Genomic DNA, 144,179 nt, shown 5'->3' with positions numbered 1-144,179 from the left:
GCCAAACTGATGAGATGCAGGAGGTCGACATTCAGTCATTGGCTCCCACTGACAAAGAGTCGCGAGGGAACCTTATCCATGGCGGCCAATGAGGCGGTGTCGTGTGGTCTCCATCCAGGAAGAATGCTCCGTAGACAGCCGGTTCGTTAGCGCGCGACTTCCTAGCAATCCACACCCAATACGGTGTCACACGTCTACCGTTTTGGTACAGTTAACATTAACGGTATTGGCACCGCAGTAAAGATCCAAATGCTGCCAGATATTCTGCGGACATCGGACGTCCACATAGTTTTTATGCAGGAGGTACGAAATGATACCCTAATAGAGTTTTACGGTTATGACGTCTATCGTTTGACTGGTTACCACGGCAGCGGTGGCGCAGAAAAACTGTGACGAGAAGGAATAGTAGCGACCCGTGGTGTTATGTCCGATCAGTGAATATGTACGCACCGTCTGACTCGACGAAGAAACACGAACACACAGCCTTTTACACAGAGGAAGTGTCGTAGCTATTTCGAGGACGTCAGGAGAATTAAACTGTCGGCGTAGACTGTAGCTGTGATCTCCGGCCCGAGGGGCAACGTCCTCACTTTGTCCGTTGACCCGGCGTTACAGATGCTGGTCCGGGACCTTGCACTGCATGGGATATGGGAAATGACGCACGGCAACAGCCCCGATGTACTTAATTTACAAGCCACCCAGCCAGTCGGCTAGACACGGTATATGCGTTATGTGGGCAACAGACCACTAGGCTTACATCTACATTATAGCTCTGCCACGACAAAAGACAAGGCGCAGTAGGGGCCCATGGAAGCTCTGCGTTACCCACCTGTGGAAAGCAAACTGTTTATGGGAGGTTGAAGACACATGGCGTCAATGTCAACGACGTCAACGTGCGTACCGTTCAATGCTTAAATGGTTGTTCTGCAGTGTCAAACGGTCTTTAAGCAGATCGTTCACACGATATGGTCAAGATATGACACACTGGCAACGGCCGACTTCCGAATTTTATTTCACAGCCCTACGTGAGGTGGCGACGGAACCACCGTCACCCTATCGTCAGCAGGCTGTCCAACGTATCAAAGCACAACTGCGCTGTCTTACGGCAGAGATGATTGAAGGAGTTAAAGTACGTGGGAGGACACTCAATTGATTACGCAACGAACGGCCGTCATTACACTAGACAGTCAGAGAAAGAAGGCAGCGGCGACGTACACTTATACGGGATGTCGAAATGGCCGATGGATCGCGGGCCACGTTTCAGAAGGATGTCACACGTGCTTTCACTCACCACTATCGCAGTTTCTATGCGGAGGACCAGCTGGACAGAGCAAGACTCGCAGACGAACTTCGCGAAATGCCAGCTGCGGGGCATGTCACTGAAGTGGACAGCCTTATGGCCGAAATCACCGTAGATGATATGGACGCTGCCCTAAAGTGTGGTGCGTTAAACAAATCTCCTGGACTGGGTGGGCTCCCTCTTGAGTTCTACCGCACCTTTTCTACTCTGATGGGACCGACGTGGCTACAGACTACAAAGAACTCTTAACACATACCTTACGTGTCCCTACCGAGGTCACAGAGCGTATCATGATACCCGTTCCAAAACACAGTGTTGGTCGTAGACCACAAGAATACCGGCCTTTGACATTGTTGAATCGAGACTACAAAATCTTTGCACGTATCCTTCGTGCCAGCCATCAGGCGGTGATAAAGGACAAAATGCATTAAGATCAAACGTGTCTAGGTGGGGACAGCAATATACACGTAGCGCTAGGAACACGCAGAGGTCTCATATCACTGATATCGGCATGTAGACGACAAGGAGCCCTAGTGGCAGTAGATTACGATCCGACTTTTGAGTGGACCATGTGTTCCTACGCCTAATCGTGGACCTCGTGGGAATCTCTCCTACGTTTGTGGACACTCGAGAGCCTTGGTGAGCGGTGGTAGCTCAGAACCTATCAAGATTCAGCACTCAGTGTGCCAAGGTTTTCCCCTTTCGGCCATCTTGTTTGCAGTCGCTCATGAACCTGCAAAACACGGCCTCCGACGATGCCTTGAAGGCGTTCAACTACGGACCGCATCTTTCCAACGCCGCGCATACGCCGAATTCGTCGTTCTCTTGGTCAAGTCAGGAGGTGAAATCCAGGCGGTGCTGGAATGGCTTCAGCAGTATGGAACAGTGGCGGGTAGTGTTATTAACCTACAAAAGACCAGATGGATAAAAGTGGGGCCGGCCGCGGTGGTCTCGCGGTTCTAGGCGCTCAGTCCGGAACCGCGCGACTGCTACGGTGGCAGGTTCGAATCCTGCCTCGGGCATGGATGTGTGTGATGTCCTTAGGTTAGTTAGGTTTAAGTAGTTCTAAGTTCTAGGGGACTGATGACCACAGATGTTAAGTCCCATAGTGCTCAGAGCCATTTTTGATAAAAGTGGGCAGAGAGCTGCCACCAGAGACAGCAGTGCCCATCACCGAGGTCCCAACTCTCAAGTGTTTGGGAGAGGTGTTCCACGGAAACATAGACGTTCAGCGGCGGATAATTACCGGTGGCTACTACGACAGATTCGCGCATTAGTACGAAAACACGAACTGCGTGGCACAGATATGTTCCAGCGCGCACAATATGTCAACGTCTACATGGCACCAACAATAAGTTACTTTGCACACATACTGCCGTAGCCTACCACGAGCGCGTCAAGACTACAGTCGGCCTTCGGACATTTTGTGAGTGCTGACCTTCTCTTTCAGATCCGCTAAGATACCTTGGCGCTGCCACCTAGAATAGGAAGCATCGGACTCGTAAATTTGAGGAATAGGGTGCGTGCGGTATATCTTGGTACGGTGGAACACTATTGGAGAACTGAGTACGTCACCTTAATGGGCGCTGTGGTCAACGAAGTAGCCCCCATTCACTCCGTCCACGAGCCAATGTTGGCCACATCACGGCACCGCTCGCACACCTTCGGGACTTCTTCGTCGATTACAGTTACGTTCAGGACAGTTTGCCGGAGACAAGGCTGCCCACAACGAAAGACGTGTATCGAAGCTTCCTTCAGCAACAATCTCGCAATGTGGTCTACCAGAAGTACTCGCCGATACAGTGGCACAGAATATGGACAGCGTTTCATTTTCCCTCTCTCCCTACAGAGGTACGTGCATTGTGGTATGTAGTAGTGAAAGTCAAAGTCCCGAACCGTCAACGACTGCACACTGACCTGGTCGACACGCTGATGTGCCTCCACTGCGCGGTCGTCGACTCTGACAAGCACCGTTCGGTTTGTGGCAAGGCAATCGACTGTTAGTTTCTAACAAGCAAAATTCTGGTCCTTTCACTGCGTACGACGCACACGGCGATCAAAGCTGACGACCTGTTCCTGGAGAAAGGATACTTTCCCACCGCCAGGACAAACGCCGTAGATTGGATAAGGCGGATGGTGACGTATTATCTGTAGTCCACCGATGATAACAACGTCATCTGGTACATACTGCAAGGAAAACGCGTGATCTTGTGGCAACAAGGGAAATATAGAATTTGTTTTCCCAATTACTTGGCTTCGTTATTCACGGACCCTCCAGTTCACTGGGGTGTTCGGTGTGAGAAGTGAAATGAGAAGATAGCTCAACGTTCAGGAACTTACATTCATGCCTGATGGACTCAAGGGTCTACATTGTATCGTTTTTACGCTAGCGAGAAGCCGACATGGATACACGACAACTGGGCCGTCGCATGGCACCGTCTTCCTTAGATGTCGTTCGGTGCCGTTTCTACGTTTGGCAGTGTTGAATGGCACCTGCAGTTTCTGCATGTTGTGTTCTGCACTTATAAAAGGCAAAAACCTCAATAAACACAAAAACTCAAATAAAAATTAAAAATGAAAATAAATAAACAATACAAAAACATTTCATCCCTTGGCCCACATGCCCAGAAATGGAAGGGAGGAGACACTGTGACCAAGCCTCAGGCAGCGACTCCTGCGCGCCCTGCCTCCGCCAACCCATGACCTGATCCCTTGACGGGGGGAAAAACTGTTGTGATCTACAATTTTTGTTCGGTTTAGAAGAAAGACATAACAACAAAAACAGAGCTTCGTAGCACGAACGTGTATGAAGCGACGGTTCGACTTCCGTTCAGCCTTTCTTATTAATCTATTTTTCCATCACTGGTTGTATTATTTAGTTTGTATGACATTTGAGAGGTAATGTAATGAAAAAAAAACACGTCTATTTGTATGACGTTTCAATTTATGTTTTACATGTCTGTATGACGCATACCATCCTGTGATGTGTGATATCAAGAGCATATCCGACGAGCAATTGTACATTACTCTTGTATTCTGATACAGTGGGACTTACTACATTACTTATTGTGAATAACAACGTCATTTGCATCATTATTTATCGAGGTTTGACTTGGGCTTCCCAAGCCTGTCCCACGTCATTGAAAATTTATTTATAAATAGTAAATAGTCAAATAACATATGAAATTCACTACAACTCCTTGAGAATCCACATGTTTACCTCCCAAATGTGATATAATTAAAGAAAGGGAGTAGTGACGAAAAAATATAGATTAAGAAACCTAACCACTTTTTTTCACTTCATATTGTTCTTTACTGTTCATTGCGATTGTTCTTGGCGTCTCCCATGACAACCGATCAAATTCGCCGTTGATTGAGTGACTCAGTTATTTTAAGGCAGCTAAACATTTGACCGAACACGCTGAGCTACATTGCCGCCTCCACTTGACCGCAGTGACTTCTTACACTTTGCACAGACGTTATGTACATGACAGACGCGTAAAACTTCTCTTTGCGATTATCTCTCAACTGCCAGAGTAGTGCACCTTGCTACTTGCACGTCATGTTGTTCCAATGGCCTACTAAAGGTGTACAAAGCTTGAAGTAAACCCGTGATCCCAACGTCGTGGCATCCCCTTGTTAGTTTCAGTAAAGGTTTTAATATACAATCGCTAAGATGCAACGCAATGGTCTGGCCATGGCCAGTGAACGATGATGACTTAGTAATAGCAATATGTTCTAGTATTGGTCGCCTTATTTTTGTTTTACAGTATACATTTCAGTATGGTAGTTCTAATTGTAATATCGCATTCATTTTACATATTATATATTATTTACTATTGTAAACGTCCTCTGTCTGTCCAGCCATGGCTTGTGAATGACACAGAACTGGTATTTTAAAGGTAATATTTTCACTCTCTTGCCTTTAATGTGCAGTTTTATAGTCGATTTCCTCAGAGCGTGTCTCAGGTACAGCATGCAGTACGGAATCTGACTGTGAAATAATCAGGTGGAGGTACTCGTGAAAGCTGGATCAAACATGGTAATCAGAAGCTTTTATAGTCCACCTACATGAGCCGTAGAGTCAGACTGCTTCACCGAAAATTGGAGAAAATCGTAAGTTTCCAGATCATGCTGTTGCAATAGGAGGAGACATCCATTTGCCATGATCTGCAGAGTGGGACCGTTATTCAGTTAGAACTGTTGCCAGAACCAATGAGTCGTGTATGACCCTTTTGAATGTCTTGTCCGGAAATTCCTTCGAGCACGAAAAAAATCGAGTCATGAGTGTAACGCCTTAGATCTCTCAGTAACTAATATGCCCAAACTTTTCGAATCACTTCATGTAGGGGACGGTAGTGTCTGTCGGTCGTATGGGTGTTGCAGCATCGGTGACGAGGCCTTACAAGGAACGTTATGAAAGGTAGGAGAATATTCGTGCTTAGCAAGAGTGACAGGAAACAAACTGCAGAGAGTTTGAGTAGTCAACATGAAACATCCATCTTTTGGGAATGAAGACGTGAATGACAAATGAATATAATTCAAAGGCATTTTGCAGTTCGCCCTACATACGTATGTATCAGGAAAGGCCATGAAGGATGAAGAAGATCTGCCGTGAGTGAATAGCCATACTAGAAAGTGGCCACAAAAGTAAACAAAGTTCCAACACAGATTTAATCGAAGTCAAGGTCTAGTTGACAAACAAAATATGAAGCCGAAATGAACATAAGGAGAGCAATATGAGCCGCGTTCTATGAATTCGAAAGTAGAATTTGGTCAACCGTTGTAGCAAAGAATACTGAGAAGTTTTCATGTTATGTAAACTCAATAAACTGATCTAAATCATCCATTCAGTCGCACAGTGACCATGATGGCACCGAAACAAAAAATGATAGTAAAAAGGCCCAAAAACTGAGTTCAGTATTGTGCAATTGTTTCACGGCGGAAGATGGTAATATGGTTCCACCTTTTCATAATTGCACGAATGCCACATTGGCAGGTACTGAGATAAGTGATCACGGAATAGAAAAGCAACTACAATCACTTAGTAATGGAAAGGCAACTAGACTGGATGAGGTCCCTGTGAAGTTCTGCAGAGCCTGTTCGAAATAATTTGTTCCCTTTCTAGCAGAAGTTTATCGTGCTGGAACAACTAAAGATATTTAGCGGGTGGAAAAAAAAAAGCGCAGATCATTCCCGTTCTCTCAAAGGGCCGTTGGACATACGCACATAATTACACCCCTATTTCGCTGAAGTCAGTCTGTTGCAGAAATATGGGAAACGCTTTATGCCGCCGGCCGCGGTGGCCGAGCGGTTCTAGGCTCTTCACTCCGGAACCGCGCGACTGTTACGCTCGCAGGTTCGAATCCTGCCTCGGGCATGGATGTGTGTGATGTCCTTAGGTTAGTTAGGTTTAAGTAGTTCTAAGTTCTAGTGGATGATGACCGCAGATGTTAAGTCCCACAGTGCTCAGGGCCATTTGAACCATTTTTTGCTTTATGCTGACGTGTTACAAAGTTTTTTGAGAACGAAAGTCTCCTGTATGAAAATCAACATAGATTTCGTAAACAGGGTTATTGCAAAACTCAACTCGCCCAGTTCATCCATGAAATCAAAATCGCCGTAGACAAAAGGGCCCAGGTTGATGCCACGCTTCCTCGAGTTCTGGAAGCAAAGTATTTTTGAAAATGTGTGGTAAGTTCCTACGGGACCAAACTACTCAGGGCATCGGTCCCTAGGCTTAGACACTACTGAATCTAACTTGAGCTAACTTAAGTGAAGTACAACACACACACCCATGCCCGACGGAGGACTCGAACCTCCGACGGAGGCAGCCGCGCGAACAGTCAAGGCGCCCGAGACCGCTTGGCTACCTCGCGGAGCTCTGGACGCCATTCGATATATACGCTTATGGTCGACGTCAGTGTGCATGACCACTCACAGAAGGCAAGTGGCAGCACTAGCAGTGCAGGGCATATAAAGCTTGTCGGAGGGATGCGGAAAACAGTACAAGGTTGTCGTAATGCGTAATTGAAGCGATGTATCTAACATTCAAAGAGACATCATCATTGGTTTTCGGCCCATGGGTGGAAACATATCAGAAACCGCTAAGTTCGTAACCTGTTCGCATGCCGCCGTGGTTAAAGTATACCGTGCATGGCAAAATGTCGCATTCACCGCTGAGGCATCTGAGGTGCACCACAGCAATGAGATTTCGTGGATATGCTGGAAATCACGAGAACTTGTATCTAGTGTTGTTCTTTTCATATCCGGTAATGTCTGCACCTCAGATGCAACTGAGAAAAGGTGAGCACCGGAAGAAAGAAAGTCAGGAAATGGTTGGCCTTAATTTCTGAAAGAAATAAACGCCAAGTATGTTTACGGAGAAAACCCTCCCAGTTTGACAGAGGAGAATGTTAAAGGGGGTGCACTAAACCGATATTGTCTTCTGTTTAGAAGCTGACACGGCACTACATAGCAACACAGCAGATCACAACACAACTTCCGCTGATCACGAAAGGTAACCTCTTCGATGAAATCCGCGGCAAAATGGCACACTCTGTTGCGAGGCAACCTTCAACCAAGAAAAGGCTGGCAGAATCTCCGGTGACGCGTCTTTACAACATCGAATTCAGCGCAAGTAAACGTTCACGCATTCAGTAAGTGATGCATATCTACAACAGCAATCAACAGTTTCTTTTACGGCCAAGTGCATTAAAACTGTGTGTGTCATACGAGAGGAGAGCCAGAAATAACAATAACTGTTTTACAAGAAAAATGTGTTTTTGACGGAATATTTTCAAAGCTTAATCACCTCAGAATACGGTTCATTAGACATGATACACTTATCCCAAGGTTTTTTTTTTCTTTTTTTTTGTATCGGCGGGACTCACCTGAAGATCACGGGTGCCAGATCAGATGAGAAGAGTGCGTGAGAAACCGTTGTCACTTGGTTTTTGGCAAAAAACTGGCGGGCTCACAATGTTGTTTTCGCAGGGGCGTTTTCGTGGTGCAAGACCCACTGCTTCAAGTAATCATTTTAGCACTTCAACATAGGAACGATGTTTACCTGTAGTGCCATGGGTGTGAACTCACGGTGGACGATCCCCTTGATGTTGACAAAACAAACCAACATTGTCTCCACTTAGCATCGCACCTGCGTTGCTTATGCGTTCTTATTGATGGAGTCCTCCACTGGTTGGCTTGTTGCTTGGTTTCTGGATCGTATCCGTAACGCGACGATTCGTCATTCGTGATGACTTAAGAGGTCAAAACACGGAACAGTTTGTGAGTGTTCACGTGCAAAAAAAATTAACTCCGTGGCTGTCAGAAAGCGTACGAAGAACGGCTTTTACTGAAATACGTTTCATCTTATGATTTTCAGTCACAATGCACTGAAATGAGCATTTCCTGCCGAATTTTGTCGTCCTTTCTGGAAGTCGAGGCCGGCGCTTCAATCTGGGACCGCGCGACTGCTACGGTCGCAGGTTCGAATCCTGCCTCGGGCAGGGATGTGTGTGATGTCTTTAGGTTAGTTAGGTTTAAGTAGTTCTAAGTTCTAGGGGATTGATGACCTCAGATGTTAAGTTCCATAGTGCTCAGAGCCATTTGCATAATTTTTTGGAAGTCGAGAGACGTCCCCATCGGATTCGTCTTCAACTGACATCTAGCCACTTTTAAAACATGAAAATCACTCGTAAACCATCGCCTAGCTTTACGTTTCCTCCCCAAAAGCCGTCCGCAGTATTCTGACAGTTTCTGCTGCTGATTTCCCTAACCTAACAAGAAACAGAATCGGATGGTAGCACGTTGGTATTTGACGTCCGCTGTTGAAAATTCGCCGAAGAGGTGAAACAGCTCTTCCAAAAACAGTCGCACTGATCACGATAGTGTTTCTACACCAACGCCGGTAGTGCAACTAATACAAAATGGTGTCTAGCGAAGTCAAGGAGAGGCTGAATTAGTAACTACTTTTCTGGTAACTGATGGAAAAAGATTCACATTACTTTTTGGTCACCCCTTGTATTCGAACAAAGGTCTTTACCTTTGACGACGACAGAGAAAGTATTTATCTTCATGGGGGAAAAGTAAAGAAGTGAAAATAAAATATTCTTTCTGTGAAGAAATGCTGAAGTAAGGAAAGATGAAAGTGAAGTATGAAGTTAAGTCGGGAGACACATCGGACAACTCAGCTGGGAGAAGACATAGCTCTGGATTCGGGTCAATGCTTTGCATACGATTTCAGCTTGTCGAACGTATCGCTGCACAGCGATGGATTCCGTGTTGAAATAGCATCAGAAGTTTACACACTGCTCACTATCTGTTGCATAAGATATACAAATTCCTGCCTTTTGTAATTACTTAGCACGTGCACCAATGTGTTAAATTGCAGTTACCAGTTATGTAAAATAAGCACGTATCACTACTATTGACATATCACGTATCACTAAATAAAAAAACTTAGATTTCTATAAAACGAGTGATAATCGGCATAATACGTGGAACATATCCTGATACAGGATTTTAACAACACGACGCCCATCAAATATACAGGGCTATTACAAATGATTGAAGCGATTTCATAAATTCACCGTAGCTCCATTCATTGACATATGGTCACGACACACTACAGATACGTAGAAAAACTCATAAAGTTTTGTTCGGCTGAAGCCGCACTTCAGGTTTCTGCCGCCAGAGCGCTTGAGAGCGCAGTCAGACAAAATGGCAACAGGAGCCGAAAAAGCGTATGTCGTGCTTGAAATGCACTCACATCAGTCAGTCATAACAGTGCAACGACACTTCAGGACGAAGTTCAACAAAGATCCACAAACTGCTAACTCCATTCGGCGATGGTATGCGCAGTTTAAAGCTTCTGGATGCCTCTGTAAGGGGAAATCAACGGGTCGGTCTGCAGTGAGCGAAGAAACGGTTGAACGCGTGCGGGCAAGTTTCACGCGTAGCCCGCGGAAGTCGACGAATAAAGCCACCAGGGAGCTACGCGTACCACAGCCGACGATTTGGAAAATCTTACGGAAAAGGCTAAAGCAGAAGCCTTACCGTTTACAATTGCTACAAGCCCTGACACCCGATGACAAAGTCAAACACATTGAATTTTCGGCGCGGTTGCAACAGCTCATGGAAGAGGATGCGTTCAGTGCGAAACTTGTTTTCAGTGATGAAGCAACATTTTTTCTTAATGGTCGAGTGAACATACACAATGTGCGAATCTTGGCGGTAGAAAATCCTCACGCATTCGTGCAGCAAATTCGCAATTCACCAAAAGTTAACGTGTTTCGTGCAATCTCACGGTTTAAAGTTTACGGCCCCTTTTTCTTCTGCGAAAAAAACGTTACAGGACACGTGTATCTGGACATGCTGGAAAATTAGCTCATGCCTCAACTGGAGACCGACAGCGCCGACTTCATCTTTCAACAGGATGGTGCTCCACCGCACTTCCATCATGATGTTCGGCATTTCTTAAACAGGAGATTGGAAAACCGATGGATCGGTCGTGGTGGATATCATGATCAGCAATTCATGTCATGGCTTCCACGCTCTCCCGACTTAACCCCATGCGATTTCTTTCTGTGGGGTTATGTGAAAGATTCAGTGTTTAAACCTCCTGTACCAAGAAACGTGCCAGAACTGCGAGCTCGCATCAACGATGCTTTCGAAGTCATTGATGGGGACATGCTGCGCCGAGTGTGGGAGGAACTTGATTATCGGCTTGATGTCTGCCGAATCACTAAAGGGGCACATATCGAACATTTGTGAATGACTAAAAAAACTTTTTGAGTTTTTGTATGTGTGTGCAAAGTGTTGTGTCTAGGCAAGACAGCCTAGACACAATGAGAGGAAGCCGAAAGGCACGCGCTTAAACTCACGCAGGCTGGCGTGAGGTCTGAAACAGGATACGTAATGAATGCTATAAAGAAAAGTACGTAGCTTCTGGAATACTTAACTTTAATCCACAATTGGTGAACATTGGTCTTGTTGATACAGTATTATCACCTCCATTTCACTACACAATGGTAGTGGCGCCTTGCTAGGTCGTAGCAGTTGACTTAGCTGAAGGCTATGCTAACTATCGTCTCGGCAAATGAGAGCGTATTTGTCAGTGATCCCTTTCTGGCAAAGTCGTCTGTACAACTGGGGCGAGTGCTAGTACGTCTCTCTATACCTGCCGTGCGGTGGCGCTCGGTCTGCGATCACTGACAGTGGCGACACGCGGATCCGACGTATACTACCGGACCGCGGCCGATTTAAAAGCTACCACCTAGCAAGTGTGGTGTCTGGCGGTGACACCACACAAAGCAATGTGAAAATATCTCAAATAATAAAGTTATTGTAGAGCTGTGAAATCGCTTCAATCATTTGTAATAACCCTGTACTTAACATTCAGAAAATTCCATTTAAGTAGACAGAACGCTAAGAAACGTGGTGCATGGTAATGTTCAAATGGTTGGATGGTACACGCAGCAACCACTGATGGTGTGAATTGAATGGTTTGGAAAACTGCTCTCATAGCTGGTACTTTAACTTGGATCACTAGAAGGAATTTGTTAAATCCATTAAGTGCAGCTCAAGGGACTCAACTTCTTAAGAAAGGAAGTATTATACGTTTGACTGAACAGCTGACATCACAGCGTTGAGCAATGGTGGGGTACAGCGCACACCCACAGAAGAACATCACTGCGTGGATATACAAATTCTGTGAAAAGATGGCGATGGCCCACTTACATGTTCCTCAACAGAATCCCGTCTGTACTGGCTTTCTGTCTTCTTGCTAGAGCTCGAGAAAGTTCAGGCACTCTTCGAAAGCAAGTATCACTTTAAGATGTTAGTTAAATAGCAAGCAACACTTAATGAAGCACAAGCAGCCACTCAGAACGAGTTCACACGTCGCGAATAAGTATCGCAATGGTGCCAGGCAACTGCTCGTGACGTATCGCTTGTTATTTAATTGTTAGGAGTGTCTTCCAGGCCTATTACAAAAAGTGACAATCGCTTTGACTGTACCACAGCTTTACATGGATCATACGAAATACGCAACTGATATACCGCTACAGGGATTCTTCAGATTATTAACAACAGCAGATTACTAAACCATCGGAGTTGGAATTTATCTCTTCAAACACTGAACACGCTAATACTGAATATAAACGTTGCAGTAAAAACTATCATTTTCCATTTTTTTATGTAGCTGAAACGTCTCACTTTACAAGTTTCTTGAAATGGAGATAAAAAACTGCAGTGCAACAAAAGTAGAATCGACACCTGTAGCCTTAACGATATTTCTAAATGACTACAGCACTTCACTTTGTCTAGAAAAATGTACGATCATGCTCAAAAGTATCTGAACAAGCCGAACTGCATTCAGCTGATTCCTATGTATTCCACGTAACGTAACGTTCTTGCATGCCTTCTAATCTCTCCTCAGTACAGTCGTTTGACTATGCAAAATGGTTATTATACGAGAGCATTCCTTATGGCAATCAGGTCCTATCCACATTAATACCTCGATAACGCAAATATCAGGAAACAAGTTATTAGAGACGATGCAGTCTTCACAGCTTGTAAAATCAAATGTAATACAATTTATCTCGCATAAAATTGATCCTACCCACAAATACAAGCTCTTGATGGGTTGGAATGAGTTTGGTGCATTAAAGACTCTCATAGCATTTACCAGTCATGACACAGACAACAGGATCTGAAGGACTGGTCTCCTAGAAAGAAATGCGGTCCTACGACAAACGATGCCGTCAACTCGCACCACACAGTCACGGTTGCAGAATGAAGTGGTTCATGAGCATGCGGATTTTATGCTGCCCGTTTTCTGCAATTCTGCATGTAGACATGTCATTGGAGATGGAAAGGGGCTTCGTCTGTCCAAAGCGACGATCCATGGCTATTCATTGACCACTTAAATGCGAGCAATATATTCCAGAGGGAACGTTTGTCTCGCTGGCTCGTCCAGGAAGCAGCTCCTGAGCATGGGCGATTTTGTGTGGATAGCAAAGATGGCTGTTTCGTAGGACTTTGTGCACCATATTCGCAGACACATCCCACGTTAAGGCGATTCCCTATGCGGTGCATGTTTACACACCACTCCTCGACCCCTGCTGCAATGCTGTGTCAGCATCTTCGACCGACATCGAATCAGCTGCTTTCCTCCGTCTGGCACACGGCACTCCAAACAATCTGTCTTTTCGAGTTTTGTAATCATTTCCTCCAGAGCCGTAGCAGACATCAGACCATTGCCTTTTTCATAGCCTCGAGTGTTCGAAGTTTCCGCAGGGCTAATGGAGCAGAGTCGCTGTTCTTGTAAAATAGCTTTTCCACATCCTTAATGCAGAGAGTCATGCAAGGCGTTTCGGATGCAAACTGAGGAACAACCGTGTGCCGCGCGTCTGTTGGTGAGAATATTTGATGCTTACAGAGCCATCTATTGGTCAAATTTTCTTTAGTTTTTTCTGCTCCATGACGCTTCCCCCCTGGATTAATATGCTGTTCAAATTTGACGTTATTCTGAGCAGTCGCTCTCCTCCTACAGAGTTTTGAAACTGGAACCTTAATTATGGACATTTTTATACGAAATGGTTACCAGAACGACCACTGGAAAAGTTTCCTCTCTACGGCAATCAGTGCTAATAAAAATTAATTCTAAGATAATGCAAACATCAAGAAACAAGTTATTCGTGATGATGTAGTCTTCACAGCTTGTAAAATCAAATTTAATATAGTAAATGACATTTCTGAAAGCAAGTCCGCAACTAAATTAAATGACGAAAAATTTTATAAAGTGTTGGGATCCCAGATTCGTACCCAGTAAATATTGTCTCTGTTAACTTACCACGAAAGGTCTTAACTACGGTTTCATTCACAAGTAACAAAATGTGCGCACGTTTTAGCTTGAAATGGTGCCGCGTGAACTTTTGTCTTGGGCAGGGATTCGAACGCGAAACCTAATCGATTATCAACCAAGCACAGAGATGAATATTAAAAAATGTTTAACCTCAAACGGATTTGAGCCTTGCACATATAGTCATTGTTTTCTAGCCACGAATAGATATTAAATATCGGTTTATTTAATCAGTAGCGAGACGTTTGCGTAGGAGTCGAACATGTACATATCGTCGTTGTTGAGTACACAAGAAGAGAAGTTAACTATCGAATTCTTTGCTACCAGTAGCTAGGCGTGTTATGATTAAAACTGAAATGTTGCAATGGAAAGTTTTGTATCTGATTGGGAGTCGAAACCAGCACCATTCGTTATTGTTCACAAAACATGGAAAGATGTTAAAAATCTAATATTTTTCACCAGTAGTTTGGTATGCTCATGCTTCATCTTGAAATGACATGATGAAAATGTTTGTGCCATACTAGTATTCAAACTTTTACTTGCGTCTTTCGTGAGGACCCTGAGGAGTTTGGAATCTTCGGAAAACAGCGGTATGATGAAACTGTATCTTCCCAAAGGGGAGCTTCGTTTAAGAGGAGATCTGAGTCTGAATACCAGAAGCAATATTTTCAGTATCTGGAGTTCACATACAATGAGAAATAAGTAACCTGTGACCTCACATGACGGTTGGTTCACTAATAAAATGAAATCTCTGGTGTAAGAAAGCTCTCTGGTTACAGAGTTTCTACTTGCGACATCCACCTCTGTCATGGTTCGACCTATACTGACTCTCCTTCAGTCGGTAGCAAAGGGACATTATGTGTCACGTTTAACGTGGTTCTGGAACCACTGTGGAATCCTGCGTTGTTCAGGTGGCGATACCAGAGGTGAGGAGCGTATGTTTGTGCCTATTAAAAATGGTTACCTGAGGTGTGGACTAAACCCAGCTTTACCTTAAGTGAAGTTCAGGCTGGAGACTGTGTAGATGTAGAGCCCAACATTTTATCAATATTTTATTTACCCGTTTAAATTAACCAGTTTAACAAGATCGAAATCACTATTGTAAAATCAAAGATTCTTTGTGGGCCAAACCTGAAATGTGCATGAATAACGCAAAACATCATCTTACAATAATATCAATAATTAATACACGTAATTCAGTCTAGGCCCCGCACAGGCAACCCAAATGCGACGTAACAGTTACAATATACGGTCTTAGGCCTTCATTTATTATGGCAATAGTGACTTACTATAGCAGAAAATGTTCGCATATCTATAATAGAAAACAGTAAAATAAATACGCTCCTGAGACCACGCGATAGTCAATCGTATATTGGTGGATTATTTTCCAAACTTCAGCACCTTCAAAATACTGTCCATCAGACATAACACACTTGCTCCAACGTTTTTCCCGTTGGTGCAAAAGTAATTCGCCTGACGTTATGCTGTTTAGAGCGATTTTTTTCACTTTTTCTACATTTTGAAACTGCATCCCTTTGACGTTTATTTTCATTTTCGGAAATAAAAAAATTGCACAGGGAGCTATTTCCGGGAATTATGGTGTGTGAAAAGCGTTGCTATTTGGTTCTTATCAAAACACGGCCTGACACATAACGCTTTATATGCAGGGGCGTTGTATTGCTGAAAAAGCCAATCTTATGATAGTACAATGGGCGTCCTTTTACCCTCCATGCTTTACACAATCGTTTTATCTCTTCAAGGTAGTAATGTTTGTTAACTGAGGTACCATGGGGAACTAATTCATGGTGGACGAGCCCCTTGATGTCGAAAAACAAACCATCAAATCTTCCTCACAAAGCATCTCTCCTGCCTTGCTTTTCTTGGTCTTGGTGATGAAGGAGTCTTCCACTGGCTGGACTGTTGCTTGGTTTCTGGGTCGTATCCGTAATACTATGATTCGTCATCTGTGATGACTTATGAGAAAAAACCTGCATCGATTTCTAACTGTTCTTTCAATTCCCGGCATACACGTGAAACGTTGGCTCTCTGGGTATCAGAAAGCACATACACACATACGGAAAGACTTTTGCAGTAATACTTTTCATCTTCTGATCTTCAGTCACAATTCGTTGGCATGAGCTCCATTTCCTGGAAGTTGAGGGACGTACCGGTCGTCTTCAACTGATATCTAGCCACTTTTAAAATGTGAAAATCACTAGTAAACCATCGCTTGGCTCTGAGATTCCTCCCCAAAAGGAGTCCGAAGTGTTCTGGCAGTCTTTGCTGCTGATTTTTCTGATAGGACACAGAATATTATGGTAGTACGTTGGTATTTAATGTCTGCCGCTGAAAATTCGTCAAATACTCGAAACAGCGCTTCCATAAACTGTGAGATTGTCCACAATAATGTTTCCACGCAGTACCGGCTGAGCAACTGATACAAAATGGTGTCTAGTGAAGGCATAGAGAGGCTGAATTAGTAACCTCTGTCCTGTTAACTGATGGCGAAAGATTCGTGTTACTTTTTGGTCACCCCTCGTATTCGAACAAAGGTCTTTACCATTGGCGGCGACGGAGGAATTAATTATCTTCTTGGGGGGAAAAGTAAAGAAGTGAAAATAAAATATTATTTCTGTGAGAATATGCTGGAGCGAGGAAGGATGAAACTAAAGTATGATGTTTAGCTAGGAGAGACACTCGGACAACCCAACTGGTTGCGTTGCCAGAGAAGACACAGCTCTGGTTTCGAGTCAACGCTTTGCACACGATTTCAGCTTGACTGGGAGTTCTATTACAGCAAACATGTCGCTGCAGAGAGACAATTTCATTCATAAAAGAGAGTGAGAAGTTTACACATTTGACTGAGTCTCGGTTGCATAAGAGATTTAAATTTCTGTTTGTTGTAATCGCTTCTTACACACGACGATGACTTAAATAGCAGATACAGAGCCAGTTATTTGTTATGCAAATTATGCATGTACCGCTACAATTAATGAAACACCTAGCACAAAATGAAAAACATTTCTGTAAAATGAGTGATAATCGGCATAGTAGGTGATACGTAACCTGATACAGATTTGTAACAGCATGATGACCGCCAAGTACTCTGATAAGCCAAAAACATTATGACCGCTGTCCACCTTGAGGTTGGATGTCGCCTGGTGGCGTTGCGGTAAAGTATATAAGAGGAACAACGACGGAAGGGAATCATTGTACCAACGACACAGGCCGCAAATGGAGAAACCTGCTGACATACGCGGCTTCGGCAAAAATGGTATATTTTATCCAGTGCCTGTTGTAATGGTACTTGAATTACGTAACCATTACGGCACATCACCTCAACCTCTCGATACCAGCAATATTCTACTGTGTTTCTGTAAAATAATTAACATATTTCTACGACAACATTCAGATTTGATTTCATTAATGTAGAGGTACTTTGATACATCGATATGTTTATATTGCAATGATATTCTTATGTGTATTTTTTCTTATGTCATTATGATCTTTGACGTACTTGTAGCTCTGATTTTTAGGCGCGTAAGTGGTTATTAGAGAGTCAAGTCTTGGTCGTCATGTTGAAAAGACGCAAATTGTGGTCAGTTTATGAAATGTGAACTTTAACAGTGAGGAAGATATTTTGAAGTATGTTTTATATTGTGAAGTGATGTTGCAACAAAAGTAATAAAAAAGAAGTGTAACTTAAATTCGGAGTGCTGATTACTTTTTTACATCACCATTGTCTTAACTTGTAAAAGTTTAATCTTCAAGAATGGTATATGAAACACATCTATAAAGCTTTTGAATATCGCAGAATAACACCTAGGCCTCTTTGCATCCGAGCTTGGAATTATCACTACCCAGATTATCGACGATTGAGCCATGAGTTCACAACGACACCTGTGTGGAAAACACGAAAAGTTTGTCCATCATTTAAAGAAATGACTTTATCAACTGTGCTCTAATGATACCTGCCACACCATATAACTTTGTTGTTGCTCGAAAATGCAATTTTAGCAGCTTGAGCAACACTATAACCATAATTAATTTTTGACCTTTGTTGTGGCAGGGTTGTTAGACTGTGAAACATTACTTCTAAAATGGCGTATCTGGTCGAATGTTCACGTGCTACTTTACTGAGCATCTATGGAAAGTGGTACAAGGATAGAGAAAATACCACTGGGTGGTGGATGATTGACGTCCACGATTCTTTACAGATCGTGGGATTCGGAGGCTTGGCTGCTCTGTAAAGGAGGATGGGTGGCCATCTGTGACATGTCTGACGTAAGAACACAGTGCTGGTGCGGGCATAGTGTTTCGGAGGACACCGTTCATCGTACATTGTTGAACATGGAGCTCCGCAGCAGAACACTCTTAATTGTTCACATGTTGGCCCAACGACATTGCCAATTACGATTGCAGTGTGCGCAAGATCGTCGTGATTGGACCGTGGATCAATGGAAACAAGTAACAACGTCGGATGAATCACGTTTTTGCTACACCAGCTTGATGGTCGGCCTCCACTAACGCCGTCGTCTACCAGAAGGGCTGTTCGAAACGTGCTGCACCTAGGTAGCTGGCTGCTGGGAGCAGTATTATGCTAAGGGAGACGTCCTGCTGCACTAGCATGGGACCAGTGGTAGTAATCGATGACACGCTGACAGCTGCGGGCTGCTGTGTCGCTTCATGCTTAATATTTTCCCCGACGGTGATGTCATCTTTCAGCAAGGTAACCGTCCGTGTCTAAAGGCCAGAACTGTGCTATAGCATTTTGACGAACACGATAGTAAATTCACATTGATATATTGGCAACCAAATTCGCCTGATGTGGATCCAATACAATTCATCTAGGGCGCTATCAGACGGCAACGAGCTCCCACAAATCAGCAGCCCGTTGATTACTGAAATTACATGACTTACGCATAGAAATCTGGTGACCCATACCTGCTCATCCTACGAACATACAGTCTAGTTGATACGTAGAACCGGTGATGTATTCCGTTCCAGAGGCAGCCCAAAAAGCTATTAGGCCGGACGATACAATTTGTTGGGTCGTCAATGTATACTTAACAGAAAAAAGACCATCTAAGTGTACAGAACACTCAAAAACACCGTACATGCTAATGTTCAAATGATTGCTCAGTACATACGGTAATCATTAATGGAGGACGAAATCGGATAGTTTTTAAAACTGCTCTCGTAGCTTGTACTTTAACCTGAATCACTGCAAGAAATTGGTTAAACCGGTTAAATGGACTTGAAAGGGCTCAGTTTCCTAAAACCAAAGGTATTATACTTTCGATTGAACAATTGATATCACAGTAAAGTATAGCGCACGCCCACAGTAGATCATCATTGCGTAGATATAAATAAAATCTGAGAAAAGGTGGTGACCGCCCACTTACTTGTTTCTCAACAGAGTCCCGTCTGATATTGGCTTTCTGTCTTCTTGCTAGAACTCGAGAAAGTTCAGGCACTCTTCGAAAGCAAGTATCTCTGTAAGATGTTAGTTAAATAGCACGCAACACTTAATAAAGCACAAGCAACCACTCAGAACGAGTTGACGCGTCGCGAATAAGTATCGCAATGATGCCAGGCAACCGCACGTGACGTATCGCGCGCTATTTTATTGTTGGAAGCGTCGTCAGCGGCCTGTTATAAAACGTGGCAACCGTAACTGTAATACCGTTTTTATAGATCATATGTAATACGTAACCGATTTACCACGATCATGATTCTTCAAATCATCAGTAACAGAAGGTTACTAATCCATCATCATGGTAATTTACCACTTCAAGTACAGAACAAGCTAGTAATGAACGTAAACTTTGCCCTAAAATCAATCTCTTTCCATTTCAGTAACGTAACTGAGACGTCTCACTTTAGAAGTTTATTGAAATGCAGATAAAAAAAAAAAAAACTACTGCACATCAACTGTAGAACCGAATATTTTCAACTAACTACAACACGTCACTTTGTCTAGGAATGTATTGTCATGCTGAAACGTATCTGAACAAACCGAACTGCATCCAACTGATTTCAATGCCACCCACATGACGTAACGTTCTTGCATGCCTTCTAATCTCTCTCCGGTACCGTTCTTTGACTGTGCAAGGTAGTTATTACACGAGAACATTCTTTATCCCGATTAATACTTCGATAATGCAGATATTAGGAAACAAATTTTTGGAGATGATGCTGTCTTCACAGTTTGAAAAATCAAATTTAATACAATTAATCACGCTTTAAAAAGCAGGTTTAAATTTTAAATTACATTACAAAAACTTTTACCAAGGACTGGAATCCGGTACTCCTGTCCAGCAACTATTGAATCTGTTAATTAACCACAGAAGATCTTAAATATGGTTCCATTCACAAGGAACAAAACGTACTCTTGTTTAAAGCTGAAATGACGTGGCGTAAATCTTTGTGTTGGACAGGGATTCGAGCCCATAGCCTAATCGATTGTTAATTAAACACAATAAAAATCTAAATATTGAAACTTTTCACCAGTGCCGAGATTACTAAAGCCGAAATGATGAGAACAGAAAGTTTTGCCTTATGGAGTTTGGACCTTGGGCCCACTGCCGTTGTTTTCTAGCAAGGATAGACTTCAAATATCTGTTTATTTAATCATTAGCGAGGGGCGGGTGCGTTTGATCTTAGTGCGTTATGTCCTGACTCGGAGTCGAAACCGTATGTACCATCGTTGTTGAGTACACATGAAGAAGCGTTAACTGTCACATTCATTTTCCCGAGCAGCAAAGTGAGTCATGTCCAAATTTAAATGATGCAAGGAAAAGTTCTGTATCTGTCAAGAAGTCGAAACTAGCCTCAATCTTTATTGTTGACAACACATGGAGAGACATTAAAATTCATAATTATTTTTGATGTGTCGACAGAAGTGCCGACACAGTGTGATTTGAGGGGACCGCAATGCACGCTATAAACACACGAAGGATGGCGTGAGGACTGAAACAGTATACGTAATGAATGCTATAAAGAAAAGTACGTAGCTTTTGGAATACTTAACTTTAATCCATCCTTGTTGTATACATCGTTCTTGATGAGACATGCTTTATACGATAAGTATCAATTGCTGTGTAAGGCTAATGGCGCCTTGCTAGGTCGTAGCCATGGACTTAGCTGAAGGCTATTCTAACTATCTGCTCGGCAAAGGAGCGAGGCTTCGTCAGTGTAGACGCTAGCAAAGTCGTCCGTACAACTGGGGCGAGTGCTAGTCCGTATCTCGAGACCTGCCTTGTGGTGGCGCTCGGTCTGCGATCACTGACAGTGGCGACACGCGGGTCCGACATGTACTAATGGACCGCGGCCGATTTAAAGCTACCACCTAGCAAGTGTCTGGCGGTGACACCACAATTTTCATCAGTAGTTTACTATGCTCATGCTACAACTTGAAACTACATGATGAAAATGGTTGTGCCATACCAGTATTCGAACCGAGAACGCGCCTTCCGTCGTACCCCTGATAAGTTTGGGAATCTTGGGAGAACAGTGAAATGATGAAACTGTACCTTCTCAAAGAGATCAGTTCTAGTTAAAGGGAGATCTGAGTTCGAGCCCCAGTCCAGCATCTATATTTTCAACGTATCTCAAGTGAATGAAAGCTCTGTGGTGGCAAAGTTTCAACATATCGTGACATCTGCCCCTGTCATGGTCCAAACTACACTGAATCTGCTCCTCAGCAGCAAAGGCACGTCACGTTTAATCTGGATTTGCAGCACTACATTGTTCGACTGGTGCTACCAGAGGTGAAGAGCGTCTGTTTCTGCCTATTGTAAATGGTTGCTAAATCGCGAAATGAACCCAGCCGTTAAGGATGTAGCATGAGATTTAGGTTGCATGGGGTTCGGGCTGACGGTTGTGAAGACGTAAAACTCGATATTTTTATCAACACTTTAATTATCATGCAAAAGACTAATTTAACAAGATGAGAAACGTTATCGTAAAACCAAAAATTCTTTGTGGGGCTATAAACTTAAACAAGGCTTAAATGTAATCTTAAAATAACAGTATCAATACAAACAACTCAAATGGTTCAAATGGCTCTGAGCACTATGGGACTTAACATCTGTGGTCATCAGTCCCCTAGAACTTAGAACTACTTAAACCTAACTAACCTAAGGACATCACACACATCCATGCCCGAGGCAGGATTCGAACCTGCGACCGTAGCAGTCGCGCGGTTCCGGACTGAGCGCCTAGAACCGCTAGACCACCGCGGCCGGCACAAACAACGCAGTCTAGCCCCACACATGCAACTCAAATGCGATGTAACGCTTTAGAATATTGGTCTTCGGCCTGCAATAATTGTGAGAATAGACACTTATTTTCCCAGAAAATATTCACATATCTATAATCGAAAACTGAGTAAAATAGCTACTAGTTATTACTAGCCTGGCTAGTAGTCTATTAAGTACTCCCAATCACCGGAGCAGGGATGTCCACATGGGGCGCGGAGTAATTATTACTGCAACCCAAGAAGTGAGCATCTATCACACGATCAGGAAAAAAAATCCGTTTATATAAAGTTATGATAAATTGATTATTTTCAATGTAAAACAACTCCTACAATATGCTGTTCTGACATTGGTCCATCCCGTTCTTTGTTTATTCGTGTGTGTGTGTATGTGTGTGTATGTATGTGTGTGTGAAGTATATTAAGTACGGCTTAAAAATGTCGACTTCTTCCAGTGTGCCCTGGTAAGGTAAAAGATTCGACACCCCTCACCTAGACATTTTCTACCAATACAGTAACCAACTACCCACGCTTACGTCTAAGTGATTAGTACACCAGCTGCATATAAAACGCGCATGTGAAAAGTTCGATGAATGGTCTCATAAAATAAAGGAACCCAGATTCACGAACAAAATACCTTTACTGGCCTTCAATTCAATCACCATTAGCCACAACACACTTCTGACATCGGTTGTACAGGTGTTGGAAACTGTCAGCAAACGCTTCTCGAAGAATCGCTCGAAGCACCGTTGTCACACGTTATTGGATATCCCCACCATCACGGGATATGACACGTGGGCGAACACTACGATCCTGTGACCAAGTGATAACCAATGGCATCGTTTTCATCGTCTTCCTCGTCTCCTTAGAGTAGGAGATGATGGTGTATCAACGCTTTTCCGTCGAAAAAAGCGATCACACCGTCTTAATCTTGGACTGAGACAGCCGATCTTTCGCGAGGCGGAAAGACGACGAACATGGAAAGATGACGAACACCATGCCACTGCCTGTCGCTTGGTCTCAGGATCGTATTGGTAGCACCAGCCATCGTCTCGGGTATGAAATGGGACTACCTTCACATTTGTATATGAAATTCCTTCTTCATGTCAACATTCTCTGAAGAGGTCAATTTAACTCGAATTTTTAAATGGCTCAAATGGCTCTGAGCACTATAGGACTTAACTTCTGAGGTCATCCGTCCCCTAGAACTTAGAACTACTTAAACCTAACTAACCTAAGGACATCACACACATCCATGCCCGAGGCAGGATTCGAACCTGCGACCGTAGCGGTCGCGCGGTTCCAGACTGTAGCGCCAATAACCGCTCAGCCACCCCGGCCGGCTTCGAATTTTTAACTTTCTGGAGTTCACACCGTTATGACTATACTTAGTATCAGTAGTAAACCGCCCTTTCAAAAATTAGTACAAATGAGTTTACTATTTGAGATTAAATTTCACATTAATATGTTACCCGCTTTATATTAGCGGCAAAGTGGAGTAAGCTGTTCATTAATAATTCAAATTTGAAATTTCGTTATACGAACTGTGCAATCATGTTGCACCACAAATTCTTGAAAATTTTCTTCTCCCACGTTTCCGAGTAGCTACGACATTTATTCGTCATAATTATTTAAAATGATAGCTTTACTTCAAAGCTACCGTAGACACCAATAAAAATATCTTATTCAAAGTAATTTGTTCGTAATTAACGAAAATGTAATTTAAATGTTTGTACTGTAAAACTAGTTGAAATTGTGTATGAAATCTAGTAAACTCTTCCAAACTGGATATGAACATTTGTAGGGCAATATGTGGCCCATTTTTTGGTGTAAGTAACTGAAATCATGTGATCACTTTTAATTGTTATTTTGTAGATATTAATTTAACGATGTATTCAACTGTTTAGTTTTATTTAAAAGGGAAGTGGCGCATGAACCACGGGAGCAGAGGCAGAGTCAGTAAGGACCTAGTAGTCGAAGTAAGGGGCAGCTAGTGAGAGAGACAGTGAGTCTGCATTATTGCCTTTCGGACGTTGTTTGTGTGAGACTCTTCCGGATACTCTCAGACGATAACATGTATCTACCATCAATGTATATACTGTCCTGTTATAATATAAAACAAGAAAAATGTTATCCACTGTGTTTCAATTAAAAATTAGCACATCGGCGACGACGGACTCTGGACTTCCTGAAGCAACAACCCCCGAAGATATCAAAGTTGAGTACCTCATCATATGGAGCAGCTAAGTTATTACGTGAACTTTTATTAACTGTACTTGAAATTTTCTAGTTTTCACTCGTCTTCGTACTTGTGGATGATGAAGGCCCAAACTATTGAGTTGCTCCGAGGGTAGGATTGAGAATTCACTATTTACACTGTCCTAGTTATAGATATAACTAAAAAATGTATGTTTTATTCACACTCAGCGTCTGTGGTAATTAAAATGCTTCCCTTATATCACACATTAATGATGACATTGGGAGCTGTTGGAAACCGTCAGCAAACGGTTCTCGTGGAATCTCTCGAAGCATGGTGGTTACGCGTTGTTGGATATTCGCACCTTTACGGGATATTACATCTGGTGAGAACATTACAATCCGAAGACCAAGTTACAGTCAAGGGCATGTTCTTCATTGTCTTCCCCGTCTCCCTAGAATAGAAAATGATTATGTATCAAGGCTTTGCCGTCGAAAAAGGTGATCACACCGTCTTCATCTTGAAGTGAGACAGCCGATCTTGTGGGAGGTGGAAAGACGACGAACGCCACGCCACTGATTGTCGCTTGGTCTCAGGGTCGTATTGTTAGCACCAGGTGTCGCCTTCGGTAGTGGCGCAAACTTCCAAGAACGCGTGACCACGGTGCTTCGAGCGATTCCACAAGAAACGTTTGCTGACAGTTTCCAACAGCTTTACAACCGACGTCACAAGTGTGTTGCAATTACTGGTGTTTACTCTAAAGCTCAGCAAAGGTATTTTGTTTGTGACTCTTGTTTCCTTTATTTCCCGAGACAATTCGCTGAATGTTTCAGACGTACCTTGTATAAAGAATTCATTCATATAAGAGAATCTAACAATTCGCAATACACATGAACGAACTACTGGTTCAATGACGAGATCCGAAATGAATAAACATTAAAACCAGAGATTCCGGAACAGATCCAAAGTTGTAACAAGATCGTAATTTTTAAACAGCCACGCGCAGTGCGCCTACAGCTAGTATCCGTCTTGCTTTAATGCAAGATATTCACTTTAGGACGCCCTGAGTGCTATACACAATTTTCGCTAAGTGCAGCCCTACACGAAATGACTTTAACATTATAGTCAGCTACTGAGACGTCTTGCTGACGCAATCCAAGAACAACGGCCAGAAAGACAGCGTGAAGTGACGCTTCTCCTCGATAACGCCAGCCCACATGCTGCTAGAGTAGTGGTTCCCAACCTGGCGGTAGTTATCCCATGAGGAGTAAAACTAATTTTATCGGGAGTAAAAAAAGGGTTCAGTAGCGTTTGGTTCTCAAAATTGAACTATTTTCAAAAGATCGTAATTATTATCATCACTATTTCGTAAAACTGTAATCCTGATTTCAAAAGCTACTAATAATTACATTTTTTATTTCACATACTAGCATTAGTCAGTGAGATAATGTTGTGGAGGTTACAGCTTGTGAAACGAATGTGTGAACATCTTCCTCCTTCCTCACATAGGCATCTCCTACAACTATACTTGGTACCATCCATTTGTGAAAGTAAACTTGATACACATATGCTTAAACATCTCATGAAAATGCCTCCTTCGAAATGGACCAGAAACTGCTTCATTATTCACTTCGCTACAATAAACGATCTATCTGAGATGACAGTACATCTGTAATTACGTAATGGCTACTTCACTGGAGCGCCAAAGAAACTGCTATAGGCATGCGTATTCAAACACCCGAGATATGCAAACACGCAGAATACGGTCCCGCGTTCGGCAGCGCCTATATAAGGCAACAAACAAGTGTCTGGTGCAGTTGTTAGATCGGTTACTGCTGCTACAATGGCAAGGTATTATAGTTTAAGTGAATTTGAACTGGAATGATAGTCGGCGCATGAACGATGGGAGACAGCATCTCCGATGTAGCAATAAAGTGGGGATTTTCCCGTACGATAATTTCACGAGTGTATCGTGGATATCTGGAATCCGGTAAAACATCATCTCCGACATCGCTGCGCCCGCAAAAAGATCCTGCAAGAACGGGGCCAACGACGACTGCAGAGAATCGTTCAAAGTGACAGAAGTGCAACCCTTCTGCAAATTGCTGCAGATTTCAGTGCTGGACCATCAACAAGTGTCAGGGTGCGAACCATTCAACGAAACATCATCGATATGGGCTTTCGGAGCCGATGGCCCGCTAGTGTACTCTTGATGACTGCACGACACAAAGCTTTACGCTTCGCCTGGTCCCGTCAAACCCGACACTGGACTGTTGGTAACTGGAAACATGTTGCCTGGTCGAGCGAGTCTTGTTTCAAATTGTATCGAGTGGACGGACGTGTACCGGTATAGAGACAACCTCATGAATCCGTGGATCCTGCATGCCAGCAGGGGACTGTTCAAGCTGGTGGAGGCTCTGTAGAGTGTGAGGAGCGTGCAGTTTGAATAACACGGGCCCCTGATACTTCTAGATACGACTCTGACAGGTGACATGTACGTAAGCATCCTGTACGATCACCTGGATCCATTCATGTCCACTGTGCATTCCGACGGACTTCGGCAACTCGAGCAGTACGTCGACACCCCACATGCCCAGAATTGCTACAGAGTGGCTCCAGGAACACTCTTCCGAGTTTAAAGACTTCCGCTGGTCATCAAAGTCCCGACACATAATATTTTTGAGCGTATCAGGGATGTCTTACAACGTGCTGTTCGGAAGAGATCTCAACCCCCGCGTACTCTTACGGATTTATGGAAACCCTGCAGGATTCATGGTGTCAGTTCCCTCTAGCACTACTTCAGACAGTTATCAAGTCCATGCGACGTCATGTTGGTACCCTTCTGTGTGCTCACGGTGGTCCTACACGATATTAGGCAGGTGTACCAGTTACTTGAGCTCTTCAGTGTACATTGTGGTACGGCAGTGGTCAGACGCAAAACATTGGCAGCCTAAAGTCTTCCAGTTTCTATCATTTCTGGGGTAAGGAGTCTACGAACCTAGTGGTACGTAAGCAGTAGGTATAGTATACACCCTCTGATTTGGTTGATTTTAAAATGCGTTGCAGGATATGAGTGAAAAAAAAATGTCAGTAGGGAGAGGAATGGTGCAGGGGAAGCACATTTTCTAACCATTATCTACCATCAATGTGGATAATTAGCTTTCATTTCTGAGGAAATGTTGTAGGTAGCACTCGCGATGCGCTGAGAATGACTTCATCTTTCTAGAAATATACACTAATGGCCATTAAAACTGCTACACCACGAAGATGACGTGCTACAGACGCGAAATTTAACCGACAGGAAGAAGATGCTGTGATATGCTGTGATTAGCTTTTCAGAGCATCCACACAAGGTTGGCACCGGTGGCGACACCTACAACGTGCTGACATGAGAGTTTCGTACTGATTTCTCATACACAAACAGCACTTGACCGGCGTTGCCAGTTGAAACGTTGTTGTGATGCCTCTTGTAAGGAGGAGAAATGCGTACCATCACGTTTCCGACTTTGATAAATATCAGACTGTAGCCTATCGTGATCGCGGTTTATCGTATCGTGACATTGCTGATCACGTTGGTCGACATCCAATGACTGTTAGCAGAATATGGAATCGGTGGGTGCAGCGGGGTTATACGGAACACTAACAGTCGAGATGACAGGCATCTTATCCGCATGTCTGTAACGAATCGTGCAGCGACGTCTCGATCCCTGACTCAACAGTTGAGAACGTTTGCAAGACAACAACCATCTGCACGAACAGTTCGACGACGTTTCCAGCAGCATGGACTATCAGCTCGGAGACCCTGACTGCGGTTACCCTTGACACTGCATCGCGGAAAGGAGCCGCCTGTGATGGTGTACTGAACGACAAACCTGGGTTCACGAATTGATAAACTTCATTTTTTTCGGATGAATCAAAGTCCTGTTTACAGCCTCATGATAGTCGCATCCGTGTTTGGCGACATCGCGGTGAACGCACATTGGAAGCGTGTATTCGTCATCGCCATACTGGCGTATCATCCGGCGTGGTGGTATGGGGTGCCATTGGTTACACGTCTCGGTCACCTCTTGTTCGCATTGACGGCACTTTGAACAGCGGACGTTACATTTCAGATGTGTTACGACCCGTGGCTCCACCCTTCATTCGATCCCTGTGAAACCCTACATTTCAGCACGATAATGCACGACCGCATGTAGCTGGTCCTGTACGGGCCTTTCTTGATAAAGAAAATGTTCGACTGCTGCCTTGGCCAGCACATTCTCCAGATCTCTCACCAACTGAAACCGTCTGATCAATGGTGGTCGAGCAACTGGCTCGTCACAATACACCAGTCACTACTCTTGATGAACTGTGGTATCGTGTTGAAGCTGCATGGGCAGCTGTACCTGTACACGCCATCCAAGCTCTGTTTGACTCAATGCCCAGGCGTATCAAGGCCGTTATTACGGCGAGAGTTGGTTGTTCTGGGTGCTGATTTTGTCAGGATCTATGCACCCAAATTGCGTGTAAATGTAATCACATGTCAGCTGTAGTACTCGTGTAATATACAGGGTGATGCAAAAAGAATACCACAACTTTAAAAATGTGTATTTATTGAAAGAAACATAATATAACCTTCTGTTATACATCATTACAAAGAGTATTTAAAAAGGTTTTTTTTTCACTCAAAAACAAGTTCAGAGATGTTCATTATGGCCCCCTCCAGACACTCGAGCAATATCAACGCGATACTCCAACTCGTTCCACACTCTCTGTAGCATATCAGGCGTAACAGTTTGGATAGATGCTGTTATTTCTCGTTTCAAATCATCAATGGTGGGTGGGAGAGGTGGCCGAAACACCATATCCTTAACATACCCCCATAAGAAAAAATCGCAGGGGGTAAGATCAGGGCTTCTTGGAGGCCATCGATGAAGGGCTCTGTCACGGGCTGCCTGGCGGCCGATCCATCGCCTCGGGTAGTTGACGTTCAGGTAGTTACGGACAGATAAGTGCCAATGTGGTGGCGCTCCATTCTGTTGAAATATGAGTTGTTGTGCTTCTTGTTCGAGCTGAGGGAACAGCCAATTCTCTAACATCTCCAGATACTGTAGTCCAGTTACAGTAGCACCTTCGAAGAAAAAGGGACCAAAAACTTTATTGGCTGAAATGGCACAGAAAACTGTTTATAACAACGTTTAATACACCACCTATCAGGAGGTTTAACACCATACTTCGTTCGAAATGCACGCTGAACAACTGTCGTCGATTCACTTCTGCCGTACTCAATAACACAAAAAGCTTTCTGTTGAGCGGTCGCCATCTTAGCATCAACTGACGCTGACGCCTAGTCAACAGCGCCTCAAGCGAACAAATGTACAACTAAATGAAACTTTATAGCTCCCGTAATTCGCCGACAGATAGTGCTTAGCTCTGCCTTTTGTCGTTGCAGAGTTTTAAATTCCTAAAGTTGTGGTATTCTTTTTGAATCACCCTGTATTTGTCCAATGAATACCCGTTTACCACCTGCATTTCTTCTTGGTGTAGCAATTTTAATGGCCAGTAGTGTAAATAAAACGTTGTTAGAATTAAGTGGTACCAATTGCCTCATTCGTTCACAATTTCGGCGTTTAATAAGTCACCTGCTATAACTAGCGACGGGCGGCGGGGCCCCTCCCGCGGCAGGCCGGCCCCTCCCCACTGCCGCTGACGTCAAACGCGCCAACTAACGCGCCGCGCTCAAGCGACGCTCCAGCGGAGCATGAAAGTAATTTTTTTTTTTTTTAGTGGTTGGATTAAGGAGTAGGAAAATGAACTTTATGTCTGTAATAGAACATACAGTCTCCATTGATCTTTATTTTACAATTACCACAGCCAACTATGGCCCACATAAATAGATACTCGTCGGAATTGAGATTCATCTTTCTTCTTTCAGAAAGAGTAAATGGCCTATCTGGAACAAGAGTCCCGTAGGGAACTTTAGCAAGTAATACTGTAGACTCTGCTATATTCCACGTCTTCCAAGCCAATATGTTAGCATCAGAGAAAGCTTCAAGGCCACCATAACCAGCATGATTGCCCCAAACAACTACCAAGGTCAGCCATGCACTGCCTCCAAAAACAGCTTGTATATCACAGGTAAACATTAGGACCACCCTTAAGTTGCTGCTTATTAAATCGGCCACTCAAACCAATATCAATGGCTCTAAGTGTCTTATACACAGGTGCATTGCGCTGCCAGCGATGACGATACGTTCGTCGCAAAGGCATTGCTGAGGCACGTTAACACAAAGTTATCTTCCATCATTTAAAAAATAAAAGCATTCAAAGAAACTTTTTTTTCATTATTATGTTTAGTTAGGCACTAATGTTGTTGTTGTTGGGGGGGGGGGGGGGGGGGGGGAAGGGGTTGGGTACTAGCCAATATCTGACTGCATTCATGGGTAATAAAAGAAAGATTGGGAGCCATTGTAGTAGGCTGACAAGAAACACTATACAGGTGATGGGTTTGAAAGTCATTCCGCAGCCACCTTATTCACCTTATGTTGCGCCCTCAGATTTTCACCTTTCCCGCTCTCTGGCGAACAACGATCAAGGAAATTCCTTTCCGGATTAAAATGCGCTCCGAATATGGCTCGACGAGTACGCCCAAACCCATGTGATTTCTACAGTCGGTGGAACCGAAAAGTTACCCCAGCGCTGACAGAGTGTTGAAAATAGTGAAGAATATATTATCGATGAGTGAAGTCTCTGTTACGTGAACGCCGGGCTGTCGCTAGAGCGTGCGAGACCAGTAGCCATGCCAGGCGCGCGGGTGTGAGGGGATGTGAGTGTGTGGATGAGGGGAGAGGGGGGGGGATAGGATGGCGGGGCGAAAACAAAACCCAAAAAACTTGCTTTAAAACAACTTGCTTTCTTCATTGGCAAAATTGAACACAACTTTAAGTAAAATCATTGATTATCACATTTTAAACACGTAAAACACGGAACGTAGCAACGTGTACGTAAAGTACTTGGCTAACAGCAAGCTAAACAAAACAGACGGAAACTGTGCTATTATTTTTGGCTACTCTCTCGTTGCAAAACACTTTACTTGCACGCATGTGGAACTCTTATCAATATCAACAGACGGATCTTAAATCGCGCTAAGATCGCGGCGAGCACAACAACGGGTACAGTACATAAAATGTTTGGAAATTAGCAAATTAAAACTTAACAGCTGGAAACTATATCATCCTTGCTTTTGCTTACCGACACGGAAATTCACTTGCATTTCACAGAGCAAACTCTCGAATCATGTCTTATTTCTTCAGCTGAACCGTCTTGTCGCTTTCTATTGAAAGAATAGAGCGCCCGTTAAGGTGCAAATGGCTCGGAGCTCTATGGGACTTAACATCTGAGGTCATCAGTCGCCTAGAACTTAGAACTAATTAAACCTAACTAACCTAAGGACATCACACACATCCATGCCCGAGGCAGGATTCGAACCTGCGACCGTAGCGGTCGCGTGATTCCAGATTGAAGCGCCTAGAACCGGCCGGAGTGGCCGTGCGGTTCTGGGCGCTACAGTCTGGAGCCGAGCGACCGCTACGGTCGCAGGTTCGAATCCTGCCTCGGGCATGGATGTGTGTGATGTCCTTAGGTTAGTTAGGTTTAATTTGTTCTAAGTTCTAGGCGACTGATGACCTCAGAAGTTAAGTCGCATAGTGCTCAGAGCCATTTGAACCACTGCGGCCGGCGAGCACGTTAAGGGAGTCCAGCGATCTTAGATAGCTGTTAGTAAGTTTTAATTTTGAGAAACATCTCTCTCCAGACGCTACGTTAACAGCTAACGCCAGAAAAATACGACAGGCTGTGGTGGTACTGGCATACGATCCTTTGAGCGGGCCTAAGGTCTTTAGAGTGTCCGACTCTGTCTTCATTGTAGGAGGAATCGTAAACCGCAGCAGTTTTAATTCTGAGACGAGGTAAAATATGTCTACATGAGCTAGTTCTATCAACTTCAGGAAATTTCCATTGTCAGGTTGGTAAATTGTTGACGAAGATACCCGAAACATTGAATTCGTTTGTGCTAATATTTCCACCACTGTAATAATTCTTGTTAAAACATCTCGCCGATTTTTCTTTTCTAGACTTATTCGCGCTTCGCTCATGTCGTCAATGGCGCAGTTCCTTTTTAGCCTTTGTTCAATTCCAATCATTTTCTGAAGGACAAAATATGACCCTCTGAATCTTCATGTTTTCGAAGGGCATTACTACTGTTTCACCACGAATAAAAATCCTTCAGGTTTTCAGAGTTTACTTGTCATATGCGGTGGGGATATAACGTTGAACATTCGACAGCAAAAGCTGTAGGCGACTTCTTTAGATTTAGAGTAAATGAGCGAAGTTCTTGAACTAATTTCACCGTTTGGTAATTTATAGAAGCATAAACCTTTGGAAAAGCGCCTCCCATTTTCGTTTCTTTGGAATGTGACAGATAAAGGAAATTCTGCAGGATCCTTTTATACCATAATTTCCGTCACTGAAGCTTTAATAATGTTTGGCCATTTTCCCGGATCATTCAAATCAGTTGCTAGTCCACAAGGTTGGGCTAGATTTAATTCGGATGGAGCAAGTGAAATTTTTTTCGAATCAAATGTTGCAGTTTCAGATGATGAAAACGCTACCAGTGGCTCAAACTCGTCATCAGAAGAAATTAGACTGATCGTCGTCCTTACTCAGAACTTCTCGTTCTGTAGTTTCTTCCTCTCTGCTTTCACCCATCGTTGGGCTAATCGACTCCGCCTTCGATGTTTGGTCAAACGACTGCGATGAAAAGGTGCACAAAAATTTTTCTAGGTCAGCTTTTCGTGGTTGTTGGAATTCTTCCCTGAATTTTCTTTCACGCTTTTTTTTCTAGCTCCACATTCGAATTTACTTCCTATGTCTTTATCACAGCTTGCGATGATGCATAATCGGTTAACTTAATAAAACAGAAATAAATGACACTAAAACTTCTAGAGTGACTCTCAGACGTTTTAGCCTTATATGTTCTCATATAAGCAGACAATAACCAAAGAAAAACCCACCTTTTTATGCTGATGTTCACAAAACCAAAAACTCTGCACACCATCAACCTGCACACAACGAGGCTTGCAAACATTTCGAATGCGACTGGTGTCTCTTCGCAATCGCCAGCAGTCCGTTCGGTTTGGATGAGGAACAAAGCCAAAGAGAGAAGCAGTCTTACAGAAACGCACAAAGCGATAGTGTATGCTTCTCAGTTTTATCTGACTGTAGCGCTGATTCCAGCGTTGCCAGATTTCGCCCAACAAAAGACTGGCATACTATGTTTGCGCTTGTCCCTCTGCCCACCAATGGATGTAGTAATACATCCGTGATTAGACCAGAGAAAAACTCGGTTAGCACCATAGTGCAAGCAAAAATTCGTTTCCACAATTCCCTTGCATTCATGAAATTTTACTTGCTCTGTCTAACAACTCCCTTCACAAGTTAGATGCGTGACCACTCCAAGTGCGAGGCCACTTCAAGTGCAATGCCTTTAGCGACCGCTACAGGCGATACATCCACGCGGTGGCCCTTTGTGTACGTGTTTGTTTATTAAATTTATGGAAAAAAGCTACGTACTTATGCAACGACCTAATACAATTAGCTTCATTTAATGTGTCTTTGCATATAACACTGTGACTCAACTTGAACACCAGACTACCAGGATACCAACCGTAACTCCAGATGTACTGTGAGTGCGCTCCTTGCGATCTGCTGAAACCATTCCTGGCCCAGCAACAATGCTGTGTGGGCGACCGTAGAATACAGTATCCGCTCCAACAGATTGTGGTCCACACACCAGGGCGGCCAATGTTGACCATGTCCACCTGGTGTCGATGCACACGCCACTTTGGTGAGGATCTTGGACACCCTGCAGAACTGCCTTCCTTCTCGTCTCTCCAGCAACACCTGTCACTGCAAAGGCGAGCCTGCAGTTTAGTGTTCTGCGGTTGGTAGGAAAGAACTAACAGTCAAGTTTGAACACACTTTATTGTGACAAACTGCCTACTGGCTTCTGTCTCGGGTTCTTCGGCCGACGTTCATCTAATGATTTTTCTGACGTTTCGCCAGCACGAGTGGCTGGCATTGTCAAAGCTTCACCCTCCATTGCCGGTGGTGAAGCTTTGACAATGCCAGCCACTCGTGCTGGCGAAACATCAGAAAAATCATTAGATGAACGTCGGCCGAAGAACCCGAGACAGAAGCCAGTAGGCAATTTGTCAACAAGTGGCCACGAAAGCCTCAACAATTTTGTACACTTTATTGTATTTATAAAAACGCCTTCTTGACATGCACTAACTTTTAACAGCAAGAACAACAGGAAAATTCCACAATTCTTGTGGTAGCAAAACCAGATAAGAATACAAGACAATGAAAGAAAATAATGACCAAACTCTACTCCACCACTTACTAGATGCACTGTGCTACTGAATGCTACAGCGAGTGTTTACTACGCTAGAGCCGGCGTAAGTACTGGTGGGAGCTGTTCTAGCGGCAGATAAACACTGCCAGTCTGATTGTCTGGGAGTGCTTATAATGCCGAGTTGGCGGAGCGCTACACGAGTCACATGAGTTCCAATTGGTGGAATCACTGTCACATTTCTTCTGGCGATGTAGTTCCATGTTTATTCGGAAAGCCTGTTATGGTTTACATCCATTGGCGATTTTACGATATGAGCTCTTGAAAGAGAGGTTGGCAGCCTACCTCGCTTGCCTGTTGTGCAGGCCCTCTAACTGACAAGGGGCCGCTACGACATGCAGCCTCGACCACCACAGCCTTCCGCACCCCGGACGGAATGTCCACAGAGCACCGCTGGCCTCCACTACAGACTCGGCGCTCGCTTCCAGGAGGTGTGTCCGTTCTACTCGGATCCAGCTGACTGACGACCGCTGTCCGCGCCTCTCACCAGTGCGGCCACGGCGGCACCCCCGTCGATCACACGTGTCGCAATGGCTGCGCTATGGTGGCACCAGTACCAAATAGCGAAGAACAGCATCGATGGCGCCAGGAAACGTGGCCGTGCTGTTCGACGTGGTACAGGAAACAGAGCTAGAATCATTTCATCGAACCACTGAACCACACGTACGACTGGTTCACGATTTTGTCGCAATGGAGCATGCTCCACAGTGGATAAGAATTCTGACTCCCCTACAGGTGGACTACAACTTATTCAATTTGTTAATTTCCTTCCTCGACCACGTCACCATTCACCAGCTGCCTCACCTAACCGTCATCTACTTTCACGATGATTCTGCATCTACATATACGTATGTATTCCGTAAACCACCATAAGGTGTGTGGCGGAGTGTACTTTGTGGATGTCTCACGTCTCTCATTCCTGCTCCGGTCGCGAATAGCTCCCGAGAAGAACGAACTGCAGTAAACCTCCATGAGAGCTCAGATCTCTACACATTTATTTTCATACTCTTTACGCGAGGTGTATGTAGCAGGAAGCAACATACACTGACGGAAAAAAAGGCGAAACACCAACAAGGAGTAGTGTGACATAAAAAATGGTTCAAATGGCTCTGAGCACTATGCGACTTAACTTCTGAGGTCATCAGTCGCCTAGAACTTAGAACTAATTAAACCTAACTAACCTAAGGACATTACGCACATCCATTTCCGAGGCAGGATTCGAACCTGCGACCGGAGCTGTCGCTCAGCGCCAGACTGTAGCGCCTAGAACCGCACGGCCACTCCGGCCGGCCTAGTGTGACGTAAACGAAAGTTGGTAAACGTATTTCTGGAAGATGATGTATGTTGAGATTTCACGCAAGCAACATAAGTGTGACGCTAGCAGAGCCACTATGAGGATGCAAATCAGGTATGCTTTAAATATACGCCGTAACAGTCGCGAGTGATATGTCGGGTGGCTGTCGCCAGTAGCCTACCCCTTTCTTGCAGTGCCATCTTGCCATCGATTTCGCTTTGGCCGGCCGCGAGTCGGTTGTTGACCGCGGGTTCGGCTATTTACGTCTGCAGCGTCGAGGCAGCAGTGCTCACTGTGTGGTCTGTCGCTTGCGGTTACAGCACGGTCGGGAGGTTGGCCCTTTACTTGGTGCGCATGCTCATTGCGCGTGCTATTACTGGAGTGCTGCGACCGGAGACGGCGGTAAGGTTTGGGTTCCGGCACGAGGCGTGGTGTTTTCTCCTTTCTCGCCACTCAGTGCATTAGACTGCTTGCCGATGATTCTGTAGTCTACAAGAAAGTAGTATCACACGAAAGTTGTGAACAAATCAATGAGGATTTGCAGGAAATAAATGCGTTGTATAATGACTGGGCGGTTGTCTCTCAATATTAGTAAGTGTAACCTACTGCGCATAACAAAGCGAAAATCCCCATTAATGGCCAGCCGGATTGGCCGAGCGTTTCTAGGCGCTTCAGTCTGGAACCGCACGACCGCTACGGTCGCAGGTTCGAATCCTGCCTCGGGCATGGATGTGTGTGATATCCTTAGGTTAGTTAGGTATAAGTAGTTCTAACTTCTAGGGGACTGATGACCTCAGAAGTTAAGTCCCATAGTGCTCAGAGCCATTTGAACGATTTTCTCCATTGATGTACGAGTAAAAAATAAATGACCAGTCTTTGGAAGCAGTAACATCCGTCAAGTATCTGGGTGTGACTATTCGAAATGATCTCAAATGGAAAGATCAGAGTACAGAAGTAACGGGTAAGGCTTACTCTAGACTGCGGTTTATTGGTAGAATCCTGAAGCGATGAAGTCATTCAGCAAAGGAAATTCTTACAATACTTTAGTTCGACCAGCCTTAGAGTATTGTTGGTCTATATGGGACCCTTACCAGTTGGATCTGATTCAAGAGATTGAGAAGGTCCAAAGAAGAGCGGCAAGATTCGCGACTGGTACATTTAACCATCGCGAGAGCGTTACAAATCTCATAGAAAGTTTGAAGTGGGACACACTTGCAGATAGACGACGCGCCAAACGGAAGGGGCTGCTCAATAAATTCCAAAATCCGATCCACCAAGGATGTAGAGCATATATTATTACCACCAACTTTCAAATCGCACAATGATCACCATTCAAAGATAACGGAAATTAGAGCTCGTACTGAGGCGCTGAGACAGCCGTTTTTCCCTCCGAGATGGAACAGAGAGGGGTGGGGGTGGAGGGGTGGGGGGGGCGGCTATATGACTTTGGCGCGAATACTGCCCTCCGCCACACACCGATTGGTGGCTAGCGGAGTGTATATGCAGACGTACATAACGGGGCTAGGGCTTTCCACTTTCCGACCAGTTGATGATGGGTCTGCAGATAGACGCAAGGAAAACCGATGAGCTCCTCATTATTGAGTGATGGTATGTTTAAACTTGTGGTAACCTTGGTGATTAAGTACCAAAATTTGCAGCTTAATTAGCAAGTAACGAAATACTATTCCATGAAAGTGTAGTTCTGGTGGGCTATTGCCCGTTTAATATAATACTCAGCTGTTGCTATTACGTTTCAAGGAGCATTCTTATTTACGCGTGTATTGCAGTGCTTAAATGAATTCTTCAGAGTCGAGTTAAAAAAAAAAAAAAAAAACAAAATTGACGACCCTTCCTGTTTCAATGTTATGTTTTATGCTTTTAGGTAATTTGAATGTCAGTCGCAAGTGTGCTGTTGTAGTTGATTTATGTATCAATTGGGTGGGCCGCCCGGGGTGACCGAGCGGTTCTAGGCGCTACTGTCTGGAACCGCGCGACCGCTACGGTCGCAGGTTCGAATCCTGCCTCGGGCATGGGTGTGTGTGATATCCTTAGGTTAGTTAGGTTTAAGTAGTTCTAAGTTATAGGGGACGACCTCAGAAGTTAGTCCCGTAGTGATCAGAGCCATTTGAACAATTTTTTTTTTTTTTCAATTAGGTGGAGCGCTGTGTATTTTCCCCTGTACGGTGGGACGTGGCACCGGGGCTTGACGACTTGGCCGTTGCCAGTGGAAATGTGCTGCATTAGACTGGGCTCCATGTTCCTAGCCTTCTGTCTCGGTCTCGTTCTTGAGCATTGCTGTTCTCTTTGTTCCTGGCTCTGTCAGGTCGTTCAGCTTTGTACCTCGTTCCTCTGCCGCCTTGGCGGATGCATCTTTCGCTCGAAACATGAAATTAAACTTGTAAAACTTGGTCACTCTGTAATTAGTGCCCAATCAGATTGCTAGAGGCTCTGCTTTGTTAATTCTGTATTCCCTCATCAGCTCTTTTTGTCATACTTGTACCTTGTACTCTGATTGTGAAGTTTAATTCTTATAAAGAATGGTTGGTTCAAATGGCTCTGAGCACTATGGGACTCAACTTCTGAGGTCATCAGTCCCCTAGAACTTAGAACTACTTAAACCTAACTAACCTAAGGACATCACACTCATACATGCCCGAGGCAGGATTCGAACCTGCGACCGTAGCGGTCTCGCGGTTCCAGACGTTAGCGCTTAGAGCCGCACGGCCACTCCGGCCGGCTATAAAGGAGGGTCTCACGTGCGTATGTTCTCAGGGAATGTTTAGATGCCGAGGCGCTTTTTATTAATTTTTTGTTATTTAATTAACGCCTACCTGTACTGGCATCAACTGTTCCATAGTCAGTAATTCGTGTGCCCAGTGTCTTCATTGCCGAGCGTTCAAGTCTTAGAAGTTGTCTTATTGTCACTTGTGTGCATTATGTTATGCCTTAATGTTATACTTCGGAATGAATTTATATTGCAAAAGGCAAGTCATTGTACAGGATAGTCTTGCGGGTTCAGAGTTTTCCAGTTCTGGTTGTATTAAGTACTTACATCAACAGAAGTTTTCTTAATAGTTTATGCATTTGTTATGCAGATTTCAACAGGGTTTTAGGAAAAAAAATTTATTGTGCTTGGTAAATTGATCGATTTTTACTGTACTTAAATTGTGAAAGCTAGTAAACATTGTTTAACATAAGCTGTGTATGTCTGGTAAGTATGGCCCTGCTGCTTCCTGTCTTGTGATTGGACGCAAATAGCATGTTCCAGTGGCGGTTCGTTACCTTTGAGATTGGACGTGGTGAGTTGATGTTAATCAAGAATACTTTTAAGGCGTCAGTTATCAAGACCTCATTGATTTTGGACGAGGTTATGTAACGTGGTTGCGAGAAGCTCGATGTTCCTTCCGTGCTATTACAGAAAGACATGGCACTAGCCACTGTGTGTGACTGCTGACAGCGGTGGCCACGAGAATGTAGGGTCGCAAGAAGATCGGTTATCTGGATGTTCACTTGGCACTACCGAGAAGGAAGACCATCGTGTTCTACACATGGCTCTGGCCCTTGATACTGCATCTGTAGCAGTAGTTTGAGCAGCAGCTGGCACCACTGTGACACAACGAACTGTTAAATAAATGTCGTGTGACTAGGGCCTTCCGTCGGGTAGACCGTTCGCCGGGTGCAAGTCTTTCGATATGACGCCACTTCGGTGACTTCCGCGTCGATGGGGATGAACTGATGATGATTAGGATAACACAACACCCAGTCCGTGAGCGGAGAAAATCTCCGACCCAGCCGGAAATTGAACCCGGGCCCTTAGGATTGACATTCTGTCGCGCTAACCACTTGAAACGTCCCCTTTTTAATAATTTATATACGACTGTGCTTAAACTGACACAATATTTTTAGCGCAACGCAATCTGACTTTCAAAAATCCCTAAAGTAGGCTGTTTATGTTTTCTTATTGGCAACGTTACATAGCGCTCTGTATGAAAATCACTGGGTGTGCTGTGTGCAGTCTGTGGCTAGTTTGCATTATTGTCTGCCATTGTAGTGTTGGGCAGCGGCAGCTGGATGTGAACAGCGCGTAGCGTTGCGCAGTTGGAGGTGAGCCGCCAGCAGTGGTGGATGTGGGGAGAGAAATGGCGGAGTTTTGATATTTGTAAGAATGGATGTTATGAACTCCTATATATATTATGACTTTTGATGACTATTAAGGTAAATACATTGTTTGTTCTCTATCAAAATCTTTCATTTGCTAACTATCCCTATCAGTAGTTAGTACCTTCCATAGTTTGAATCTTTTATTTAGCTGGCATTAGTGGCACTTGCTGTACTGCAGTAGTTCGAGTAACCAAGATTTTTGTGAGGTTAGCGATTTGTGAAACGCATAGGTTAATGTTAGTCAGGGCCATTTTTTTATGAAACGTCCCCTTTTTAATAATATATATACGACTGTGCTTAAACTGACACAATATTTTTAGCGCAACGCAATCTGACTTTCAAAAATCCCTACAAAAAAAATGGCCCTGACTAACATTAACCTATGCGTTTCACAAATCGCCTACCTCACAAAAATCTTGGTTACTCGAACTACTGCAGTACAGAAAGTGCCACTACTGCCAGCTAAATAAAAGATTCAAACTATGGAAGGCACTAACTACTGATAGGCATAGTTAGCAAATGAAAGATTTTAATAGAGAACAAACAATGTATTTACCTTAATAGTCATCAAAAGTCATAATATATATAGGAGTTCATAACATCCATTCTTACAAATATCAAAACTCCGCCATTTCTCTCCCCACATCCACCACTGCTGGCGGCTCACCTCCAACTGCGCAACGCTACGCGCTGTTCACATCCAGCTGCCGCTGCCCAACACTACAATGGCAGACAACAATGCAAACTAGCCACAGGCTGCACACAGCACACCCAGTGATTTTCATACAGAGCGCTATGTAACGTTGCCAATAAGAAAACATAAACAGCCTACTTACACACTCAGCTACCGGGGGCGGACAACGACGTGTTATCAACTGCGTACTTCGTGGAGAGCTCCAAGCCAGACGCCCTGTAACGTCCATTCCACTGACTCGAAACTGCCACCACATTTGACTTCACTGGTGTCAAGAAAGAGGTCATTGGATGACAGGGTGGACGTCTGAAGTCTCTTCTGATGAAAGCTGGTTCCGCCTCGGTAACAATAATGGCTGTGTGTTGGCTCGAAGGAGGACAGGTGAGAGACTACAACAAACCTGTCTGCGATCTAGACACTCTGGACCTACACCTGGAGTTATAGTCTGGGGTATAATTTTGTATGACGGCAGGATCACTGTTGTGGTTGCAAACTGAATGAAAACTTGTACGTCAGTCCAGTGATTCGACTTGTTGTGCTGCCATTCACGACCACCATTACAGACGGTGTTTTCCAACAGGATAAAGCACGCCCCATACCGCTGTTGTCACCCAATATGCTCTACAAAGTATCGAAATGTTGCCTAGGCTTGCTCGATCACCAAATCTGTGTCAAATGGAGCGCATATGAAAGATTATTACGACTCCAGCATCATCCACAAACAGCATTAACCGTCCCCGTATTGACCGACCAAGTGCAACACTCATGGAACTGCGTCTCACAAACCGATATCCGATATCTGTACAACACGATGCATGCACGTTTTCATGCTTCGATTCAACATTCTGGTGGTTATACCGGTTATTAATCTACCAGCATATCAGATTTACAATGGGCGATCTCGCGCTTATGTTAGCCTGTGATCCTGCTGTTAACCACTGAAATACGGTACCTACATTACGCTCTATTGCCATTTTTTCCGTCGGTGTATAACACACAGATTATTGAATACAGTACTGAGAAGATTTTCGCCATTGCAACACTTTTAAAATTGAACAGAATAATTGTTTCTTGGTTCAAGATCATGTTGCAGCATGGAACAGTATTTCAGATTTGGAAAATCTTACGTTTCTGGAGACATTTTTGTAATTTCTAAAAAAGTAATGCAGCACGCAAAAAGTAAATATGATCATTGCAAAACTGAATAATAATGTATATGAAACTTTGTGGTGAATCTGCCAGAATGTGGGCCTATATTACTGTAGGTGACTGGTCTCAAGTCCAGTGAGGGCCTAAGCGAACATGGATCCATTATGTTCACGTCATCTACCCATGTCAGATCCACAAAGTAGGAGCCTTCTGATAATAAATGCTCTAGCAATCACAATATAGTTAGTAATAAGTGTTGAAATAGTAGAACTATCTGCTTGGTATTATTAGGGTTGCGACGTTGCCTAACGGATATTCTGAAATAGCTTCCCCAAACAGCATATCGGACGAGCAAACGATTTGCGACATCACCTGATGTTGCTCACACCGTAAGTATTTCGCCTGCGCATGGTTCTAAATGAATAGCCCGATAAAGACTAGGGTTATGCCGCACATGTCTGCTTTCATGCTCGATAGCTAATCTTACGTTGTGATTCTGCAGTCAAATCGCCTCTGCATTGGCTACAATTGCAAATGAACAAAATAAATATAAACTTTAAATGAAACACACATGAAGAATTACAAAAAGGGTTCTACCCTAAAGTCAGTAGCTGACGTAGATGACATCAGACAAATCTGTTGCATAAAGTTTTTCAAGAAAGTGGATCTCAAATAAGTGGAAAGTGGTTTTACGATAACCAGTTATTAGAGACTGAATGATAACCTTATTAAAACAGTGAAGTTGAGTTGAGAGCGTATCGAGATTGGTAGCAGGCCGGCCGCATTGCTCGAGAGGTTTTAGGCGCTTCAGTCTGTAACCGCGCGACCGCTACGGTCGCAGGTTCGAATCCTGCCTCGGGCATGGACGTCTGTGATGTCCTTAGGTTGGTTAGGTTTAAGTAGTTCTAAGGTCTAGAGGACTGATGACCTCCGATGTTAAGTCCCATGGTGCACAGAGCCATTTGAACATTGGTAGCAAAATCCTCCAGCTAAGCAGTCATCAAAGACATGCGAAGAAGTAAGTGCATTTGGTGATCACAACACACGAAGTAATTGCCAGCTCAAAATTATTCCGAATTCACTTTGATAGTTTACACAATGCCACACGAGGGATAAGAGTATAAACTGACATTATTTGTATTGCCAACATCATAATACAGTCGGTAAGTGATAACGAGTAGAAACTGATATGTCTATTCCCAACTTCATAAGACGGTCGGATAAGTTAGAGTTCTGCACTGGAGCACATTCATATCTCGCGAGAGTTAGTCCCTTGGAAACGTTAAAATATTGTAGTGGCCGTATAACTCCCAGAAACCATCGCCGACACGTTCGTATATCGCACGCTACCAGAGACAGGGCTGCACTCTTCCAGATCTAACAAATAGTGTCTTCTTCTGGACTCTACGTAAGATGTCCCTTCGCTCCCTTGAGCGCACCCAGGTGCGACTCCAGTACCACGGCCAGCCACGCCAGGTTTCTCTGTGAAGGATCCGTGACGCGAACAGCCCGGTCCCACAGATTCTCGACTGGGTTTACGTCCGGGGAGTCTGATGGCCAATGGAGTAAACTCATCCCGGAACTCTTCGAACCAGGCACGTGCACTGCAATCTGTGAAACACATTGCTTGGTAGATGCCATCGTGCCGAGGAATAACAAACTGAATACTGAGCTGGACATGGTCCACAAGGAGGCATGCCTGTACTGATTCAGTCTGTCTTCCAGAAACACAGTTATCCACACCATTAGGCTCCCTCTTCCTTCCTGGACCATTCACACTGTTGTCGCAATGTGTGTGCTTTGAGGTGTTTCAAGGCTTGAACACCAACGGCCATCTGTCCATAAAACGTTATTCGTCTCAGAAGGCCAACTGTTGCCACTCGATGGACGTCCAGTTCCGGTACTCGCGTGAAAATTCCAGCCTCCGTCGATGATGAACAGCAGTCAGTATGGGTGTATGAACCAGGCGCCTGCTGCGCAGGCCCATATGCAGTAACATTCGCTGAGGAGAGTTGAGGAGACACTGTTAGTAAACCCTTGGTTCAGCTGGGCTGTCAGCTGCACCGTCAGGCCGCACTGCCTCAGGCGCCTTGCCACGGACCGTACGGCTGCCCCTCTCGGAGGTTCAAGTCCTCCCTCGGGCGTGGGTGTGTGTTTGTGTCGTCCTTAGCATAAGTTAGTTTGAGTTAGATTAAGTAGCGTGTAAGCTTAGGGACCGATGACCTCAGCAGTATGGTGCCATAAGACCTTACCACAAATTTCCAAGAAAAGTTGCACGTCTCTTCGCTCGTACAAACCTCTGTAGCCATCTTTCACCCTTGTCACCTATGGCCCATGGTGCACCTCAGCCTCGGCACAGGTTTTGAAATGAGTCTTTTTGCCATGCACTGTATACTTTAACGACTGTGGCACGCTAAATGTGTACGAACTTAGGAGTTTCGGAAATACTTCCACCCTTGGCCCAAAGGCCAATGATCATGCCCTGTTGGCGTCAGATGTATCTCTCCCCTTTCGCACAATGACTGAACTGTTCTTCGCGTCCTCCAGATTCGCCTTATACACTACTGGCCATTAAAATTGCCACACCAAGAAGATGACGTGCTACAGATGCGAAATTTAACCGACAAGAAGAAGATGCTGTGATAAGGAAATGATTAGCTTCTCAGAGCATTCACTCACGGTTGGCGCCGGTGGCGACACCTACAACGTGCTGACATGAGGAAAGTTTCCAACCGATTTCTCATACACGAACAGCAGTTGACCGGCGTTGAATGGTGAAACGTTGTTGTGATGCCTCGTGTAAGGAGGAGAAATGCGTACCATCACGTTTCCGACTTTGATAAAGGTCGGATTGTAGCCTACCGCGTTTGCGGTTTATCGTATCGCGACATTGCTGCTTGCGATGGTCGAGATCCCATGAGTGTTAGCAGAATATGGAATAGGTGTGTTCAGGAGGGTAATACGTAACGCCGTGCTGGATCCCAACCGCCTCGTATCACTAGCAGTCGAGATGACAGGCATCTTATCCGCATGGCTGTAACGTCTCGATCCCTCAGTCAACAGATGGGGACGTTTGCGAGACAACAACCATCGGCACGAACAGTTCGACAACGTTTGCAGCAGCATGGACTATCATCTCGGAGACCATGGCTGCGGTTACCCTTGACGCTGCATCACAGACAGGAGCGCCTGAGATGGCGTACTAACGACGAACCTGGGTGCACGAATGGCAAAACGTCGTTTTTTCAGATGAATCCAGGTTTTGTTTACAGCATCATGATGGTCGCATCCGTGTTTGGCGACATCGCGGTGAACGCACATTGGAAGCGTGTATTCGTCATCGCCGTACTGGCGTATCACCCGGCGTGATGGTATGGGGTGCCATTGGTTACACGTCTCGGTCACCTCTTGTTCACATTGACGGCGCTTTGAACAGTGGACGTTACATTTGAGATGTGTTACGACCCGTGGCTCTACCCTTCATTCGATCACTGCGAAACCCTGTATTTCAGCAGGATAATGCACGACAGCATGTTGCAGGCCCTGTACGGGCCTTTCTGGATACAGAAAATGTTCGACTGCTGCCCTGGCCAGCACATTGTCCAGATCTCTCACCAATTGAAAGCGTCTGGTCAATGGTGGCCGAGCAACTGGCTCGTTACAAATCGCCAGTCACTACTCTTGATGAACTGTGGTATCGTGTTGAAGCTGCATGGGCAGCTGTACCTGTACATGCCATCCAAGCTCTGTTTAACTCAATGCCCAGGCGCATCAAGGGCGTTATTACGGCCAGAGATGGTTGTTCTGGGTGCTGATTTTGTCAGGAGATATGCACCCAAATTGCGTGAAAATGTAATCACAATCAGTTCTAGTTCTAGTATAATATATTTGTCCAATGAATACCCGTTCACAATCAGCATTTCTTCTTGGTGTAGCAATTTTAATGGCCAGTAGTGTATATCCTCCATTGCTTGTGTTGCCACATACCGTTAGTGGGTGGTTAACAAACGTTGACGTCGAACATATGTGGTGTTCACATTATTGTGGCTGCACCGTGAATAAGTACAAGGAAGTTAACTGCGTCGAATTATGGGCCGATGAAAGATATACAACCGATTGACGGAAGAAGGAATTATAAAAACGTTCAGTAAAAGACAGTAATACGGCAATACGTGCCACTTGGGAATGAGGAAAGGAGGAAATGCGCGGAAGCGAATTGATACTAGCTATCTGAAGTCGAAAAGGAATGGTCGTCGAAAGAAATGGTTCAGCGTATAGAACAACAACCTTCGGTGAAATTAAAAGCAGATGCATCAGTATCTTGAATAGGAACTTACTTATGCAATTAAGATTGAGCAACCATTGATGACTTTTTGGTTATCTCGTCAATAAAGCGTAATTTCTATATGGAACTGAGATTGCCTGTCGATAACGAAACTAATGTGAATTGTGATTAGGGGGACTTTGACTTCTCAGTAACGTCTCATCTCGAGTTGCCGAGGCCATTGTATAAGAGAATTGTCAGACGACGTTTGTCAGCCTTCTCAACATGCTACGAGACTTTCTGCTGCTGTCCGCCGTCGCCGTTTGCGTGCCAGGTAAGTCTGGGTAGACGCGATCAGCTGCATAGTGGGGGCTCGCGGAGTTTCTGCGGTACACTTATCACTGAATAGTTACGATATTGTTGGTGTTTATTTACATTTTCAAAGAGAGGAAAAGTTCCGTTTTGATTGTATTTGTAATGGAGAGATGTAGCTCTTGACTTTGTACCACAAGTTCAAATGGTTCAAATGCCTCTGAGCACCATGGGACTTAACATCTGAGGTCATCAGTCCCCTAGAACTTAGAACGACTTAAACCTAACTAACCTAAGGACATCACACACATCCATGCCCAACGCAGGATTCTAACCTGCGACCGTAGTGGTCGCGCGGTTCCAGACTGAAGCGCCTAGAACCACTCGGCCACATTGGTCGGCGTGCCACAAGCGTATTTTATTTGTTTCTTAGTTTCTAAGCTGTTGAACGGTGTAATTTTCACCAGCGGTTTATACTTTTAAAGGTAAAGAGTAACGTTATCATACTATAGTTCGATTAAAATTACGTGGCAGATGACTTCTGTCATTTGCCGTTACAGTGTTGCCACATCGGGTGCCAGCTACCTCTCGGTTATAGCCGACACACAAACACGGCGGGTCACTTCACAAATGCTGTGAATGTGTAACGCGGAGCAATGTTAGAAGTGACCGCTGCGAGGTATGCCGGAAATGAAAGATATTGTGTCAACAACTGATTTTTAGAGACCAGTGACTGAACTGTAGCAGATGATGCGTTTTGTAGCCCTGAATTTTAAACTCATGTCCTAAGCTAACCAGAAACTCGTGAGGTGTAATGTATCCCAGATAACGGCAGTCAGCAATCTGGGGCACAACTAAAATCACTATCGCTTCGTTCACGGCGATTAAGGACATCCTCTACGGCCAAGCTCAAGGCAGAAAATATTGTTTCAGCGCTAAAAGCAAACCGTAATACCTCTTATCATTGGTTACCTGAAACTATCCTCTGGCTACTCGAGCTTTCATGTTACCCACCGATGAGCAGTCCTCAGTCGTATTTGATTGCAGATTACAGGCGACATAGACAGATTCCAAACGAGAAACAAATGATAGGAAGTAAAATATGCGCAAATAAAAATGTCAATACTATGATGATAATGACGAGCCAGATAATTATAAATAAGAAATTACATTTAAACGCCGGCCGGTGTGGCCGTGCGGTTCTAGGCGCTTCAGTCTGGAACCGCGTGACCGCTAGGGTCGCAGGTTCGAATCCTGCCTCGGGCATGGATGTGTGTGATGTCCTTAGGTTAGTTAGGTTTAATTAATTCTAAGTTCTAGACGACTGATGACCTCAGAAGTTAAGTCGCATAGTGCTCAGAGCCATTTGAACCATTACATTTAAACCATTTAGAGGAATGAAAATAATAACAAAACTCTGATGATTAGATTTAGCAATATAAAAATTTCATTACGTTTAACGAGATTCTAACCTACGATTTTCCTTGCATCAGGCTTACAAGCGTTGCGCTACGCCACGCTGCTGAGCTAACTAGTCGCAATATTCAGTACAAAGGGAAACCAGTCCAAAGTTGCAAATGTTACTTTTTTTATACGCTCGATGACTACACAGGTATCTACTGTAACAGTTGTGCCAATAACAGAAGTTGCTGACCCACAGCTACTCCAGCATGCTGGAAGTTTGCAGCTTTATTTATGATTTTGGTGTCCCAGTGGCAACGATGAATTGCACCCTTCAAAAATTCGATTTCGTGCAATGTCGTGCGAAGCTTACCTAACGTAAACAGAAATATCCGTGGTTATGATAACTGTATATGTGATGCTGAATATCATCTTGTGCGGGAGTATCCGGTAGTATTTGGTTAGTGCTGTGTATAAAACGTGGGTGTTTCATTCGCATCGTTGTTTGTGTGTGTTGTTTTTAGTGTGGTTGTCATGTGTGATGAAATAAAAGTGCCGGAACCGTGATTTGGGATCCAAAAAAATCATGAAAGAATGCCGGACAAGGAACTGGACATACCTGACCAATAGTTGTGACAGTTTGGAAGAGCCACGGTGCGGCCGTAATGTTGAGCGCTCTGATTGAAGGAAACCTGCTTCAACGCTTTAAGTACCAACTACCAAGTAATTTTAATTGGGCTATAGTATTAATACAGGGTGATTCAAAAAGAATACCACAACTTTAAAAATGTGTATTTAATGAAAGAAACATAATATAACCTTCTGTTATACATCATTACAAAGAGTATTTAAAAAGGTTTTTTTTCACTCAAAAACAAGTTCAGAGATGTTCAATATGGCCCCCTCCAGACACACGTGCAATATCAACCCGATACTCCAACTCGTTCCACACTCTCTGTAGCATATCAGGCGTAACAGTTTGGATAGCTGCTGTTATTTCTCGTTTCAAATCATCAATGGTGGCTGGGAGAGGTGGCCGAAACACCATATCCTTAACATACCCCCATAAGAAAAAATCGCAGGGGGTACGATCAGGGCTTCTTGGAGGCCAGTGATGAAGTGCTCTGTCACGGGCTGCCTAGCGGCCGATCCATCGCCTCGGGTAGTTGACGTTCAGGTTTCATAACTAACCTTTTCTGTAGGACTCTCCATACCGTTGATTGTGGAATTTGCAGCTCTCTGCTAGCTCTGCGAGTCGATTTTCCTGGACTGCGAACAAATGCTTGCTGGATGCGTGCTACATTTTCATCACTCGTTCTCGGCCGTCCAGAACTTTTCCCTTTGCACAAACACCCATTCTCTGTAAACCGTTGATACCAACGTTTAATACACCACCTATCGGGAGGTTTAACACCATACTTCGTTCGAAATGCACGCTGAACAACTGTCATCGATTCACTTCTGCCGTACTCAATAACACAAAAAGCTTTCTGTTGAGCGGTCGCCATCGTAGCATCAACTGACGCTGACGCCTAGTCAACAGCGCCTCAAGCGAACAAATGTACAACTAAATGAAACTTTATAACTCCCTTAATTCGCCGACAGATAGTGCTTAGCTCTGCCTTTTGTCGTTGCAGAGTTTTAAATTCCTAAAGTTGTGGTATTCTTTTTGAATCACCCTGTATTTAGGTAATCTAATGTAGATTGTGCCGTAGTAACGAATTTCGCTCACTCAAGGTGGTCTCTGTTCCGTCATGTTTTATCGTGCAGTGTCAGTCGGGTAGTATGGGCCGTACTAAAGCTGGTTAATAAAGGACTTACAAGTAAATTTTTTTTGCTTGTTTTTAAGGCAGGATACTAAGGTCGACGAAGAAGCTCACTGGGGAGTGACGAAGGGAATGGTCAAAGACTGCATACAGCAAGTCATTTCAAGTGTTTTTGAAGGAGATGTGGTCGGTAGGGCTGCGGCCTATCGGTTTAATGTTTCTATAACTGCACTGCAAAGGAGATTAAAATATGTTGAAGGGAATCAGCAGACAGCTATGAATTCTTAGAAGGGGTTTCTCAAAACAACATCTGAAGGAAATTACGAAGAGATGCTTGTAGCAAACACGAGAGATTTTGAGTGCAAGTGAATGCCGTGAGCAAAGATTTGGTTTCAAAAGTTGGCTTACGAGACGGCATAAAGTTTGAAAGTGCCTCACAGAATGACGAGAGAAAAGAAATTAGCAGGTAAAGATGATTTCTACGAAAACTTTGGGTGAAGCATGAGATATTCGCTATTTTTGACTTCATTAAAACAGCAAATACGAGTAGTTAATACTTTCAGCCAGAAGGCAAATACTTGTTTGTAAATAATGATTAATGTATAATGAGGCGTCGCATAGCGACGGTGGAATTTTCTAGTGATGTAATTTGTCGTCTTTGGGCGGCAATAAAAACAGAAAAATACGGATAGATATACGATCCTTCACTATTTTGTTCGCGGGAGAACAAATGAAGCCTGGAGCGCTAAGAAGACTTGTACTGTTTTTCTGAAGTAAGACGGACGCAGATTTGTGGCAGTCTGATCTAATTTTTACTAAATGTATAAAAACGTGTATGTCTGAGTTGAGTGAAGTGTAAAGAACTGTTATAACTTACCGTGACGACGCACGAGCGACTCAAAGAAGACAATGGCTATATAAAAGAGCGCTAAATGGACATGATACGGACATAAAAATCTACCGTCATTGTTGTATTAAGCTTAAGGTACGATATATGTTTTAGTTATAATAAATATTTGTTCTGGGAATACTGAATCATTTAGCTGTGCTCATTCCTATTATCTCCTCAGTATTATTTTCATTTTAATTATGCATTTTGCTAATATTACAGACACCAAGATCAGCAGTCTAATGTGCGTGTTACATTGATAAAAAGAAAACTGTTTTATCGTCTTCTTGCATCAGCTTTAATATCGAATTTCCCTTTTGTGTGATGTTACAGTTGTTTTTGCGCCCTTAAGAACTTTCTGGTCCCTTAGGAAATTGTTTTGTCATAACAATAACTTCACAACCGGGTATGATCGTATCTACGATCATGAAGTAATTAGAAAGACGATAACGCAATTTCTTAATCAATAGCACGCTAGTTGAGACTGCCTCAAGCCACGCGAAACTGCAAGTAAAAACTAATCACATCTCAATATGCAATATTTTATGACAATGGTCAATCCATGATTCTTACGCCAATTGTGATTGATAAAACAGTAAGCTAAATCTTAATTTCCAACTTTCCATTGAATAACAACATCACTTTTATTTTGTAACATCACACTTGGCGCCCGGACAGGGACTTGACCAAAAATTAGTTCAGATTCTTGGAAAATTTTCTATGTGCTTGTGTTAATATATGTTCTGTCGTTTCATGTACACATCATCTCTCTGTGAGAATGACAGAAAATACGCTGGTCGATAACGCAGTTTAATTATCGAGAGAAAGGAAAAGAAAAGAGACGCGAATTTGCTGAGACAACCTAGTGCAAACCAAGCCATCAAAAAGTAAGTCAGAATTTTGCATACGCAGTGTAGTGCTTCAGTAGCAACGTTGCTTTTCCAAGTCGATCCACATCCTTTCTATCTCCTTCCTGCTATAGAAAATCTGCTTTATTTTATCTTTCAAAGTAAAATTCTTCGTAGTCTGATAATAGAAATTATTTTTCTCCATTGTTAGTATAGCTGTATTACATTTTCAACATGGTGGATAGTGTGTGCAATTTGCAGTGAAGAGCATCTTCATTCATTTGTCTGAAACGTTTAGGTTCCATCTTGTCTTCTCGCCAGATAGAATTTCATTTGTTGCTCACGCGAGAGCGGTGCTCTTAGCGGACTCACCACGTCAGTGACAAACGACGAAAGCCTTGCGTAGCACGTGGTTTACTGACGAAAATGGCAGATAGTAAACAGAGACAGGTGACAACAGGAGACGGGAGTGAAGACGTTAATAGTATTCCATACCCTTTACGATCGCGAACGGTAGGTTCCCGTGTGGAAACTGAACTAACCATGTCTGTAACAGGGGAAAGTGACCCTAAAGTCCAAATTCTTCCCGCTGCAGCTACAAATGACCTCGGTGCGTTAATGGAAATGCTGAAACAACAGTTTGACGCAGTAAATGAGACTATAACAACACAAAATGAGACTGTTAACGCCCGATTAGATGCTGTAAGCGAATCAGTAAAAACACAAAATGAGACTATAAAAACACAAAATGAGACTGTTAACGCCCGATTAGATGCTGTAAGCGAATCATTAAAAACACAGCTAGGCACAATCAAAACAGATCTGCATAAAGAAATTACGGCTGAATTAAATACTCATTTGGGTGAGGTGCAAACTAAGATCAGTGATCAAATTCAGAAAATGCAGAAACAGGTGAAAAGTGAAATAGCTGAAGTATCTGGAACATTAAACACAAAAATTCAGGCAGCTACCAAAGAAATAAACTCAGTTAGAAATGCAGTATCTGACATTGAAGGTGTAGTGGAGGATCTGTCGAGGCAGATAGACTCAATCAATATTGAAGAACAGGTTAAGAGCACCGTGAAAGCACACACGGAGGCATTGTCGGAACACTACGGTGAATGGATAAAGGGTAAAGATATTTTTATCGAAAAGAAGGTCAGGGAGGAGCTTAGGGAGACTGTCAAGGATGTAACTTATGAAATCTTAGCTGCTCCTGGTAAGTCTGGAGAGACAGTGGTTTCTGAATTGGGACAGATTCGGAGGACACTTACACGGGATCTTCCCGAGTGGAAGCAGCAAGTAGTGGACGAAGTCAGAATGCTGAGAAACTGTGTAGAAAATCCGCACACGCATACGCAAACTATAGGGAACAACTCTTTAGACGGTGACGAATGTCAGTCAACTCCTTATTGTTCACCGCCTGATTACATGCAAAACAACAGTCCTGTTGAGTCCCGAGTAGGGAAAATAAATGATCCGCCCACAATCGTGAGTTTAATGCAAGAGGAAAGTGTGATTAAGCATCGCACTTTTCCTGTTTTTCATCCGCAGAAGCGAGAAATACACCCCATCGTGTTCCTAAAGAATTTTTCCGGCATATTTCCCAGGAGCTGGACAGACAGACAGCGTATTCAGTTCGTCACTGGCTTTATTTCTGGTGATGCAGCATTATGGGGAACGGAAATGGTAGACACGTGTAGGAATTATGAAGAGTTTGAGAAAATGTTCTTGGCAAAATTTTGGAGTAATGGGGTACAGCAAAGATTAAGGAAGGAGGTGTATGGTGCGGAAATTTTCAATGAGAAGCATGGAAGTCTCCGGCGATACTTTGAGAAATATCTAGCAAAAATTAAATTCTGGGATTCTCCGATTTCTTCCAAGGACGTAATTATGATTCTCAAAAGCAAACTCCCTGTGTCTATTAGAGAGAAATTAGTAAATGTGTCCGAAGAAGACACGGATGTATTCCTTTCTGTGCTGGATTCCTTAGATTTAATTAGCGAGGATGTGCGCTCCAAGGTTGGCAGCGGCAAATTCTTCCCTGGCAGCCAGCAGAATGCATCGCACGCGGACAACAAAGCGCCCAAGGAGAGAGCGAGCTACTGCGACCGCTGTTACCAACCTGCCAGCGGTTATCAAAACGCAAACGGCAATAACTTTAAACGGAAGCAGAAAACCAATTACAGTAATCAGCAGAGATACCACCCAATTTACAACCACCAGGTACAACATCAGTACGGAAACCCACCCTTTAATTCTGCGCCTGAGCAGTATGGAAATTCTCCACAAACTAGTGGTAATTTTTCAAATGGGCCAGTGTACAATCAAAGTTATAGGTCGAAATATAGCAAGTGGCATGGGCAAGGCGGAGGCCACCCAGCACATCAGAACAACTTTTCACAGAATAGAGGACCGCGGAACAATTTTCAAACGGTACCAAATGCGAACTTTCCTTCACAAGGAAATGATTCTGCCGGCAACCAAAAGATCGGGCGACAGCAGACGTCTCAAGTATTTTATTCACAAGTGAATGCACCCAGTGGATTTTACCCCTCTACACCGGCATTTGTACCACATAACCAGCACCAATATGAAACGGAACAAACACTTAAGGCCATGAATGACAAACAGGTTAAACATCCTGCGGAAAATTAGAGGCAGCACCTTTCAGCCTCCTAGAGGTCGCTGCCGGTTCCAGCGGGGGTACTAACGAATACTCTGATTCTGAGTATGTTAATGCGATACGGTACGACCATGAGACCGACTTACGAGATGACCTTGCACCTGACCTAGAAGCTCAAGACATTAATGACATTTATGATGAACAGGTCCAGGCTTCGATTAAGATTTCTATTGCCAACATTCCTGTCACAGCCATTGTTGATACAGGAGCAAACATCAATGTGATGTCATCATGTCTCTTCAGACAGGTGTCTTCTGTTTCAAAAGTTTTATCATTGCCGATTCAGGGCTGCTCCATATCGGGAGCGATTGGTCCATTGAAACAGAGAGTTAGTTTACAGACGCAGCTTCAACTGCAGATAGAATCTGTTTTGGTTTTTTGCCACTTTCTAATAGTAAAGAACTTGTCAGTTCCATGTCTCTTGGGGATGGAGTTTCTTCGACAAACAAAAGCAGTGATAGATATTGAATCTGGAATGTGTACCTTTATCGTAAATCAACAACAAGTTGTTGTTAACTTGTTAAGGAGTAAAGTGAAGGCAGTGTTGACATTGCATCAGGTTTGGAGACGACAGAGGACCGCCAAACCGTGCTTTGATCAGACAAATGACCTGAGTAAATGGGATGACATAAATGACAATGAGTATGAAGACTTACTTCCTGACACAGACGAGATCGATGCTAAAGCCAAGGAATCGACTGAACTCAGGGGGGAGCAGAAATATGAGTTGTTCCATTTATTAGTAAGTTACAAGAAAATCTTTTCAAAGAAACCAGGAGTAATAAAAGGGTTCGAGTATAAAATGGAAGTGCTTCCCCATTCAACGTTCTGCAAAGCAAGCTATTCAGTACCCTACGCCCGACGAGAAGCTGTAAAGCATGAGATTAGGAAAATGCTGTGTTGGGATGTTATCGAGTTATCGAATTCGCCGTACTCAAGTCCCTTGTTGTCCGTACTTAAACAGGACGGTAGTGTCAGACTAGTACTGGACGCCAGATCAATAAACAAAATAATTGTACCGATAAGGACTCGGCCTGAAGCACTTGAGGAGCACTTGCAAAAATTTCATGGCATTAGATTTTTGAGTACACTCGATTTAAGAAGTAGCTATTGGCAGGTGAAATTGGCCAAGGAATCCAGAAAATATACTGCTTTTATATTTGCCGGCCGCTCATATCAGTTTAAGGTCATGCCTTTTGGTTTAAATGTAAGCTCGGGAATATTTATTTCTGCTCTCGATTTTGTGTTAGGACCTGAACTTCTGGATGAGGTAACTGTTTATGTAGATGACGTGTTGATAGCCACTAAGAACTGGGAAGATCATTTAGCTATTCTACGAAAGGTGTTTCAGAGATTTCAAGAACATGGTGTTACAGCGAATCTGAAAAAGTCAAAATTTGGAAAACGTGAGGTAAAGTTTTTAGGTCATGTGATTACACCTGAAGGGATTAAACCCGACCCGGAAAAGTTGTCTGCGATTAAGAATTTCCCTACGCCGGTAACTAAGAGGCAACTAAGAGGATTTCTCGGTCTTTCGTCTTTCTTTCGACGATTTCTGTCTGGTCAAGTAATGAACAATCCCGCTTTGCACAATCTTCTGAAGAAAAGTACGCATTGGATTTGGACACCAGAGTGTCAGAAAGCTTTTCAGGCAATTAAAGATGGTCTTGTAAACAATAACATTCTCTGTCATCCACAAATGGACAAGGAATTTTGTATCACCTCAGACGCTTCGTTCGTTGGAATTGGATCTTGTTTGTTTCAGATTGAATTAGTAGACGAAACAGAGCAGATCAGAGTGATTAGTTTTGCGAGTAGGGTCTTAACAGAATGTGAAAAGTCCTATTCAGTTACTGAGCTGGAGGCACTTGCAGTTATTTGGTCCTTCAAGAGGTTTAATTATTACATTTTTGGCAGAAAGATAAAAGTGTTTACGGATCATCAAGCACTTTCGTATCTTTTGACCTGTAAATTACAACATCCGCGTCTGACCAGGTGGTGTTTATTTCTGCAAGAATACGATTTTGATATTGTGTATATAAAGGGCAAGGATAACATTATTGCAGACGCACTTTCTCGTTCACCAGAAGGTCTGCCTGAGACAAGTGAGTTGGTAGAACAGATGTCGAATTACAAAGTTCTTCTTATGCAGGATCCCATTCATAGAAAATATTTCTTGGAACTGTGCAAGCAAATCCAGACACTACAGGCCACAGATCCTAAGTGGGGAAAAGTAATCAGACTTCTTCAAGAAAATCCAAACCATAAGTTGTCCAAATTCTTCAAGATTCATAATCAGGTATTATTTCATCGTACCTCTGTGTCATCAGACAACTGGCTTGTTTGTATACCTAGCAGTTTTGTCGAACATCTTTTGTGGTATACCCACATTTCTTGGGGCCACTATGGTCCAGAGAAGTGTAAAAAGAAGATTGCTACTTACTGTTATGTGCCCAACCTACATCGTCGGATACACAAGTTGCTAAAATTCTGTATCATCTGCCAAAAGGCGAAAGCTCTGAATATTCCTACTTTAATTCCATTGAATCCGATCATCGCAGAAAGACCTAATCAGCTCATTAGCATTGACCTGGCTGGCCCTCTACCGATGGGTAGGGGAGGTGTCAAATACCTCGTTGCTGTTCTCGACAACTTCACTAAATACGTTCGAATGTATGTTATGAAGACATCTTGTGCTCCGCCTATTATACGCTGTCTTGAAAATGACTATTTCCCTCGATTCGGAGTCCCCGAATCTATACTTTCAGATAATGCATCCAACTTTACTTGCCGCAAATGGCGTGAGTTTTTGGCCCATCACAATGTCAAGCAGATCTTAATATCACGTTTTAGGCCTCAGTCGAATTTGACTGAGCGGATCTTCAAGGAGTTTAACAGATTTGTTCTGACGTACATTCCAGACAAGCAAACTCGTTGGGTTGATTTTGTGACACCTTTTGAGGAGATAGTTAATAATTTGCCACACACTTCCACAGGTTTTACTCCACACGAGTTGATATCTCGAAAGAAGGAACAGAATGAGTGGGTTGATCCTCTTCCCAAGATACCTAGCCCTGAGGTAGATCTAGATGTCAAAATTCGAGAAGCTTTAAGTTCCATTACCACCAATGCTCAATTAAGGAAGAAAGGCTATGATAAAAAAGTAAACAAAGTTGTAAATTACCATGTAGGTGAAAAGGTATTACTTAAGACTCATTTCAAGCCATCATTAATATGTAAGAAAAATCGTAAGTGGCAACATATGTACCAAGGTCCTTACCTTATTTTAAGGAAACCGCACATAGGGAGTTATTTGTTAACTGACCCGGCTACGGGGAGAGTAAAAGGCTTATTTCACCATCAAGACTTAAAGAAATTTTATAATGGTAGTGGTTAAATACTGTCGTGGAAATGAATTCTTGCTTACTGGAAATTTCCTTGTGTGAACTGTTAATGATAAGTATTGTGTTGAACAGCGCACTGACTACATGGTAACGGCTATTACATGTAAACTTTAAGTATTAAATGCTATGTATAAAAAAATTGTTTATAGTGATGGACATGAACCGATATTTCTTCAACAAGCTGAAGCAGGAAACTGGGGTTGCACCAAGAATTTCAATTTAATTTTAAGTTAGTATTAAAAAAAAAAGTGCTTGCGAGGCGATTGCCCGGAGCTATATAAATATGTAAAGGTGAGAAATGGAGAAGGATGCGTAAATAAGCACTTCTCTCAAGGTACAAGAAGATAGATTTATTTTTAGTAATGTAAGTACTTGAAGTTCTGTTGTAAAAGCCCAAATTACCTGCCTAAAAAAAAAAAAGGGTACATGTTCAAACACTCCAGACAGTGGACAGGAGTAGAAGAAATAGCTTAAAGTTCAGTTAAAGCGTGCTGTTAAATGGAAAATCAAGTGGTAACCCGCATGTGTTCACGCAAGGAGACAATAAGCTGTAGTAAACTAAGTAAGGTGAAATACAGTACAAATGGAGGCAAACCATGAAGCATCAATAATGTAGCGTAAGTACTCCACGAGGCCATTAATTGCTATGAAAGTAAACTATTTCCCTGTGATCTGAGCCCAATGTAAAGAGTATATGAGGAATGTTAGCTGACGAATTGATTTCAGTAGAATCAAGTTACTAAATAACCACACAGCAAGCCCCCTGTATCATAAATAAGTCCAAGTAAAGATCTTCAGAAGATTTGTAGTGTAATCTAGCGACCATTCAATACCCTAATTGAAGGCTAATCTAAAGAACATGCAATGCAGTGATATTTAAACTTAATATTGACTATAACCTGAGTAAGACGTAGAAGTAGCAAAGTATGCTGTAATGAAAGAGGTTGAAATTTATATATGTGCCTATGTTTATTATGATAATTTAATTTACATGCAGATTTTATTGCAAAAATGTCTCCTAAGACACTCCTCTTATGAAATTCATTTTCCTTGTGCCCGTTCCTTTTGATCCTGGTTCATTAACCCAGACCAAGGGTCGACTTGTAAAAGGCACGTGTGCTTCGGGGCAAAGCAGTGCTTATGAGAAATGAGACACGTAGCGTGATGAACTTCGCTAGCTTTGGTAATGTTTGTTATGGACCGGTTGCGTAAACCCAGTGAACTGTCGGTAATTCCATTCATGCGAAAAATAGTAGACACGCGTTACCCTATTTTTTTTTAACAGAGAACGATTGCTGAGTACATGAAGCGAAGAGGGAGACCTATTGTTATCCAGTCTGCCCTCAAATTTATAAAAAAAAAAAAAAATTGGCAAGCACAAAAAAAAAAAAAAAAAAAGATTCAGCGTTAAATGCGTACTCGTTATGTAGTAGATATGCTGCGTGGCAGTAGAAAATGATCTTGGGTGCACTAAAGAATAAATGCAACGAGTGTTGCGAAGCCTGTAGTTCTCATAATGAGGAGATGAGCCCTTAAAAGAAAGTTAGGAAGAATATTTTTAGGTTCACTAGTGAAAGTAAACCTTGAGATATAAAGAGTCCATTCATAAAGCAGTTGTTCACTGGACTTAACAAAAGGAGTGACCATTAATTGTAAATATTAGCTCGTAAGTGATCTTTTGTAAATAGTAGAATATAAGTCTTTCTGTACCAATGGAGGAAACCTGCAAAATTGGTTGTTTTGTAAATGAACTCTATCGGCGAAGGAACTAAGCACGAATGCTGTGTGAAGATGCACACTAAAGTGCGACGTGCATAATAAAAGTAACTGTTCACTGTATATTAGTGGTAGTGTTGTACTGCAAGTGTAAAAAGGGAAGTCAAGGCTACGACAACAGGTGCAACGCAAAGTTCAGTGTTGTTCTAAGTGCAGCGACAGCTAAAACATTCGTCGTCACTTACCTGTGAGCCTCATGGGAGGCAGTTGACAGAGAAGTATGGAGGCAGCTTCAGTGTCTGGCTCCTCCGATGGAAAACGCGCGCGAGGTGTTCGTATCGATGCACTCGTGTGATACGAAGTTCACAAAAAAAAGGAGCACTCGACGACCACCAGCTCTGTTACAGCCTGAGCGCGAACGGATACTGAGTGTTGGAGCTCACGCAACACTGTGCAGCCGCTGTGAGTGGCTGACGTGTGGGTGACGAAACAATCCAAACTTTAAACTGCTAACCGCCATGACTTCCATCGTACATACTGGAGGAAAGACATTTGTACACTTGTGTGGCTACATCTTCATATGTAAATTAAGCGATTTTCTTGTGTTGAAGTTAAGATGAGTGAGAAGTAGATTGTTAGATTACTCAGACCTTAAAGCCATTAATACCGGCACTCCTGAACACTGCTAAAATGAATTATAACCCTGTCTCTTGATGGACAAAGAAAATGAATGTGCACTATAGGAAGACCCTAAACTCCAGACCAGTCCCGATCCTTAACAAATGTATCCAATAGGTTGTAAGTTATACTAATAATTTTCCACTTCTTCTGTTTCATATTGTAAATAAAAACCCGGGAAACCACTTGAATTCCTGGCACCACAATGGAAAGGACAGATGTACTGCATGATGAACGCCGTAGACAGCTAACACAGAAAGTGAAAGCATCACGAAGTGTAGTGCTACGTTATTAAACTGTAATTGAACCACAATGAGTCAACAGATGCTCGAACATTGTCCACTCTAGTTTAGTGAAAATAAGCACTCACTGTACTCATGTATTAGTTGTTAAGCTCAAGAGAAAGTAATTTCTGAATTCTATCCCCTGAAGAGCGAAATGAACGTTCACTTATTGTTATAAGCAAATATGGACCAAACTTAAAAATGCACATAAATGTTAGTCTTGGTATTATGGAATGAAGTGACTGATGAACAAAGAATGAAAAACTTTATTTTGAAAAATGATAAATATCTGATATATGTTTATAAATGTAATTTCAATTTAAGTACATGGTACGCCAGTAACATTATGTAAATGTCACACCAAAAATCACGAATATCTCATGAGGACATGAGGATCGAGGTAATCCTTCGGCATTCCCTCTCTCCTCATGGGAGGCAATGAGATATTCGCTATTTTTGACTTCATTAAAACAGCAAATACGAGTAGTTAATACTTTCAGCCAGAAGGCAAATACTTGTTTGTAAATAATGATTAATGTATAATGAGGCGTCGCATAGCGACGGTGGAATTTTCTAGTGATGTAATTCGTCGTCTTTGGGCGGCAATAAAAACAGAAAAATACGGATAGATATACGATCCTTCACTATTTTGTTCGCGGGAGAACAAATGAAGCCTGGAGCGCTAAGAAGACTTGTACTGTTTTTCTGAAGTAAGACGGACGCAGATTTGTGGCAGTCTGATCTAATTTTTACTAAATGTATAAAAACGTGTATGTCTGAGTTGAGTGAAGTGTAAAGAACTGTTATAACTTACCGTGACGACGCACGAGCGACTCAAAGAAGACAATGGCTATATAAAAGAGCGCTAAATGGACATGATACGGACATAAAAATCTACCGTCATTGTTGTATTAAGCTTAAGGTACGATATATGTTTTAGTTATAATAAATATTTGTTCTGGGAATACTGAATCATTTAGCTGTGCTCATTCCTATTATCTCCTCAGTATTATTTTCATTTTAATTATGCATTTTGCTAATATTACAGACACCAAGATCAGCAGTCTAATGTGCGTGTTACATTGATAAAAAGAAAACTGTTTTATCGTCTTCTTGCATCAGCTTTAATATCGAATTTCCCTTTTGTGTGATGTTACAGTTGTTTTTGCGCCCTTAAGAACTTTCTGGTCCCTTAGGAAATTGTTTTGTCATAACAATAACTTCACAACCGGGTATGATCGTATCTACGATCATGAAGTAATTAGAAAGACGATAACGCAATTTCTTAATCAATAGCACGCTAGTTGAGACTGCCTCAAGCCACGCGAAACTGCAAGTAAAAACTAATCACATCTCAATATGCAATATTTTATGACAATGGTCAATCCATGATTCTTACGCCAATTGTGATTGATAAAACAGTAAGCTAAATCTTAATTTCCAACTTTCCATTGAATAACAACATCACTTTTATTTTGTAACATCACAAGCACCCAGAACTGTATTACAGAAAACCGAAGTCTATAAGTTTAATGCATTGTGTTGGGTTCATTGGACCATAAGCTGAAAACCTTTTTAACCAACTGTTCTTTATTGTCTTTCACTTCCGATATAAAAAGAGGTTATTTTGTTTGTGAACTACGAAACGACGTTTTTTATTTCAAGGAATCTGGATTTTCTTGTATGGCCTGTACTACCCGACAGTTTTCTTATCACATAGAATCGAAAGTCTCAGACAATCTTATCTTGGTGTCTGTCATTTTCGTTAGAATTGTTTCTTTTGCATTTACATCAAAATAACTGTTCAAGTAAAGGTTACGTGCAGTCATACCTTATTTCAGAACAACAGCAAATGTTTTATCTCAATGGTGGTTTAAGTGGGCCATACCAGCCGTCGTTCCCATATTCTAAGGAATATCAGCTGAGGATTTAATGTCGTCTGTGTGCGACTGTCTGCTGCTACCAACCACTACCCGTAGGAGGTATAAGGATGGATTGTTTCTCGACATGATCACTGCAGAGGAATCAGTTCAAGTCCTGCACCGTTGCAACAGACTAAAGCATCAGACAAGAGCGGTTTGCTGACAGAAAATAGGAAGGCACAGACGACCGTCTTTGCATGAGCTACTTCCTTTCAATGGAGCTTTTAATGCTCACACTGTTCTCTCTATGAGAAATTCCATAGTTAATAACGGCTGTTTTACTTTTTTTTTCAAATTGCTTATACACGCGCCTCTGCTCTAAGTTTATACTCACTTTGATTTTAAAACTGGTTTAATTCTAGTATAAAATCATGTACTAAACTGTAACGGTTTCACGACAAAACTCAACATTTTACATGTATCAGTTCACTGAAGTTTTGACATTACCTTGATGTTCCTTAAGCTGACCAAAGCTTCGACTGTTGATATTCTGTTTTTAGGATTTCCACTGGCTATCTATACATTTTTCCCAAACTTTGTTTACCTATTTCTACCGCTTTTCCTTTCATACAATACATGTTTCCTACTGAGTATAGGTTCTTTGACTGTTGCCAAGTGGCTAATATTTTCCGGTGTCCAATAATACTCTTTACAATAATAAAATATATGATGGGCTCACCAAATACTACACTCCTGGAAATTGAAATAAGAACACCGTGAATTCATTGTCCCAGGAAGGGGAAACTTTATTGACACATTCCTGGGGTCAGATACATCACATGATCACACTGACAGAACCACAGGCACATAGACACAGGCAACAGAGCATGCACAATGTCGGCACTAGTACACCTTTCGCAGCAATGCAGGCTGCTATTCTCCCATGGAGACGATCGTAGAGATGCTGGATGTAGTCCTGTGGAACGGCTTGCCATGCCATTTCCACCTGGCGCCTCAGTTGGACCAGCGTTCGTGCTGGACGTGCAGACCGCGTGAGACGACGCTTCATCCAGTTCCAAACATGCTCAATGGGGGACAGATCCGGAGATCTTGCTGGCCAGGGTAGTTGACTTACACCTTCTAGAGCACGTTGGGTGGCACGGGATACATGCGGACGTGCATTGTCCTGTTGGAACAGCAAGTTCCCTTGCCGGTCTAGGAATGGTAGAACGATGGGTTCGATGACGGTTTGGATGTACCGTGCACTATTCAGTGTCCCCTCGACGATCACCAGTGGTGTACGGCCAGTGTAGGAGATCGCTCCCCACACCATGATGCCGGGTGTTGGCCCTGTGTGCCTCGGTCGTATGCAGTCCTGATTGAGGCGCTCACCTGCACGGCGCCAAACACGCATACGACCATCATTGGCACCAAGGCAGAAGCGACTCTCATCGCTGAAGACGACACGTCTCCATTCGTCCCTCCATTCACGCCTGTCGCGACACCGCTGGAGGCGGGCTGCACGATGTTGGGGCGTGAGCGGAAGACGGCCTAACGGTGTGCGGGACCGTAGCCCAGCTTCATGGAGACGGTTGCGAATGGTCCTCGCCGATACCCCAGGAGCAACAGTGTCCCTAATTTGCTGGGAAGTGGCGGTGCGGTCCCCTACGGCACTGTGTAGGATCCTACGGTCTTGGCGTGCATCCGTGCGTCGCTGCGGTCCGGTCCCAGGTCGACGGGCACGTGCATCTTCCGCCGACCACTGGCGACAACATCGATGTACTGTGGAGACCTCACGCCCCACGTGTTGAGCAATTCGGCGGTGCGTCCACCCGGCCTCCCGCATGCCCACTATACGCCCTCGCTCAAAGTCCGTCAACTGCACATACGGTTCACGTCCATGCTGTCGCGGCATGCTACCAGTGTTAAAGACTGCGATGGAGCTCCGTATGCCACGGCAAACTGGCTGACACTGACGGCGGCGGTGCACAAATGCTGCGCAGCTAGCGCCATTCGACGGCCAACACCGCGGTTCCTGGTGTGTCTGCTGTGCCGTGCGTGTGATCATTGCTTGTACAGCCCTCTCGCAGTGTCCGGAGCAAGTATGGTGGGTCTGACACACCGGTGTCAATGTGTTCTTTTTTCCATTTCCAGGAGTGTATTTACCTAAGTTCAGAAGTTTGCTGTATTTCACTAATCCAGGAAGTTACAGTGATCGGGCCGGCCGCTGTGGCCGAGCCATTCTAGGTGCTTCATTCTGGAACAGCGCTGCTGCAACGGTCGCAGGTTCGAATCCTGCCTCGGGGATGGAACTGTGTGATGTACTTAGGTTCGTTAAGTTTAAGTAGTTCTAAGTGTAGGGGACTGATGAACTCAGAAGTTAAGTCTCATAGTGCTTAGAGCCATTTTGACCTTTTTTTTTTACACTGATCGGCAACTGCGAGGTGTGCACTAGTTATCTTTCCTTTGTTACAGGCATGAGGCTGCCCCTGCATCGCGTGGTACACACTGGACCCACGAGGGGTCTGGGTGTGGTTGCCGGTCGTATCTATGGAGGTCAGGAAGCTGCCAGCGGTGAGTACTGGTTGTGAAGGAACCAGATGAACAGTGACTGTAAACTAAAATGTAGACTTTCACGACCGGAAACGTCATGTCCATTATTTATTATCCGGGCTGTTATGCCGTAGTCGGTTGACAAATTTTGTCTCAATTCCCAAAGTTTCGTCCCCGTATGCGGGAGACATCTTCAAGGGGGTCCGTAGGTCGATGGAAGGTCCAACACACCCACTGGCTCGCTACTGACTGCCGCTAAATTCCGTGTCCGCGCGCTCCCGCGCCGCGGCGTGACGTCACGTGTTTTGAAAACGTCAGTGCAATTGGCGTCGTTGCCCTCACCCAGTATTGGACGGGTGGTACACATCTTCGTTAACACCGGCATCCATACACCGTTTAATTTCACGCCCTCCTCCTTTAGATTGAAATTATTAGGGTGTTTAGCGATTTCGATTGCTTCCCTGTAGAGCATTTCGTAATATGCGCTTGTGGCAGCTAGTACTTGCGTCTCCTAGAAACGAATATGGTGGTTCCCTGGCTGGAAAGCATGCTCCGCAACAGCTGATCGTTCCGTTTCAACTCTTCTAAATTGCCCTTGTGCTCTTCCAAACGTTTTGAAACAGTTCTTTTAGTAGTACCCACATAAACACCTTCACAGCTGCATGGGACCCTATACACTCCAGCTTTTTCCAATGGTTTGCGAGCGTCCTTGGCAGGCTTAAGGTATTCCTGTATTTTCCTGGTGGGCTTGTAAATTACGATAATATTCCGCTTCGTTAAGATCCTCCCTATTCGTTCCGTTACATTTTTAACAAATGGCAGGAAAACCTTAGATTTTGCAGTAGCCTGTACGTCACTATGATTTCTGCGTGGCTGACTCAGCGCACGTTTTATTTCGGCGGGCGAATATTCGTTCCTCATTAGTGCATTGTAGAGATGTTCCATCTCCGCGTCGAGCAATTCAGGTTCACAAATATTTCTAGCTCTGTCCGCTAACATCTTGATAACACCCCGCTTCTGTTGTGGGTGGTGGTTCGAATCCCGGTGCAAATAACGGTTCGTGTGCGTGGGTTTACGGTATACTGAGTGGCCCAAACTACCATTTTTGTTTCTAAAAACCAGCACATCGAGGAAATGTTATTTGCCGTCTACCTCCTCCTCCATTGTAAACTGAATTCTCGAGTTAATACTGTTCAGATGTTCGTGGAACCGACTTAGTTCCTCCCTATCATGTCTCCACAGCACAAACCTGTCACCCACGTATCGGAACCATACATTTGGTTTTTTGCTGGCAGTATCTAAGGCCTGTTCTTCGAATTACTCCATAAAGAAGTTTGCAATTACAGGACTTAGGGGGCTTCCCGTAGCCACGCCATCCGTTTGCTCGTAAAACTGTTCATTCCACTTAAAGTATGTGGTCGTCAAACAACACTTAAACAGTTCTGAAATATCGGCAGGAAAAATTCGATCCAGCTGTTCCAATACACCATTATGTGGAACCATGGTAAACAGCGATACCACATCGAAGCTGACCAATATGACCTCCGGCTGGACCACTATGCCTTTCAATCTGCTGATGAAATGTGCCGAATTCTTTATATAAGAGCCCGAACGGCCCACATGTGGTTTTAACAGCGTAGTCAAAAACTTGGCTACGAGTAGGTGGGCGAACCAATGGCACTTAGTATCGGTCTTAACGGTACATTTTCTTTATGAATTTTGGGCAATCCATAAAGCCTCGCTGGTAGCGCAACCGATTTGCACAGACTTTTCTGTACACTCTCCTCAGTGGAGGACTTTTTTATTAACCTCGACACATTTCTAAGAATGTTGCTAGTGGGGTCCTTATTCAGCTTCCTATATGCTTGCGGATCCAGTAGATCAGTAATTTTACTCTGATAGTCGGCCACATCCATAACCACCGTTGCGCTTCCTTTGTCAGCTGGGAGAATCAGAATATTATCGTCGTCATTCAGGATTTTTAAAGCTCTTCTCTGACCCACAGTTATATCACTCTTCGGCGGTTTTGCATTGGCTAATATTCTCACTGTTACTATACGGATTTCTTCAGCTGTTACAGAATCCACACTGCGAGTTCCTGCTTCTACACTGGCTATAATTTCTTCCGTGGGCACAAAACGCGGACTAACAGCAAATTTTCCTCCCTTGGCAAGCACAAATGTCTCATAGTCAGATAACGAAAGTTTGGATAAACTGATGACGGTTCGGGAAACGTCTAAATAGGTCTGAATAGGTAGCAAATTATCAAACTTCTTCTTATTCTCTCTACTAGACGTTGTCAACACACGCTTCCACATGGTATCATGCAGTAGTCTAACAATTTTATCCCAGTCACCGCTGCACAGTTAATTACTGATAGTAATATGGAGAGACATTAACTTACAGTTTGTGCTTGTCAAGTCTCGTCGGGTCTGCTGAATGCGCTCTCGTAGTAAGGCCTCCTCTGAAAATGCGTTGTGCCTTTCCCGAATAGAACAGTCGCTTTATCTTCAGAAACTTCGGTATAACGCCGACGGCTCTGCAACGAGACAGGAATGTGAGGGAACACAAAAGCTGCACTGTCTTCTTCTGGAGTCCTTCCAGGCGTCGCACTTCTCTTGACATCTGCTCCCCGTAGAAGCGTCTGATACTAAAATGTAGACTTTCACGGCCGGAAATGTCATGTCCATTACGATTATCCGAGCTGTTATGCCGTGGTCGGTTGATGAACTTTGTCTCAATTCTCAGCCCCCTTGAAGATGTTCCCGCAGACGGGGACGAAACGTTGGGAATTGAGCCAAAATTCATCAACCGACCACGGCATAACAGCCCGGATTATCATAATGGACAGTGACTGTAAAGTTAGTGGCAGCTGTGTAACATGGCAGCTGCGTTATCAGTGTTAATTGGCTAAAACAGTTAATCGGGTATGTCAACATAAACTGGTATCTCTGAAGTATTAGATGTGGCGAGTGTAGGGCTTAATGTTGCCAGAAGGAGAGGAACAAGGCCTCTCTGTTGAGGTTGGAACACTTCTGCGGAGAGATATTTGTGCGGAATCTCGGGCTCATGTTGGGATAAGCGGCTTTTTCCCTACAGAATCAGATACATTCATAAAACCTGATTGTGGTGTCATACCGATCTGTAGGTTATCCCGAGTTTTAGGCGACGTTGGAACGTGACAGTCTGGCTTTGAGCTAGCGAAGCCAACGAAGGTAAGAACCAAAACCTCCCTAAAGTGCATTGGACTCCACAGTAGGGCTGTTGATAAAATATCGATATTTCAAGAGCCGATAATGATATTTCTTAAATATCAATATATCGATTTCCTGATATTTTTAAAAACATCAACAGTCCTGCTCCACAGAAATGTCAACACAGACCTTCTTCGCACAAGTGCTATTCGGCCCAACTGCCACAACTTCACTCTACTTTCCGCGAAATGTGAACTAGACACTTAATAAACACAGCCACGCCCAAGAGTTGAAGGCTTGGTAGTAGTTTGATGCTATTATTCATTTCGAATCAGTCAAAACTGGTACTACGTAAATATCTGGACAACAAAATCTGGGGTATAACGAGCTACTCGTTGAGTAGAAGATGCTAAGTCAAAGTTTCCATTAACAGGTATTATTAACAAAGCGGAATATGTTGTAACACGAGAACTAGAGTCACTTGCAAATGTAACTCAGTCTTTTGTTACTAGACAAGTGGAATGAATACAGAATGTTAAGCATCTTGGCATATGGCTCCCTGAATACTTGCATTCAGATATAGACAGTGAAAACCCTCCCCCTTTGAGACCAGGAAGGACCGGAGTGGGGTGATACCTTGGGTCTGGTAGCTTTGATGGACTCACGGGTTCGGGAGCGGAAAACCACTGAACAGTTTCTAGTTAAGAGATTTAATTGACAAACAAGGTATACACGTTGTATTTCCACAGACCATTCCATGAATTACAACGACACAAAAATTTTGGCCCACACATCAAACTTTTGGAGCTCGATTATCAATGAATCTGTGGAAATAAGATTGTCTGACAACGAGACTCTCATCAATCGAGATAGCGGATATCAGCTAAACTCTGCTTGGAATCCTGTTCTAGAGAAGCTTCGTAGACGACGTAGTTATCTGTTTAAAGATGGAAATCGACCTGGTACCGATGCGCCAGGCTTTCACAGTGGAGGGCGCGAGGCGCAGCGCACGGAGCCGTTATGAACGCGCACGCTGAGCAGCGCATGCGCAATGTCACCTCACAAGGGAACCTCCCCATCGCACCCCCCTCAGATTTAGTTATAAATTGACACAGTGGATAGGCCTTGAAAAACTGAACACAGATCAATCGAAAAAACAGCAAGAAGTTGTGTGAAACTATGAATAAATAAGCAAAATATACAAACTGAGTAGTCCATGAGTAAGATACGCAACATCAAGGACACTGTGAGCTGAGGAGCGCCGTGGTCCCGTGGTTAGAATGAGCAACTGCTGAACGAGAGATCTTAGGTTCGAGTCTTCCCTCGAGCGAAAATTTTAATTTCTTTATTTTCGCAAAGTTACGATCTGTCCGTTCATTCATTGACGTCTCTGTTCACTGTAATAAGTTTACTGTCTGTGTTTTGCGACCGCACCGCAAAACCGTGCGATTAGTAGACGAAAGGACGTGCCTCTCCAATAGGAACCGAAAATATTTGATCGCAAAGTCATAGGTCAACCGATTCCTCCACAGGAAAACACGTCTGATAAATTCTATACGACACTGGTGACGGCATGTGCGTCACATGACAGGAATATGTTGTCGATCCACCTAACTTGCACACTTGGCGAATGGGTAAAATGATTCTTCCACCTTGCCCGATTTAGGTTTTCTTGTGGATGTGATAATCACTCCCAAAAAAGTGATGAAAACATAAGAGTTTGTGACATAAACTGCAACAAATGAATGCAACAGTTTCACAGTCGCACAGTTTTCCCTGTGCCCTGTCAAAACATATGTTTTTTACGTTTTTCAAATGTTTTCATGTGTAGACCGTCAAATCCTGCATATGTCCAAGCAAATCTGAACATGTGCTGGAATTTTGGATAGCGAAGTCGATTATGTGTGAGTACCTGAACTTTGATAATTGTCTGAAAATAAAAAATTAAACTTTTCACTCGAGACAGGACTTGAACCAAGGACCTCTCGTTTCGCAGCTGCTCACGCTAACCACGGGACCACGGCGCTCGTAAGCTCACAGTTTACTTGATGTTGCCTATGTTACGCATGGACTACTCAGTTTGTATATTTTGCTTATTTTTTCCACAGTTCCACACAACTTCTTCCTGTTTTCTCGATGGATCTGTGTTCAGTTTTTCAAGGCCTATTCCTGTGCAAACTTATAACTAAATCTGAGGGGGGTGTGATGGGGAGGTTCCCTTGTCAGTACGGCTTTAAATAGCGGAGCTCAGTGCGTACTCGCCAGTACTAGTACAGTGGCATTCGCCTGAAGATGGCCAGAAGACTCTGCGCCGCAATATCGTGGCAGGAAGTTACTGATATCCGGCAGTTCTCCCGTGTTTTTATGGAACAAGGTATACACAGCTTGTTACTGAGCAATAGAATATCCCAAGAATTTTGATGGATAGTCAGCTCATGGGCAATAGCTCTCTGAAAATGCGCGATAACTTTTATGACATAAATTATCTAATGGTTGGTAGGCCACTTGAAAATACTGAAAATACTCAGTCGATTTATAGATCAAAATACTTACGAAACAGCAACGACAGAATTGAACATATACGACCACTAGTTTTTTAAGCAACCAATACAGGATAAATGGTAGTGACTCAAGATGTCAGGTAGGGGACCGCGTTTAAAACCTGAACCGGCAAATTTCAAATGGCTTACGGGCACTAACTCACATATAAACAGTTTTAGTTTTATTATTAAAATACCGACTTTCGCTCATTTGCAAATAATTGACTCCTACGAGCAGTGTCTCACTAAAAAAAGGAAATTACTCAAAATGTCGGGTGGCAGGTCGTTATTGAAAACTGATTAACAACAAGCAAATAGATCACAGGCGCTAGCCCATTCAAACATAATTAAATCTGTTATTCAAATACCCGGCTCTTGCCAATTTGCAAATTACTGATTCCTATGAGCAATAGCTCATTTAAACAAATACTGAAGTAAATTATTCAATATGTCGGGAACTAAGGTGCTCTTGAAAATTACACTAGCAACTAGTAAATAGGTCACAGGTACTAGCCCATTCCAACACAGCTTAATTTGTTACTGAAATTCCGCGCCGGAGCTGGTTTGCAAACAATCAGTGCCCAATAGCGCTAACTCATTTAAAAAAAGAAAAAAATGAATGAAGGATCTGCTTTGTACTACCCTAGCACGACTGACATTCATCTGTGTCTACACATCTGTGCCCTGTGACCCAGCGGATGCTACCATGACGCCACACAAGGCAACATCTACGCCCAGGTTGCCACTGGCATCCCAGCCCGGAATAAACAATTCTGAGTCAACTGAACACTGTTTGTATAAAGCTATCTCAATGGGGCCTAGAACTTAAAAATGATGAAATTTTGGATTTTCAGGTTACTGTGAAACAAAATGCTACAGCATTTCCTCTTTAAAATGATATATTAATCTTCCCTGTAGCTCAACCCCAAGTATTAAAGATATTATTTTGAGTAATGTGCTATAGTGGGTTTGTCGCGAGCTGTCATTTCTGAGGATTCGTGGTCATTGAAAACATCCTTAGTCAAAACTCCTCGTCTTTCCAAAGAGTTTATATTATGTACGTGACGCAAAATTCTTGTACTGGCAATTGCTTTGTCTGCATATCACATTCTTTGGATACTGTTGTTTACATTCGGCATTTGCTGGTTAGTTCATGATTTCTATTGCATTTCTACTGGGTAACATGCCTCGATTTAGTAGCAGGAAGAAGCCTGATGGGAACTGTACCAGTGGAACTGTAACAAGGGAAATGATGCTGAAAGTAGAAAAGTTATTCACAAAGAGAAATCTACTTCTGTATCCAATACTATTAGGACGTTGTATGGAACAGCTGCAGTTTATTGAAGGAGTGTAGTGAGGATAATGTGAACAAAACACGAAATTAACACTTATAGCTCTCAAAGGTGATAGAAAGTTCAGTATTGTATTAGGAATGTTGGAAATTGAGTATGTCAATAAATTTCAAGTGACACATGGGAGGCCGGCGTGGGTGGCAGAGCGGTTCTAGGCGCTACAGTCTGGAACCGCGCGACCGCTGTGGTCGCAGGTTCGAATCCTGCCTCGGGCATGGATGTGTGTGATGTCCTTAGGTTAGTTAGGTTTAATTAGTTCTAAGTTCTAGGGGACTGATGACCTTAGAAGTTAAGTCCCATAGTGCATAGTGTTCAGAGCCATTTGACACATAGGAGTTGCAGCAGAAATCTGTCTCCATAATGCTAACTGTCATCACAGTGTTTCATTTTGTTCAGAATATGTTGAAATAGGCCAATTTGAGACTGATAGGCTTATCGCCCGACAAGGAACCACAGTACAGTAAGAAACCAGGGGTCGCTGTAGCAACTTCAGCATCAACCACAAGTACAACAAATATCAGGTATCTGAAATTGTATAGAAGCGTCATCACAGTCTACCAAAAGCTGTCATAGAGACTCTGCCCGAACAGACAATGAAGGCCCAACGGTACCTACGGGCCGCCGTGTCATCCTCAATCCATAGGCGTCACTGGATGAAGATGTGGAGGAGCATGTGGTCAGCACACCGCTCTCCCGGCCCTATGCCAGTTTACGGGATCGGAGCCGCTACTTCTCAGTCAAGTAACTCCACGGTTTGCGTCAAAAGGACTGAGTGCATCCCGCTTGCAAACAGCGCTCGGCGCACCGTCTGGTCACCCACCCCAGTGTTAGCCCAGCCTGACAGCGCTGAACTTCGGTGATCTGACGGAACCGGTTCTACCACTGCCACAAGGCCGTTGCCCATCACAGAAACTATAAAAACCAATTTTCAGAGATATTTATGCAACTGACCTGTTGAAGAAATGGTTCCATGGACGTACACAAAGATAAATGAGACTGTGAGTAATGTAATTTGGACCAGATCCCAAAAAATATGTTTGTGGAAATTCATGTTCTTCATTTTGGAGCATATTAAGGCGTTTCTAAGCATAACAAAGTTATCGTTATAAAATGTAATGTGCTGCAAAGGTTGGAAAATGTGCCCGTAAAGTATAGGGTGAGTGCAACTCGATAGACAATGAGAAGAAACGGGCTGCCGAAAAGAAAGAAAAGGCGTGTGATAGGCAAGCCAAACAAAGAACGGAAGATGTGAAAAGAAGGCTAGTTGGGGAGATGTCTACTGACAGTGAAACCCCCTCTTATGGAGCTGGACTCCACTAAAATGTTAGTTAACTTCGAACTTCGTTTTTCACAAGTTCACTTTTTTGCCATATAAGGAATATTTCCTCCTAAACTATTAGAGATACCTAGTTCAAACTTTCAGGGAATGTAAACAGTCTCCGTAAACACTTTTTATCATAGCCCTTTTGTCATTCTGAATCGATGACAGACTTTGTTTAAAAGATATTATACCTAAAATGAGTCAATTATTTTCAGTAACAAAATAATTAATGTCTTCCCAGAAAATCGCAATAAATTTGAATCCCTATGGTACATGATGATAAATATATGTACTGCGCTACTGTAAAAGTTTCATCATTCTGGTGTAAATAGTTCATAAGAATATGTTCCCTACATTTAACATTGAAGGTACAGGACCTTCCAGGTCCTCTTAATAATCGTAAATTACATGTCACGGATTGCGCGGCCGCTCCCGCCGGAGGTTCGAGTCCCCCCTCGGGCATAGGTGTTTGTGTTGTTCTTAGCATAAGTTAGTTTAAGTAGTGTGTAATTCTATGGTCCGATGACCTCAGCAGCTTGGCGCCTTAGAAATTCACACACACACACACACACACACACACACACACACACACACACACACACACGCTTCTTCCATAATCATACAGAGCAAACATGACACTGAACTGTAAACAGACTTTTTAGAGTGAGATACGTTTGTTTCATCAAACGGAAAAGGGAAATTGTGTGTGGAGGCAGAAAAATCACTATGAATATGTGCCTGAACAATCCTTCAAAACATCACATCTAACAATGTCACACAGCTCTTTCGTTTTCAGTGACAACCACGTGGCCACTTAAGATTCAGGAATCAGTGAGAGCCTTCTAATGTCAAGTGAAGCTGCTCTCTCGATATGGGAGAATTAATAAATCTATGATGCGAACTTTCGCCAGCCTGAACGAACTTTGATTCATAACCCACTGCCATATGGAGGAACTTTGATTCATAATCCACTGGCATAGGGGCCCACAACTGCACGCTTTGACTGTCACGCCACTGCGGAATATGTCCATGGCGTATATGTGCCAGAAATACGTCATTTGTAATCTTCGATTAGCCAAAGATCGGTGCCATTTACCTACGTGTTACACGATTATTTTTTCGGAAACAGTTCTATGGTGTATGTAAAACTATAATTCAAAGACTCATTCGATTAGAATCATTAATCAGTACTTAGAAATATGATATCCATATCGGTACTAGTGACTGTGGGCAACTGACTAGTATATCTTTATCTGAAAACTACCTTGAGCAGTTAAACAGAGAACCGACTCGTGGCGATAACATACTAGACCTTCTGGTGACAAACAGACCCGAACTATTTGAAACAGTTAACGCAGAACAGGGAATCAGCAATCATAAAGCGGTTTCTGCATCGATGATTTCAGTCGTAAATAGAAATATTAAAAAAGGTAGGAAGATTTTTCTGTTTAGCAAAAGTGACAAAAAGCAGATTACAGAGTACCTGACGGCTCAACACAAAAGTTTTGTCTCAAGTGCAGATAGTGTTGAGGATCAGTGGACAAAGCTCAAAACCATCGTGCAATATGCGTTAGATGAGTATGTGCCAAGCAAGATCGTAAGAGATGGAAAAGAGCCACCGTGGTACAACCACCGAGTTAGAAAACTGCTGCGGAAGCAAAGGGAACTTCACAGCAAACATGAACATAGCCAAAGCCTGGAAGACAAACAAAAATTACGCGAAGCGAAATGTAGTGTGAGGAGGGCTATGCGAGAGGCGTTCAATGAATTCGAAAGTAAAGTTCTATGTACTGACTTGGCAAAAAATCCTAAGAAATTTTGGTCTTATGTCAAAGCGGTATGTGGATCAAAAAAAAAAAATGTCCAGACACTCTGTGACCAAAATGGTACTGAAACAGAGGATGACAGACTAAAGGCCGAAATACTAAATGTCTTTTTCCAAAGCTGTTTCGCAGAGGAAGAGTGCACTGTAGTTCCTTCTCTAGATTGTCACACAGATGACAAAATGGTAGATATCGAAATAGACGACATAGGGATAAAGAAACAATTAAAATCGCTCAAAAGAGGAAAGGCCGCTGGACCTGATGGGATACCAGTTCGATTTTACACAGAGTACGCGAAGGAACTTGCCCCCCTTCTTGCAGCGGTGTACCGTAGGTCTCTAGAAGAGCGTAGCGTTCCAAAGAATTGGAAAAGGGCACAGGTCATCCCCGTTTTCAAGAAGGGACGTCGAACAGATGTGCAGAACTATAGACCTATATCTCTAACGTCGATCAGTTGTAGAATTTTGGAACACGTATTATGTTCGAGTATAATGACTTTTCTGGAGATTAGAAATCTACGCTGTAGGAATCAGCATGGGTTTCGAAAAAGGCGGTCGTGTGAAACCCTGCTCGCGCTATTCGTCCACGAGACTCAGGGGGCCCTAGACAAGGGCTCACAGGTAGATGCCGTGCTTCTTGACTTCCGCAAGGCGTTCGATACAGTTCCCTACGGTCGTTTAATGAACAAAGTAAGAGCATATGGACTATCAGACCAATTGTGTGATTGGATTGAGGAGTTCCTAGATAACAGAACGCAGCATGTCATTCTCAAAGGAGAGAAGTCTTCCGAAGTAAGAGTGATTTCAGGTGTGGCGCAGGGGAGTGTCATAGGACCGTTGCTATTCACAATATACATAAATGACCTGGTGGATGACATCGGAAGTTCACTGAGGCTTTTTGCAGATGATGCTGTGGTGTATCGGGAGGTTGTAACAATGTAAAATTGTACTGAAATGCAGGAGGATCTGCAGCGAATTGACGCATGGTGCAGGGAATGGCAATTGAATCTCAATGTAGACAAGTGTAATGTGCCGCGAATACATAGAAAGATAGATTCCTTATTATTTAGCTACAAAATAGCAGGTCAGCAACTGGAAGCAGTTAACTCCATAAATTATCTGGGAGTACGCATTAGGAATGATTTAAAATGGAATGATTATATAAAGTTGATCGTCGGTAAAGCAGATGCCAGACTGAGATTCATTGGAAGAATCCTAAGGAAATGCAATCCTAAAACAAAGGAAGTAGGCTACAGTATGCTTGTTCGCCCACTGCTTGAATACTGCTCAGCAGTGTGGGATCCGTACCAGATAGGGTTGATAGAAGAGAGAGAGAAGATCCAACGGAGAGCAGCGTGCTTCGTTACAGGATCATTTAGTAATCGCGAAAGCGTTACGGAGATGATAGATAAACTCCAGTGGAAGACTCTGCAGGAGAGACGCTCAGTAGCTCGGTACGGGCTTCTGTTAAAGTTTCGAGAACATACCTTCACCGAAGAGTCAAGCAGTATGTTGCTCCCTCCTACGTATATCTCGCGAAGAGACCATGAGGATAAAATCAGAGAGATTAGAGCCCACACAGAAGCATATCGACAATCCTTCTTTCCACGAACGATACGAGACTGGAATAGAAGGAAGAACCGATAGAGGTACTCAGGGTACCCTCCGCCACACACCGTCAGGTGGCTTGCGGAGTATTGATGTAGATGTAGATAGATATAATTTACTCTTCATTTGTTCTCTTATTTCGATTTACGTGTCTTTCACAAAGGAGCAGAATGGATAGAGGTGGCGGAGTCGTCGAGTCACAGAGGCGACAGTGCTTGGAGAGATTCCCAGAAGGCAGCGCCGGCAGGTGGGAAGGTCACCTCAAAACACTGCAGGCAAACCACAAGTAACATCGCCTGTGGCGCAAGGTACCTCCCCCTCCCAGGCATCACCACTTTTACAACCTAGAAGTCGAATGAGAAGGAAAGGCGCTTTTAGTGAAGTCCAGGAAGGCACTCTCCGGATACTACCGGACGCTATATATTCTACTTGGGAAATTGAGTGGGGGTCCGACAGTTTTGAGACACCTCATAGGCGTGAGACGCCGCTGAACGCTGGCTTCAGAACTAATGTTTAACACAGCATTGAAACTGCCATAGCCTGCTAATATGAATAAAGTAGAGGTTTGACAGAGAAACTCGACTGTGCCGACGAGGACCCACCTCATTGGCCACAGAGAGAATTTGAAAGAGAGTGAAATGCCTTTAGCCGGCCGAAGTGGCCGAGCGGTTCTAGGCGCTTCAGTTTGGAACCGCGTGACCGCTACTGTCGCAGATTCGAATCCTGCCGCGGGCATGGATGTGTGTGATGTCCTTAGGTTAGTTAGGTTTAAGTAGTTCTAAGTTCTAGGGGACTGATGACCTCAGATGTAAAGTCCCATAGTGCTCAGAGCCATCTGAACCATTTTTCAAATGCCTTTAAATGGTAGCTCTCGTTGCTGGTTGACCGCCTGACGGATAGGCAAGTGAAAGGGAGGGGCGATTTCTAAGGATAAAGAGTGCAAACGCGGAAATGCGAGGTATCCTTTTAGGGATCACTTGGCACGAAATTACTTCTCTATAGAGAGTCTCCACTGTTTCATCTAGATCTCAGATTGTGCTGCAACGCCGCCATACAAGGTGTATTGAGGTACTTACAAAGATTTCTGGCTGATGTGCACTTATCTATTGCCAGGGGTCGCTGTAGCAACTTCAGCATCAACCTACAGTTTACTGTGGTGAGATAAACGTCGCAAATGAGGGACGATGCCGAAAGATTTTATTATTATTATTATTGTTATGTAGTATTCTGCCTAGTAGCAGGTCCATGTCTTCGTACGGAGAATTTCTGATTCCACTGTTCCCTGTAATCAGTTTCTTCCTTTATTGTATCCCCTTCCATCTTTCATGTCGTCCATATGTTGGATTCTTCTTCTTCTTCCTCGTCCTGCGTTTCCTCTGAGTTTCCCTTCGATGACATCATGTATGAGTCCCTCGTACATGTCCAATCCAGCTGGCCTTTCTCTGAAGAATTGTACGCAGAATACTTCCCTTCTCTCCTACTCTTCGCAGTAAATCGTCATTTTTTATGCGATCTGTCCACTTGATCTTTTCCATTCTCCTCCAGCACCACATTTCAAAGCTTTCTAAGTATTTTTTCTCCTTCGATCTCATGGTCCATGTCTCTGCTCGATACAGTGCAGTGCTCCATATGTAGCACTTTATCACTTTTTTCCTCAATCCCAAACTCAACTTGCTGGTCAGCAGAGTCCTCTTCTTGTTGAAAGCAGCTTTGGCCATGGTGATTCTTGCTCATATTTCGTTTGTGCAGTGGGCATCCTTTGTGATAAAAATTCCCAGGTATTCACATTTTCCAGTTCCCGATTGTCAACAGTTATCTTCAAGTGTTTCTCACGTTTTGATATGCGCATCACTTTTGATTTTTCGACGCTGATTTCCATGCCGTACTTTCTTCCCGTTTCCACCAAATTGTTCATCATCTCTTGCAGCTGTCTCTGAATTTTGGCGAGCACTACCAGGTCGCCTGCATACTTGATGGTGTTGATGAGACGTCCTCCTACTTTGAAGTTTCCGCATCATTTAAGCGCTTCTCTCACCAGCATTTCTCCATACAGGTTGAAGAGACTTGGCGACAGACAACATCCTTGTCTTACTCCCCTTCCTATTCGTTTCTCCATAGTTCAGTCGTACCTTTACCCTTTGTCCTCGATGGTGAGTGTTCATCGGAGGTGCCCCAGGGAAGTGTGGTAAGTCCGCTGTTGTTTTCTATCTACACAAATGATCTTTTGGATAGGGTGGATCGCAATGTGCGGCTGTTTGCTGACGATGCTGTGGTGTACGGGAAGGTGTCGTCGTTGAGTGACTGTAGGAGGATACAAGATGACTTGGACAGGATTTGTGATTGGTGTAAAGATTGGCAGCTAACTCTAAATATAGGTAAATGTAAATTAATGCTGATGAATAGGCAAAATAATCCCGTAATGTTTGAATAATCCATTAGTAGTGTAGCGCTTGACACAGTCACGTCGATTAAATGTTTGGGCGTAACATTGCAGAGCGATATGAAGCGGGACAACCCAAGCATGTAATGGCAGTTGTGGGGAAGGCGGATAGTCGTCTTCGGTTCATTGGTAGAATTTGGGAAGATGTGGTTCATCTGTAAAGGAGACTGCTTATAAAACACTAATACCACCTATTCTTCAGTACTGGTCGAGCGTTTGGGATCCCTGTCAGGTCGGATTGAGGGAGGGCATAGAAGCAACTCAGAGGCGGGCTGCCAGATTTGTTACTGGTAGGTGTTACGGAAATGCTTCAGGAACTCGGGTGGGAGTCTCTGGAGGAAAGGAGGCGTTCTTTTCGTGAATCGCTACTGAGGAAATTTAGAGAACCAGCATTTGAGGCTGACTGCAGTACAATTTTACTGCCGCCAACTTACATTTCGCGGAAAGGCCACAAAAGTAAGATAAGAGAGATTAGGGCTCGTACAGAGGCATCTATGCAGTCATTTTTCCCTCGTTCTGTTTGGGAGTGGAACAGGGAAAGAAGACGCTAGTTGTGGTACGAGGTAGTCTCCGCCACGCACCGTATGGTGGATTGCGAAGTATGTATGTAGATGTAGATGTAGATGTAGGTGCAAGTTCCTTATAAGTCTCCCATCTCTCCAGTTGATTCCTATTTACTTAAGGATGTTCATCAATATATTCCAATATAAAAGCCATTTTATGCACTTTCATAGCTTCAAGTCTCACTTTGAAAACCTGCATACACATTTAGGGACCTGCTTACTGTCAACTCCGACCACCGGTTCAATGCGTCCCGTTCTTTAGCATAACCTATTGTTTCTACTAAACTCACGACAATCACAGAACGGCTTTACGACTGAAAATTGTTTCATTTGCGTGACTGGGAAGCCAACAGCCTTGCCGCAGTGGTAGTACAGGTTCCGTCAGATCACCGAAGTTAAGCGCTGTCGGGCTGGGCTAAGACTGGGATGGGTGACCATCCGATGTGCCGATCGCTGTTTGTTGCAAGCGGGGTGAGGCAAACCGAGGAGCTACTTGATTGAGAAGTAGCGGCTCCGGTCTCGTAAACTGAGAGCGGTGTGCTGACCACACGCCCCTCCATATCCGTATACAGTGATGCACGTGGACTGATCATGACACGGCGGAAGGAAGGTCGGTACCGTTGGGCCTTCAAGGCCTGTTCGGGAGGAGTTTTTGATTAGGAGAGTCTTAACCCAGACCTTTTTATCAGATGTGCCTAGATTTTACAACAGTAATATTATTATTGCTTGTCAAACGTTTTTTTCATCGGACTAAACCGAATCAGTTGTGATTATTGTTTCAGTTAATTCTCACTTAATTCATTATTTCGGTCAGTTATCGTATGTCAGATACAGGCCCCAATTTCCAAACTTCCAATTTTGAATGACGCCGGCCGGAGTGGCCGAGTGGTTCTAGGCGCTACAGTCTGGAACCACGCGACCGCTACCGTCGCAGGTTCGAATCCCGCCACGGGCATGGATGTGTGTGATGTCCTTAGGTTAGTTAGGTTTAAGTAGTTCTAATTTCTAGGGGACTGATGACCTCAGAAGTTAAGTCCCATAGTGCTCAGAGCCATTTGAACCATTTTGAATGACGTGACTGTAAGCCCACGTATGCAATGTTGCAGGGCAGTTTCCGTACCAGGCGTCGCTGCAGGTCTCTGCCTTGGGTACCAGGCACCACAGCTGCGGCGGAGCCCTCATCTCCATCTCTGCCGTCCTCACCGCCGCCCACTGTGCTCAGAACTCCACATACTACGTAAGTATACGACTCTAAAATGTACAGCTCTGCGACACTATTTTTCAACGCGTTTACTGTTGTAGATGATGTTTGACCTCTAGTGATCCTGCAGTTTGTTCGCTCGACCGTGGGAACGAGTAGCAGACATTTATCGACAACGTCGTCGTCTACGCAGTCCTTATTGAGAGAAGGCCATATGCCGTCTGTGTGAGGGAAGAAAATAACCCAAGTTAGTCTGAGTTTACCACAGTTATGAAAACGAAGCCGATATTTTATGTATGTATGTATTAAACCGGGGACCTAGAAACGACGGAGAGACTTCGTCTCGCTGTAGGCCTCAGTGGATTACAGCCCCACAACAGGCCAAGCAGTCCACCCACCCCACCACCGACCTACACCCAAACCAGGGTTATTGTGCGGTTCTGCCCCCAGTGGACCCCCTCCCACCTAACCTCTCCCCAGGAACGTCTCATACCAGCCCAGTGTAACCCGAAATGTTTGCATGGTAGAGTAATTACATTGTACGCATACATGGAAATGGTGTTTGTGCAGCAATTGCTTGACACGGTGTAACTGAGGCGGAATAAAGGGAGCCAGCGCGCATTCGCCGAGGAAGACGAAAACAGCCTTAAAAACCATCCACAGGCTGGCCATCACACCGGACATCGACCCTAATCCGCTGGGCGGATTCGTGCCAGGGACCGACACGCCTTCCCGCTCGGGAAGCAGCGCGTTAAGCCGTCGGCACACGGACCGTGCATCCGAACGTTGAGCGTTGAGCGTGCCGAGTTTCTGATGTCTTAGCGTGGAACAGCACGTTCGGGAGTCTTTCAGAACGTGCAGAGCAATATCTGGCCTGTCAGATATTCTGAGCGTGCGTCTGAGCGTTGACCAATGAGGTGGCACAACGCCACCTACGTCACACGCACGCCGTCTCCCTTCAGTACAGAGTTGTGTGGCGCCATATTGGCTTTCATTTCAAGCCTATATGTACACTCCTGGAAATTGAAATAAGAACACCGTGAATTCATTGTCCCAGGAAGGGGAAACTTTATTGACACATTCCTGGGGTCAGATACATCACATGATCACACTGACAGAACCACAGGCACATAGACACAGGCAACAGAGCATGCACAATGTCGGCACTAGTACAGTGTATATCCACCTTTCGCAGCAATGCAGGCTGCTATTCTCCCATGGAGACGATCGTAGAGATGCTGGATGTAGTCCTGTGGAACGGCTTGCCATGCCATTTCCACCTGGCGCCTCAGTTGGACCAGCGTTCGTGCTGGACGTGCAGACCGCGTGAGACGACGCTTCATCCAGTCCCAAACATGCTCAATGGGGGACAGATCCGGAGATCTTGCTGGCCAGGGTAGTTGACTTACACCTTCTAGAGCACGTTGGGTGGCACGGGATACATGCGGACGTGCATTGTCCTGTTGGAACAGCAAGTTCCCTTGCCGGTCTAGGAATGGTAGAACGATGGGTTCGATGACGGTTTGGATGTACCGTGCACTATTCAGTGTCCCCTCGACGATCACCAGTGGTGTACGGCCAGTGTAGGAGATCGCTCCCCACACCATGAAGCCGGGTGTTGGCCCTGTGTGTCTCGGTCGTATGCAGTCCTGATTGTGGCGCTCACCTGCACGGCGCCAAACACGCATACGACCATCATTGGCACCAAGGCAGAAGCGACTCTCGTCGCTGAAGACGACACGTCTCCATTCGTCCCTCCATTCACGCCTGTCGCGACACCACTGGAGGCGGGCTGCACGATGTTGGGGCGTGAGTGGAAGACGGCCTAACGGTGTGCGGGACCGTAGCCCAGCTTCATGGAGACGGTTGCGAATGGTCCTCGCCGATACCCCAGGAGCAACAGTGTCCCTAATTTGCTGGGAAGTGGCGGTGCGGTCCCCTACGGCACTGCGTAGGATCCTACGGTCTTGGCGTGCATCCGTGCGTCGCTGCGGTCCGGTCCCAGGTCGACGGGCACGTGCACCTTCCGCCGACCACTGGCGACAACATCGATGTACTGTGGAGACCTCACGCCCCACGTGTTGAGCAATTCGGGGTACGTCCACCTGGCCCCCCGCATGCCCACTATACGCCCTCGCTCAAAGTCCGTCAACTGCACATACGGTTCACGTCCACGCTATCGCGGCATGCTACCAGTGTTAAAGACTGCGATGGAGCTCCGAATGCCACGGCAAACTGGCTGACACTGACGGCGGCGGTGCACAAATGCTGCGCAGCTAGCGCCATTCGACGGCCAACACCGTGGTTCCTGGTGTGTCCGCTGTGCCGTGCGTGTGATCATTGCTTGTACAGCCCTCTCGCAGTGTCCGGAGCAAGTATGGTGGGTCTGACACACCGGTATCAATGTGTTCTTTTTTCCATTTCCAGGAGTGTATATATGCCGTTTCTGTGCACCAGCAAATTGAGAATCACTCGAAAACCCGTTGTTAACTCTGTCATTCGTTGCAATAAAATAATGAGAAACATCATATTCGTGGCAAAAGAATTATTGTAACTTGCGTATTACGAGAGTAGGCTATTTGAAGCCAGCGACACAGTGAAGATCCACCCAAAACGCATTGTTCTTGGTACAATTTGTTATAATTAAATTTCAATTAGTAACATATCTACCATTAAGGTTTCCTGTAGGAGCTAACATACTATGATTAGAGCATGGTTGTCTATTACCGGTGTTGTCAGTCTGCTTTCGGCCGGTGAGCGGCGAGGACGTCTTGTTTACGTCCCGTCCGCAGAGTCGCGGTCCCGTCGGCAGAGTCGCGAGCGCGCGTAGTTTGTTTACTTCCTCGCCGCAGCTAATACTCGCGTCCGTTAACACTGAGTCGCCATGGCTCATTCGTACAGAAAAGCTACCATCAAGATCAGCTTCCAGCCCGACTACGCACGACCACGAGCCTTTGAAGTCGAACGATTTATCCGTGACGAAGTTCAAATACCAACACAGCACATCATCGGTATCCACCTATCCATCACAAGCAGCGTCGTTTACGTCAAGATGGTCGATGACGAGTTATGTCACGCAGTTGTGAACAGATGCGCGAACACTCTCAAGTTCAAACACTCCGATGGTCACATCGGAGAGGTTACTGTTGACCATGCTGGACTAGGATTACGCACACTAAGAGTCTTCGAACTCCCTTTCGAAGTACCACCGGACGTCGTTACCTCAGCTTTCCGCCCTTATGGGACGGTAATTAGCCACGTGGCCGAAAAATGGAACACCTTCGAGACGTACCAAGTCCTCAACGGCGTCCGACAAGTGAAAATTGAATTAAAGAAACACGTGCCGTCCTACTTAGTCATAGGTGGCTGTCGAGCAATAATAATGTACGACGGCCAACCTCGTACTTGTTCTGGTTGCGGCCAGGAGGGTCATGTCCGCTCGGCGTGTATTCAACGTCGGATTACACAACTTCCATTGCATGACACGACACCACCTCCTACGCTCACGGCCCTCCCCCTCAATTACGCAGAGGTGACACGATCGACCGTCATGACAGACGACAACCCCCCCGGAAGACAGGAAGCGTTAGAATGCGCACCTGTCGCCGGTCCTGGATTGACCAACACCATTACGGTGTCTGCAGGGGTTGAAGAACGCCGCCCATCGACTCCACAAGAAGATTCGGACGAGAGAATGGAACCCGACGCTAGGGTTGTACCGACCTCTGCCTTTCTCCCTGAGGGGGATGCTATGCGGGAACCACAAACTCTTTCGGACTCAGAAACCCACGTCCGCAAACAAAGGTCACCGAGAAAACATAAAAAGCGACGTCGCACACCCTCAGACGATTGCCTCCAACGGACGTCTTCTCCAGTTGACGACCGGACGGCCGACGAAACGACGAGGAGAATGGATGACACGAGATCGCCCTCACCTGTCACTTTGTCTGATTTTGACAAATCCGTTTCCGCTCCCTCGGACAAACGGATGGCCAGCACAGCGCCCGCCGTTGGCACACAACCGGAAACAACTGCGGATTCACCCTTAGTCACTCAGCCCACAAGTGTTCTACCGCAGCCATCGTTAACTTGCGGACCTTGGGCGGATGACATTGAAGACGATTCTACGCCCGCTGTGGTGGATGAGGAGAGGGGTCTCTCCTCCCACATCTCGGCCCCTCCCGAGTAGCAACAGATGACGGCGCGGACGCGGCCAGCAGATCACAGGCCCCACCTTTTACGGCGACACTGACGGCAGCCCCCACCGCAGGAGACGATCTACAAACCTATCGCTTAACGACCATCAACATTAACACCATTCGGACACGTACGAAGTTGTCGCTGCTCCAAGACATGCTCAATGCAGCAGACGTTGACATTGTCTTTCTCCAAGAAGTCTTCGTCGAAGATTTCCCGGGTATGTATGGTTATACGGCTCATGTGTCCCACGCCTCGCCAACTAACAGTGGAGTCGCCATTCTCCTCAGAGAGGGCCTTGAGGCGGACGAAGTCCGATATCTCCCCGACGCTAGAGGAATGGCCGTAACGGTGCAAGGCGTCCGGTTTATCAATGTGTACGCCCCTTCCGGAACGAATCGCCGTCGTGACCGATCGCTCTTCTTCGCAGAAGGAATAGCACCGCTTTTTCAGGGCAGGCACGATGACTTGATATTAGGGGGCGATTTCAATTGCACCCAAGCACCTAAAGATCAGCGGCCACACCATTCACCGTGCCCCGAACTTGGGACACTCATCGGCGATCTCCAGCTAGTAGATACGTGGGAACATGTCCGAGGAAATAGACCGGGATACACCCATTTCACGAGTCACTCGTCTAGTCGCATCGATAGGATTTACGTCTCCCGTTCTCTCGCGGCAACGGTGAGTGACGCGGAGGTGTGGCCAGTAGCCTTCTCTGATCACGAGGCCTATATATGTGCCGTCACCCTTCGTCGCCAACGGGTGTGGCGCAGCCGACATCCCTGGAAATTAAACCTTGCTCATCTCGCTTCTCCGGATTGTCGACGCGCCATCGAAGACACGTGGAGTTTGTGCGTCCGCCGCCTCCCAACGTATCCTACGTCGATTAGTTGGTGGTTAACCTGCGCCAAGCCGGCCCTACGGCGAACCTTTATTACGTATGGTCGTGAGACTGCTGCTTGGAGGCGGCAAACCCTTGATTTTTATTTCACCGTCCTTCGCGAATGCGCCTCCTTGCCACCCACACCGGAACGACAGCTGACAGTTCAGCGTGCGAAAGCACAGATCGTAGCCCATATGCGCCGACACCTCGAAGGGACGATCGTCCGAGCGCGGACACAAGACAGACTCGCAACGGAACGACCCACCATGTACCACGTCATCCGAGAACGTAAACTGCGAAGACGGGCGCTGATACATGCCATCACCACTGAGGACGGCCTTCATCACACCACACAACGCGATATTGCTGCAGCCTTCTTCGACCATTACACACGACTTTATTCTGCTCAATGTTCCGACCCGATGACGGTGACAGCAGTCTCACAACTGGTTTACGGCATTGTCCCACAGGATTTACAAACTGAATTATTGAATGACATTACGGAAGACGAAGTTATCGACGCCATCGGTAAAGGAGCGGCGAATAAGTCTCCTGGCCCCGACGGGCTCCCTGTGGAGTTTTATAGAACTTTTCAGTATTTACTGGCTCCCAAGTTAACAGACATCTGTCGGGAGCTTATGTCCCCCGCGGTGCCGCTCCCTGCGACCTTCGTAGAAGGAATAATTATACCGGTTCACAAGCCTAAAGGTGGGGCTCGAATACAAGATTACCGCCCGCTAACACTCGTCAACTGCGACATGAAGATATTCACCAGACTATTAGCAAACCGTCTACGACCGACCCTACCTTACGTCATCTCGCCAGATCAGACTTCCCTAGGGGGTATCAACAACATCCACACAGCACTGTGTCGATACCGTGACTTAATAGCCCTAGCCAGGGCACGCCGCGTCCCGGGAGCGCTGGCATCACTAGATTTTAGCCAAGCGTTTGATCGAGTGGATCACGCATACCTAACGTCCGTTCTCCAGCACATGCAGTACCCACAGCAATTCACAGCCGTCGTGATGCGCCTACTCCGAGGAGCGACTTCCAAAGTGCTCGTTAACGGGCGTCTCTCGCAGTCCCTCCCGATTTTCCGCTCCGTCCGTCAAGGCTGCCCCTTGTCGACGTTACTATATGCTCTGGCACTGGAACCGCTCCTCTGTGGTCTCCGTCAACGCCTCACCGGTCTTACCCTACGTGACGTCACATTTCGCTGTACAGCATATGCAGACGACCTGGTTCTCGTGTTCCGCAATCGCGACGATGTCAACAGAGCACTGGAATGGATTACCACGTACGGTGTGGCTTCCGGCAGCTGTCTCAACGTCGCCAAATCGGTCGCCATGTCCATAGGAGACGGGTTGACCCCAGCGTGTGTCGAACCCCTACAGCTTCGTGGCACTATCAAATGTCTCGGAATAGAGTTTCACGACGACATACGGCGCACCGCGGCTCTTAACTACCGCCGCTTATTACAACAAATTCGGGTCCAGATCTTCAACCTTCGTCTGCGGACCCTCGACATTCTCCAAAGGACACACTTCGTTAATGTTTACCTCGCATCGCGCCTTCCACACATAGCGCGTGTTCTCCCAATACCGTTACTGATGGCTCGACGTCTATTAGCGGCATTCGGAGCCTACGTCAGTACAGGCATGCTCTTCAAAGTCAGTTATGAGTCACTGACCCTTCCCCCAGAAAGGGGAGGTCTTGGCCTAGTCCATGTCCACGACAGAGCTGTGTCCCTGTATGTCAGCTCACACATCAAGCTGTGGCGCCACCACCCGGAAAGTTTGACAGGTTTGTTGTTGGAGTCCTTAGCTCCGCCGTCCATTATGCCCCCACTGACGACGCAAGACATACCCCCACCCTTCTACTACTTCGGGAACTTTTACATTGAACACAGCTATTTCCGTATCGCAGTACCACCGACGAAACAGGCGTCGGCGCGGGATATATATCATGTCCTACAGCAGAGGCGCCCACCAAACATCGTGGAGACGAAAAGCCCTCAGGTTAATTGGAAGGTGGTGTGGAAGACGATTCACGCGGTTCCACTGGACACAGCCGTCCGATCCACATGGTACATCACAGTCAATGGTAAACAGATCACCCGATCACGCCTCCACAAGATAAACATGGCGGAATCGCCTCTCTGCGTAGACTGCGGGATACCAGACACGGACGAACACCGTCTCACATGTGGCGCGGCAGAAGACGTATGGCGCTTGGTGCGACAAATCTTGTCGTATTTTCTACGAGTGACTCCGGAACACATTACACCTCGGTTTCTACTATTTCCGGATCAACAGTATTTCCCGCGCGCCAAGACCAACGCTGTCACGTGGATCCGTGCGCATGCGGTACACTACTTATTTCACGATGGACCTAAAGATGTATTAGACTTTTGGAACTACCTACAAGAACGTCATTGCAAGATCGTACGGAACCCAAAATACAGACAGTATTTTTCTAATTACTTAGGGAGTGCCCTAGGCGACCCTCCGCGCAGCTGGATCATCAACAGGTAGGAGAAGATACCCATTGAGTGAGCTGACATGACTAAGTTCGATTCTCGGTGGAATAACATGATATACGTGAAGACGTACCTGGATGATGAAGCGTAAGGAGAGTAGCGACACACCCTTCTGTATCCTGTATGAAGCACTTTTTTTTTCGTTTTCCCCATATACATTACCTCGGTGTAGGAACGTGCCGAGATATTGTTTTCTTTTTCTCAGAGCACGATGCGGTGCTAGATACATTTATTTTTGTTGTGGTATAAAGTAAAACCACATTAAGAATGTATTAAAACAGTAAATAAAAATAAATAAATAAACAATAATTCCCACAGAAGATTTCCCCTTCCCATCCCTGATTCCTTGACGGACGAGGGGGACACTGCGACCAGGCCTCGGGTTACGACCCCTGATCGCTCTGCCTTCCGCGCCCTCCCCCACCTTCATAAAAAAAAAAAAAAAAAATAGTGTAATGACTAGCGTCAGTGCCCAATATAGCACTACTTGATGGGGCGGTGGTTCGCGTCTTGTCACTTCCAGTTTTTTTTACTAACATTCGTGCTTTTATTGGGTTCTGATACTTTATTATTAGTTTAATGTAAGTATATACTATAATATTTGATGTTATGTAAATATAAGTTCACCTTTTTTTGAGGGACGACTTTGTTCGATTGGCTTAATCTACAGGACAGCTTGCGCTACTTGTATAAAGATATTTTGCCCCTTTTTCTTTTACGCTTCGTAATGCACATGTTGCAAAGATTCTGCTACTGGGTAGGAACACTGATCAGGTAAGACTGACCTTGGGGTTTTACTGAAATGTGGGAATGATGAAATAATGTTTATCTTATGCGGAGAAGTATTCCAACTTTGTACTGCACTGTTCGTAATAGAACTTTTATAAGCCTGTGTCCTTATTGGTTGGACATGGTACTTTCCTATTCGTGGACGATGGAGGAAAAGTGCGTTTTAATAGAGCTAATGTGGGAATTTTACGCGCGCCCGTTGAGTAAACAGTGTGACTTACGAACTAGGATCATCACTCAACTGCCGCTGGAGTGCGTTGCGATCGCGTATACCTGCGTTGGGGCCCACGTACCGTGTGCACAAGTCGCATCGTTCCTGAGCGTTCAGCAGGTCCCAAGTTCGAGTCTGTGTCGGACACATAGTTTTTATATGTCAGGTAGTTGCAGGTAAAGTTTCGCATTAAAACGACCATATCGCCTTAATTCGTGGAAAAATTTTCTTAGCCAGAAACGTATGATTCTTAAAGACTCGCCAAATCGCTTTAAATACCTCCTGCCGCGTTTATCGTTAATGCGGAAAAGTCGTTGTCGTTCCTCTATAAATGTCTCACATCTAATATGATTTCAACAGACTTGCTAATGATGAAGGAAGACAAAACGTGAACTTTGCGTAAGCATAAAAATTGACAGTAGAAGCGTGTGGAGTCGTACAAAGAACAGTGTAACGCGTTAGGTTGATCGTAGCTTCAGAAGCTATAGGTGTGAGTGCTGTCTTCGATTCACCACGAGATTGATACAAACGGGAAAGTATATTTACTCAAAACGACAATTTTAATAATGAATAGGTTTGTAGGACTGTGTTAGAATACTGCACTGAAGCAAAGCAACGTTCGTGCCCAACTGATATCCAGAATTCAGAATGAGAAGTCTGAAACGCCCGTTACTCGCTTTCTAAAAAACTTTAGTTTTAAGTTCAATAAATGTAACAAGAGACAAATTTCGTGTGGAGAGAAGGGATATTGCCTCCCAGAGAGGTACACTTTTGCGCATAGTGCATGTGTAGCATAGGTAGGACAAAAGGCCTGTTCAAAACTTGCCTTTCGCAAAGCCATAAGATTTTGGTATGTGCAGGAACATTTGATTTTTTACACTTTCCGCTCCCATACTGTTCGCAAAATGTGTAGTGGACTGCCGGCCTCTGTGGCCGAGCGGTTCTAGGCGCTTCAGTCCGGAACCGCGCTGCTGCTACGGTCGCAGGTTCGAATCCTGCCTCGGGTATGGATGTGTATGATGTCCTTAGGATACTTAGGTTTAAGTAGTTGTAAGTCTAGAGGACTGATGACATCAGATGTTAAGTCCCATAGTGCTTAAGCTTTTTTTTTCTTTTTTGGACTGCCTATGGGTCATTCGCCTTCTATAGCTGAGGCGCTAGCCACTCACAGACCGGCGACGTTTACTGGCTGATTACAGTATACGAGGACTTGAGACTGTAACCAACCTTCTACCGGGGACGATAGACATTTCTGTAATAACGAGCTCTTAATCTGTAGCATATAGCATATTTCAGTCTTAAGTAAGTTACCTACGTCTTGCAATTAACCAGATCTAAGACGCTCTCTTTGATAATAAGCCGATATTATTTCTTCAGGGCAGTTGTTGCTATTCCATAGAAGTTTAGTGCAAAAATGATACTTATGTCATTTGACTGAACTTTGTTTTCTATTATGTGACCAGGCTGTAAATGATGGGCATGCAGTCAAACAATGTTCCACGAAATGACTCGTTCACATCATCACGTTATATAGTGGGAAGTGGGCCATGAAACAAAATTAATTCTTATCCAATAGCCACGCGGCAAGTTGTTGTGTTCTGTCGTTCTCTGTCTACAAGTCTTTCTCCATTCCCCAACATTGAGGCGATGTTGACCGCCAAGCTAAAGGCGCCCAGTTTCGTCTATGCCGTGTGGGGCGGACACACAAACTGCCCCCGTCCCCCTCTACCAACCCGCAGTCGATTATACGGAAAAATGACAGGGCAATGACGAGTTCAGACTCTGCCTCTCGGTCTGGTGCGCCACACCATTGACCACGACCAAACCTGTGTACTACAAACTATTACGTGTCAGAAAATCTGAAATTAATCTGTCATACCCTTCAGTTATAATCAGTTTACTCTCACAAAATCTAAATGGAACAATGTGTGAGAAATAAAGCACTCAAAACTGACAATGAATTTCTTCCTGTATCTGAAACTGGTTTAGCCAAAATGTTCCAGGAAGTGTCATGGTGAAAAAAACATAGTACATAATCATAAAATTGGCCAGTAATTTATTGTAATTTAGGTGAAAATCGGAAATAATACATGGTGATTCTTAAGTCACTATACATTTTGTACTCAAACATATTTTACTAACCAATATGTAATGGTACTGGAACTTATGTTACAATAGGACGTAATTTCGGTACATTTCAATGTGACCACCTTGCATGTCTAGGCACACCCCCCCAACTACTGTAGACCGAAAAACCTGCCCATGCAAATCTGGTGTAATCGCAGCAGCTGCGGCTCGAATCCATTGTGTTAATTGTTCGGTGCTGCGGATCTTCACCTAGTATACCCTAGACTTGATAAACCCCCATGCTAAAAAGTCTAAAGTTGTCAAGTCAAGAGCGGGGTGCCCAAATCCGTGGAGAGGCACGACCAGTCCATCTGCCGGGAAATGCTTGATTCAGATAATCCCGAACAACGAGGGCAAAATGGGGTAGTGCACCATCCTGTTGATAAACAGCAGTATCAAATGGTTCAAATGGCTCTGAGCACTATGGGACTTAACATCTGTGGTCATCAGTCCCATAGAACTTATAACTACTTGAGCCTAACTAACCTAAAGACATCACACACATCCATGCCCGAGGCAGGATTCGAATTTGCGACTGAAGCGGTCACGCGGTTCCAGATCGAAGCGCCTAGAACCGCACGGCCACGCCGTCCGGCTGAAAACAGCAGTATATCTAACCCCATCAGATATCAACTGGGGTGCCAAAAACTGTTCCAACATATCTAGGTATGTGGTTCCAGTAACGGTTTGTTCTTTGAAGAAGAAGGGCCGTACACTGTTGACCTCGTTATCCCTAACCACACATTCACTTTTGCTGTGTCCCGTTGGCACTCCTGGAGCACACTTGGTTGTTCGTCTGCCCAGATCCTACAGTTGTGTCTGTTCACATGCCCACAGGTATGAAATGTAGCTTCATCACTGAACAAGACATTTTGCATCAAATTATCATTTTCCACAGCTTGTAGCAGGGCATGACACATAGCGTGCCTGGCTGCGTAGTCCTCCGCTTCAAGCTTATGTACAAACTGGATATTGTACGCACGTTTGTCAGCTTGTAACGAAGAACTCTCCATACAGTGGTTTGAGGAATACCAAGCTCCCTACTAACAAGGGAACCTCCCCATCGCACCCCCCTCAGATTAAGGTTGGCTCAGTGGATAGGCCTTGAAAAACTGAACACAGATCAATTGAGAAAACAGGAAGAAGTCGTGTGGAACTGTGAAAAATAAGCAAAATATACAAACTGAGTAGTCCATGGGCCACATAGGCAACATCATGGACGCTGTGACTTCTAGAGCGCTGTGGTCCCGTGGTAGCGTGAGAAGCTGCAGAGCGGGAGATCCTTGGTTCAAGTCTTCCCTGGAGTGTAAATTCTACTTTCTTTATTTTTACATAGTTATTATCTGTCCGTTCGTTCATTGACGTCTCTGTTCACTGTAATAAGTTTAGTGTCTGTGTTTTGCGACCGCATCGCAAAACCGTGCGATTAGTAGACGAAAGGACGTGCCTCTCCAATAGGAACCGAAAACATTTGATCGCAAGGTCATAGGTCAACAGATTACTCCACAGGAAAACATCTGATATATTCTATACGACACTGGCGACGGCATGTGCGCCACGTGACAGGAATATGTTGTCGACCCACCTAACTTGTACACATGGCGATTCTTCTACCTTGCCCGATTTAGGTTTTCTTGTGGATGTGATAATCACTCCCAAAAAAGTGATGAAAACATAAGAGTTTGCCACATAAACTGAAAATAAAAAATTAAAATTTTCACTCAGTGAACCAAGGACCTTTCGTTCCGCAGCTGCTCACGTTACCACGAGACCACGGCGGTCCCGCATATCTAGAGTCGTTGATGTTGCATATATTTCCGTGAACTACTCAGTTTGTATATTTTGCTTATTTTTTTACAGTTCTACACAACTTCTTCCTGTTTTCTCAATTGATTTGTGTTCAGTTTTTCAAGGCCTATCCACTGTGCCAACTTATAACTAAATCTGAGGGGGGTGCGATGGGGAGGTTCCCTTGTAAGTCTCCTGGTAGCTGAGGAAGGGCTACGTGTGATCGCATCCTGCAGACTTTTCACGGTGTCTGGAGTTGTGACCGGCCTCCCTGGGCGTTCTTCATCTGCAACACTACCAGTACGCTGGAATTTATTGACTAGGGTCTTGATAGCAGCCTGATGGGGCCTGTTTTCCGGAATCGACGGGCAAAGCCTGTCCGCACCTGTTCATACGTCATTCCACGAAGACGAGCAGAAACAACAGCGATTCGGTCTTCTTCGGTTAGCATTCTGTCGTAGTACCTGCAAGAAACAAATACTCCGTTACTATATCACTGAAATGTACAGTGACTTACTATATCACTGAAATGTATAGTGACTTTAGAATCACCCAGTATAGCCGTTATGGGTAATTGAAGTGAGGTATTAATTTAAACCGCTGTTACATTTAAAAGTATTTAGTATTGCTCTGCCCTGTGCAGATCAATAGACTGCAGTTGGTATCTGGCGGGACAGCCAGGCATACAGGCGCAGGATGCGGGTGACCTTTCAGAAAACCATCCACCGCCATCTCTCTCCCTCCCCCCACCACACCGCCAGCAGCGATGGAAATTTCCGAGTTCCAGTGCGGCGTCCGTAGCTAAGACGAATTTGCGCAGCAGGAATGTGGCCACATGTACAGTGACGTGGTCGATAAAGGAAAGTACGCGCTGCGCTCAAAACACTGCCATGAGTGGCACCATGCGAGATCTGTAGCGCCTACACATCCGTGCACTGATACTTCTGAAATAATGTCGGTCAAATTGTGCCTGCAACTACTGAAATATGTATTTCCACATTTCTGTTATGACACACGTTTCGTTTTATTCACTTAAAACACAGCCAATGCTCGGTTTTTTAGCTTTTAATGTGGATGTGATGTCTGCATCGACGTTACAGGTCAATGTTGCCCATTTTCGGTGGAGATGTGAATAAAAAGTGAAAGTCTGAGACCTTTAGCGGTGAACAACGACACAAAATGCTTACATTCAAGCCTACTAGCAAAGTACAGTATTTTTCGGACGGCCAGTGACACAGTCACGGACAGTGGCGCCACGGAAGGGGTGCGGGGGCTGTTTCCTCCCCTTCCCTCGCCTCACCCATCACAGGCTACCTTCTCACTTACCTTCTATCTCTCTTTCTGTCACTGTCTTTTTAACTAAATAAAACATAGCGCGTACACCGTGCAGTAGCCGCGTACATGTTAGTGTGCAGTAACACCAGCCCGCTACAGAAAAATCACGGGTATACCGTCACGAAGTTTGATACCACAGTAACGAAACAAAATTTATCATTTAGAACTTATCCACAATTTGCGATATTCCTTTTTTAATACGAACAGCTAACAATAGCACATTATCGTAGTATAGGAAACTGGACAAGTCTGTGCAGCTTAGGTGACTGACAATCACCACTGAATGTTCACCATTTCTCTTTTTCGTGCTTGATTGCCCTATAGGTACTACATTTTCCCCAGAAAGTAGCTACCTACTGCTAAGTACGTGGTCTGTTCAGAAAAACAACATTCCCTATATCGTCTACATATAGGGACAATGATTCGTTCATGAAAAAAAAATTCGTCAAGAAGAAAGAGTAAATAATAACAAGTGATTGCTCATTTTGAAAGCAAAACTACTGTGCTACACAAACTGTCACCCTTTCTGTCAATAGCTAATAAATAACTTAGAACCCTTTCCCAAACATGAGAAAGTCGTAACAAACTTTGTAGTATATTTTAAATCGCAGTGATTAGAAGTAGATACGGCCCAACACTGCTAATACATTTTCTGTGGAAGACCCATTGGTACTCAGATATGTCAATTTTGGAATACTTTATTTGCTACTTCTGTCTCATATCGATTTTTGTGCTAATACGTTTCTGGTGAAACAATGGTTCCAATTCCTAAGAACTAATGTCACCGTATGGCAACGGCCTTACCGCTGTGGATACACCAGTTCCCGTCTGATCACCGAAGTTCAGCGCTGTCGGGCGTGGCCGACACTTGGATGGGTGACCATCCGGCCACCAGGCGCCGTTATCATTTTTCGGGGTGCACTCAGCCTCGTGATGCCAATTGAGAAACTACTCGACCGAATAGTAGCGGCTCTTGTCAAACAAAACCACCATAACGACCGGGAGAGCGGTATGCTGACCACACGCCCCTCCTATCCGCATCCTCAGCTGATGATGACACGGCGGCCGGATGGTACCGATCGGCCCCTTGGAGTGAGGGTGAGTGTTATCGTAGAACAGGAAACTGGACAACTTTGTGCAGCTTAGGTGACTGACAACCACCACTGAATGTTCACCATTTCTCTTTTTCCTGCTTGATTGGCCCATAGGCATAGCAGTTGTAAACGTCTGCATCACTTCAATACCAGGCATCTTTATATCAAAAAACGATTTCAAGAGGTTCATATGCAGAATCGTCTCCCATTGCTCTTTATCCTGGTATTATCGCCAGTGATCCTCAGACACGCTACTGTAGGGGTACCGCGGACGAGAAACCACGCAAGCAGCAGCAGCGCCAGCCAGCCCGATTGACTGCAGGGCAGCCGCCCAGTGAACTCTGGGCTGACCAGTGACGTCAGAGTTTCCAGGGAGGCACGCCGTGATCACCGCTCGGCCCGGCGAACCAAGGCGAGCAGCGATGCTGAAGGTTCACTGCGCCCTCAAATACCAAGTGGTCGGTTGTATGCGGCAGATTAGCACAAGAAACGTAGTGGGGAACGTAAGTAGTATAAACGTTAATCGCAAATTTCTGCCGTCAACTGGACTCAAGTTTTCCTAGTAAAATTTCGAAAGCCTAAAAAAAAATTAACGTCTTGCGGTATTGAAGATGATTAAATGACACAGTCTTTCTTCGGTCTGTATAGTTAAAAGGAAACAAGAAATACTGCCTCTTTCCAAGTTCAGACCATGTAGTTTATCATGCCAGAGTACTGATGGAAATCAGAACAGTGGTCGAAAGATCATTGTTATTGGAGTGTACGGGATCAGCTCGTTCGGACATAAAAAGTATGAGACATACTGTAGAGAGCGGTGTGCTGACAAGATGTTCCTCCATATCCTCCGCATCCGCTGACGTGTATAGACTGAGGATGTTCAGTGGTAGGTCAGCACCTTTGGGCGTTCCGAAGGGTGTTCGGACGGAGATTAGTTTTAGAGAACACAATGAATTGTATTCACTTTCATCACCTTTCCGGGCTATCTCTTATCGCTTCGCTAAGGGCATGCAGTTACGTAAGGATTGAAAGATTAGCATTAAAACAAGAAAAGCTGGAGAATAACAACCAACCAAGTGAAAAAAACTCGTGGCTTGAAAGAAGATTTGGGAAACATATGTGCACCCCTATTTGAAGGACCACGGAAGTCATTAAAACAGTTTATTTAGTGTCTTTCAGTAAATTAAAAGAAAAGAATATAGTTGCAGTAGTGTATTCACAAAACCTACTTGCACTTAGTTGAAAGCAGGTAAGCATCATGTGTGTGTGTGTGTGGGGGGGGGGGGGGGGTGGGAGGGTGGGAGGGAGGCTGCTGTCGCAGCGTGTAGCAAGGGTGCATAAACATTTTAGTACCGCACGCCGCAAATCTCTTACAGTGACTGTGTATAACGGGCCACACAAGAGGGGAGAAAACGTTGCTTTTTAGACAAATACTCACTTTAATAAACAAGTATACTTCACAAAACAAAGGATCCGGCCTTCCTTTTCGAGCACGAGAGAAAGGTGAGAAAAAAATACCAGAACGAACGTGAGGTACCGCCCGCCATCAGACCAATAGCGGGCACCCCTGCTATATAACATCGAGAGCTACCGACAACTGCGATTGCCTATCTTGCACAACCTGTGCAACTAGTAAAGAATCTAGCTCATGTATAAAACAGCTTTAAACGTCTGATTGCTCTATAAATGAGTTAATGTGTTAAACATTTGACTTCAAGCATGTATGCGAGAAAAAGTTTAGAGAAGGTTTGAAATTATGCTGAAAGTTTGCTGGAAGTCACTAAGTGCTTAAAATCCTGAAATACGCGCGAATTCATCACGCTAAAGTTTCTGTTCCCTTTGTGACGTATAGGAGAGAGTAAACGTGTACAGTTATAGCGTAATTCTTGTATAGTTTCGTGTAATATGATGTTATTCTGGGAACTCGGTTTTCACTTATTTACTGTAGACATTTGCCTCTGTTTGATTTTGTGCACCTTCTGCTTGACGAATTCGTTGGGCTGCTGGGTCTCAGAATCCGGTGTCGTGACGTCAGACAAAGTGCAGAGACACCCAATCGCCAACCGCAGCTCCAAGTAATACGCATGACAGTAGGTTCTTTGAACCATAATGAACAATCCTGTAGAAGAGAGGACACCAAGCTTGGATGTATATTTTTAAGCAGTCTCTTGTTTGAAGTGTTTAGATAGATGTAAGAGAGAGAGAGAGAGAGGGAGGGAGAGAGCGAAGTTTTCGGTACCTCCGAATTTGTAATCAGACGTCAAAAAAGTTTCGCATCACCTCGGTTCCGAGAGTTCCGGAACATGTCCAGAAAATTGGAATAGAGATCAACAAAATGGCTCTGAGCACTATGGGACTAAACTTCTGAGGTCATCAGTCCCCTAGAACTTAGAACTAATTAAACCTAACTAACCTAAGGACATCACACACATCCATGCCCGAGGCAGGATTCGAACCTGCGACCGTAGCAGTCCCGCGGTGCCGGACTGCAGCGCCTAGAACCGCAAGACCATCGCGGCCGGCAGAGATCAACATAAACATTTCCACCCTTTTTATTCCTCATGAAAACCACACATTGCGTGTTGTACCACCAGACAGGGAGACCTTCTGAGGTAGTGGCCCAGTTTGCTATACACATCGGTACCTCTAATACGCAGTAGCACACCCTCTTGTATTGATGCTTGCCTGTATTCGTCGTGGCATGGTATCCACAAGTTCATCAAGGCACTGTTGGTCCAGATTGTCCCACACCCCAACGGCGATTCGGCGTAGGTCCCTCAGAGTGTTTGGTGGGTCACGTCGTCCATAAAAGCCCTTTTCAATTTGTCCCAGGTATGTTCGATAGGGCTCATGTCTGCACAACATGCTGGCCACGATAGTCGAGCGATTTCTTTATCCTGAAGGAAGTCATTCACACGATGTGTACGATGGGGGCGCGAATTGTCGTCCATGAAGACGAATGCCTCGCCAATATGCTGTCAATATGGTTGCATTATCGGTCGGAGGGTGGCATTCACGTATTGTACAGCCGCTGCGGCACCTTCCATGACCACTAGTGGCGTAAGTCGCCCCCACATAATGCCATCCCAAAACAGCAGGGAACCTTCGCCGTGCTGCACTCGCTGGACAGTGTGTCTAAGACGTTCAGCCTGACCGGGTTGCCTCCAAACACGTCACCGACGGTTGTCTGGTTGAAAGCATATGCGACACTCGTCGGTGAAGAGAAAGTGATGCCAATCCTGAGCGCTGTATGCTGTCGTGGTTGCAAAGATGGACCTCGCCATGTACGTCGGGAGTGAAGTTGCAGCCTACTGCGCACAGCTTGAGTCGCAACACGACGCCCTATGGCTGCACGAAAAGCATTATCCTATATGGTGGCGTTGCTGTCAGGGTTCCTCCAAGCAATAATCCGGAGGTAGCGGTCATCCACTGCATTAGTAGCCGATGGGCGGTCTGAGCGAGGCGTGTCACCGACAGTTCCTGTCTCTCTGTACCTACTCCATGTCCGAACAACATCGCTTTGGTTCACTCCGAGACGCCTGGACACTTCTCTTTTTGAGAGCCCTTCCTGGCAGTAACAATGCGGAAGAGATCGACCGTCTAGGCATGGTTGAACTACAGACAACAGGAGCCGTGTACCTCCTTCCTGGTGGAGTGACTGGAACTGATCGGCTGTCGGACCCCTCCATCTAATAGGCGCTGCTCATGCATGGTTGTTTACGTCTTTGGACGGGTTTAGTGACACCTCTGAACAGTCAAAGGGACTGTGTCTGTGATACAATATCCACAGTCAACGTCTATCTTCAGGAGTTCTGGGAACCGGAGTGTTGCAAAACTTTTTCTGATATGTGTATTTACTGCGCTTCACTTGAGCCAGTACAGAGCTTCCTCCGCAGACTTCGAATAGCAATTTACTGACTGGCCTGACTGACGTCTCCGTTTAGTGGAACGAAAGCTGTTCGTGGTCGATTTGAAGATGGTCTGTCTGTCGCATCGGTTTCACCATTGGTAGTATCGGAAGCGAGGTGCTCGCGGAGTTAATCAAATATTTGCTTACTTCACATGAGCTCCGATGACAGACTGACTTTTTTTGAAATATCGGTTTACGCTACATTAAGCATGAGAAGAAAGTAGCAACAAATTTGAATCTGTAAGCCGTATAGAATGGAGGCTTTTCTTGTTCACTCTTTTTTGTATTTCTTTTTTTTTACTTGATTTCGTATTCACAACGGGCAGGAAAGACGTTTTCTAAGCTTACATGTCTCTCGTTTCTCTTCGATGCCAGATCCCAGCGAGCTTAGAATACAAGCTACATCCCAGCGAATACGTGGGAGGGAGTTCCAGTACCGAATAGGTATTGTTTTTCAATATGCGGGAAACCGTGGAAACGCTTCAATCGGATCCAGTGAAATTTGGATTTCCTTTTATGTCTTTGTTACAGTAAAGGAGTTGATGAGTCGCTAGTTTGGTGGTTTACCAGAAGTGTAGGCGACTGTTAGGCGCATGCATCGCAGATGTTAATATTATCGGTCTTACTGTTAGCTGCAATAAGACGTGACACGGTTGTCTGTTATGTAACAAGCCTGCTTAAAGACGATGATCGAAGGAAATGTGGTATCCATAATAGATCGGAGCACGGGAAGCAAACTTACTTCTTTTCAAGTGCTCTTTTCTTTGGTTCATCGGTCTTCTCACTGCCGTGTGGCAGTCTGGTACTCTCAAGTAGCAGTTACACCAAAACTCCTTGATTATTCGTTCTGCATATTCAACTCTCTGTCTTCTCCGACAACATTTGTCCTCTATGGCTCTCCCTGTTATCATGGAAGTTATTTTCTGATATCCTATAACATTGTCCTTTATGTCTATTAGTGTATTTCACACACGATGTTTTCTTTTCCTTGCCGATTCTTTCAAGATCCCCTTTCTGACATACCACTTTTTTCAACATTTCAGATCCCGGTTTCTCACAGTCCATGAATCTCTTCCATGTATGTTTGTTCTCCAGAGATCTAAAAAATCTTATCTCAGATCAATGTCTACTATTAGTAAGTATCTGATGGAGAGGAATACTGTTTTTGCTGCGTGCTGCTATCCTTCTTATGCACTCATCGCTCCGTTCGTCATATGTTTTTTTTTTTTTTTTTTTTTTTTTTTTTTTTTTTTTTTTTTATCACACGGTAACGGAATTCTTACACTTCATATACTGGCATCAAATATTGATATACTGTAACGAAGAAGTTTCTGGTTGTGCAAGTATGCAGCACAACATTTGATTTTTGTGAATCTTGGCCACAGGAAACATGGAGAAGAAGGACGGGAAAGCATTTGAGATGTTACTGTAGAAGAAATTCTAAATGAGTAGGTACAGAAGGAAATGCAGATGATCCACAAACAACAGGAGAGGAAGAAAGTCAACGGAAAACGCGGATCAGAAGTAGGAGCTGGCTGTTCGGGCTTCGGATGGGGATGGATAAAACCGATCGCTTGAAATCGATACCGGTGTTTCAGTTTAGAATAATTGGTATTTTTCGGTATTGGATATAACACGTATTCTGTTTTTGCTAATAATGGGTAAAAAACCGGTGTCGCACGTCAGTTTCCCATAGCAGTGTTCCTACAGTTTTTGGTTATTAAAACAAAACTTTTTAAACAACGTCTAATGTTTAGTCGAAAATTTCCACTACTTTGAAATATTGGGTTATCATAAAAAGTGAGAAACGCAATCAATGTTATTTCACGAACAAGGCCGACAGTTAGAAGCGACCAACATACATGTGATACAAGAATCGGTGTTGCGATGCTGAGACAATAGTGTACCTATTGCGGTGTATGTGCGCAGGAGTGTGTAACAGCCTACACCGGGTTGAAAGAAAATAATTGTATCTGATTGCAGAAAGGGTTTTTCATTTGAAACAATTACAAAATTATTATATGTCTGCCATTTCTATGAAAAAATAAAAAAGAAAGGAAATTACTGAAACAGAAAAAAATTAAAAACTTTGCAGCTCACTCATACTTTACAAGCAAAAGAGAAAGCAACTGGTCTGCTTTCTGTGTTGATGTAATATTCCTTTATCTCCCTGCAGATCCTTGGAAACGGACAACTTAGCACGAAAAAATAAGAGCTGTCCAAATCAAGCCTTCACCCTTTACCACTGACTATAGTGCTCAGATGGATGTATGAACCTCAATTACAACATAATTTTTGAGCAGAGTTTCAAAAAATTAGGAATGAAACAGGAGAATATCGGAGTTTGTTTTTTAGTATTTAACCCTATGTTAATGTTCAAATGAGTGTGAAATCTTATGAGACTTAACTGCTAAGGTCATCAGTCCCTAAGCTCACACACTACTTAACCTAAATTATCCTAAGGACAAACACACACACCCATGCCCGACGGAGGACTCGAACCTCCGCCGGGACCAGCCGCACAGTCCATGACTGCAGCGGCAAGACCGCTCGGCTAATCCCGCGCGGCCTACATTAATCTTCGCGAAAGCTGCAGAAAGTAGATTGTCTTAGTTTTCTTTTATTTACTTGTTTTATTTGATATTTTGAGTCTGCGTGTCTCGAAACGTGTAATGCAGACCTCTTAAAGTTTTTCAGTCTTTGTTCGATGTCTGCGTTTGTCATTGGAAATAATAAAAATGAGAAATTGAAAAAATTTCAGAATCTGGTTGTTTTGTCCGGTTTAAAGAGTCGTATTAAATTTGAGATGGAAAAACAAAGGTATGTCCGAAAACCCGTTTTGCAGCGATAACCACGATCTACAGCGTGTAAAACGCGTCCACATGCAGTTAAATGTAGTAGTAAACAGGAAGGTTTGTAGCGGCACACAGACTGCGGCGTACAAAGACTGGAATTTGTAAAACGGCCTGCAGGACAGGTTGTATACTAAGATGAGAAGAACAGCACAAGACAGGCACAGATGAGTGTAAAAAGGAAGACAAAAGTTTAACACGTTGAGGAATTTTTTCTTGTTTGCTGTTGACAGGCGGTGGCCGGAGAACTGAAGCTCAGTACTGACGAAGGCACCGAACAGACGTCACTGATGGCAGAGCAGATCGTGCACCCTGACTATCCAGGGTGAGTAAAGACGTGAACTTAACCTCTCCTTCTGGGGTGAATTTTTGACCACTATCCGTGCAAAGTGTGCGTGTTAGAGACTGTTTTAAAATAATTATTTTGGGGGAATCTGTACTGCGCAACACAATAGAATGGCCGCTTTCCGAAATCCTCTGACTCCCACTGCGACGCGGAAGTTCGAAGTTAGGTTCGAAGATGCCGACAACTTACTTCTGTTATGGTGTAGAAGCATGGTGCCCTGCACCGTCACCATCGGTATTGGCAATGGTTCAGACAGCAACGTGTCGGCACGGGCGAAGAAAAGGCGACGCTCAGAAGTTCCTGAGAACTGCAAGATGGGTTAATAATGTCACATCGGCAGCAAACGTCACTAAAATTTAGTCCAAGGCCCCCGTGGACGTGTCATAGGAAACCCGTGACACCCCTCTTACGCACTTTGCACCCCTTCTGTTGACGCTTCTGCGCTATATATACAGGGTGTGCGAAAAGTCTTTTCCTGATTACATAAATTGATAACTCAGGCTAGAAGTAAGATACAAATACGAAACTGGTGTCTAATTATTTACAAATTATCAAAGTTTTTTTCACACATCAGTAAACTTCCTCATGAGCTCCCTTGGTAGCACGTAGCACATCTAGGTGATATTCAATTTCCGTCCACACATTAGCCAACATCACTGGAGGGGTCGATTCAACGACTGTGGTTATCCGTTGCCGCAGTGTTTCAGGATCTGGTACACGTGTTCGGTAGACCTCGTCCTTGACATAGCCCCATAAAAAGAAGTCTAATGGGGTTATGTCAGGAGAGCGTGGAGGCCAAACCGTTGGCCCATCACGACCAATCCATCGCCCAGGAAAGGTCATATCGAGATAGGCACGGACGTCCAAATCCCAATGAGGCGGTGCACCGTCTTACTGAAACAAGACATCGGGGTGATACTGAAGCAGCTGAGGAACAGCATACAGTTGCAACATGTCCAGATACACTGCAGCGAAGAAGAATGGTCCGATAATTCGATCGTGCAGTAGCGCGCACCAAACATTCACCTTTGGACTGCCTCCGGTGCACTGCATGACCTCGCCAGTCGGTTGTGAACCCCAAATGCGCACATTATGGCGGTTCACTACTCCACTGACAAAAAAAAAACCGCTTCGTCGAAAAAGGCAATTCGTCTGAGATAACCATCATCGTCCTCAATACGTGATAGTATTTCGACAGCAAAGTCATATCGCCGTGTACAGTCATTGGGCAACAAGGCCTGAACGATTTGCACTTTGTATGCAGGAAACAATAAACGTTTGTGTAAAATGTCATGTGAGAGCATTTTGGCATCTGTAGTTCACGTGAGGCCCTGCGCACCGATTTCTTTGGACCTAAGACTGCCTTACAGCTTCCACCCTGTCTGCTGAGGTTCTTGGTCGACCAGACTTCTCAAGGTCAGCAACCGATCCTGTGTTCTTGAACCTCTCATACCAGGCTTTAATGCTCTTGACATCAGGTGGATTCCTTCCAAATGTTGTCTGGAAGCGTCTCTGCACTGTGGTTGGTGATCGTGTCTTATGGTACCACAGGACACACTGTGCCTTCTCCTGATTGGTTAACATGGCTTCTTGGGCACTGCACCTCATCCACTACTTACATACTGCGAACCTAAAACAGAAAAAAACTTTGATAGTTGTAAACAATTCGACACAAGTTTCATATTTGTATCTTACTTCTAGCCTGAGTTATCAATTTATGTAATCAGGGAAAGACTTTTCGGACACCCTATATATATCGATTTTATTACGGCTGACCTAGGAAAACGTTTCAGACACACCATCGCTCAAGGCGTCAACGGGTGTCATAAACTGCGTCAACGAAACTACTCCTTCGCTTTTGGCGTTGATTCTCACACATTTGAAAACAACATTTCGCAGCGCGATGAACCATTCTCTAACGGAGCGGTTCTAGGCGCTACAGTCTGGATCCACGCGACCGCTACGGTCGCAAGTTCGAATCCTGCCTCGGGCATGGATGTATGTGATGTCCTTAGGTTAGATTAGGTTTAAGTAGTTCTAAGTTCTAATCGACTGATGACCTCAGAAGTTAAGTCGCATAGTGCTCAGAGCCATCTGAACGTTCTCTAAGGACATTGTGGGGCTACAACCCCATTAAACGTCATCGCACCTTTGTGGAGTGTCACGAGACAGCGTTTTTTTATGATTTAGAGGGTGGAACCACTAAGAACCGTTCTAAGCAATTCCGCGAAATTTGAACGCTATCCGAAGTAGCAAAAGCTGTTCACCTCTCCTGATTCGCACCCTCCTGCGTGCGAACATGGAAATCTCAGAGCGACCCTTTATCATTTTATTCACGCATATGTACATGTCTCACCCGCGGACCTAGTGGTTTCGCCTGTGAAGGCATTGCTAATTAGGCATATAAAACTTTTTGCGTGATTTTCTTTAGATTTCTATTCTTTTTCTTTTGTTCACATGGGCATTTCTAATTGTGATTATGTAACATTCAACTGTGGTTTTTAAATGTAAAGATGTAATTGTGATTATTTCGTTTGCCAATGGATAAATATGTTTCTTGCTTTGTACCTGTGGTATAGTTTGTAAAGTTCTCTTTTGGAATATTATTAATTGTGAAAAATGCAGTCAATACCATCTATAAAGATTTATGTAATTTACTATAACGACATAACATCTATAGACAGGTGACAGCGATAGTGATATCGATAGCCGAACGGTTGCTGTGTAGTAGAGGGGATGGTGGATGGTGTGTCTGTGAAGCGTGCGTGGAAAAAGAGTACTGTGTTTTAAGAAAAGCATACGTAATTGTGTGGACAGTGATACCGAACTATCATATTGTTAATTCTCTTTACCACTGCAGTATGTAATGCCATCACGAGCGAACTTTAAGGGCAAATAAACCAGACTGTGAAAGTGCCGCTAACAATCCTTTGTTGTGGCCGACACGAACAGTGCTTTTATGCGAATGAACTTTGCTGGTATTGGTTTTGGGTGGTGGAACTGTTGTCTATCACATTCTATCGAGCCGTGAAAGTGAAGACTTTAATTAAATGTGAAATATAAATGACTTTCAGTGACGCTGTCGAAGTTGGAAATGCGAGAACAGAGTGGACATTGTTTACGGTGTGCTTCGCACACAAGAACAATTCTATGAACTGTGTGTTTGTGGCTAAGACTATATGAATGCGACGAACTGTGTAATTATGGACGGTAGCGTCACGGACAGTGCATAAAGTGTAAAAACGAGCGATGTCTACGTAATGTACCTTGAAAGAGAGGACATGTCAACAACGGTCGTATACTGGCGCCTTGTGGTTTGTTAACCACCATGGGGTTAATGATACACCTGTGCCGGAACTTTATTTGCGTTTCACCGGAGAAGATTAACCAGCGGAAATGCCTATATGCTGCTCTTATCATCGTAACCCGCCGACATCGTGCTGCCCAAAGCGACGCTTCGTATGCAACAAAAAGTTAAGAGATTTCGCCGATCGCTATCCCCTGACCTAGAAACTTTCTTTTTCTATTAAAAGTATAAGAATTACAGACTCTAGTCAAATAAATTCTTTGTTTAGTTTATGTTTGCTTTCTGCTAACGAAAATAAAATTACAATCAGTGAATTAAAAGTTACCTGGTAGTCATTGTTGAAACACCAGTAAATATAAATTTCTTCCTCTCATTAGAACTAATTCTCCTTGCATGTCAAAATTATTGTAGTTATTTTATGTAGTTTTATGTATTGTTATGAGACTAGATATATGACAGTGACTAATAAGAGTATTTTGTCACGAAATATGGCGTCGCGCGAAAATTACGGCGACCGCCATAATTGCTTGCGTTCTGACCAATAACGTAAAAGCTGCTATTCCCGTATTGGTGCAAGTCCTGACGTGAGCGTCGGCTGTCAAATCACGCAGGGACTGTTTACCCAGTAATAAAAGTTTTTGATATTGTATTGCTACGAGTCGTAGTATTAAGAGACACTGGTTATACTCAAAAAAGGGTAGATGTGTGCTGAACCCCCCCAGTGTTCATGCAATTATTAACAGTATTGTGTGTGATTCACGAAATTTTGTCACTTTTTCTAATTCCTTTCAGATATTGTCTTAGATGTCTTTAAAGTTTCAGAGAATATATACACAATTTTGTCGGTTCAGGTTAATTTCAGAGCAGTTTCTCGTGAATATTCGTGTTTTAAGTTCATAAACAAAGTGGGATCGTGACCAATTGAAAAGTATAACAAAGAGTGTGGTTTTCCAACTACAATTTTGGATGACTTCACAGTATAGATTTTGATAATTATTTTTCGTGTGGGTTGAGGTCATCACACGCCCTGTACACAAAAGCAAAAATTGCGGTCGTACTCCAAAAGGATCCGATACGTCCAGTGGGGTTATAAGTACAGGATGTCCTGAGGGACAGGTTGAATCGTCCAGGAGGGTTCAACAGAGTCAAAAGTTGTCAAGAACGTCGTCCTGTTGCTCCTTACACCGTGAACTGCCGCTTTAGATTGCAAAATGTGTGGGATCAAAGACTCAAAAAAGCGGTGGTTTCATTGATGCCTTGTATGCCACCCCCTGAGGACTTCTCGTACCGATTCTGAGCGGCGGTGTGTTTGAAATGTTTTCCCCGGTCACTCATAAGAATGCTGTGTGATAACGTCGCTGGACGTTAGGATTCTGTCCTATATCGCAGAGGCGTCAAGAGAAGGGGCGAAATGTGTGTAATAGGGAATTTGACGACCCTCCCATTGTCTGACTTGTTTGCAGTGGTGTTGGGAAAAATTGTGGTGAAGTCTGGTGCCAAGGTAACATCATTAACCCACCTAACAGCTCACATCAACATCGGAGTTGTGGCCTTGTTTTCGTAAGTGTGGACGTTTGGTTGTTTGAAGCGTCGCCGACCCTGGGGGTGACGTCACATGACGCCACGCTTTTGCACCGTTACAGAGGAACATTGTCGACACCATTCACCAAATTTGGAACTGTTACTGGTTTTTGCGAATGTGGCCCATTAATTGTGTTGCGCAGTGCAATTGAAACTGACGTGACAATTGATTAATAACCTGGGGTTACCGATGTGAAGAACGCGGTATTTATGAGGCACTTCAAAAATACAAATGTGTGTGAAATCTTATGGAACTTAACTGCTAAGGTCATCAGCCCCTAAGCTTACACACTACTTAAAGGGGGTAGGACGTCAAACGGGCCGACTTGGAGCATGAGAGTCACCACAGGACATTTTAATTTCTACTGTCTATACTTTTACAAATAAATTCATAAAACTTTGTCACCACGTCCAGGAAGGATTGACGATTCACACTTATCGCAGTGGAAGTTCAAAAACGTAGCAAAATACCTTTTTTTACATGTGAAATTTCATCATTTTTTCACTTATTACTGGCTGCATTTGTTGCTATAGGTACACTTTTCTTCCTAAGTAAGAGAGATTCTTCAATGAATTTTTCATAGCATACAAACAGTAGTTACAGGTGTATGAAACTCTAGAATTTTCCAAATCTATTAAAAACTGTGGAAAAATTGGGATAATTAACTATAAAACTTGAATTTTTTTCTAAACATGAAGTTTAAAATATTACTGTTCATTCATTTTTTCATAAATTAAATAACTTCTAGAGTTTCATACACCTGTAACTATGGTTTGTATGCTGTGCAAAAGTGATCGAAGAATCTCTCTTACTTAGGAAGAGAAGTGTACCTATAGCAACAAATGCAGCCAGTAGGAACTGAAAAAATGATGAAATTTCACATGTAAAAATATGTGTTTTGTTACGTTTTAGAGCTTCCACTGCTATGAGTATGAATGCTGAATCGTTCCTGGTCACGCTGTTAAAGTTTTATGAATTTATTTGTAAAAGTATAGACAGTGGAAATTAAAATGTCCCGTGGTGCCTCTCCTGCTCCACGTCGACTCGTTTGACGTCCTACTCCCCTTAACCTAAATTATCCTAAGGGCAAACACACACACCCATGCACGAGGGAGGACTCGAACTTCCGCCGGGACCAGCCGTGCAGGCCATGACTGCAGTGCCCAACACCGCTCGGCTAATCCCGCCTGGCTGAGGCAGTTCATATAATTAATGATGATGGTGGAACAGGAAGACACTGCATGAGTCTTCCGTGGGCAGTATCTTTAGTAGTTGATCGCATCTTAACAGTGATTGTAGATGCAGGAGTTCAGGGCACAGTTCAGGCAAACAGAATGTGGTGCTTCCCTAAGGCCGATAGCTGACGGCCACTGACAGGATCTCTTACCTGTCGGTCTTTCAACAGGTGGATATTCTTTCCTGTTTCTAGTATCGTTTGCCATCATTTAATACTGGCTGTTGCTGGTAAATAAACCGCCATCTACACCTTATTAAGGCTCGAATGAACGGCTGTGATATGATAATTTTTAAAATTTGTTCAATCGGTTATTTCAACAATAATTAGAGTACGTGAAGTGTCCTTATCGACAAGCGGACTCTCACTTAAAAAATACCATTTTCTATTAATCCTACAGAGATAACGTACTTATTGTCAACGACATCGCCATCTTCAAGCTGGGCACCGCATTATCTCTGAACTCCTGCGTGCAGACCATTCAGCTGCCCAGCGCGGGATCCATCCCTCAGTGTAAGTACCCTCTCTGCACCAGTGTAGCAACTGTAGAAATTAAGAATAAGAATCTTATCAGATCTCTTACGAACATTATCAGCACTTCTCTTACTTGTACTTCATAATTTCCTTTAAATTTGTGATAACTTGCGCTTGGACTAATAAACAAGACACTCAGAGTAATTTCAGTGGAATAAGAGCAATTTAGAAAATAAACTTCAGCGAGTTATAGTCACTCTGGCTGGGTGTAACCTGCTGTTTCCACTTCATTTGTACACTGATTGTTAATACCAAAGACTGAAGTCCATTAAATATACAAAAGCGTGTCCATGTTTAAGGACTCCTTAAGAAGGCATTGAATTTTCCTCCAAACTTTCTATACAATAAATTATAACAGAACAACACAAGGTAAATCTGAATTCTTTATATTTTCGTAAACTACAGTGCAAAAATACAAAACTTTCCATCCTTGAAGCATCTAACGTTATGGCTCAGTATTTTCCATCATATTTCAGTTGCTGGTAGTGGTGTTGTCTTCCATGATCACTCGGGCTGTCCTCTTGGTGAATCAGACTTAGATGAACTGCTTCGAAGATTGGTGGAATGAAACACAGTAAGACTAAAAGTTTCCTCTATTTCACTCATTTTATTTCCCTCTAAGGTGGATCCAAGGTTCAAAATGGCTCTGACCACTATGGGACTTAGCATCTGAGGTCATCAGTCCCTTAGAACTTAGAACTACTTAAACCTAACTATCCTAAGGACAGCACATGTAGTGTTGGCAGAAAAGCCAACACTGTTTTTCTAGAGGAGGCCGAAATGCACGCACTTAATTACACGCTGACTGCCGTGAGGTCTGGAACAGTTAATATCTTGAGAATTGCAAATAAAGTACGTAGATGATGTAATACTTAACTTTAATCCACAATTGTAGAACATAGCTCTTGATGATACATGCTTCACATAATAAATATCAATTGAATACGGCGCCTTGCTAGGTCGTAGCAAATGTAGCAGAAGGCTATGCTAACTATCGTCTCGGCAAATGAGAGCGTATTTGTCAGTGTAGCTTCGCTAGCAAAGTCGGCTGTACAACTGGGGCGAGTGCCAGGACGTCTCTCTAGACCTGCCGTGTGGTGGCGCTCGGTCTGCAATCACTGACAGTGGCGACATGCGGGTCCGGCGTATACTAATGGACCGCGGCCGATTTAAAGGCTACCACCTAGCAAGTGTGGTGTCTGGCGGTGACACCACAGCACACACATCCATGCCCGAGGCAGGATTCGAACGTGCGACCGTAGCGGTCTCGCGGTCCCCGACTGAAGTGCCTAGAACAGATCGGCCACATCGGCCGGCGTGGATCCAAGGGTTTGTACAACTTTCTCTTGGCATCGTATGCTGTTGCTAAAATGTACACCAGCACACAATGTAGAGTGATGATCGGCGGCCAGGCAACGTCTTCATGCCGTACTTGCAGGCTTAATTAATCTTGGTCTCTCACTTAATTACTGTGGACATCATCAGTAATAGAATGAAGTGCACGTAGTGAGATTACAAAGCTATGTAAATAACTCGTACGCAGACTCAAAGATGCAGATATATTTAATAAAACGCTCAGTTACATATAGCAGATGCTCACCGTATCAATTAATGTCACAGTACGTACGTGAGTGGCACAGGACTCTTAAATTGCTTAGCGTGTTCAGGTAACCAGAGCAGCGCTTACCTCCAGTTCAGCAGGACTAAATCACTCGTAACGAACGCAGAAATACACGAGAAAACGGGGCGGATGAGACAGTGAGTTTCTGCCAAATGACGCTAAGGCGGCGGTAGAACGTTACCTGAGTGCCAGCTTGGATCACTCTGAGATTCGGCTGCGATCATACATTCGAGCTATCATCGTAATAATTATAAGACAAGTTGTCGCTTCGAGCATCTAACAAATACTTAGTTTTGGTATTGATAACAGGCAGCTTTCATTATACTTCTGATGCTTCAGCACTCAGGAATACTACAACATGGTCCCTAAACTTTTGACCAAAAATGAAGAACCTGTTGTATCTACTCCATTGAAGGTTCCTGAAGTGTGGAAAAAAGCGAGCGATCGGAAGAAATAAGATAATTTTGTTTTAAGGAACTAATAAGGGCTCATCTTGAATTATGATAATAATTCTGAGTCGGAAATAAGTGAAACAGATGAGGAGGATGACAAATAAATATAAGCTTGTTTAATAACAAATAAAAGTACTTGTCCCGCATATATGACTTGTTTCCTTATTCCTATTTTTACAGGCTCAGCTGGTGAGTCTGTCTTTAGGCGAATGCTCGGAATCGAAGATATATTAGTTTTTAACATATTGAATAGTATTCTTGATTCATTATCAGCTGAAGAAATTAGCATTTACTGTTCGTCCCTTATTCAGATCTGTATATTCATGCGATCAGTCATTTTCAAGAATGAATCCTTATCAACATTAAACTGGGAAGTCATTCTATCATCGAGAACCTAAGATCATGCCGCAAATTAAAAATAATATGCTTCCTTGACTTACCCAACTCACCAATAAGAAATAAAATCAATGTTCACATTACTTTTCATCAGCCATTGTCATTATTTAGTTTTATGGATAACTTACAATTTAATTTTATCAATAAATAATATTGTTGTTATGTTTGATAATTAGTTTAATTCAAGATACGTAATGTTTAACCAACTGGAGTGAAAGATTATGCAGCGTCGAGTAGTGAGAAAGGTATGTTGCGATGGTCTCGACATATAGAGACGATGAACTAAACGAGGTACTCGAACCATACAAGACGAGTGCAGATAGGAGAGTTGGATCAGTTCGACCTCAGTCAGACTTGAGGACGATTGTAGCAAAGGCCGACTTAGGAGTGCCATTGTCATTAATACTGTACCTGCTTACAGAGTTTAAGTTTAAAAAGTTGTCTCTCGAAAGAAATTCCAGTGGTTGTACGGTTGATATTTGGCTCTGTTGATTAATGAGCTTGCCTATCACTGAGCTGGTGGAAATGTACGGCAGCAATGACGATAATATGACTCTGTGGCTATAGTGTGTCTGTAAACTGAAGAGCGAGCACCGGGAAGTGGCCTTACCTAGAAGAACGCTACAACAGCCGTACAGGATGACTTACAAGGAGTACACTCGTGGTCTAGGGGTGAACCCGCACTAGGCAGTGGCGCAGTTTGGATCTGTTGCCCGGCTGCTAGCGCATGTGGAAGACGAAGTGTTTGTATTGCTGATACTCGCGCTTGTTGTTCACCGAATAGACCGCAATGGCACATAATTTCAGAAAGACTGTGGAACAATTTATGTTTGACAACGAATATGCCGGTCCCGATGTTTTTGAAATAGAGCATTTTTTGGGCAATGAAATTAGCTTACCTGTTACAGATACAGTTGGGACACACCTACCCAGTGTACGCAGCATAATGTACGTCAACATGACCGATGAAGTTGCATGTGAAAGAACTTTCCAAAGGGGATTTAAATTTCGTCACTCTGATGGCCATGTCAGCGATGCTGCAGTGTCTCTTCAGGTTTCGGAGTGAGGGTTGTACGGATCTTTGAACTGCCTTTGAGGTACCAGAATTGATCGTTATGGAATCATTGCGACCATATGGGACGCTACTCAGTCACACGTCTGAACGCTGGGCGAGTTTTAGCACCTATCCCGTGCTAAAGGGCGTCCGATAGGTGCGGATCACCCTTAACAATTATATCCCTTCATACTTACGTGTTTGAAGATGTGGAGGTATTGTCATTTACGGTGGCCAGCCGCGGACATGTTCTCACTGCGGTGGAGAAGAAAATATCCGCTGGGAGTGCGTACAACGCTAAATCATGCAACCGCCACGTGGAGAAGCGTCATAGTGAGAAGTTTTCACGCTACTGCCGATGACCTATGTGTCGGTGAACCGCCGGAAGAGGTTGCTGAGTTCGGAGCGTGATGCAAGAGTGTACCGAGTCAGGGGCGCAAGGAGGTGAGAAGCAAGATGTCCCTACATCCTCTTCACAGCAGATAAGGGAGCTGAAATCGTTATATTTACAGAAAGCTGGCTGAAGCCAGAGATAAATTCTGCTGAAATTTTTACAAAGGCACAGACGATGTTTAGAAAGGATAGATTGCATGCAACCGGTGGTGGCGTGTTTGTCGCTGTTAGTAGTAGTTTATCCTGTAGTGAAGTAGGATAGTTCCTGTGAATTATTATGGGTGGAAGTTACACTCAACAACCGAGCTAGGTTAATAATTGACTCCTTTTACCGACCTCTCGACTCAGCAGCATTAGTGGCAGAACAACTGAGAGAAAATTTGTAATACATTTCACATAAATTTTCTCAGCATGTTATAGTCTTAGGTGGAGATTTCAGTTTACCAGATATAGACTGGGACACTCAGATGTTTAGGACGGCTAGTAGGGACAGAGCATCGTGTGACATTATACTGAGTGCACTAACCGAAAATTACCTCGAGCAATTAAACAGAGAACCGACTCGTGGAGATAACATCTTGGACCTACTGATAACAGACAGACCCGAACTTTTCAACTCTGTAAGTGCAGAACAGTGATCATAAGGCCGTTGCAGCATCCCTGAATATGGAAGTTAATAGGAATATAAAAAAAGGGAGGAAGGTTTATCTGTTTAGCAATAGTAATAGAAGGCAGATTTCAGACTACCTAACAGATCAAAACGAAAATTTCTGTTCCGACACTGACAATGTTGAGTGTTTATGGAAAAAGTTCAAGGCAATCGTAAAATGCGTTTTAGACAGGTACGTGCCGAGTAAAACTGTGAGGGACGGGAAAAACCCACCGTGGTTCAACAACAAAGTTAGGAAACTACTGCGAAAGCAAAGAGAGCTTCACTGCGAGTTTAAACGCAGCCAAAACCTCTCAGACAAACAGAAGCTAAACGATGTCAAAGTTAGCGTAAGTAGGGCTATGCGTGAAGCGTTCAGTGAATTCCAAAGTAAAATTCTATGATGGCATTGAAACAGAGGATGACACGCGTAAAGCTGAAATACTAAACACCTTTTTCCAAAGCTGTTTCACAGAGGGAGACCACACTGCAGTTCCTTCTCTAAATCCTGGCATAAACGAAAAAAATGGCTGACATCGAAATAAGTGTCCAAGGAATAGAAAAGCAACTGGAATCATCCAACAGAGGAAAGTTCCCTGGACCTGACGGGATACCAATTCGATTCGACACAGAGTACGCGAAAGAACTTGCCCCCCTTCTAACAGCCGTGTACCGCAAGTCTCTAGAGGAACGGAAGGTTCCAAATGATTGGAAAAGAGCACAGGTAGTCCCAGTCTCCAAGAAGGGTCGTCGAGCAGATGCGCAAAACTATAGTCCTATATCTCCGACGTCAATCTGTTGTAGAATTTTAGAACATGTTTTTTGCTCGAGTATCATGTCGTTTTTGGAAACTCAGAATCTACTCTGTAGAGTTCTTCCCGCGAACCATACGCGACTGGAACAGAAAAGGGAGGTAATGACAGTGGCACGTAAAGTGCCCTCCGCCACACACCGTTGGGTGGCTTGCGGAGTATAAATGTAGATGTAGATGTAGAACATACGGCAGCCTCACAAGTAGCACGGAGGTGAGAATGTGGCGGCAGCAGTGGATCACCGAGCGCCCGATTAACAACGGCGGCAGAGGACAGGGGGCGAAAACAAAGCTCGCAAGAAGCGGCGCCATACCTCGGACGACACATCCTCCCCTAGCCCAGGGGACACGGAGGATCTTCGAGTCGAAGAGACATCTGACATAGAAGATGTGTCTTTTGAGGACGTCGAAATGGTTTCTTCGAATGGTGACCGGATGTGAGTGACCGCATCCGAGCGATTACATATAAATGCAGGAGAGAGCATTTCTAGGATTGGTGACCAGTGTGACTGGGCAGAGCAAGTCCAAGAGGTAGTCGAGTTGGCAGCCCCATTTGATGACGGCTCACATACAGGACGTCACCACAGGACATAAACAATAGAGAGAATCCCATTGGTGGGCAACCCTGCCAGCACGAATAGTGGACATAGTCTTTGGAGTTTACAGTGACATGACACGAGCGTGAGGACGACAACGAACCTAGCATATAAGGTGGAGACAGTGAACTTTAATACCGTACGATTTATTGCAAAGTTGCAAATTTTCCGGAACATGATCTACGTGACGGACGTCGATATCCTGCAGATGCAAGAAACCTGCAATGTTGCCTTTCGAGGGCGCCGACACTAGACGTAGGACGTGGCACAGTGATCTTGGTCCAAGAAGACCTCGATTATCTCTCTTCTGCCCGGTGTTTTGGCGATAACCGTGAACGGTATTCGTATTGTCAACATCTATGCACCCTCCGAATATGAAAATCGGCGTGCGCGTGCGCAGTTCACTCATAGGATATTGCACCACTCTTCCGTGGCACACATGGTCACATCTTGATAGGAGGGGATTTTAATTGTGTTTTCTCACGCCAAAGGCTCAATCCCCGAATTTTAACTCCTACAATGCGTCACACTCGATCTGCCGATACGTAACACTGATGGGCACATAGAAAAAGACGCACGGGGAGCGTGAGGGTTTCACGTTTTTTGGCTAGCCACTCGGCTGATTTGTGTTTATGATGGACTACGAGATCATGTGCTGGCTGCTGAATGCTGGCCACAGCTTTTACGGGTCACCTTGCATACTTAAAAACGTTAACCCTCCGACGGTAGCAGGTCTGGCGGGGCCGTAGTTCGCGGAAACTTAGTTCATCCTTATTGATGGACGCCGAATGTCACCTGCGGAATGAAGAACCGTGGTAGACATGCACAGTACCGTTCTTTCTCGGTGGCTGCAATGCGCAAGACCGGTGATACGAAGGTCTCTTGTAAATTACGGCAAGGAAAAAGCGAGTTGGCTCCGGGATTCACTTGAATATTACTACAGGGTGCTTCGTGACCTATTCTTCAGGGCTCCATCGCCCTAGCGTTAAGCGGAAGTTTATGGAATTATGGTGTGCATTTTATCGATCATGGACGTCGATTGGAGGGACTGTGCTCGGTGTTTGGACAACTCGAGGAGAACGTGTTTCCATGCATCGTATGTCCGTGGGGAATGCAAGTAATCGCCAATCATTGATTACAGTGATCTACGATGGGGATAGTCGGACCTTGACGTATAAAGGGTGAGACGTCATCATGGCATCAATGTTGTCAAACTTAAATACCCAATGAGGGATCTGGCGTGCTTTCTATACGCCTCTCCTCACCACGGCAGTGAGATCGTCTTGGTATACATTTATTAAAAGCAAGACAGTCACGCCGACCATTTTCGCGACATTCATATGGTCGATTCCGCACTCTGCCTCATTTGTGGCATGCAGGACACCGACGAACATTGTATGCAATGCAGTGAGGCGAAGAATGTTTGGCGGCTGACGCAACGCATTGTGGCACTCCTCCAGCGCACCAACAGCTCCACGATCACGACGGACATTTTATTCTTCCTCAGTTTGGAGTTTTTCCTCTCACAGAAAACGTCCGCAATCCGCTCGATTACAGGACACACATTGCACTACGTGCTCTCGCAGTCCATGGTATTGGGAATGCATTATTGGCTCTATCTACTAGGACACCGCGAGATCATCCGACGTGACTCTAAATACAAAACACAGCTTGTGAACTTTCTAGACAGCATGTTTCATGATCCCCCAGAGAGGTGGAGAGCCCTGGGTTTGCGCAGTTCCATGAGCTAGAATATTCTTCCAAGTGGAGTGCCGAAGATGTCACTTCATCCCTGCATTTCTTTCTTTTATTTTTCAGATGTGGCTGTTTTTTCCTGGAATATAAAAATTAAAATAAAAACAAGAGGTTCAGGGCACTCTCTTACCCTGCAATGATCAAGGGAATGAGGGTGCAGAAAGTTACTGCATTAAATACATGTTAAGTGTATCGACAAGACATGTGGCCTGTGACTGAAAAAGTGTTATGATAATCTCTCCATTGGCAAAAGATTCTGGACTAGTCCCCCATTCAGATATTCGGGAGGTGACTGCCAACGGGGAAGTGACCATGAGAGAAAGATTCAATAACCAGCGAAAGGATAACGTTCTACGGGGTCTGAAATGTCAGAAACTTGAACGTGGTAAGGAAGCCAGAAAATCTGGAAAAGGAAGTGCTAAGGCTCAATATAGACATAGTGGGGGTAAGTGAAGTGAAATGGAAAGAAGACAAGAATTTCTGGTTAGGTGAGCATAGGATAACATAAAAATAGTGTTAGAATGGAATAGGATTCGTTATGAATAGGAAAGTAGTGCAAAGAATGAGTTACTGGGAAAAGTTCAGTGAACAACGATAGTTCAGTTATATATGCCAATGTCACAAGTCGAGTATGAGAAGATAGAGAATGTGTAAGAGGATATTGAACGAATAATTCAGTATGTAAAGGGAGATGAAATTGTAATACTCATGGGCGACTGGAATGCAGATGTAGGAGAAGGAGCAGAAGAAAGGGTTACGGGAGAATATGGACTTGATGCTAGGACTGAGAAAAGCGAAAGATTAATTGAGTTCTGCAATAAATTTCAGCTTGTAACAGCGAATGTACTTAAGAATCACAAGAGGAGGACGTATACTTGCAAAATGTCAGGAGATACGGGGAGATTTCAAGTAGATTATAACACGGTCAGGCAGAGATTTGCTCATTGTCTCTTTGTCCCTCTGTCATGGTCTTCTGTGTGTCATTATCTCCTGTGTCACAGAAACAGTCTCCTTCGTTCTGTCCTACTACTATAGTCTCCTCTCACTTTCACTGTCTCTCCCTTACTCTTTCTTGCTGCTAATATCTTATTCCTTACTTCGTAGTGCTACTGTCTCTTCTGTCATTTTATCTATCTTCCTCGTTGACACTGTCATACAACCTGGCTGTTACTCACTTCCACTTTATCTTCCTCTTCACTTCTGCTTCTTCCTATCGTTCCCTTTCACTGACACTGTCTTCTTCACTCTTTCCTAGCACTATTCTGTCATTGTCAACTATGTTCCACTGCCACAGTGTCCCTCTCTTCCTCTCACACTCCCATTGTCAGCTTCGCTCTTTCTCTAAGACTACTATCTTTCAGTATTTATTACCTTTCTGTCCCTTTGCCACTGCCACTGTCTTCTTCTCTTTAAGCGTAAAAAGGCGCGAATATGTTCGCATTCCAAAATTTTTCTGAACATTTTGAAAGATAGTGAGGAGGGCAAAATGACGCAGCTGCTACTCCATTTTTCAGTCACCGGCCTTTGAACAAAAAGGAATATATTCGAATTTTCTCCTCTGGTTTACTGCTGATTGCCTGCTTTTCTCTTCTGCAGTGGCACATGCAACTCATATGAAAGGAAATGTACCAAAAAGAAGCATGCTCTTTGGGGAAGCGTCGTTGACTAGTATTCAAAGCGTTCTCCGCCTACAGTCCGAAACCAGCCATCGCTTGAATTTTGATTAATAATCAGCATTGTCCGGTATAAAATGTCAGCCTCATTCTCCCAACGGCCTTGTCAAAGAGAGAGTAGTGGACGGAGGTTCAGGAGACTCAATTGTTCTTGGCATGGGGAACTGCCCCTAAAGGCGGAAGAATCAGCAACGATCAAAGGCATGAGGATGCAGAAGGCATTGAAACCACTGCATTAAAGATCCATAATGTGTATCTACAGGACATGTGGCATGTAATAGAGAAAGTGTCATGAGGATCTCCCCATTGGCGAAAGATTCCGGAATAGTCCGTCATTCGGATCTCCGGGAGCGAACTGCCAAGAGGTGACCATGAGAAAAAGACTGAATAACCAACGGAAGGATAACGTTCTACGAGTTGGGACGCGGTATGTCAAAAGTGTGAATGCAGTAGGAAAGCTAAAGAATTTGAAAAAGGATTGGCTAAGGCTCAGTCTAGGTATTTTGGGGCCCAGTGAAGTGAAATGGAAAGAAGACAAGGATTTTGGTCAGATGAGTATGGTGTAATATAAACAGCAGCCGAAAATGGTATAACAGGAGTAGCTTCCGTTATGAATAGAAAGGTAGTGCAGAGTGTGTGTTACAGTGACCAGTTCAGTGTTCTCATCAGAATCGAGGGCAAGCCAACACCGACAACGATAGTTTAGGTATACATGCCAACATCGCAAGCTCAAGATGAAGAGGTACGGAAAGTATATGAGAATACTGAATGGCTAATACAGTACATCAAGAGAGATGAAAATGCAATAGTCATGGGGGACTGGAATGCAGTTGTAGGGCAATGAGTAAAATAAAAGGTTACAGGACAATATGTGCCTGGGGCAAGAAATGACAGAGGGGAAATACTAAAAGAATTCTGTAATAAATTTCAGCTAGTAATCTCAAGAGGAGGAAGTATACTTAGAAAAGATCGGGTGATGAGGGGAGATTTCAGCTAGATTACATCATGGTCAGACAGAGATTCCGAAATCAGATACTGGATTTTAAGGCGTACCCAGGAGCAGCAATCTACTAAGACCACAATATAGTAGTGACGCAGAGTAGGCTGAAAATAAAGAGATTTGAAAGGAAGGATCAATACGCAAAGAAGTGGGATACGAAGTACGGAGGGATGGCGAAACACGCTTGAAGTTCTCTAAGGATATAGATACAGCAATAAGGAATAGCGCAGTAGGCAGTATAGTTGAAGAGGATGGAAATCTCTAAAAAGGCCAATCACAGAAGTTGGAAAAAAAACACAGGTACAAAGAAGGCAACTGCGAGGTAAACATGGGTAACAGAAGAAATACTTCAGCTGATCGATGAAAGAAGGAAGTACAAAAATGTTCAGGAATACAAGACGCTGAGCAGTGAAATAAATGGGAAGTGCAGGGAAGCTAAGACGAAATGGCTGCACGGAAAATCTGAAGGGATCGAAAAAGAAATGATTGTCGGAAAGACTGACTCACCATATAGAAAAGTCAAAACAACAATCGGTGACATTAAAAGCAAGGATGGTAGCATAAAGAGGGCAACGGGAATTTCACTGGCAAATGTAGAGGAAGGAGAGGATAAGTGGAAAGAGTACATTGAAGTCCTCTATGAGATGAAAGGTTTATCAGATGTGATAGATGAAAGAAACAGGAGTCAATTTAGAAGAGATAGGGAATCCAGTTTTAGAATCAGAATTTAAGAGAGCTTTGGAGGACTTAAGATCAAATAAGGCAGAAGGGGTGGATGCCACTCCATCAGAATTTCTAAAATCATTGGAGGAAGTGGCAACAAATTAACTCTTCACGTTGGGGTGTAGAATATAAGAGTCTGACGACATACCATCATCCACGTAATTCCGAAGATTGCAAGAACTGACAAATGCGAGAATAATCACACAGTTAGCTTAACGGCTCATGCATTCTGGTTGCTAACAAGAATAATATAGAAAAGAATGGAAAGGGCAATTGAGGAAGGAAGTGCTAAAAGACCATCAGTGTGGCTTTAGAAAAGGTAAAGGCACCCGAGAGGCACTTCTGACGTTGCGGTTGATAATGGAAGCAAGACTAAAGAAAAATCAAGACACAGTCACTGGATTGGTCGACCTGGAAAACGCGTACGACAATGTAAAATGGTGCACGGTGTTCGAATTCTGAGAAAACTAGAGGTAGGCTGTAGGGAGAGACGGATAATATAAAATATGTACAAGAGCCAAGGTGGAATAATAAGAGTGTACGTCGAAGAACGAAGTGCTCGGATTAAAAAGAGTGTAAGACAGGGATATAGTCTGCCGCCCCCCCTCCCCCCAACCCCCCTCACTCATCAACCTGTACATTGAAGAAGCAATGATGGAAATTAATGAAAGGCTGAGGAGTGGAATTACTTTTCAAGTGAAAGGATATTGATATCACTGATGATATTGCTGTCCTGAGTGAAACTGAAGAAGAGTTACATGATCTGTTGAATGGAATGATCAATCTAATGAGTATAGAATATGGAATGAGAGTAAATCGAAGAAAGACAAAGGTAATGAGAAGCAGTAGAAATGAGAACAGCGGGAAACTTAACATGAGGACTTACGGTCACAAAGCTGATGAAGTTAAGCAACCTGTTACCTAGGCAGTAAAATGACTAATGACGGACGTGACAAGGAGGACATCAAAAGGAGGGCATTCCTGGCCAATAGAAGGCCATTAGTATCAAACATAGGTCCTAATTTGAGGATGAAATTTCTGAGAATGTAATTCTGGAGCACATTATCGTATGACAGTGAAACATGGATTGTGGGAAAACCGGAACACAAGAGAATTGAAGGATTTGAGATGTAATGCTGCAGAAGAGTTTTGAAAAGTAGGTGGAATGATAAGGTAAGGAATGAGGAGGTTCTGCGCAGAATCGGAGAGGAATATGTGGAAAACACTGACAAGGAGACGGGACAGGATGAGAGGACATCTGTTAAGCATTTCTCCGTGCTACGCTTCTTTATGAGCTACGTTTACGTATCACATCGGATTTTAAGTGCATATTTTACGTGTACAGGTATCTTAAATTTTAATCTCTATATAAAACGGAAAAAAATATGAAATAAAGTTTTAAGTTTATTCGAGATCGGAATCATAGGAACACATCGCAAATATTTTTTGGCTTTCTGAAGAACGATCCATGAATCAATGGGACCTTCATAAGTCGCATCAAGCCCACCTAGGTAACATTAAACGCAAAAGAGCCAAGTGATTTGCTCCATTTGCCTAAGCAAGGGGAAGTGTATAATATTCATAACTTGACCCTGTATTATAAGACAGCTACACTAAGACGATCCACCTGTTGGCTACTCACTTCGTTATCAAAGGTATCCGGACACCTGGCTGAAAAGTTCGCGGTGCCCTCCATCCGTAATGCTGGAATTCAACATGGTGTTGGCCCACCCTAAGTCTTGATGACAGCCTCCAATCTCACAGGCATACGTTCAATCAGGTGCTGGAAGTTTTCTTGGGGAATGGCAGCCCATTCTTCACGGAGTGCTGCACTGAGGAAAGGTATCGATGTCGCTCGGTGAGGCCTGGCACGAACTCGGCGTTCCAAAACATCCAAAAAGTGTTCTGTCTGATTCAGGTCAGGACTCTGTGCAGGTCAGTCCATTTCGTATATGGTATTGTCGTTTAACCACTCCGTCACAGGCCGTGCATTATGAACAGGTGCTCGATCATGTTGAAAGATGCAATCGCCATCCCCGAATTGTTCTTCAACATTGGGAAGCAAGAAGGTGCTTAAAACATCAATGTAGCACTGATCGCGATAGTGCCACGCAAAACAACGAAGGGTGCAAGCAGCCTCCATGAAAAACACGACCACATCAAAACACCACCGCCTCCGAATTTTACTGTTGGCACTGCACACGCTTGCAGATAACCTACGCCGGGCATTCGCCTTACCCACACCCTGCCATCGGATCGCCACATTGTGTACCGTGATTCGTCACTCCACACAACGTTTTTCCACTGATCAATCGTCCAGTGTTTACGCTCATTACACCGAGCGAGGGGTGGTTTGGCATTTACCGGCGTGACGTGCGGCTTACTAGCAGCCGCTCGACCATGAAATCCAAGTTTTCTCACCTCCCACCTTAACTGTTATTGTAGTTACAGTGATTCCTGATGCAGTGTAGAATTCCTGTGTGATCGTCTGGATAGATTTCTGCCTATTACACATTACGACCCTCTTCTGTTGTCGGCGGTCTCTGTCAGCCAGCAGACGAGGACGGCCTGTACGCTTTTGTGCTGTGCGTGTCCCTTCATGTTTCCATTTCACTATCACATCGGAAACAGTGGACCTAGGGATGTTTAAGAGTGTGGAAATCTCGCGTACAGACATATGGCACAAGTGACACCCAATTACCTGACCACGTTCGAAGACCGTGAGTTCCGTGGAGCTTCTCATTCTGCTCTCTCACGATGTCTAATGGCTACTGAGGTCGCTGATATGGAGTACCTGGCAGTAGGAGGCAGCACAATGCAGCTAATATGAAAAACGGGGTTGTCCGGGTACGGGTTTGGTCACATAGTGTACATAGCCCCAAGGGCAACAAGGACTATCCAAAACACTTGATCTTACCCTTTTGTCACCGATAGAACACGAGGTCTGAGCACCGGCATAACCTGTTTGTATGCGATGCGTTCGGAACGTATTAGGAACCCTTGCTGTCGCATTCATACTGATTAAAGGGCAAGTGCCGTGGTGTGTTGCTAACAGATCATGCTCGTAAGGACCAAAGTGTCACAGAAGCATACTATCGAAACATCGTGGTGAGATTACAGGAGCCTTTCGATACTGTCTAAGGCGCTGTATTTGCTTCGCAACAATGCTTCTCTGGGCTATTAAGCTTCGCCTCATACCCTGCATTCACCTGACGTAGCAGTGATTTCTTCCTCTTTCGTCGAATCAAGGCGCCATTTCGCATCGATTTTCTCAGAGTGACGCGGGGATTTTCGAAGTAGAGCATTTCCTAAACATTCAAAACGACTACTTCTATCTGCAAATTCTCTGTTAAGTCATTAATTGTTGGGAAGAACTGTCACATTAAAGAATTAATGCGTATGGAAGCCCTAACAGAGTCATCAAGTTATACGCATCACGGTTTTATTTTTCGAGTTGATAATCCTGCCTTTATGAACATCCCTTTCATTACAGATTTTAATGTCGTGTATTACTCCTCATATTGCACTCTTTGTGTCTCACGTTTAGGATTTGCCCTATATAAAAAAAATAGATAAAAGAAAAGAAAGGCGCACTTCTTCGAAATCCCGTAATTATCTGCTACTGCGAAGCATAAGTTTGAAATTTGCCTCAAAGGTGCCTACAGCGTGCCACCCTTCGACGTTACCCTCGCGCTCGGCGACGCTTCAAACTGCAAGGTGTCGACACATGAAAGAAGAAGGCCAGAGCTCAGAAGATAATATGAGGAATAATGTGGATCAATGATGTAACTTTGGGGCCAAATTTCATCGCATTTCTGCCCAACGTCAGCGTGGACGCGTCACGTGATAAGAAGGAGGAATAGATTAGTGTTTCAAGTCCATAGAGAACCAAGTAATCAGAGACGGAACGCAATCTTGAATTTGGGAAGGAAACTGTGCCCTTCCAAACGTACCATTCCGGCATTTGTCTGAAGAGAATCACGGAAAACCTAAATCAGGATGGCCGAACGCGGGTTTGAAGCATCGTCCTGCGGAATGGGAGTCCAGTGTGTGCTAACCACTGCGCCACCTCTGTTGGTCATGATGATAAAGTCTTCACAGCCCCTCTTACCCACATTTCATCTTTCTTATGAGACTCTGCGGTGGAGGTCAGAACCGCGCCATCCAGCGTTTGGGGTTTTCTTATGTGTGGCCGAGGAAGATATTTCTGGGACACGGTCGATCCGAATAGACGTGAAAAGGTCTCAGGGTACGGCATAAAGGGCATCAATGAAACCACACCTTTCCCTGCGGCGCTTGTTGCCACACATTTCGCGGTCGAAATCGGCACTTTGCAGTGCGATGAGCCGCAGGAAGATGTTGTTGCCCACCTTTGACACTGCTGACACCCTCGAATGTTTCAACCCTTCTCTAAGGGCAATGTAGGACTGCTTTGGGGTGCAGCCCGATTGCAGTTTTCGTTCTCGTTCACTGGTCGATATCATTAGGGAACGTTCAAAACCATATCCGAAGCAACAAAGGCTACTTGTGCTCTTTCAGACTGTATGGCCCCCTCCTGTGGTGCCATCATGGGAGTGTGCAACATTAACAAGTGCGTAAATGAACCGACAAAGGATCCCTCTAAGGGACCCCTAGTTCGGCAATACCTTCATGGCCACCTGAGCACCACTTTTGAGCGCGTTACAAATGTACCTAAAACAAGTGTGGATACAAATCCTGCTTCAAGATAGCAATTTCTCTTTACTGATTACCGGTTTCGGCTCATTGCCGGACCATTCTGTGATCAGCCTAAATGTTATTCACTGTGTGACACTCATTACAAATCGTCGTATTTCTTTAGAGCTAAGTCGCCGTAGCTAAATAATAAATCGTAGAGTGAAAATCTTAGTTGGTTATGTAAACAGACAACGTTAGTAACTAATCAAGTGTTGCTGCAGTAATGGTTTTGCCATACACCATTGCTGTCGATCACTTGTTCATATTTTTGGGAAAATGGGCACTGTAACAGCATTTTACAAGTGATTAGCGTTCTCAGTTTACGATTTTCACTTTAGGATTTTTTATTTAACCTATGCGACTTACTAAACTCCGTTCGAACAGGCCTTGAAGGCCCAAAGTACATCTACATCACACTTCGCAAGCCACCTAATAGTGTGTGGCGGAGGGTACTTTCGGTACCTCTATCTGATCCCTCCAATCCTGTTCCACTAGCGAATAGTGTGTGGGAAGAAAGATTGACGGTAAGCCTCTGTATCGGCTCTAATTCCTCGAATTTTCTCTTCGTAGTCAATAATCGAGACGTATGTGGGATGTATACGTTGTCTGACTCCTCCTAAAAATTGCTGTCCCGAAAGTTCAGTAGTAAATCTCTCAGTGATGCACTACGCCTCTCTTGTAACGTCTGCCAGTGGAGTTTGTTTAGCATCTCCGTAACGCTCTCTCGCCAGCTAAACGATCCCGTGACGAAACGTGCCGCTCTTCGTTGGATCTTCTCTATCTCCAATATCAGCCCTACCGATAGGGATCCCAGATAGATGAACAATACTCAAGAATCTGGCGAACAAGCGCCTTATAACCCACTTCTTTCGTGGAGGAGTTACATTTCCCTAAGATTCTTCCGATGAATCTGGGCCTTGTGTCTGTTTTTCCCACTATCTGTTTTATAAGGTCATTCCACTTGAGGTCGCTCTGGATGGTTACGCCTAGATATTTTACGGCAGACGATGTCTCCAGTTGTTTGTCATCAATAGTATAGCTGTACAGTAGTGGATTTCTTTTCCTATGTACACGCAATATGATACATTTATTTACGTTCAGGGTCAACTGCCAGACTATGCACCATTTATCAATTCTCTGCAAGTCGTTCGGCAAATTATTACTATCTTCTTGCGTTGCTACTTTGGTATAAACAACTGCATCATCTGTGAATAGACTTAAAGAGCATCCGACGCTTTCTACTACATCATTTATATACAGGGTGTTCCATTGATCGTGACCGGGCCAAATATCTCGCGAAATAAGCGTCAAACGAAAAACTACAAAGAACGAAACTTGTGTAGTTTGAAGAGGGAAAACAGATGGCGCTATGGTTCGCCCGCTAGATGACGCTGCCATAGGTCAAACGGATATCAACAATAGTGTTTTTTTAAATAGGAACCCCCATTTTTATTACATATTCGTGTAGTACGTAAAGAAATATGAATGTTTTAGATGGCGCTGTAATAGTCACAAACGTATGGCTCACAATTTTAGACGAACAGTTGGTAACAGGTATGTTTTTTAAATTAAAATACGGAACGTAGGTACTTTTGAACATTTTATTTCGGTTGTTCCAAAGTGATACATGTTCCTTTGTGAACGTATCATTTCTGAGAACGCATGCTGTTACAGCGTGATTACCTGTAAATACCACATTAATGCGATAAATGCTCAAAAAATGGTTCAAATGGCTCTGAGCACTATGGGACTTAACAGCTTAGGTCATCAGTCCCCTAGAACTTAGAACTACTTAAACCTAACCAACCTAAAGACATCACACACATCCATGCCCGAGGCAGGATTCGAACCTGCGACCGTAGCAGTCCCGCGGTTCCGGACTGCAGCGCCTAGAACCGCAAGGCCACCGCGGCCGGCTGATAAATGCTCAAAATGATGTCCGTCAACCTCAATGCATTTGGCAATACGTGTAACGACATTCCTCTCAACAGCAAGTAGTTGGCCTTCCGTAATGTTCGCACTTGCATTGTCAATACGTTGACGCATGTTGTCGGGCGTTGTTGGTGGATCACGATGGCAAATATCCTTCAGTTTTCCCCACAGAAAGAAATCCGGGGACGTCAGATCCGGTGAACGTGCGGACCATGCTATGGTGCTTCGACGACCAATCCACCTGTCATGAAACATGCTGTTCAATACCGCTTCAACCGCATGTGAGCTATGTGCCGGACATCCATCATGTTGGAAGTAGATCGCCATTCTGTCATGCAGTGAAACATCTTGCAGTAACATCGGTAGAACATTACGTAGGAAATCAGCATACATTGCAACATTTAGATTGCCATCGATAAAATGGGGGCCAATTATCTTTCCTCCCATAATGCCGCACCATACATTAACCCGCCAAGGTCGCTGATGTTCTACTTGTCGCAGGACTCGTGGATTTTCCGTTCCTCAGTAGTGGATATTATGCCGGTTTACGTTAGCGCTGTTTGTGAATGACGCCTTGTCGCTAAATAGAGCGCGTGCAAAAAATCTGTCATCGTCTGGTAATTTATCTTGTGCCCAGTGGCAGAACTGTACATGCGATTCCTGGTGCATAGAAATATGGTACGGGTGCAATCGATGTAGCATTCTCAACACCGACGTTTTTGAGGTTCCCGATTCTCGCGCAATTTGTCTGCTACTGATGTGCGGATTAGCCGCGACAGCAGCTAAAATACCTAATGGGCATCATCATTAGTTGCAGGTCGTGGTTGACGTTTGACATGTGGCTTAACACTTCCTGTTCCCTTAAATAACGTATCTATCAGGCGAACGGCCCGGACACTTGGATGATGTCGTTCAGGATACCGAGCAGCATACATAGCACACGCCCGTTGGGCATTTTGATCACAATAGCCATACATAAACACGATATCGTCCTTTTCCGCACTTGGTAAACGGTCCATTTCAACACGGGTAATGTATCACGAAGCAAATGCCTTCCGCACAGGCTGAATGTTACGTGATACCATGTACTTATACGTTTGGGACTATTACAGCGCCATCTACCACCAAGCGAAAAAAGTGGCCCAACTAAAACATTCATATTTATTTACGTACTACACGAAAATGTAATAAAAATGGGGGTTCCTATGTAAAAAAAAACGCACTTGATATCCGTTTGACCAATGACAGCGCCATCTAGCGGGCCAACCATATCGCCATGTGGCTTCCCCCATCAAGCTAGACGAGTTTCGTTGTTTGTAGTTTTTTCGTTTGACGCTTATGTCGTGAGATATTTGGCCCGGTATATTGTGAACAGCAACGGTCCTATCACTCTTCCCTGTGGTACTCCGGATATTACCTTTATATCTGTCGATTTAGTACCGTTAAGAGCGACGTGTTGAGTTCTATCTGCAAGAAAGTCTTGAATGCAATCGCAGGTCCGGTCCGATGCTCCGTAAGCTCGTATATATATATATATATATATATATATATATATATATATATATATATATATATATATATATATATATATATATATATATTGTTAAACGCCAATGTGGGACGGTGTCAAATGCCTTGCTGAAATCTAGGAACACGGCATCTCACAGTACCCACCAGCCGCCGTGTCATCCTGAGCCCACAGGCCTCACTGGATGCGTATATGGAGGGCCATGTGGTTAGCACACCGCTTTCCCGGCCATTGTCAATTTTAGTGACCGGAGCCGCTACTTCCCGATAAAATTGCTCCTCAATTGGCCCCGCAAGGGCTGAGTGCACCCTGCTTGCCAACAGCGCTCGATAGCCCGAACGGTTGCCCATGTATGTACTAGCCAAGCCCGACAGCGCTTAACTTTGGTGATCTAACGGGAACCAGTGTTACAGCTGCTGCAAGATCGTTAGCTAACTAGGCCGGTTTAGATGGTTCAAATGGCTCTGAGCACTATGCGACTTAACGTCTGAGGTCATCAGTCGCCGAGAACTTAGAACTAATTAAACCTAACTACCCTAAGCACATCACACACATCCATGCCCGAGGCAGTATTCGAACCTGCGACCGTAGCGGTCGCTCGGCTCCATACTCTAACGCCTAGAACCGCACGGCCACTCCGGCCGACGCCGGTTTAGATCTAAACAAATATTATGATGGGTAATGAGTGTCACACACTGATCACCATTTTAGACTGGTCTGAATATAGCTTGGTAGTGAGCCGAGGCCAGTAATCAGTAAAGAAAAACTGCGATTTTTTATGCGCACATGTATTAAATCAACAGATCGCTTATCTCCCCCCACTGACAATGTCAAAGAATAATAAATGCACTTATCAGAAACTTGCGTGTCAAGTCAGTTCGTGGCTGCTCTAGTGCCTGAAGATAAACGAATCCCACCCAAAGGATGCCCAAGGGCTTGTCTAACCCTGGGTGTAGCAGTTCTGAACCACATCGGAGAGTCGTCAAAAGTAACGGTAAGACGCGCTGTGACGACAATCCCATCCTGTGGTACGTCCATGGTGGCACTGGGGAGATCTACGGCGAAATTTGGTGCCAATGCGACTTCATTAACCCACCTTACACCACACATGAACTTCTGTGCTATCTCCCTTGATTTTTCTTTCTTTCTTTTTTTGTCGCATATGTTGACTCCTTGCTGTTTGAAGCGTCGTTGTGTCTGAGGATGATGTCACAGGGCGCCACGGATTTGCATCACTACAGAGGAAGGCTGTACTCACCTTTAAGAAAAATTTCACACCTATGTGTCGTAATGGGAGGCAATTACGGTGTTTCGAAAAATTAAACCTTTAATTATGTTGCGCACAGTAATGACGTAGAAATTATCTTTATGTGGAGCAAATCTCTGTGACGTTCTGCTTGGGCTACACTACTTACACATAACCTTCGACCTGTCTAGCGGGCTCAGTCGCGATCATATCCGGCTGGGGCAGCACGCCTACTGAGCCAACGTCGGACGCCCTGCTGTGGCTGGAACTCCCCATCATAGACCTGGACACCTGCCGACAGGCGTTGGGAGCCATCGGGGAGGACCAGGTGGTGGACACCATGGTGTGCACAGCCCCAGGCACGAACGGCGGCGGCGTCTGCAATGTGAGTACCTCGCCCACATAATATACACCTCTCTCTTTTATACTGTAACGTGTAAGTAAACTAAGGACCGTTTGCTTGTATTTCAATGTTAGCAGGTAAGAACCAAAGTCCCAGAAATACAGATACACCTCTTGACTGTTTGTTGTTTTGATCCAGCGGTCGGTTAACTGTGGCTAAAGGCAAATTAGGGCTTTGAAAATCACTTCTCAAAGTACTGTAGTATCTTTTACACTGCAATACAGCAATAACGCAAGATTATTATATTTACGTGTTATACTGGATGCGATGACAGCATAAATACCTTTGACATACGAGGTCTGTTAAAAAAATCAAGAACACTGGTAATTTCGCTTCAGTGGTATGTTGGAGCGAAAAGCGGTTGGAATCCATGCACCTGCCTGTGTTTAATGTGTAACTGCCGGACGTTTTAGTGTGCTATGTCTGTTAGGTATTGTTCAGTGCTGTACTGAGTGGAACGTGTGTCGCACAGTTTGCGAATTTCGAGATGGCAGAGTCAGAGGAGCTAGCCAACGGCCTTGCCGCAGTGGTAACACCGGTTCCCGTCAAATCACCGAAGTTAAGCGGTATCGGGTTGGGCTAGCGTTTGGATGATTGACCATACGGTCTGCTGAGCGCTGTTGGCAAGCGGGGTGCACTCAGCCCTTGTCAGGCAAACTGAGGAGCTACTTGATTTAGAAGTAGCGGCTCCGGCCTCGGAAACTGACATACGGCTGGGAGAGCGATGTGCTAACCACATGCCCATCCATATCCACCTGTGGTTGAAGGTGACACGGCGACCGGTCGGTACCGTTGGACATTTCAAGGCCTTCTCGGACGGAGAGACGGAGAGTTAGAGGAGCAACGTGTCTGCATTAGGTTTTGCTTGAAACTCAAGACACTCCAAATGACGCAGGTGACGAGTGCTTAAGACCACTCGGTGTTACGAATGGTTTAAAAATGCCCGGACCGAAGACAAAGATTACCTTCGTTCATGACGCCCTTCGACGTCTACCGGCGGCGCTCAGGCCAGAAACGTCAACGAAATTGTGCCTGTCAATCGAAGCCTGACTGCCCGAGAGATGGCAGAAGATTGTAACATTTCATTTGGTTCATGGCCTGAAATCTTGACACAGCATCGTGGAACGCATCGTGTTGCCGCGAGGTCCGTCCCACAGCTCATGAGTGAAGAGCAGAAAGACCTTCGCCTCGCAATCTGTGAAGAGCTTTTGGATCGCAGATTGAGAACGCGGTGCTCCTTAAGAGAATCCTTACTGGTGATGAGACATGGGTCTACTGTTATGTTGTTGATACCAAGGATCAATTTTCGCTGTGGGTCGGGAAAGTTTCTCCTAGGCCAAAAAAAAGGTCGTGAGGTCAGGTCGAATGTCAAAGCCATACTGGCTTTTTTCCTTGACTTTGAAGGAATTCGTGTCACAGGTATAACATGTTAATTGGTGGTACTATCGAGACATATTGCGACGCCTGCAAGAAGATGTTAGAAGGAAACAGCCTGAAATATCACGACACATTATATAGCTCTTGCATCACGATAACGCACCCGCATATTGCTTCCGGTTGGTGCGTGATTATTGCTCAGAAAACGAAATCACTGTACTGCCTCATTCTCTGCACTCTGCAGACCTAGTCCCTGGGGACTTTTTTTATTTACAAAGTTGAAAACGCTGTTGAAGGGACGAAGGTTTGCAACGATAGACGAGATAAAAGAAAATTCGTAGACGGTGCTTCGGGCGATCAGCAAGAGACATACCAAGACTTCTTCTGAAAGTGGAAACGACGTTGAGAGCAGTGTATCAATTTTGGAGGAGGAGAGTATTTCGAAGGAGACCATGCACAATAACTTAAAGGTAAGAGTAGAAAAATTTTGTAAACAAAGTCCAAAGTTAAGCGACACAACTGTCGATTATGTGGAAGTGAGACATTACCAGAAGTGACTTAGTACGAACGGGTCGCATCGAATATTATTGTGTGGTTGGGATTACATAAACATTATATGATTGGTCCATTCTTTTACAGTGTCTTTCTCGAAATATTGGCGAACTAAGCTGTTCCACAGATGCCGCCCAGCGTCATCGTCCAGCAGGATGGTGCCCTATCCCACTATCATGGGGATGCTAACACGTTTCTCCACGAGATGTTTGCTGAGCTTTGGATCGGAACGGGGGGGGGGGGAGGGGGGGGGTTGTCTCATTGCCAGGCCCCATCCCTCTCCCGATGTGACTCCGCTGGATGTCAGTGCATGGGGATTTGTCAAGGACATTGTTTACAGAACAAAATTTCGAGATCTGCTAATTTTAGATAACGGATCTATGCCACAGTAGAGGCCGTAACACCTATCATTCTTATGAACATATGCCAATAAGTGGAGTACCGTTTCGACATTTGCTACAGACGTTGCCAAGATTGAACTGTACCAACGTACAGAAAAATATGAGTTCCTGTAACCAGTGTTAGACATATAAAGTTATTAATCTTAATAGGTACTGAAATATAAACAAATGTTTTTGTATATCTCTAGCGTGGCCAACTGTGGTTTTTTATCGTTTGTATGAGGCCTTTTTGGGAAGCAAGTGCCGTTTGCTTATTTTTAAGCACTGGCATCGCAGGATACAATTGCTCGAATGCAGCACCATATTTTGATTGTTTAAGAAGTCACGTAAGTCATTCTCCTTAAGAACTTTTAACATTGCAGCGCGTCAGCAGTCGTGAATAATTCAATGATTATCAATAATCCTCCTCTATTGCAAATAGAAAGCGGATGTTGAGCTAGGTTTCGGCGCGGATAAGCACGCCATCTTCGGACCACTCTAAAACGACAAATTGCTTGAAGAGGCATGGTCCAATATTAATACAGAACGCCCAAAATGGCAAAAAACTCACATAAAATGTAAAACAAACAGTACGTGTGTACCATGTCAATAGCTGTACTTAGCTCAAACGTCAGAAGCGTGCTTCCTCACCCCAGCCAACATTTGGTGGGCCGCGGGCTCTCAGGTAAATTGTGGTGGCGCCGGCAGCTAGGCTGTGAAGAAAGTCAGAAAGGAACGCGCATGCGCAAATTAAGAAATCGTCTTCTTCCATGTGATTGACATAAAATGTGTTACGGAAGTGATCCGTTGACCGGGTCAAAGGCGCAGGAAGTTAATGCGTGTGTATGTACGATGTCCTAGCTCGAGGACGATTTTATAGAACTGTAGAACTTGGATAGGCTGAGACTATATACACTCCTGGAAATGGAAAAATGAACACATTGACACCGGTGTGTCAGACCCACCATACTTGCTCCGGACACTGCGAGAGGGCTGTACAAGCAATGATCACACGCACGGCACAGCGGACACACCAGGAACCGCGGTGTTGGCCGTCGAATTTCGCTAGCTGCGCAGCATTTGTGCACCGCCGCCATCAGTGTCAGCCAGTTTGCCGTGGCATACGGAGCTCCATCGCAGTCTTTAACAATGATAGCATGCCGCAACAGCGTGGACGTGAACCGTATGTGCAGTTGACGGACTTTGAGCGAGGGCGTATAGTGGGCATGCGGGAGGCCGGGTGGACGTACCGCCGAATTGCTCAACACGTGGGGCGTGAGGTCTCCACAGTACATCGATGTTGTCGCCAGTGGTCGGCGGAAGGTGCACGTGCCCGTCGACCTGGGACCGGACCGCAGCGACGCACGGATGCACGCCAAGACCGTAGGATCCTACGCAGTGCCGTAGGGGACCGCACCGCCACTTCCCAGCAAATTAGGGACACTGTTGCTCCTGGGGTATCGGGGAGGGCCATTCGCAACCGTCTCCATGAAGCTGGGCTACGGTCCCGCACACCGTTAGGCCGTCTTCCGCTCACGCCCCAACATCGTGCAGCCCGCCTCCAGTGGTGTCGCGACAGGCGTGAATGGAGGGACGAATGGAGACGTGTCGTCTTCAGCGATGAGAGTCGCTTCTGCCTTGGTGCCAATGATGGTCGTATGCGTGTTTGGCGCCGTGCAGGTGAGCGCCACAATCAGGACTGCATACGACCGAGGCACACAGGGCCAACACCCGGCATCATGGTGTGGGGAGCGATCTCCTACACTGGCCGTACACCACTGGTGATCGTCGAGGGGACACTGAATAGTGCACGGTACATCCAAACCGTCATCGAACCCATCGTTCTACCATTCCTAGACCGGCAAGGGAACTTGCTGTTCCAACAGGACAATGCACGTCCGCATGTATCCCGTGCCACCCAACGTGCTCTAGAAGGTGTAAGTCAACTACCCTGGCCAGCAAGATCTCCGGATCTGTCCCCCATTGAGCATGTTTGGGACTGGATGAAGCGTCGTCTCACGCGGTCTGCACGTCCAGCACGAACGCTGGTCCAACTGAGGCGCCAGGTGGAAATGGCATGGCAAGCCGTTCCACAGGACTACATCCAGCATCTCTACGATCGTCTCCATGGGAGAATAGCGGCCTGCATTGCTGCGAAAGGTGGATATACACTGTACTAGTGCCGACATTGTGCATGCTCTGTTGCCTGTGTCTATGTGCCTGTGGTTCTGTCAGTGTGATCATGTGATGTATCTGACCCCAGGAATGTGTCAATAAAGTTTTCCCTTCCTGGGACAATGAATTCACGGTGTTCTTATTTCAATTTCCAGGAGTGTAAGTGGGATAGCAGATTCCACGGATGGTCAAAACGCATGCACGCAAGATAGACTAAATACCATCAACAAGAAGCAGGCTAAAAATGTGGGGGATGAAAAAACCCACTTTTCAATTTCTTGGGGTTGGTGATAGTACTTGATGACTACTCTTGGATAAGCGTGTAAAGTTCCTATACTAAATTCTAAGCGCTGTTCGCCAGAAAAGGGTCAAATTAGTATGATACGCTTAATGTAATTGCGTGAAAGGACGTACTATGTCGCCTTCATCGCCCTTAATATCTAATGACCGACAGAGGTCATTTTGAGTAGTGCTATCGGATATGTACCAAAATAGTGTAAAAAGAACCTAAAACTAAACTAGTTTCTTAAAATCAGGTACTTGAGGTACTGAACCATGAAGCACAATCAAGTGAGGTCTGTGAACGCGTATAGCGTGGAACAGACAAACTACCTTTATGTTCTAATAGCTGTTGACGTGAGAAGGTCAAATAATGTGACGGGCTTAATATACATGCGTGAAAGGACGTACAACGTCGCTTTCATCGTCTTTGTTATCTATTGACCGACAGAGGTCAAAGTGATTAGTGCTATCAGGAGTTACCAAAATGGTACGGAAAGATAGTTGTATATGCGTGAAGAGACGTACGATGTCACTTCAAAGTTTTTTTTAAAAAGTTAAGGATTTATTTCCTATTATTAGGCCAGTGTTCGGACTTGGAATGAATATGATTAAAAACATCCTTACATCACCATATTCAACTTGGATGATTATAACAAAGTGGGAATGGCTATTTGGACCATATTAGAAATATTGGACCTTGCAAGAAGTGAGTATACTGTGAACATGTACAAGAATCATTCATTATAAGGCGTTAAATGAAAGAAAAAAGCATTTGTTTTGTATTAGTATGCCCACTTTTGTAAGGACAGCTGTCATAACTAAAATTAAGGGACCTAGAACGTGACTGAGCGAAGCGACAATTCGTGACACCAAGCGACCGCATGAATGCATCGGCTATCTTCTATGTCAGGACAAACAGGTGTGACAGACATGGATGGTCTCCCCGACCGCTGCAAATCGTGGAGCGGCGCCGAACCGCCTTCTGATGACCTCATCCTCCGTGCCCAGCGACTAACTGTACTTCTGTCCACAGCAGATGCTTCATAGATTTTGCCCAGGCGTTTGTGAACATTCCCATAATTTTTTTCTCTGCAGTGAGAGATTCAGTGACGGCACGTTGCTTGTAACGTACATCACCTAAAGACGCCATTTTAAAACTGTCCTGCAGCTACGCCATCTGTCGGAAGTAACGGAAACTTGGCACGCTGACTCAGGAGACTTCAAATAATACCTACGTAAACGTTTCACATTTGTAGAATTGTTTTCGGTTGAAAAACAAAATGCGCTGCATTACTTCCCCGGCAACCCTGTAGATGTTAGGTCAACGCGGCAGATAGCTAACAGAAAGTGCCTGGGTGTCAGTTACTGGTCCGGTCGGAGATTTACTCCGTTCGGGGACGAGGTGTTATGTTGTCCTTACATTCGTATCGTTGTTATTGACAAGGAACTCGTCTCAAACTCATAATCGTATTATCTTTCTAGGAGTGAGATAGCTGAATGGGCACGGCCCGATAGCCAATAAATCTAAATAAGAAAAAAAAAGGTTGACAGCAATCCTGCTTAATTATCAGGATGAAATAAGACCGATAGTACTCCAGAAGGTATGTTTACCACACTTTTAACCGGTGCAATGAGGTATATCAACTTAAAACTAAAGCGCTACTGACATTATCCGAAGACGTTGGCTACAAAATTTCCTCTGCGTGGTTCCACTTTTGTGAATGGTTCTCCTACTGCCCTAATCGTATAGTTCTTTACGTGCAATTATTTGTGCAGTTTAGTGGACAGCTATTTTTCTACCTTGTGGCAGCGCCACAAGATAAAAATGGGTCCTTCATTCTTGCAATTGTCTGATAAACTATCTGCACAAAATTATGCCATTAGAATTTTCTAGAGAGCTCTCGGAGACATTTGGAATCATCTTTTTTTTTTTTTTTTTTTTTGCAAATTGTCAAATGATTGTTTGACAAATTAAGACAGATTCTAGTAGTATTTTCTCTTGAAATTATGCAGAAATATTCAAACTGTTTACAGAGAACTGTAAAAATAAAACATATCTATTAAGACGTTTGAAAAAAAAAATTCAGGGACTCAGAACTTTGCAGTAGTGCCAATGTCAATCTCTTTCCACAAAATTTTGATGCACGGATACGTCGTATTCGAAACTACTTGGTTGCCGATTGGTCGACGTTTGAGGATGTGCAAGAAGCTTAGAATTAGGATACCAGCCTCATCGAGACGACTGAATGCAAAAATTCCCGCGAGTAATCGATGCACGTCGTATTCCATCGACCTCTGTCACCTTCTGACCCATTCACCTAGAAAGTACAGAAAACAACTGAATAAGATAGCTAGATGCTACTTGAGGTAAAAAAAATCTGCGTTTTGAATCATCTCCCTGTGGACAACACAGCAGCTGCACTTCTTAAAGGAATAATGATACATGAGACGAATTTGACTATGATTCCGATTGAAAAATCTGAAATATCGAATAAAATTTCAAATACGGAAATTTAAACTTCCAATTTGCTATCGGCGACGTCATAATACCTTCTGCCCGAAATTTTACTCGAATCTGCCTTTTTTACAATTTTTGATCCCTCAAATTGGATTCGCCATTTTGAACTTTGTTATTCCGACATGGAATTCCTAATCAGTGACCCAGAGAATCTAGAGCCACAGGCTTTTGCAGGATTTTATATCAGTTTTTTTTTATTATGCCCAGATTTTGAAGCGAGTTAGCCATCGTTTGCCAGCACCGACGGTGGCTGTGTGTCCGTTGTCCCAGCCGCAAAGCTCGCTAGCTGGGTTGCTAAACGCCTGCTACGCTCTTCAAGTAAACATGCCCTAGTCCAAACTGACCACCTTCTTCTCTGCAGTCAAGCTACGAGATCTCGGCGCACGGCGTGTGAGTCCACTAACGGCTGTCATTCTTAGGAGTAAATATGTGGAACCCAGGAGCGGGCTCAAGCTATCGATCTTCGCGGCACGGCTTAGGATCCTGCACATAATACTGTTCATCCAGTTAGCGCGCCTAAGAAGGCTTGTCCATATTTGATTTTGAATGATTTTGCTGCACTTTATACATATTTCTGACTGCTGTTCTGTGTTTGCAGGGCGACTCCGGCGGTCCTCTGGTGCTGAACGGTGACGTCATCGGCCTCTCGTCGTGGACTATCTATCCGTGCGGTTCAGACGGTCCATCTGGCTTCACTAGGGTTTCTGCTTACATTGATTTCATCAGCCAGTACCTGTAGTTGACTTGTCACGAACAAAATAAATTTGAAAAATCTGATCTGAAATGAACCTTAATACTGTGACATCGGAGCTTTTCAGTGCCAGCAATCAGACCTGTCTAGTGAAATCATTTCTTGTGCGCAACTTCGTACTTGCTAAGCTGACATACAGCTGCACTGTGCTTCAGTTCTTAAAATTGCAACCAAATACGAATCTCCTGTGTAGAAACAACAAAATCTGAACCTGAACCAAATGATCAATACGTCGTCTACAATGGTTTTCTAGTCGAGCAGCTGCTCCGTTAGTGGTAGCTCTGTTATTGGGACTACGCTTGATTTTATCAGGAAGACAAAATGAAGAGAAACGTTAACACATGGGTTTTTCGTTATAACTGCGATGAGTTACTCATATCAGGGCTAGCTTTGTTCGGTGAAATATGCTTAACGATGTAACAATAACGGTAGTCCACGTTGGGCGGTAATTTTCTTCCACTTGTAATCTTGGTTTCTGCTTTCAGAATCGTGGATTTCTACTGCAACAGATATCAATGGTCAATTTCAGTACGCCATCGGACGAAAAAATCTTTATATTCACTAAAGTTTTCTTCTCCCTATTGCATATTAGGCTCATCAGTGGTACAGACAGGACACAAGGAGTTCTACCTTATGGTTACATTCATTTTTTTCCCTTATGATTCTGTTTTCTTATTCATCAAAATGGTAAAACAGTAGTGGCTAGAGGAGAAAAGTAAGGTTATAGAAGCATTCATGTCCATGCGAAAAAATATGCTTCGTACTGGCAAATCTTGGAGGAACGGTAAGTAGCAGTTTGTACACGGGGAGCTCAAATATCGAGACATTAAGAAAAATAGGAAAGACTGAAAGCTGTTAGGAAAATATAGAACGGCTACGTAGAGGAGAGGAACTCGAAGATAATTTCGTGGCCGGCTGGGGTGGCCGAGTGGTTCTAGACCATACAGTCTGGAATCGAGCGACCACTACGGTCGCAGGTTCGAATCCTGCCTGGGGCATGGATGTGTGTGATGTCCTTAGGTTGGTTAGGTTTAAGTAGTTCTAAGTTCTAGGGGACTGATGAGCTCAGAAGTTCAGTCCCATAGTGCTCAGAGCCATTTTTTATAATTTCGTGAAACAGATATAGGATGTGGTTAGAGACGAGGTCCGAATAAAATGCTGCAAGAGCATTGTACGGCGTAAGTCAAAACAAGGAATATGTGGCAGACGAGAGTCGCTCTGGGTTGTTTAGATCCTTGTGATAGCCATGAAAAACTGTTCAAGTTGGTATGTCGAATGTATAATAGAGGCGCAATATCCACAGATTTCGAGAAATGTGTGAAAACGTGAGGTAATATTAAACCCACGGATTCTCTTAAAAGATAAAACGTACAATTTGTACTTTTAGGAATTACTTTTGAAAAAGTTGACTATGAAAAGGCTGTTTCAAGTTATGAAGTTTTCAGGGCTAAAGTACAGAAGAGAAAGGTTATCTACGTGCTGTACAGAAGCTAGACTGAAGTTGTGAGCGCAGAATGACATGAACGGGATACAGGAGTTATAAAGGAAGTGGGAAAAGTTATACACTTTAACCCGCTAATATTCAATTTGTCAGTTTCAAACTGGAAGTTTTAAAAAGGAATTAAAGTTGTAGGAGAAGAAATTAAACTCTAAGATTCGCCAAAGACAGAGTAATTCTGGCAGAGATGGAAAAACTGTTCGGAAGTTCATAAAAACTGAAAGAATATCATGTCGGAAAGAGACTAGATGAATATCAACAGAAGGGCACTGAATTATTTTTCTTTCAAGGTATCAGAATTTCTTCACTTCGTCTACTACATGTCCCCCAGTTTTAACGCAATGTTTATCGTTTATCTCATTTCTCCTACTCATAGTCTATGTTCTCTTTCATTTGATTTCAAAGGTACTGTAATTCTCCTTTGCCCTCGCAAAAGATGACAGTGTAATGAGTGATTAATATGCTTCTATTTTAATACAACTTCTGTTTCTTTTATTTCCTAAAGTACATCAAGTGCACCTTCCATATACAGATTGAACAGTACAGTAGGAAACTGCATCCCTGCTTTATACGCCTTTTTAATGAGAGTACTTGTTTTGTCTTTGACGATCAATGTATCTGCAGTTTTAAAACCTTTTGCATCCTATATATACACGCATGTACAAGAAAACAAAGGCAGTGTAGTTCCTGATAACGCCACTTCTTCTTCATCACTTGCATTTCTGTGAGCTTTCGGTCCTAGTTGGCAATTGAATCCCCACTTGGATCTAGATTTCATTGCAATTGGCGCTGGAAACTATTTAAAAAGTTGTAAGTTGGCTTACTGAATTTTAATTATGTTTAATGGTAATGCATACTACCTGATAAAGAGCATCCAGACATGTGTTAGTGTACGTTATGGGCTGTGCACATCCTTCTCTCTTATGACGACTTCAGAGCAGCTTTGGACACTGTCAGTGAAGTATCTGAATGCCTATGGAGGAAAATCTGAATACAGAACTGAAATCGCAGTAAAAAGACGAGTCTAATAAAATCATAATATTGACACAACAAATATAACGGAAACTATTATCATGATATATGAACTTTGTAGACGTATTGGTCACAAAAGATATCATTGTGAACAGTAGTAATATATTATACAGAACACCCTTGGCCGCATAAAATCACTTTTATTCGTAAGTGGTGACCGGTTTTGAGCCGATATGGATCATCTTTCGACCTTACTATGTAATTTATTGCATAAAAGAATAGAGGCAAACATGTAATATATACTAAAAATAATATATACTAAATATATATACTAAAACTAAGTTGTATATGTAATATACGTTTTAAATAATTTGCAGAGATTTATGAATTTAATGCATGTTAAACATTGTGAGAAAATTAACTGTAAGTTGTATTTTACATTTTAGCACAAAATGGAATGGCATGTGTTAGTCAAATGTAGTGATTAATGCAGCTCGCCACTTTTCCTCTGCGTTACTCAAACTGTCTTATAAATTTTCTTGTTAAATAAACATAAGCAAATTGAAACAATAGTACAAGTCTTCCATTCTCAAGCTAATCATTCATGCATCTCTGGATGACTCTGTCCTGACTCTCTCTCACTATTTGACAAATAATTTATTGATAACAATAAATCTGTACTTGACCTTAATAAATATACTCATCTAATAGCTGACTTCATGCCCCATCCAGAGTGTCATGTACATATATAGTAAGCCTGTAGCGTTCCTACAGTTGTTATAAACAATTTTGCACATTTATGTTTTCAAAATGTTGTACAGAACAACACTTTTATTCATAAGCGGTGACTGGTTTCAATATGACGTGGATCATCTTTGGACCATACTTCGTAATTTAGAGTACAAAAAATTATCAGATGTTATACACGGTGATGATATACGAAGATGGTGGCGCAGAGCGGGAGATTCGTATAAGACCCACTGATGTCAACTATTTGGCGGTGTCATGGAGTGAAACTGCAAATTCCCCACCCATGGCCTATCACCCTATGTCATCTTCAGGCAATAGGTCACAAGACATGTGACATGTAAGGTAGCATGTATGTAAATACTGGTGTTGATAGACAATGTTTACATATATTTTCTATGTTGGTATAATACAGCATGTAATGCTTGGCTTTGAAGGATGACTTTCAACAAGGCAAATATGAAGGCCATATGACATCTGCCACATCCATTGTGTCCTGTGATGTGAGGTGACAAGCAAGGAGTGGGGCATCTGCTATTTAATTCTATGACACTGCCACATAGCAATCACTCGGTATTGGTGGGTGGTTCTAAAATTCTTGCGCTGTGCTATCGTCACCATGCTTTATCACTGAGTACAACATAGTATAATTTATTTTAGTTTTCCTTATGTTGCATGTTTTCCCTCTATTCTGTCGTACTCAAAATTGCAATGTATCATTTGCAGATCATCCACATCAGATCGAAACCATCACCACTTATGAATAATAGTGAGTGATCATGCCTGTTGTGCAGGACGTCCCACATAAAACCAGTATGTCATACATATCAGTTAATCATTTCTAGTCGGATTGCTTGTGAATTGACAATACTGTCTCGAAAGCTGATTTTGGTGTACTGCACAATGTCTTTGGCCTACATTGCTCATTCCCTGCAAATGCCCCTGCTATATCTCGTACTTTATATATTTCGTGTGTTCCTCCATGTTTACATTAGCCTCAGTAAGACCATTATTCAAAATATCTTGTGGTTAATCAGAAAACTGATGGTGAACTTTAATCCTGTGATTAGGCAACGTTAATATTATGAGAGAACTTTACTTGTTTGCTTTACTTGAAACATTTCATTTTTATTATTTACCTGCACATATCATTCACTGCCCATTCATTAGGCTAGTCATAAGTCTAATCAATGCGCAATGCCACACAACAGGGCACAACTGAACCCTACTTTAGTGAACGAGTCATAACCAGATTTAAGGTTGTGTATTCGCCCTGTGGTGGTTAGGTAATAGCAAAGCGATTTCAACTGATAATGGGTATCATAATAATTATTTGTTATCTTAAACCCACAATGGAGTTGCTATTGGTTGGTCTTTTAAATAGTTGTAATCAGTCACATCATATTTCAGTTGTATCATCCAGAATAGAACAGCTATCGAGATCAGAGTTCCCAATAAACAGATTACGCCTTTTGACAGTAACAGTGGGGCTCTGAACTTCGCTCAGCACAGCAGCAGTAGCAGATGTGGTAACAGCAGTACTGTCATTGTGTATGAGTGCACAAATGTCCATGGGGAAGTTGTCGCAGGGCTTGAGTTGTCATTACAGCCGGTCGGCAACAGGCCTGTGATGAACCGAAGCCACTGCCTGACTACCTTGTTGGCGGACGTCTCTCCATGCTGAACCCTATTTGTGCCACCGAATCTCTGCTGCATGTAAGCCACTGGATGTCTGTCCTGTAGTTGCATCAGGGCCACCACTCTTCACCTAACCTCTTCTCCTGTTTTCTGCAGTGGATGGGAGCTCAACCAAGCGCATGCATACCTGTCTGATCCAGCCTCTTTATGACGACACGTCAGCTATATGACGCTCAAATAAACTTCCACGTCTTTTGTTAATTTATGTATACAGCAGTCAGTCTGTTAGTAATGTTACATGCTCTTTCCCCCCTTGTGTCATATTAGTGTGCTACATATGACACGAAGTAGCACGAAACAACAAGATGATTTTCTTAACATGCCTATCTTAAATGCCAAAACATATGTAATAATTCGGTGATGGCCGATTAATCAGCTAACTTATACACATATATAATCAGAGCAATAAATACAATGTCAAACCGTTGATTGTAAATTTAACAGATTTGTTGGTTGTACAGTCTCACAGCAGAAAA

At 44.1% G+C, this 144,179-nt stretch overlaps 1 protein-coding gene across 1 annotated transcript; it reads left to right on the top strand.

Moving 5' to 3' along the window:
- Positions 1-46,919: 46,919 nt before the first annotated feature.
- LOC124594618 (elastase-1-like) lies at positions 46,920-138,776 on the top strand. The gene is made up of 6 exons (XM_047132990.1): positions 46,920-46,968; positions 80,980-81,110; positions 103,036-103,127; positions 109,672-109,784; positions 130,542-130,735; positions 138,636-138,776. The coding sequence occupies exons 1-6, from the start codon at positions 46,920-46,922 to the stop codon at positions 138,774-138,776; spliced, it is 720 nt and encodes a 239-aa protein (XP_046988946.1).
- Positions 138,777-144,179: the final 5,403 nt, after the last annotated feature.

This window comes from Schistocerca americana, chromosome 2 (assembly GCF_021461395.2).
Source record: "Schistocerca americana isolate TAMUIC-IGC-003095 chromosome 2, iqSchAmer2.1, whole genome shotgun sequence".
NCBI lineage: Eukaryota > Metazoa > Arthropoda > Insecta > Orthoptera > Acrididae > Schistocerca > Schistocerca americana.
The sequence above is the reverse complement of the archived record's forward strand: the minus strand, read 5'-3'. Positions and strand labels throughout refer to the sequence as shown.

Coding starts and splice junctions, on each gene's coding strand:
- LOC124594618 (XM_047132990.1), top strand. CDS start 46,920: ATGCTACGAGACTTTCTGCTGCTGTCCGCCGTCGCCGTTTGCGTGCCA. Junction 46,969..80,979: donor CGTCGCCGTTTGCGTGCCAG/GTAAGTCTGGGT, acceptor GCAATGTTGCAG/GGCAGTTTCCGTACCAGGCG. Junction 130,736..138,635: donor ACGGCGGCGGCGTCTGCAAT/GTGAGTACCTCG, acceptor CTGTGTTTGCAG/GGCGACTCCGGCGGTCCTCT.